Source organism: Nicotiana tomentosiformis, chromosome 11 (genome assembly GCF_000390325.3).
Source record: "Nicotiana tomentosiformis chromosome 11, ASM39032v3, whole genome shotgun sequence".
NCBI lineage: Eukaryota > Viridiplantae > Streptophyta > Magnoliopsida > Solanales > Solanaceae > Nicotiana > Nicotiana tomentosiformis.
The window spans coordinates 55,041,001-55,185,179 of NC_090822.1; the positions used below are offsets into that span (position 1 = coordinate 55,041,001).

At 38.9% G+C, this 144,179-nt stretch overlaps 5 protein-coding genes and 2 long non-coding RNA genes across 9 annotated transcripts; 3 read left to right on the plus strand and 4 right to left on the minus strand.

Moving 5' to 3' along the window:
• Positions 1-34,497: 34,497 nt before the first annotated feature.
• LOC138901466 (uncharacterized) lies at positions 34,498-36,440 on the minus strand. Its single transcript, XM_070189233.1, has 3 exons — positions 36,296-36,440; positions 35,648-35,772; positions 34,498-34,965 (listed from the first exon to the last, which is right to left on the minus strand). Exons 1-3 carry the CDS (start codon positions 36,438-36,440, stop codon positions 34,498-34,500), a joined length of 738 nt encoding a protein of 245 aa, XP_070045334.1.
• An 11,205-nt stretch (positions 36,441-47,645) lies between these two features.
• On the minus strand, positions 47,646-49,655 carry LOC138900867 (uncharacterized). Its single transcript, XR_011412176.1, has 2 exons — positions 49,442-49,655; positions 47,646-48,054 (listed from the first exon to the last, which is right to left on the minus strand). It is a non-coding gene; the product is annotated as an uncharacterized lncRNA (long non-coding RNA).
• Positions 49,656-71,306: 21,651 nt separating this feature from the next.
• Positions 71,307-82,553, minus strand: LOC104085023 (uncharacterized). Of its 3 annotated transcripts, none has more exons than XM_070188021.1 (2): positions 82,179-82,553; positions 71,307-80,581 (listed from the first exon to the last, which is right to left on the minus strand). In XM_070188021.1, the coding sequence occupies exon 2, from the start codon at positions 73,058-73,060 to the stop codon at positions 71,438-71,440; it is 1,623 nt and encodes a 540-aa protein (XP_070044122.1). In that variant the 5' UTR covers positions 73,061-80,581; positions 82,179-82,553; the 3' UTR covers positions 71,307-71,437. The 3 variants fall into 3 exon arrangements, with proteins under 3 accessions (XP_070044122.1, XP_070044120.1, XP_070044121.1); XM_070188019.1 differs by having other exon boundaries at positions 71,307-80,609; XM_070188020.1 differs by having other exon boundaries at positions 71,307-80,634.
• A 4,957-nt stretch (positions 82,554-87,510) lies between these two features.
• On the plus strand, positions 87,511-88,649 carry LOC104085022 (uncharacterized). The gene has a single exon (XM_009588983.4). It carries the CDS (start codon positions 87,731-87,733, stop codon positions 88,460-88,462), a length of 732 nt encoding a protein of 243 aa, XP_009587278.1. The 5' UTR covers positions 87,511-87,730; the 3' UTR covers positions 88,463-88,649.
• A 3,716-nt stretch (positions 88,650-92,365) lies between these two features.
• LOC138901467 (uncharacterized) lies at positions 92,366-93,396 on the plus strand. The gene is made up of 2 exons (XM_070189234.1): positions 92,366-92,662; positions 92,782-93,396. The coding sequence occupies exons 1-2, from the start codon at positions 92,366-92,368 to the stop codon at positions 93,394-93,396; spliced, it is 912 nt and encodes a 303-aa protein (XP_070045335.1).
• Positions 93,397-95,636: 2,240 nt separating this feature from the next.
• LOC138901468 (uncharacterized) lies at positions 95,637-96,308 on the plus strand. Its single transcript, XM_070189235.1, has one exon. The coding sequence runs from the start codon at positions 95,637-95,639 to the stop codon at positions 96,306-96,308; it is 672 nt and encodes a 223-aa protein (XP_070045336.1).
• Positions 96,309-119,075: 22,767 nt separating this feature from the next.
• LOC104085021 (uncharacterized) lies at positions 119,076-121,893 on the minus strand. Its single transcript, XR_683741.4, has 3 exons — positions 121,772-121,893; positions 121,619-121,682; positions 119,076-120,282 (listed from the first exon to the last, which is right to left on the minus strand). It is a non-coding gene; the product is annotated as an uncharacterized lncRNA (long non-coding RNA).
• Between the last annotated feature and the right edge of the window lie 22,286 nt (positions 121,894-144,179).

Sequence of the window (144,179 nt, forward strand, 5' to 3'; positions counted from 1 at the left end):
CCATCAAAATACTATAAATGAGAAACAAAAGATACAAGACCCCAAAATAAAGTGGGGCTCACCAAATCAGCTGAAAAGAGTGTACTGCTATCACTAATCAATGCCGCTGCTGAAGAACCACCTGCATCTATTAAAGATGCAGCGCCTCCGGCAAAAGGGACATTAGTACTGTCGAATAGCACTAGTATGTATAGCTAAAAATCCTCTTTCAAAATAGAATGCCCATATAAGAAAAGGCAACACATAGGAATAACAAGTCACAATCAACAATATCCAAACGTCCAGTTAAAACATAATAATTTCCAAAATACAAACTTCATATATAATTTTGGTTGGGAGATCAATAGCACCGATATACCACCATCTTTGTTAGCACGGAGTCCGATCACGCCCGATCGGCTAGGCCATCTCCCCACGAACAATGTGGTTTGACATGTGATGCGAAAGAAAGTTGTTACCATGAGTAGTACCACAATATGCGCAATATGGCATCTAATCTCCACCCGATCAGCTAGGCCGCCTTCCCACATATGCCGTGCGGGTTGACTTTTCTAGTCCACAAAGGTTCCAGTTTCATCCTAATTAAGGGGAATAATATCACAATTCACCCCTACACCGGTATGTGTAGTTTCAGGTGTGGGCCTTATGAACCACCCTTCCTCGGTATTGCTAATGATGCTCCCAAAAATAGTTTTGATTTGATTTGCAAATAGAAATATCATAAATACAATTGTACTCATCTCAACATCTTTCACATTGTATGAATTCTTATTAGTATTTCCAGTCATTCACAACGACAATATTTTCTTGGCTCATTTGGCCATTCACAAGATTCTTTATTCCTGGCACAATGGTCGTATTTCATATTCCACACTTTCACCTCTTTCAATTTCAAAGATCACCATCAAGTATCAACATATAGGATATTTTAAAAATCATATACTTCAAATACTTTTGAAATGGAAACTTCAAACACAAATGGTTTCTTCCCAAAGAATGAAGCATACCAACCAACAATAGCAACACACATGAAAAATCATAAACAGTCAATACACCATTTACTCTTGCAATACTCTCCCCCAGAAATGACAATGTATAATTTCAACACATGAGCATACAGAACTCGAATCACACTGGATATATTTATAAATCAAAGCATTAGTTAAAGCAGCCACTAATGGGCATGAATTTAGTACAAAAGCTTTTAGACAATTCTATCTTTCATTGCAACACGACTCAAAGCCATAACCTTTTAATACGTAACCCACACTTTGAAATTTACTGAAACATTATGGAATTCAATTCCAAGAGAGAAAGTTTAGCCAACATACCTCAATTGCGCTTCTTTAGACTTTACAATTTTTCGCAATCTATTTTAGCAATATACAAATTGAACCCCAAATTAGGAAAACGTTCTTGGTTCTAGTTCACTTCTTATTTCCCCCATACTCTTTATCACATGCATGCAAGATAAACAACCCTCACACCCATGGACCATCTTACTAATACCCCATTATAGCTATGTTTGAAATTAAGAGCTGGGGTGATGAAGTCTTACCTTTTTGGATGAAGAATTTGGTACTCTACTTGAATATTTCCAAGCTTTGAGTGATGGTTGAAGATTAATTTAATGAAAACTTAGACCCTCTCTCTTGAACCCTCTCTCTCACACTCTAGAAACATCTGAAAATGAGCTCAAAATAGACCTAAGGGGTATTTTAACGGAATGGGGGTCGGATTTTAAATTAAGAAAAATGGTGCTCAGACACAGGTCTTCGGTCGCATATGCGACCGCTTAATGGTTATGTGGTCCGCAAAGTGAGCGGAGAAATGGCCCTCAGGGGCCTGAACTTACGGCCCAGGTATGCGACCAGTATGCAGTCAGCATACTCGTTCTGCTGTCGCATAATACACCGCAGAACTCCCTTCGCAAAAACTCAAGAGGGATTATGCGATCGATATACGGTCCGCATATCGATTATGCGATCGCATAATCGACTGCAAAACTGACCTCAAGTTGGCCAAACTTACTGCTTCACTCTGCGGCCATTATGCGGTCCGCAGAGTGATTATGCGGCCGCATAATGGGCTGCAGAAATGCGTTCTTCTGCGAAACATTTTCCTCTCAGTCCGTAGGGTACTGTTCAATCCAAAAAGTCTGAACTCTACTAATATAACACAGGGATCTATCTTGGCACCACGAAACCTTGAGTTTTTGGTTTAAATTTTTACGGGTCCTTACACTTTTGACATCTTTACTAACTCTTAATCGCCTTGCACTAACACTTCTGTACCAAGGATAACGAAATTTCTTACCCACGAGTGTGACACCTAGTGTAACTGACACACTTAGTTTCTTAAGCTTAACTCTGCTCGTACTACTTGCATTAGGGAAGCGTCTTCCTGAATGAACTTTAAAGGTTATTCTTTTGTTTTCCATTCTATTATTGCAAGAACTCTATCTCTAAAATTCTCACGATACTGAATATTATAAAATCCTTCGGTCCCTAATTCATTTTCAATTTATCTTGTTCACTAGCCCATACTGATTTCTATTAATCCGGGGGTCTACGTTTTCCTTCTGGTAATCACGTTGGAGTCACCAACTCATTACTAGAAATAAGGATATGACTTTATGGCTTATATTTTTTTTATTGTCTCAATGCATGTCACCTCTTGTCTTCTCCTTCACTTGACTATAGACTCTGTAATCCTATCATATTATCATCCATTTATCACATCTTACTCGTAATGCTTCATTTACTCTTTTTTTCTGTCTATCACTTTATTTTGAAAACTTCAACAAAACATTCTTTCACTTTTAGCTCCCTTTGCTTCATCTCACTGGCTCTTCGGGTCACCTAACATTATCTTTTTTCCTAGGGGCGAAAGTCATACTAAGGTAAATATTTATCGATTATAAGATTCAAGTGCCTATCTTCTAAAATTTCTGTACATTCTAGTATTTATATCTGACTGTACTGTTCTATAGTGCACCACATGGGTGTCTCACAAGGAGAACTATTACCACATTTGCAATTTCCTTTGGAAATGTCAGCTAACACTAACAATTCATCCACCATTTTGGGGTACCCTAACCCAGCTGGATCTTGATGACCCATCCTTCTCTTAAACTATATTTGTTAGCTCCGATAGGTCTTAACTGAGTTGAGTGTGGTTAATTGTATATATCTGTATTACTATTGAAAGTAACTCAGAATGCTTATATTTCTTTGCCTGAATTGTAAATACTGATAATCTTTACTAATTGGGTACCTCGTACCCTTCTTCACCTTGCTTCTTTTACTTGTTGAAACTTGTATCTACCTTCTCTCTTCTCTCGTTACTTTTTACCATATGTGTGGATAGATATTCATGCCTTAGGACTCCTTATCAAGAAGCTTACACATCTTAGTACACACATGATCTGCTGAAGACCTTACACTTACTCATCATAAGCATGATGCAAAATTGAGTTTCTCTCACTCAACTCTTCCACAACCACATTCTATCTCTTACCAACTATCTTTTTGGATGTAAGTACTGTTGTATTATGAATAAAATAGAATTTAGGAGTTTGAATTCTTACAACTGAGCTCTACACGATCTAGAGTAAGAAGAAAGAGTGACAATCAATTCTCTGTAGCCTCCTGCTTATAAGTGTGGTGCACAACACACCTAGAAACAAGACTCTACTAGACATGACTTGTAGACTCCCTAGGACATAACTACTCTGATACCACTTTTGGTCACGACCCAAACCGATGTGCCGCGATGGGCACCCGGTGCCATACCCAACCGAGTACCAACGTAACGTATTTTTCTTGTCATACCATCATGGGTAAATGGGTCAGAAGGGCTGTCATGATATAACCAGAATAAAACATAAGGGAATAGTCGACATAGGACGACCCGACATGGAATACAAACTTATACATGTGATATACATGATTATTTGTACACTCAAAACATAGGCCGACAAGGCCATACAAGTATCCATATACATGACATCTATCTACAAGCCTCTAAGATTTCATAAACATCATAAAGGTCGATGTAGGGGCTCGCTATACCAATCAATACATGTCTGAATTATACTGACCAAAGAGGCAACTCCGAACCAAGTGGAGTGCACCAAAACCTTTCGTTGAGCCGATAGCCTACCAGGAGGACTGTCAACCTATCTATCGAGACCTGCGAGCATAAAATGTAGTATCCCAATGCAAAAGGGATGCCAGTACAAATAAAGTACCGAGTACATAAGGCATGAAAAGCAGTATATAAAAGAGATGAAAGAAACATAGAGTAAAGGACTCAACCTGTAAGTCTGAATAGCTCTGTGAATGATGAAACATTTATAATGTCATCCATGTGCATAATAATATCATATCATGCTTAGGTATATGTGTACATAACATCATCAAGCCTCTGAGGGCATCCCATCATATCATCTCGGCCCTTTGTGGGCGAAATTATCAATGTATACCAACTGATCATGTAGTGGTGCATACAAAATGCCGAAACCTTTCCACATACCCCATATACATAAAATTATCAATAACAAGACACCACTACGTCACGACGAGCGACAAGCTCTAATTGGAATCTGTATTTCCCATATCACCCCTTATAGACTTATTACTTTAACTTAAAAATATCATTAACGTCATAATAAAGTCATTCATCACTGATGCCAGTCTTATACCATATATTTACAACAAATCCACAACTCCAACTATCCTCAATTAGCAACTTTATTCGCTAGTTCATGTCTAGTCCATCCATTTAACTTAATCAACATCAAGATAACCTTAATCACATGAAGTAACACAATATACATACCTACTACAGTAGCTTCAAGTAAGAATTCAAGTTATATTTAGCTTACAACATCCCTCAATGGCAATACAACACCATAGAAGTGACTTAAGCTAATCTTCACTTCCAATCTCAAGTTTCATATGTTTCCTTCATCAATTCACTTGATCAACATATATACACGCATAACAACAAAAAACATATTATAATAAAGTTATTTTTCCAAATTATCAGCCATAACAACTTATACATAGCCTTAAAATAACCCAACAAAAGATAACATTATATCTTCCTCTTTCAATTGTTATCTTGTAATCTTTCACTCCAACACCACAACCATCATGTAATCAACATCAAGATAACCTTAATCATATGAAGTAACACAATATACATACCTACTACAGTAGCTTCAAGTCAGAATTCAAGTTATATTTAGCTTACAACATCCCTCACTGGCAATACAATACCATAGAAGTGACTTAAGCTAATCTTCACTTCCAATCTCAAGTTTCATATGTTTCCTTCATCAATTCACTTGATAAACATATATACATGCATAACAACAAAAAACATATCATAATAAAGTTATTTTCCAAATTATCAGCCATAACAACATATACATAGCCTTAAAATAACCCAACAAAAGATAACATTATATCTTCCTCTTTCAATTGTTATCTTGTAATATTTCACTCCAACACCACAACCATCATGTAATTAACCTTAAAAACCATCAAAAGGATGTTAAACATACCTTCGGAGCGGATAAGTTTCTAACCCCAAGCTTAACTTAGCTCACCATCATCCCTATAGTATTCACTTTTGGCTAACTTTGATATTGGATTATGGTGTTTTTTTTTTTTTGGAATTTGTTTGGAGCCTTAGGGAAACTATTTGGGAGGGTTTGGAGAGTGTGATGATGTAAGTAAGTCGAATAATGAGCAAAGCTCATCCCAAAAACGAGATAAGAATAAGTGAAGGTCGGCCACCGACCAAGTGGGTCCCATTAGGGGTGCCTGCACAGTCTCGCAAAAACGCGAATATCTCTCTACTTGGATGTATTATTGATGAACGGTTTACTGCATTAGTAACTAGACTCATAGATATTCAATTTAGTAGGTGGATCATCTCGTAATTCCAAGCATATTGAGAATAAAGCACAACTACATTTGACCTAATTTTCAGCACATTTATGAATGTAACTTGTGATAACCTTTGCCAACTTTTGTTCCACAACTCGCTTGACTTCAAAACATAATACACGACTATCATACGACTAAAATAACTCATAACATAACCTCCTTATCATATTAGTCACCCTATTCTCACCCCAAAAGTACATGTTATAACATTCCCAACTTGTCGACATTCGGCGAAACTTATTTTCTTCAATTTGTTTAGTTTCTAAGCCTTTCAACCCTTTTGGTACTTGTTATCCATGATATTAAAGATTTGTAGACTCCAAGGCAACATTATTAACTTATTTTATGTACTTTCATAGATGATCTCATTTCTGAGCTTACATCAATTGACTTACAAAAACATGGGGGGTAACACTTGTAACACTACACTTCAGTGCAGCTGGCTCAAATTTATCTTACAAAGATTGTTCGCCTGCATGGTGTGCTTTTGTCTATTATCTCAGTAAGAGGCCCTCAGTTTACATCGCATTTTTAGAGAGCCGTGCTGCGTGAGTTGGGCAAACAGGTCGAGCTGAGTACGACATTTCATCCCAAGATGGATGGACAATCCGAGCATACTATTCAAATCATGGAGCACATGTTGAGAGCCTATGTCATTGAGTTCGGGGGCCAAGGGGATCAGTTTCTACCGTTAGTAGAATTTTCCTACAACAACAGTTACAAGTCGAGTATCCAGATGGATCATTATGAAGCCTTATATGGGAGGCCCTGTCATTCTACAGTTGGTTGTTTTGAGCCTGGGGAGGCTAGGTTGTTGGGCACTGATCTAGTTCGTGATGCTTTAGTGAAGGTGAAATTAATTTAGGAGTGGCTTCGTACAGCGTAGTCTAGGAAAAAGAGTTAGCTGATTGGAAGGCTCTTGATATGAGATTCACTGTGGGTGAGAAGGTACTACTTATAGTTTTGTCTATGAAGGGTGTGATGAGGTTCGGGAAGAAGGGAAAGTTGAGCCCTCGGTATATTGGTCCTTTCAAGGTTTTGGAGAGAGCAGGTAAGGTGGCTTACAGACTTGCTTTGCCATCCAGCTTATCAGGGGTTCATCCTGTATTTCATGTTTTCATGCTTCGAAAGTATTATGAGGACACATCACATGTGTTGGATTTCAGCTCGGTACATTTGGAAAAGGGTTTGACATACGATGAGGAGCCGGTGGCCATTTTGGATAGGCAGGTTTGCAAGTTTAGATCAAAGAATATTGCATCAGTGAAGCTTCTGTGCAGAGGTCAACCGGTTTAGGAGGTGACTTAAGATACCAAGCATGATATGTCGAGCAGATATCCACATCTTTTTGGCATTTCAAGTATGTTTCTAAACTCGTTCGAGGACGAACATTTGTTTAAGAGAGGGAGAATGTAACAACATGTCCGGTCATTTTGTGTATTTGAGCACCATTACCCTATTTTAAGCTCTCGTATGTGTATTTGTTGTTTTGTGACTTGCGAGGATGATTGAGTTGTCTTCGGGGAGGTTTTGGATTGAATTTGAATACTTAGTTCCTAGTTTGGAAGCTTATGTTGGAAGTGTTGACCAAGTTTGAATTATGTGTATCAGACCTCGGATCGGAGTTTTGATGGTTCCGTTAGGACCAGATGGTGATTTTTGACTTAGGAATATGTCCGGATTTAGATTTGGAGGTTCCTAGGTTGATTTGGCTCTAATTTGAAAGTTGACAATTTGAAGGTTTAAAAGTTCATAAGTTTGATCCATAGTTGACTTTTTGGTTATCGATGTCCGTTTGGGGTTACGAGCCTTGGAATAAGTTCGTATGGTGATTTATGACTTGTTTGTTAATTTGGGGTCATTCCGAGTAGTTTAGGCATGTTCGCCGTAAGTATAGAATTCGAAAATTTGGAATAATTCATTAAGCTTGGGTTGGTGTGTGATTCATGGATTTAATGTTATTTTGTGTGATTTGAGGCCTCGAGTAGGTGCGTGTAATATTTTGGGATTTGTTAGTGTGATTGGACGGGGTCTATAGAGGTCTCGGGTGTGTTTCAAACCATTTTTCTCATGTTTGGAGTTGCTGGTTTTCCGGTGATGATGCCTTCATCGCGATCGCGGAGGGAGTCACGCGATAGCATAGGGTGTTTTGGTGGATAGTATTTTTTTACTCTTCGCATTTGCGATTGTGGTGTCGCGTTCATGAATCATGGTGGACAGTGGCCTTCGCATTCCCGACCTTGGCGTCGTGTTCACGTTGAGTAAGGTCGACTGAGGGTGGCATACATTTGGCCATCGCGTTCGCATGTATACTACCGTGTTCGTGTAGGCTCAGCATGTGTAGGCATCACATTCGCGTGGGGGCCTCACATTTGCGAAGAAGATGCAGCAGCTGGGCAAGAGTTTGGCCTTTGTGATCACGAAATGGGTCCCGCAATCATGAAGTGTATAACTAGGCAGTGTTATAAGATATCATTTGCCAGAGTTTGAGTTATTTTATCATAATTTGAGATTGGGAGCTCGGATTTGGGCAATGTTTAGAGGATTTTCACTACCTGGATTGGGGTAAGTATTTTTTATGCGGATTTGATTATTATTCATGATGTCATTCTATATTTTAGCATTTGATTGATGAATCTATGTGAGGAATTAGGGGTTTTGGCAAAACTTTTCTAAAAGGAAAAATAGGGACTTGTATGGTTGGAGTCGTATTCAAATGGATGTTCAGGATTTGTGATTTTTCTCGGGTTCCGGGAAGCGGGCCCGAGTTGACTTTTTGGTTTACTTTTTATAAAGATCGGAGCTTTATTACTTATAAGTCTGGATATCTTGGCATTGCTTTGTTTTTCTCTCCTTTCCTATCAGCGAGTTCCGATCCTTTTGTTCAAAATTGTATTGTTTGTACTGAACCGCTTGTAGAATCAAATCATGTTCCACAAGATCATATATCATCTATACATCCTCCTTAAATTTATGCTGGAGACGTCGCCAGTGCTATGGTCTTTGGCTTATGTAGATCAAAAATGATGAATGGGATTGTCGCACTCCACTTGCTGCCAATGCGGAAGGATGCAGTCCAAAAGAATGGAACATTGTTACGCTATGTTGGATGCATCGGATCCCGTATAACAAGCGAGCTCTTTACCCTTAAATTCAAATATGTAGGCACAAAATGCTATCCTACTTTATTGTTACGTAGTAATAGAAGCCTACTTATGCTGCTTCGGCGGTGTTTTTTTTCCTTCTCTTCGCTCTAGACAGGAGCGTTAATGGACACAGGGAGGGAGTAGGCGAAGCGTATCATTCATAATGAAAAGAAAGATACCACTACTTCGCCTCTTTGTTGGACCGTCGGTGCGAGCGCAGTGGTTTCTAACCAGGCTCGGGAACCAATTCGAATTTGGATCTTGATATGTCGGTGTTTTTTAACCGTAGGCATTTTTCCAGGAAGTTTGTGAGCTTATCATGAATTAGGTCGGGGTGGCCAGTGATACCCTTCACTAATGCAGCCACTGCCTTGCCTTCGCGAAATACAAATATACCTTGCCAAAATTAACACTTCGCGAACGTGGTTCCCATCACGCCGAAACGATGCACAAAGTTCTATTAGCCTAAATGAACGTGGTCGCCTTCCCGCGAATGCAAAGGCCAAACACCTCACCAATCCCAACCTGCCTTACTCTATGCGAACACGATCCCAGGTTGTGAACGCGAAGGCCAAACTACCTCACCCATCGGGAATGCACCCCTCGTGTCATAAACACAAAGAAGAAAATGCAACTATCCCAGAAATGTCTCCGCGATCGCGAGACCTGCTCTATGATTGCGAAGCACACAAGACAACAGTAGTATTCAGTAGTTCAACCAAGCTCCGGGTGGTCCGAAACTATCCAAAGCCCAAAACACATGCACGATCACCACATCTATGAATCTATTATCAACCCATCAATTGAACTTCTATTAAGTTCATAACCTTCTAAGCTTCCAACTAAACGTCTGACTCCTATTAAACCAACTTGGAATGCAATCAAATTTTGTACACAAGTCTCAAAAGACATAATGAACCTATTCCAACTCTCAAAACCACAATCCGACGTTGATAGCCTTAAAGTCAACTCAGATCAAATCAATGAACTTTCCAAACCTATAAATTTCCAACTTTCAACAGTTAGAGCAAAAACAACGTACGAACCTCCAAGTCCAAATCTAGACATACGCCTAAGTTCAAAATTACCAAATGAACCTATTGGAACCATCAAATTCGAACCCGAGGTTGTTTACACAATAGTCTAACTTTGGTTATCTCTTATAATTTAAGCTTCCAACTGTGGAACAAAGTGTTCCAATTCACTCTAGAACCTTCCCGAACCCAAACTAGCTATCCACGCAAGTCACAAAACAACAAACAAGCATATGGGAATCATCAAATTGGGGAACGAGGCTCAAATAAACAAATGACCTGCCAAATCATTACAAAGCTACAATAATGTCGGGAAGAATGGACAATAAGAACATATGATAAAAGAGGAGACATTAAGTATGGCGAACGGAACATCAGTGGCACCTCGAAATCTCCAAGCTAATCTAGATCTGACTTACGTGCAACTGCCGTTATCAGCAACAATGGATATGCACACGAATTATAGAGTATAGTATGAGTACAATCGACCAAATATACTCAATAAGTAGCAAGCCTAACCTCAGGCTGAAAGCTATAACAAGCTTGGCAAGGTCCGATGGTCACTTTCCACAACGAATGATAGCATATAAAGAAAAACAGCTGAAATAATAATAATAATAATAATAATAATAATAATAATAATAATAATAATAATAATAATAATAATAATAATAGGCTCAACTTAACAATATAGGAGGAGTAACAGGTATGCTTTTCATATATAACAGTCAAGGCATCAACTTTCACAGAATTCACTTAAACATTTATTTGACAATACAAAACTATAATATCAAGCTCAAATATCAAGTGCAGACATCAAATACCAATTAACATGAGGAATAATACAACTCTATGCCTGCATATCAGTTATACATGCCAAATCAACAAAGAATCGTAGTTTATATATCAGGTATACATAATCTCAACACATTCATAGTGCATGGCACAAAGTACTCCTCGATCATACTCTCAGCACTACCACAATGCCTGGAAAATGCCCATGGACCATCTCACACACACACACACCCACACTCTTAGCACTATATGGGTGTCACGACCCAAACTAACCCCTGTCGTGATGGTGCCTATCGTGGAACTAGGCAAGCCAACTCATTTCCAAAAACAAACCGATATTTTCATTTCAAAGATAATTTCAATGTTATTTAACACAAAAACCTCCATAAAGGAGTTCCAATCAAAATAAAAGTGCGGAAGGAAAAGCCCGACATAGGGGTGTCACTAGTCATGAGCATCTACTATAATCTTTCTAACAATATCAAGACTAACTCAGTCTGGAAAATAGCTAAATACAACTAAAGGAAGATAAGAGGGAGAAGAGCAGGGTTGTGATCGCCAGGCAGCTACCTTGCTATCCCCAGGAAAATCTGCAATCAGAACAATCAACAACCGCTACCGTGTCCAGCTACACCTGGATCTGCACACAAGGTGCAGGGAGTAACGTGAGTACGCCAACTCAGTAAGTAACAACAATAAATAAAGACTGAGCAGTAGTGATGAGCAATAAAGCATATAACGTTCATATCATGAAATCTCAGTAAAATACCACATGCTTTTAAAATCAGGATTTGAATCAAAACATCTCGTTTAAACCCAGTTCCAGTAAAAATCAATTAAAGATATTTTTCAATAGTTTTCAAACAGAGGAAAAATGCAAAGGTGAGTAAAAATGATGAAATTATAAATAGCCCCTCCAGCAAAACATCACTCATATAGAGCTCCTCGGACAAACCTCACAGTCACTCGTGCCACTCGGGCATACCTCACAATCACTCTTGCCATTCGGGCATACCTCACAATCACTCTTGCCACTCGAGCATACCTCACAATCACTCTTGCCTCCCAGTCACTCAGCACTCGGCACTCGCACTCAGTAAGTACCTGTGCTCACTGGGGGTGTGTACAGACTCCGGAGGGGCTCCTTCAGCCCAAGCGTTATATCAAACCAAATCATGGCATAAATCACTCAGGCCCTCGGCCGAAATCAAACATGTTGCGGCGTGCAGCCCGATCCCATAAATATGCAACATGTTGCTGCGTGCAGCCCGATCCCATAAATATCCTCACAAATCAGGCACTCGGCCTCACTCAGTCATAAATCTCTCAAGCCACTCGGGCATTTCAGTAAAAACAGGGCATTCATCCCAAAACAACATTTATATGCATCAAAATAGAGTCATAAAACTGAGTTATGCAGTAAACAAGTATAACCATGACTGAGTATAGATTTTCAACCGAAAACAATAAGAGGATAGTAAGAAAAGGCCCCTAAGGGTCCAAACAGCACTGGCACAAGGCCCAAACCTGGCATTCAGCCCAATTTACAGAAACTCTTTCTAAAACATATAAGTATCATATAGTTTCAACAAAGTATGCAACTTTACAGTTGCTACGGGACAGACCAAGTCACAATCCCCAACAGTGCACGCCCACACGCCCGTCACCTAGCATGTGCATCACTAACAATAGTAGAATGATACAAAATCCGGGGTTTCGTACCCTCAGGACTAGATTTACAATCGTTACTTACCTCAAACTAGTCAAATCTCTATCCCGCAATGCTCTTGCCTCTGGACTCGGCCTCCAAATGCTCCGAATCTATTCACAATCAGTACAATACCATCAATATGCGCTAATGGAATGAATTCCACAAGAAAAGCTACAAAATTAGACCAAAACTCGAAATTGGCTCAAACCCGTCCCCCGGGCCCACGTCTCAAAGTACGACAAAATTTACAAAACTAGAAAGCTTATTCACTCATGAGTCTAACCATACCAAATTCATCAAAATCCGACATCGTTTGGTCCTTCAAATCCTTAAATTACTTCTCCAAAAATTCCGAGCCCTAACCCCTCATTTTCACTAGTTACAATGATTAAACAACGGAAAATCACCATGTATACAAGTATTAGGGCACAAGTAACTTACCTCAATGAAACCCCCTTGATTCCCTCTTCAAATCTCTCCCAAAAGATCCAAACCCAAATAGAAAAATGGTGGAAATGAACCAAAATTTGCGAAGTGCTACCTATACATTCTGCCCAGATTTTCGCACCTGCGGGCTCTTTTTCCGCACCTGCGGTCAAGGTGCCGCATCCGCGAACTCCACTTAATTCCCCAGCTTCCGTACCTGCGCTCCAGGCCTCACACATGTGGGCTCGCAGGTGCGGCCAAATCCTTCGCGCCTGTGCTCTAGCCTTGGCCTCACATTTTTCCGCATCTTCGCAGAACATTCTCGCGCCTGCGAAAGCGCACCTGCGCGCTCATACTCCGCTTCTGAAGAAACGGACCAACCTCCTTTTTTTCACATCTGTGCACCTTCTCTACATGCCTGCAACCTCGCACATGCGACTCCCCCTTCCGCAGGTGCGGAAATAGCAGAAGCAGCAGCTTCAGTTGCATTCCAACTTTGACACATCCGCTAACCACTCGGAATCATCCCGGGGCCCTCGGGACCTCAACCAAAAATACCAACAAGTCATATAACAACCTAAAAATTAGTCGAACCTTCGACTCACTCAAAACAACATCAAATCATCAAATTACCCTCGGATTCAAGCCTAAGAACTTCTAAAATTTTTAAATTCGGCAACCGATGCCGAAACCAACCAAACCACATCCGAATGACCTCAAATTATGCACAAACATCACAAATGACACTACGAACCTACTCCAACTTTCGGAATTCCATTCCGACCCCGATATCAAATTTTCCACTACCGACCGACATTGCCAAATTTTCAATTTCGCCAATTCAAGCCTAATTCTACCACGGACCTCCAAATCACATTCCGGATGCACTCCTAAGTCCAAAATCACCTAACGAGCTAACAGAACCATCAAATTCAAATCTGAGATCGTTTACACGTAGGTCAACATCCGGTTGACTTTTCCAACTTATGTTTCTACTTAAGAGACTAAGTGTCTCAATTCACTCTGAAACCACTCCGGTCCCGAAACAACTAACTCGATATAATATATTATAGCTGAATAACACAAAAAGAAATAGAAATGGGGAAAACGGGGCTATAACTCTCGAAACGACCGATCGGGTCATTACAACGGGTGACTAACACAAGTCCTTCTACAAGCATATATATGACACGTGTTCCTGCACCCACAGGTTAATACTTCACTCTATAGGAGTGGGTCCTAGACAAAGCGTTGATCTGCTCTAAATCAATGATCAATATCAATCATGCCAATATGAGGTCTGGTGCATGTGTTACCTCAATATCAATATCACCTAGCCCGACATGGGGCCTGGTGCATGCGCCACCTCACTACCAATACCAACGCGGATCTATGGCCCAAGATCATTCATCAATCCGCTCAAGTCACTATATGCCAACATCACATAGAAACATAATTCAATATACCACCCGGAATATACCAACGTACTACAATACAGCTCAAACTCGTGTCACGTACAAGGACACCAACAACATGTGAGAGAACATATTAAAAGTGCATAGAGGCAGAGATATAAGATGCGGATATGATATCATGGTTGAAAAGTAAGACTACGACTAAGGCAAATAGCTCAACATAGAAAAAATAGCCCTATCATGCCTAAACAAGTAAGAAAATAGCCTAGACATGATTTCTAGAGTGAATGATAGCTCATGTAGTCATACAAATGGAGAAAACACGATATCAAAGAAGCATGATAGCATAATAAGGTATATAATGGCATAAGAACTACTCGGATCATGAATTACCACGGTGCACACATATACGCTCGTCACCTCGAATATACGTTACCCCCAACACATAACAAATATCGTATCTAACAGGGAAATTACCCTCAAATAAATCTTAGACAAGATAGTTACCTCAATCGGGCTAGTCTTCAACCTCGAATCACGTCAAAACCTCGATCTAGCCCTATAATTGCACAAATCCAAGCCAAAAATCATCCAAGGAAGTCAACAATGCCATAGGAAACAATCCCAATCCATAAAGCTTCGATCATTGATGAAATTCCCAAAATTCTATTAAAGTCAACCCAAACCCACGTGCCCGAAATCAAAAACCAATACAAAAATCTGAAGACACATAAACTGCCGAATCCAAATATGTAATTAGCTTCCAAAATCGAGTCCAAAGTAGTACTCAAATCTACAAAATATACTCTCTTAAATGTAGGGAAAAACCCAATTTTCCTTTCAAAATTCAATGCTTTAGGTTTAGAAATCCTTGGGTGGTAATCAATATATATAACCAAATTCAAGTGGAAATCACTTACCTCTGAGGTATTAGTGAAATTGCTCTTAACCATCTCATCGTCTCAATGTCTAGGGCTCAAAATATAAAATAATGGGTAAAATCTCGAAAATGGCAACTTAAATGTACTGTCTAGTAGTACTCTTTGCGATCGCGGTAGTACTCTCGTGATCACGATGGTCAAACTGCCTTTAGATCCAGCTAAGCTTCGCGAACGTGAAAACTCCTATGCGGATGTGATGATGGACACTGCCTAATCCTACGCGAACACGACGCTGCCCACGCGAATGCAAAGGCCAAAGCCCCAAACTCAGCAAACGCGATGAACAAATCATCAGTTAGCCAAAACACTCTACGCGAACATGACACATAATTCACAAGTGCGAAGAACATCAGAACACCAGATCTCAGTTATGCCAAACTCAACTTAAATGGTTCAAAACCACCCCGAAATTCACTGAGCCCCATGGGACCTCGTCCAATCATACCAACAAGTTCTAATACACTATCCAAAGGCTCGAAATGCCACAAGTAACACAAAATCAAGAACCATCGATCAAGATCAATTACTTAAGTCCATAAACTTCCAACGTCAAACCAAGCATCTGATTCAAGCCTAACCAATCCGGAATGAACCCGAACATTGCACACAAGTCCAAAATGACAAAACATATGTATTATACTTCCTGAAATAACAATCGACCCTCGATAGCCTTAAAGTCAACTCTCGCTCCAACTTATAAACTTTTCAAACCTTCAAATTTCTAACTTTTGACAAGCAGAGCTAAATCAACCTAGATAGCTCCAAAGCCAAATCCGAACATATGGCTAAGTTTAAAATCACCCTATGAACCTATTGAAATCATCAAAATATGAATCTGAGATCGTTTACTCCAAAATGAAACCTTGATTAACTCTTCCAACTTAAAGCTTCCAAATTGAGAATTACTCTCCCAAATTAACTCTGAAACCCTGGAAAAGCAAAACAAACCATATACGCTAGTCATATAGCATAATGTGAAGCTATTAAAGGTCTCAAACTGTCGAACAAAGAAAAGCCGTTTACTAATCGCTTGCTTCCTAGTCGAAGGCATCGCTGAAAGAAAACAAGGTGAATATTAGATATGAACACTTGCTACTCAACTCTACGCACGATCTAGATTCAGGAAGAAGGTAACAACCCTAGATGTCACGTAGCCTCCTGATTATAAATGTGGCGCGCTACACATCCATAATCAAAACTCTACTAGACACGGCTCATAGACAACCCCTAGGACAGACTTGCTCTGATACCAAGTTTGTCACGACCCAACTGGAGGGTCATGACTAGCACCCGGGCCATACTTGCCGAGCACCAACGTACATTTTATCTAACCTTCCTTATTATCTTTAAGGGCTGACAAGATCAATATAAATAGTAGACATGGATCATGAACATCCAACAATGAAAGATAATGTCATGAACATACATAACATGGGACGACAAGACTGTCAAGAAACTATATATAAGGTACGAGCTATCATGATGCCATGAAAGACTATACAACAAAAATCAGCCGAAAAGGCATTCTAAACCATACATAAGTCGACACCTGTCTATGAGCCTCTAAAGGAACATAAGTGCTACAACATTGCCGGAACAGGGCCCCGACATACCCATAATGTCTATAACAAAAATGCATACCAAGACCACGGCAAGTCCGGAGAAGGGATCTCGCCAATAACCGCTGAACTGGACAGCCTACTGTGGTGGGGGAGCTACGTCTACCTGTCTATCAGGACCTGTAGCACGACATGCAGCGTCCACAAATAAAAAGGACGTCAGTACGAATAAAGTACTGAGTATGTGAGGCAAGAAAGCATAAGTAAGAACAGTAATATAAACAGGGATAGAGAATATACAACCTGTGACATCTGGGTACCTCTGAGGGCTACTGACATGAAATACATGATACATACATATATATACATAAAATTTTAAAACATACGCCTTTGTGGGCATCACCATCATCATATCGTACCCGGCCATAATAGGCTCGGTAAAACGTACCCGGCCATCATAGGGCTCGGTAGAATCGTACCCGGCCACGTGGAGCTCGGTAAAACCCAACTGATCAGTGGTTGCACAATAGGTGCCATACCCGGCCGACTATAGCGCGGCTCGGTAGAGTAAAATAGATACATATATATGATGCATGCTGGACTCATTGGAATCACATTTTGAACCTTTCGGAGTGACGTAAGGTCGGTATCCTTCGTACATGTTATTAGGATTAACTCTTCATCAAGAATCTTATAAGAATAAGGAACTACCAACAACATTGATAATATAAGAATAAGAGAAGTAACATCAATATCAATCGTTTCATAAGAAGGGCAGCAATGTAAGTACTGCTAGCTTCTAAGAGTAGAGTATCTTTGGGAGCTCGTTCATTACATTATGTACAATCGGAGTCGTGCAAAAGAATGAAGGGGATAGCCTCACATACCTTGTATATACTTCCCAACCTCAAGCTATGCAAATGTCACGACTCCTTAGTCTACAATAAGACAAATGACACTATCATTATCGTTTAAGCGTCGTAACTATTATGTATCGACCACAACCTATTTTACGATGAAACGGACAGAACCTCCCCTATTTATATGACTTCCCACAAGTAAATACAATCACCAAACAGCCCAAACAACATCATTAATAATCATATTGAGCCTCCAAAACAGTCCACCAACCAACAACATTACTACCAAGCCTTTCGATATATATTTCACAAGTTCTAGCTTCAACGACTTAGCTGTAACTTGGATAATCTTAAATATATATAGAGTAAGAGGTTCCTTACCTTTAAACAGAAAGAACAACTCCAATTTGACCTTAATTTTCCACGAAATATCCCTTCAATTCTGCCACAAGAACAAGGAAGCGAAACTAGCAATTAATTTGGGTTTTTCGGCACTAGAATTACTTTAGAAGACTTGAAATCACCTAGGGTTGATATTAAAAACTTGAAGGTGTATTTACAGAACATAAAACACTTAAAACAACCTCCCACACGAGCTGGAACAACACAAAAATCAGCAACAACAAGAAGAACAAGAAAATTACTAGCGCCACGGGATTCCTGACATTTGATTTGTGTTGTTTGCCCTTCGTTTGGGTCTTGGATCATGAGAGAACCTTGAGAGACTGTTTTTAGGGTTATAAGGTCTGAATATACTGAAAAATAATGACTTAAAACGGGGTTGAGGTATCTTATATATGTCCATAAGTCTTAAACCGCCTTTGTGGGTCCCATAGAGAGCAGCTTGGTGCACTCTCGCGAAAACGCGAATATCTCTCTATTTCGAGATCGTATCGACGAACAGTTTAATGCGTTGGAAACTAGACTCATAGATCTTCAATTTGATAGGTAGATAACCCCATAATTCCAGCACATTGGGAGAAAAATGCAGTAACATTTGACCTAAAGTTTAAGTAAAATTATAAACCTAAGTTGCGACAACTTTTATCGACTTTTGTTTCATAACTCGCTTGACTTCAAGACTTATGATACGGATATTATATGATTCAAATACATTAAAACAAGACCTCTTGGGACAGTTAATCACCTCTAGTGTTACCCGAAAATACGGGTTACAACATCCTTGATTCGTTTAACTTCTAATATTTGTTAACCACTCTTATACACCCTTGTATCGTTTAAGACCAATAGGATTAACTTCTTATCATCTCAAAGATAATCTCTTCTTGGATTTATGTCGACTAACTTACGGCGTGATCTATGGTATGCAAATTTGGGCTGTTACATTATCTCTCTCTCTCTCTATCTCTCTCTCTCTTAGTATAAACTAAAGGAGCTGCATAGAGGATAACTTTAAACACCTCATAGCATACTGGGTCATAGTCATACCTCCTGGCGCATATGCTCAAAATAACTGAACAACTCGTCCCTATGGGTCTGTGGAATAAATTCCCCCTAGAAGAGATCTGAGAACTAGGACCATATAAGTTGTGTGTGCCAGCTGGCCTATTCGCCTCATAAGTCTGCCACAACCTATATGCTGGCCCCGACAACTGAATGGTGGTAAAAGCGACCTTCTTCGACTCCACCCAACAAAAGTATGTAAATTTCGATGACACTGATCCAAGAAACCCTATGTATCCTTAGAAGCCCCTCAACTGAACTGGAAGGATGGAGTCTTTGAAGCCCCTCCAGCCTTTTCTGCTCCTCAACAAACACGACTGGCCCTACCTCGGGTTGAACTACAACTACTAGCGGACCGATAGAACACCTGGTTTCTAGTAATCATGAGGCAACTGCTCCGGTGTACATGCGGCAGGAGTTTGGGCTCCTCCCCTGCATGTGAAGTAGCTGGTGCAACTGAAATCAACCCTATCTGGGACAAGCTCTTAAACATACTCATGAATTGATCCAAAGTATCCTGAAGTCCCTGTGTAGCGATAGGCCCCTTAGATGCATGTTCAATATGCCTGGGCTCCGGCTCCTCAACTGGAGCTACTAGTGGCTCCATAGTTGTTTCTCTAACTGCGGTGCGTGCCCCACCTCGGTCTCTACCTTAGCCCCGGCATCTTGCGGCCCTAACAGGGGGCAATGATGCCTACTCAGCTGACCCAGAAGAACGTGTCCTCACCGTCTGTAAAAGAATAGAAGAGTAATAATTAAAACTTTGGAATAAATAAATTTGCACGATAAAGAATGAATGAGAGTGAAGTTTCCTAACAACATGGTAGCCTCTCAAAGATAAATACAGATGTCTTTGTATTGATTCGCAAGACTCTACTTGACTTACTCATGACTCGTAGAACCTATGAACCTAGGGCTCTGATACCAACATGTCATGACCTAATTCCCGCCAAAGGGGTCATGGTTGCCACTAACCTTCAAGACTAGGTAAGCCAATAATATTAACAATATTAACTCGTCAAAACATGATATAATAAGTTTGAATTAACATAAACAAATCAAATAGTGATAATATATGCCAAATCAGCAATACACAGTATAACTCCCCCAAAATAAGGTAGTGCAAAGTCATGAGCTCTAAACAAATACATAATGAAGTCTAAAATGCAATACCTTTTGAATTTAAAAATAACAGTATCAATATAAAGTATGGGACACCAAGGGACTGCGATGGTCACGAAGAACTGCCTTAAATCCTCGCAAACAACGTATGCCCTCACTCTTGAAGTTTGCTGCTGGATCTGCATAAAAATATTATAAGTATAGTATGAGTACAGGATAAAGTGTACTCAGTAAGTATCAACACTAACCTCGGTGAAGTAGTGACGGGGTTCAAATCATGTGATACCCACTAATCAAAGAACTTGTGCTGATATATAACAACTTGCAACAAGAATATATAACAAAATACAATATCATAAATCTCGTTAAAACGTGTGATATCAACTCAACGTATGAAAACCCATTTTTGACAATCAACTCTTCAAATAATAATAGAGGCATAGGAGAGAATTTTAAGGACAACGTGAAAACAAATAGAAATGCATGACTAAGAATAAAGGATGCATGTGTATAATCAAGAATGCCACCCTCATACCACCACATAAATATCAACAGTGAAATGCAATCCTTATTCTGTCACATGTGCATAATAAAGAATGAAACCTTTATTTCGTCACATGTGCATATTCACGAATGCCACCCTTATTGAACCACATGTGCATACCCAAGAATGCCACCCTTATTGAGCCACATGTGTGTAACATTAATCACAATCGCAGGCAAAGATCTCGTGCCACAATATCAATCACAATCACACGACAAAGATGTCATGCCTCAACTTCGGGAAGCGCAACGGGTGCTCAACCGAGATATCCCAGTCAAGCAAGCCTACTTGATGCCTTCTACCAAACTTTACCCATGAATAATGCAAGGATGAATATCAAGGGTTAGACAACGAGAGAATAACATGTATAACACCTATCTCATAGAAACTTATAAAAACTTCCAAAATATTACATATTCATAGTTATAAAAGTGGAATCATGTTTGACAATTACAACATTTCTAGTTTGCTGTTCCCAATTCAAAATGCAACCCACAACATCTCTATGGAGCTTCTAAGAGAACATGAGTAACAAATGGGAGTGCCGGTGACAAGGACCCGGCTATACCTCAAAAGTAAATGTACATGGAGACAATACAATATATGGGCCACGATATAGAATACGGCTCACCAAAAACTACTGAGAAGAGGGTATGATGCTATCAAGGGTCATTGCTACCTACTGAGGAACCACATGCATCTATTAAAGATGCAGCACCCCGAAAAAAGGGATGCTAGTACATATGGAACAGTACTAGTATGTAAAACTAAATACCGTTTCATGGAATAAAATACAAATATAAAAGAGAGAAAACAAGGAATCAATAAGAAACTCAAGTAACATAAAAATGCCAAGTTAAGAGCAAGGTAAATCCTCAAATAAATATTAATGTTTTAAGTTTGGGAGATCTTCGGTACCGACACACCACCATGCTTATGCCATGGGAACCGATCGCCGCTTGATCGACTAAGCCGTCTCACCCCAGTGTGTGCCGGTGGACATATAAAAACACAACACCACTATCATGTGTGCGGCATGGTATCCGATCACTGCCCGATCGGCTAAGCCATCTCACCACAATGTCGTGTGGGTCGACATGGTCCTTTGCTATCTATCATCTCATCCCAATTAAGGGGAACAATCTCAACACATCAACACGGGAACTTATCCCTTAATCACTTCTACACCGGCGTGTGTAGTTTCGGATTTAGGCCATTTCAACCAACCCTTCCTCGATGACCTAATGATACTCCCAAAACATTTATATAAAAGAGTTACAATTCATCTCATAGCCTTTTTTTAATCTCTTTAACTTCGTCGGCACCCTTGGACATACACGTAATTCATTGTTCTTGGCACTATGGCCGCATTTCAATTATTTCATATTCTTATTATTTTATTTTCAAGGATCATTATAGATCATCAACATAGAGAGCATTTAAAAATTACGACTTTAAATACATGAGTGATAAGTGCCTTAAACACATTGAATCTTCTTCCCAAAGGATAGCATAATAATTTTCAATTGAAATATGAATTAATTGGATACATTAACCATGCTTGAAACATTCTTTCAAATGAGGGTGATATAATAGGGCAAATTGGAATATAACTTACGTACATAAGTAATTACGTAAATAGATCATTAGAAGCAATTCAGAACAATAGAAATTGCAACTTGAACAGAACCATGCTTGGCGTTTGCACGAAATTTGTGGAATTTGATTCTACAAGAGGAGTTTAGCCAACATACCTTATTTGAGATTTTTCTTATAATTACTACAACATTTCAAGACTCCTAGAGATTTCAATCTATAGAGGCATAATCAAAATCGAGCCATGGTTAGAAAGGTGCTCATAGGTTCGGTTCACTTAGGCATTTCATTAAATACTAGGTATGCAAATTCGACTACAAGGTCCTATGATAGTGATTCTTAATCCCATGACCAATCCCCACATAAATATCTCACCATTATTAGCTCCACAATCTCCCCACTACCTTTATTGATACATGCATGCACAATGACCAACTCCTATTCTCAAGATTCATACTTCCCACTACTTACATTCAGCCTAATTTTGAAATTGAGAGCTAGGGGATAGAACCTTACCTCTTTAGCATTAGGTTTTGGGAGATTTCTTGTTGAATTTCCAAGGATTTGAGCAAGGAATTGGAGTGGAAGATGTTGGAGCTCCTACTTCTCTCTCTCTCTCTCTTAAAACATCATATTTTTGCCTTCAAAACAACCCCAAAGGCTATTTATTAAAACAGGGTTGGGTTAGAAAAATTATCAAAATGGATCCTCCGAACTAGGTCTGTGATCGCAAATGCGACCGTGAAACATGCATGCGGTCCGCAGAATGGGCCGTGAAATGGCCTTCAAAAACCTAGGTTGGCCTGGTCAGGTCTGCGACAAATTTGCGGCCGCGAAATGGACCGTGAAACCTCTCTTCAAAATTCGTCATGCCGATTCTGTTATGGAAGTACGGCCCAGGGAATGGTTATGCTGCCGCATAATAGACCACAAAATAACCTTCAAAATTGAGCTTCACCTATTCTACTCCGCGACGGTTTTGCGGCCCGCGGAACAGATCTGCGATCGCATAAAGAACTACAAAAATCCCATATTCTGCAAATTTCTTCCACCAACTCCACAGCGCATAAAGGACCGTAGAAATGCCATATTCTGTAATTTTTGGGGCCTAACAAAAGACCTCGTGTCATAATATCAATCATGATCACATGACAAAGACTTCATGCCAATACCTAATCAATCAATCCAACATATCCAAATGTGCCATAATCATAATAATGCAATATGCCAAATTACCATCAAAAGATATATTCTCATAATTGTCAACAAGGTGCACAAATACAAGATAATATTAAAAATACGGATGAGTATTCAATATATAAAGCAGGACCACGGCTAACTCAATTGTAGCAATCAAGTTCATGTAATCACAAAGTGTTTAAGCGTGTTTCATATAAAGAATATCACAAGGCATATTAGAAGCCTAAGGTCTAATCCGGTCATAAACCACACATAGCACTCGTGTACATGTTCATCATCTCGCGTACACGTCACTATATACATAACACAATTAAGGCTGAATCCTAAGAGGTGAATCCCACAAAAGGTTATGCAATATAATTACCTCAATAAGCCCAAATCAATCCTCTAAAATAGTCCTTCCTCTAGAAATTACCTTCGTCCGACTCAAATCTAGCCAAAAATAACTCAATAAAATCAAATAACGCTATAGGAATGAATTTCAAATAATAAAGTTCCAATCTTAACATAATTTAAAAGTCAACAAAGGTCAACCTCGAGCCCACACGATCAAGACCCGATCAAGGGGGAGATCCTAATTATCCATAACCTCGCGAGTCCAAATATGTGATTAGATTTCAAAATCGAGTCCAAATTAACACTCAAATTCCCAATTTTTATTTTTCAAAATATAGTTAAAAAACCCAAAATGTCTCTTCCAAGTTCCATAATCTAGGTGTAATAATCCACTGGAAAACATAATATAGTATCAAAATCAAGTAGAAATAACTTACTCTATTGTCTTCTGTAAAAATCCTCTTTGAAAACCACCCATCTCCAAGTCTAGGGCTCAAAATATGAGACAAATAATATAAGTCCCAAAATCCCTTCTTAATAATCAGCTGCAGAAGTCTCAAACGCGACAAAAGGTTCACAATGGTGAGGCTTGCAAATGCGAACTGGATCCCTCAACTTTAGTCCTAGCAATTGCGACTAGGAAGCATGCAAATGCGACCAAGAATTGCATATGCGGACTCCCATTCGCAATTTAGACACCAGCTTCGCATTCTCAGGCATCTTTCGCAAAAGCGATCAGGACTCTGCACATGCGGACCTTCGTAATTGCGAGCAGACCATCGCAATTGCGAGGTCTGCAGCACTAGGAAAAATGGAACCTTCCCAAAACCAATCCGAAACTCACCCGAGTTCCCCGGCCCCCAGAACAAATATATACACAAGTATATAAACACCATATAAACTTGCTCGCAAATTCAAAATATCAAAATAACATCCATACACACGAATCAAATACCAAAACACATCATGCAAGCCTTCAAGTTCAAGAACTTTAATATTCACAACTAAGCGTCTGATTGCTACCAAACTAACTCGGAATGAGACCAAACTTTACGCACAGATTTTAAATAAAAAAAGGACATATTCCATGTACTGGAATAATAATACAAACCCAATGGCCTCAAAGTCAATTCAAGGTCAAATATATGAACTTTTCAAACCTTCAAATTGTCAACTTTCGGCAAAAAGAGCCAAATCATCCTAGGAACCTCCAAATCTAAATTCGGATATATGTTATATGACCCAAGATATCCAACATGCTCCTTGGATGTTAATTGATGGCTACTTTCGCAATTGGAGGCTATGTGTGTAATTTGCCATCAATTGAAGACTACATGTAATTGGAGGCTATACTTGTAATACGTGACTACACGTAGTTTCAAGTACCCAATCTTGTATAAATAGCCCTTAAGACTTTCATTTTAGGGAGACTAATTTTGGATGAATGATGACTACTCTTTTTAGAGATGTAATGGTGGTTTACCATTGTTGATGATAACTTTATTCAAGGTGTGTTCTTCAAGTGGAATCACACTTCCACTTGAAGGTATTCCTATATTTTAGGTTCACTTTATTGTGTAATTGTTGGGTGATTGGTCTTTATCAATTATTTTTCAATTACTACTTTGTTGGGTCAATTCTCAAAGTTTATCCTTTATCTTTAATTTTCTATATTCTGCATTTAGATTCGTATCATTTGGTATCAAAGCTTGGATTAGTATTTTTTTATACGTACACCTACTAAGTATTTGATTTTTATTTGAAAATCCTAAAAAATCGAAAATTTAAAAAAAATATTGTTCTTCATGTTCTTAAGTTGAATCTTTATTTTCTTCGATCTTGATGCATATTGATGTTTGAAATTGATTGTGGTTTATTTTCTTTGTGAAAATACATCAAATGAAGTTGGTTTGAAGTCATTTGAGTAACTTCAAGTGAAATTGGAATGTTTCTTGTTCTTCAAGTTCATAATGTTCATAAGTAGGTTCATGGAAAAAAGTACAATTTGATCCATTTTAATTTATGTGATACATGAATTTGATGTTAAAAACCATTGGGGTTTGAAAGGTGATTTCCAAGTGAAATCTTAAGTTTGGATTGATTTGAAGCTATTTGGAGGTGATTTGGATCTAATTTGCAGCAAGAAAAATGAAGAAGAAAGTTGCAGAAATTTCAGTTTCGTGGACCACTTTGTGAAGCCGAACTTGTTTGTGGAATCAGGAAGAAACTGAACAAAGTTGTTGAAAGTGCAGAATCGTGGACCAATTCATGGAGCCGATTCTATTCGTGGAGTCGGGCAGAAGCTGAAAGATTGTTGAAGCTAAAGATCACTCAGAAACGTGGAGCCGAAATCAAATCGTCTCCACGAACTTTCCCTGCTCAGGACCAATCGTGGCCCCATTTGCAGATTGTGGAGCTGATGGCTCCAGGCCGGCACCAATCGTGACCACGAAAGCAAATCGTGGAGACAAAATTTCCACTTGCACAGTTTGAGTTTCTTTGTGTTCTTCTTATTTCTAGTTATTTTCTTTGATTATTCTTAGCTAGTTAATATTAGTAATTGTTCTACTTGTGTTAATCTAGTTATTTGTATCCGTATTTTTTATTTCGTGCCAACTATTTCGTGCTTTTCTCTTTGATTATGTTGTTAATTGTTTGATTCTTGTCCATTTGCTTTTATTGTGCCCTTATTTCGTGTCAACATAAAATCCACTCCGACCTCAAAGTGAAAGGGCTAATTATTAGATATATTTGTAGAGTTCGAAAGCAACTTTGGCAAACACCATAGAGCAGTAAAAAGCTTGAGTGGTGAGAACATTTGAGTGAAGGTCTTGAATGCCTACGACCTTGAGTGTATACACGAGTGAACTTGAGTGACATTCGACATTGAGTGATACACGTGAGGGAGTTACTAGTGAGGTCCTTAATTTATACTAACTTTTTTTGTCTTAAATATGTGTTCCATAGGTACAATAAGTTACAAGGGAAGTTTGGATGGTTTGTTTGGTGGTTCAAATTGAAGGAGTACATCTAGTAAACTCACTACTTGTAGGGCTTCTCATAGACATTACTACGATGATTATGGGCTAGAGAAGTGTGGAATAAATTCATAGTAAGTGTTAACGGACATAAGAGCTACACTCTACTAGTAAATGAAAGTTATACTAATTTTATTAGTCCTATTTTGGTAGAAAGATTGAGAATTCTTTGTAAAAACAAGGTGACGCCTGACGATAAGGAGGGCATATGGATTGTTAAAGTGGCTCGAGTTCTTATTTACCATGGATATGATGAAGGATATATTTGGTGTGACGTCTACCCTTTACGTGGATGTCATATAATATTTAGAGATCCTTGATTTCATAATAAGGAACTTGAATATGATAAAAGGATGGGAAGATACTATCTTGGAATGAATGGAAGATGGTATGACTTCATTCTTTTGAGTCAATAAAGGGAAGTACTGGCTAGAAGGCAAGTCAAGAATGAAGGTTTGAAGCTTGATGAAAAGCAACATGCTTCTAGCATTGCCAAATTAAAACTTGAAGTCAGGATTCTTTCCAATAACTCGGTGAGAACTAGTGAAGGGTCTTCCTATAAAATGGAAGCCATGATGGAATAATTGTTGAAAAAATTGGGAGTTTTGACCAATGATCTCAAGGAAGTTAGGTCTTCATTGAAACTCGAAGAATAATTGATAGATGTGTTAGCGGGTATCAATCATTTGCCCATGGAAGATCCAAAGAATGAGCATGAGTTGCAAAATGAGAATGGATTGTCACTAGGAGAAAAATATATAGTGAGAATAAAAGAGAGAAGGGTGAGACAAAACAAGAAGAGACTAGAGAAAAGCAAGAGAGTGCGAGTGAGAGTGTATCTTATTCTAACTCTAACCTTTCTAACTCTTTTTTCTTTAGTTATTTGGACTCATTTGTAGGTTCTTTTGAAGGTGAGCACGAAAATGACTCAACATGGGAAAGACTTGAAGAATTGAAGGAACCAAAGGAAATAAAAATTCCTACTTCAAGTAAGCAAGTGAGATTAAATTTAAAAGACCAAGGTAAAGAAGTTTCTATAGTTGCTTCTCAATATAAAATGGCTAGTCCTAAGTCTCTAGTTACTTCAAATGTCATTGTTAGTAACTTGATTGTGAGTGATAGTCTTATAACTTGTGATATTAATGATTCTTTACTTTGTGTTGACATGCAAAAGAAAATTTATGATAATACACTAGTTGAATATGATTGGGGAGCTAAATTCGTTAATGATTGTGAACTTGAAAAGCTTCAAACTAGTTTTATGCGTTTCGTTAGGAATCATGCTTTTGTGGGTGTTTTCTTGAATGTTTGCGATGAAAATAAATTTATTTCTTTTTTAGCTACAAGAAACACTTTTGAGAGTGAAAATTTGAGAGAGGATGAATGTCTCTTGGTTAGTAAAAGTGAATTGATGAGATTTATTGATCCGTCTTTGGATAATTGTGCTAGTTTTCAAGTAAGTCAAGAACTTTATATGTTTGAAAGTGAGCTTGAATCTTTCAAGCTTGATGTGAATGATTCTTTCTTATATCTACTTGATGCAATTGAGTAGGATGAATCTACTTGTTTAAACAACCTAAATCCTTCTTTCTTTATTGTTAATGATATCAATGCAGAGTTTTATTGTTCCTTTGAAGAGGAAAATCTTAATGAGGATTTAACTTGTTTCTTTGAGAAGGAAAGTCTTAATACTATTCTCAAGGATGAAGAGGTTTTTGATAAAAAGGTAAGTGAGTTAATTGATGATAGCTTTAGTGTCAATTTCTCTACTTTTTCTACTTTACGCTTTGACAATACATTTTGGTGAGACTTTATAAAAGCTTCTAGGATGAAATACAAGAATGATCAATTTGAAGCATGGAATAACTTCTTTGATTTTAAATGTTATAAATCTTCTTGTGGTGACTTCACTAATATCTTAAACTTCTTTGTGAAGGATTATCAAACGGGGAACCATAAGAAAGACAGATGATTGAAACTACCATTTGGGCCAACAAAAGGTTTTGAAACTTTAATGTTTATACAAGGCAATAATGGTATGTTTGATTGGTTAGTGCTTATTTTTGGGCTTTCTAAAGCCATGGAGGTAATTGGCTATTCCCTTCATTTTAGTAGTAGCAATTTTGTACTTATTGACCATGAGTTGTTGATGTTGCTATTATATTCATGTTGTGAGTTTCCAAGTGGCCAACTTAAAGATAATTTGGGGATAATATTTGTGTTTGATCCCGGTGATTTACTTTATGATTGTAGGTTGCAATTGAGCAAGATGCCCATTATTTTGTTGGGAAAAGTATTTTTTGTTGATCTTAAAGATGCTTGGTTATATATATACTGCAAGAGTGTTCACTTTGATGTATGCAGTAGATATATTTGGATTAAAATGGTGCATGAGTCTTATTTTGAAGTGTCTTTACCATGCTCAATTCTTTGTAAGCATGAAGTGCTTGATGTTTTGTTTCTTTGTGCTAAGAAGTTCTTATGGAAATTTGAGCTTGATTATTTTGACTCTTGGCATGAAGCGACTTTGAATAATAAAAGAGTTGGTAGATCTAAATATGATTTATACATGTGATATGGTTCTATGTTTGGACTACCTAATTTATTTTCCTTGTCTGCTAAGTTCATTAGAGTCATACTTTGTGCTTACTTGGGAGACTTTATGACTCCATGTGATGATGGTTTATACATGATATTTAGAGGAGTCTTTGTGCCTATTAGGAAGAATTGGGTCAAAAGAATGCATGGGCACTTTCTTGTTTTATCATTACCATGCATATATTTGTCTCTTGATAAGTATATACTAGTCCTCATTCCTTTTCATATTTTGCAAGGTTCGAATTCGAGGATGAATTCTTTTCAAGAAGAGGAGGATGATACGACCCAAGATAGCCAACATGCGCTTTGGATGTCAATTGATGGCTACTTTCGCATTTGAGGCTATGTGTGTAATTTGCTATCAATTGAAAACTACATGTAATTTGGAGGCTATACTTGTAATAAGTGACTACTCTTAGTTCCTTAGAACTAGCTTAGGAGTATTTGGGCCATTTGTATCAAGTACCCAACTAGTATAAATAGCCCTTAAGGCTTTTATTTTAGGGAGACTAATTTTGGATGAATGATGACTACTCTTTTGAGATGTGTAATTGTGGTTTGCCATTGTTGATGATAACTTTATTCAAGGTGTATTTTTCAAGTGGAATCACACCTCCACTTGAAGGTATTCATATAGTTTAAGTTCACTTTGTTATGTAATTATTGGATGATTGGTCTTTATCAATTTTTTTCAGTTACTACTTTGTTGGGTTTATTGTCAAATTCTATCCTTTATCTTTAATTTCTTGTCTTCCGCATTCAGATTCGTATCAATATGACTAAGTCAAAAATCACCATAAAACCTATTGGAACAATCAAAGAACGATTTCGGGGTCATTTACACAAAAGTCAAACATTGGTCAACTCTTACAAATTAAGCTTCCAAAAATGGAACTAAGTATTCCAATACACTCCGAAACCTTCCCGGGACCAAACTAACTATTCTCGCAAGTAATAAAATAACAACCAAATATACGAGAAGCATCAAACGGGTAAATTGGGCTCAAATACATAAAATAATCGACAAGGTCATTACATCTTTAAGGAAGAAGAAGGAATTCGACTGATAGTATACAGTAACTATAGAAAATGAATGATCCCAAAAGTGAATAGGTAGTGAAGCATGAGCCAACAGAGTTAAACCCATTTCAACTATATGACAGTATTTTCTTTCGGCACTGCCGTTTTATTCATGAGTATGGGGGTAAAAAACTCCATATACAATAACTATGTGGTTAAATTGGAATATTTTTTATATTCAACTCCCAGTCAGATTGGACCAACTTAATGTTATATTCAAAATAAATGTTACCATAAAAGAATTTCCCCTTTCTTTATTTTACAGATATGGATTTTATCGATCAGTAATAATAATGCATACGGCTCTACAAGAAAATTGACCTCCCCTCCTTTCTATTGAAGAAAGAGAAAAATAGAATCTATCAGCCCGTCACACTATGGGAGCTGGCCATGCCCGAAGTCGTTGATAATTTTGTCAGCAGCCAATTGTTCTCGAATGGGGCCATTCAAGGATGTAAAATATCACAGTGTGATAAAAGAATCAATTAAAAAAGATCCCCTAATTCCAATTAGGAATTCATTGGGCCCTTTAGGAACATCCCTTCCAATTGAGAATTTTTATTTGTCAAATAACTACAAATTAATTTATGAAATATAATCACATGAAATTTCTAACGAAATTTATTGCTATTCATAACAGGAGCATAGCCACATACATCATCGTGAACCAAATCCAATGGATGAGCAGAACCTGAACTGGAAATAAGAACTAGAAGTTTATGGATACACAAATTTGTGATTGTTTATTGCTAGACAACGATAGATTAAGTGTCATAATAACACGATTAACAACACTTATTGATGAATGACCTAAACGACTATGCCAAGATCAAAGGATGCACTACTAAAAACTGTCAAATTTCGTTCACCAAAACCGACCGAAATCGGTCGGAATTAAAGGAAAAGGGACCGATTTTCGACCGCTTTTAATTAGTCGAAAAAAAATAATCGCTAAGGTGTTGCGACCGAAGGCGATCGCAATTTTTCGACCGAAGTCGGTCGGTTAATTCAACGCTTTGACTGACAATAAAAATAAATATACCGACCGAAGTCGATCGGTATTATTTAAATTATTTTTTATTTATTTTTCAAAATAGCGACCGAAATCGGTCGGTATACTAAAAAATTAATAAATAAAAAAGTAATTTCCGACCTACTTCGGTCGGAAATATTGAATTTCTGGGAAATAATATGAGTTTTCCGACCGAAATCGGTCAGTTTTCTAGGTAAAAACCTGGCAGAATATGCCTTCTTTTAAGCTACACCACCTGCGAATTACAACCAATATTCATCCTATAATGGAAGCATTACATTGTTGTCATTCAACCACAATTAACCAACAACAACAACAATTAACCAACAATAATCACAACAATAATTAACCAACAACAACGCTAATAACAACCACAACCACAATAACAATGCTAATAACAACCACAACAACAACAACAACGCCAACCACAACAACAACTATACAAATGTTCAATAACAAAATAATACCAATAATACAATCATTATTCAAAACTATTCTCAACTAAATATTCACAAGTTCAAGACTTTGTTTAGCAATACACACCATTCAATGAGTGTTTTGTATTGCATCATCTCCATCTTCACTACTAGAAGCTTTGTCGTCGGCATGGTTCGAAGGATCACGACGAGAAGGATTAGCATCTGGGGAAGGCTCACGAGACCGGGGAATGGGGAAAGCACCACTAGCAATATGATTGGCAAGCTGACCTTGAAGGAGATTAAATTGTTGGTCCCTCTTTTCTAGCTGAACTTGAAGGATATCAAATTGTTCATCTCTCTTTTGTTCTCTAGCCTTTATCTCTTTAAGCTCTGATGTCAGCTTTGCGATCTTCTTCTCCATAGACGAGAGAGTCGACCTATCAATTTCCTCGCCTTGGGCGGAAGTCCCTATACCTTGCAATCTAGCCCTGTAGCACCGAAATGATATCTCTGGAAGGCCATATGCTATCCCCTTTTTAGGACCACCGACAACATCCAACCATATCCTCTGCGCTTCTTCGTCTGAAAGGGGTGGTCGCTCGCCTTGCTCATTCGGTGGCAAGCTCTGAGTGTACTCCTTCACATTAATATTGTAGCGACCCTTTATTTAGAAGATAGAAAATTATTAATTATATAATATTATAAATATTAATTTCAAGTTATAGTAGTTATGAAACTTACATATGCAATCTCCGACCGGTCCTCGACCCATCTAGTAAGATCTGTCGGTGCCTTCTTCTTCCAGATGTGATTCTCCATGAAGAACTCATCGTGAGTCATCTTACTCCCATATGTTTTTTCCTATAAATATAATAAAACATGTTAACTAAATTAAAATATATAAATATAGTTCGATAAAAATAGAATTAAATATTTTAAGGAATTACCAGTAGTCTCCTCGCAGTCTCCATGCTCCTTGCGCCCACACAATGCAAAGAGCCACCCTTCTCAGATGCTCGGGCCTTCTTTCCCTGTTTACTCTTCTTCTCGAACTTCTCAGTGGTCCACTGCCTCAGCAGATCCTCCCATATGTGCGGTAGAACCCTTGAAGACTTCTTTCTCTTCTTCCGAGCAGAATAGAAGGAATCGGATAGTCTCTTACGGCATTTGAACTCAAAATTTGAGAGAATGGCATTGTTATGTTGGTCCTCCGAGGCACATTTAGTCTGCAAATAAAGTGTGTAATGTTAGATGAAAATATTGTTAATATAATACTTAAATAGATAAGAATTATATTAAAATCTTAAATTGGTCGAAAATTTGTTGCACAAGCTCCGTTGGAAAGTTACTCCAAGTCGCATAGGGCGCATCATACAACCAGCCAAGAGCTTCAGTGATTATCTTTATAGTCTGATTATTAGGTATGAACCTGCAACATAGCAATTACATTAAATAAACAAGACTAGTTATTATAATTCAGCAAAAATAAAGAAGTAATAAATAAATCTTACCCATTGCCCTCAGGCCTGATGATCATCCTATGATAACGATCATACCGCACTTCCTCTGGATCATCTTCCTACAATGAATTTGAAGCGTGCACAGAAGGGGAGGCATCTGGCTCAGTGCTACTATCCTGAAGGCGAAGTCTAGAAATGCTAGGAGGCGAACTCCGTGGAGAGGTAGACGATGTCACTGATGAAGATGGTTGCGATCCACACCCCTGCAGCAATCTAGACCCCTGCTATGATCCAGACCCCTACTTCGATCCGGCTAGCTGAAATCTAGATGGATGCGATCCAGCTGGTGATGAAGCAAATGGAGCAGATGGCGGGCGTATCACCATATGACTCTGTGACTGATGACTCGATAGACCCATGTAACTATATGCAGGATCATGTGGAGGAAGCGGGGTATAGCCATGTGGCGGAGAATGGTAAGAATACTGCTGGGAGGGCGAATGGTAGGTAGTCTAATGAGTATATGGATGTGGTGGAATAGATGTGTGCCTAGAATATTACTGCCGACCATCAGCGGCGGAGGGATACAAGTGTGGAGTGGAAGGAAGCGAGGGTGTAGCACCATCATCATGATCAATAGGCCTCTTATCCTTCCTAGACCTACCTCGACTTCTACCGGTCATCTGCATAAATTAAAGAAAATGTTAGAATTGAGAATGTAAATCTATATAAGTTGAGAGCGCTTGAAAAAACTAACATGCTAGTCGTCTTCGAAGTCTTCCTCGTCCGAATATTCTTCATCTTCACTTATTTCATTTTCATTAGGTGATTCTTCATCCTCATTTTCTATGATTGTTATTCCCTCTATAACAACTTCTTCTAATATGCGTTGAGGATGCTCCAAGTCATTTTCTAACTGATCATCCACCATTTGGTTAACACTTGAGTTATCGTTTTGGTAAGAAACATCTAGCACATTCTCAACCTCCACCCTACCAACAGGCTTAGTTTTGATTACAACCAACCAATCAGCCTTATCCCTCCGTAATGGATATGGAGTATAATACACTTGCCTAACTTTTTCTGCAATTATAAAAGGATCATAGCGATCATACTCCCTCTTTTTATTAACCTCAATTATGTTGTACTGCGAGTGTACATTTGTACCTCCTCTAGGTGTTGAGTCAAACCACTTGCATCGAAAAAGTATGATCTTCTTATGGCCAACCTGAATATGACAATTCTACAATCTCTTTGATCACACCATAATAATCATTTTTTCCATCTTGGTTGCCTTCACCACCTTTGACACACACCCCGCTGTTATTATTTTTTTTTATACTTGGAGCATTCCTCGGTGTGAAATTTATAACCACACAAAATACTTAGACATAGTTGTAACCGTAGGTACAGGTCCCCAAGATATATCTTTCAAAAATTGATTAACACCGTTATTTGTATTATTGACCTACATGTAGTGTTAAATAAATCACAAGTGAGCAAGCATATTCACAAGTGACCAAGTATATATATTCACATGTGAGAAATATGTAAGATGCACTTACACACTCTTTAAACCATGCCTCAAATGTAGAATATACAACACCATGGCCAAATTGACTCACGAAGTCACTAAGGCGACACATTGAAAATTATTTGTTAGTTGCATCAACCAAATTAAATAGTAGTCCATGTAAATTAATATTACGTGAACACTTACTTAAGAAAGGGTTGAACTTCCGGACAATTTAGCAATACATGATTTGAAGATGATTTGTACTCCATACTACTTAGGCCCCTTTTTGTTCGATCTTTAGAACCTCGGCCTGGTTGATTGAATATGGATATTGGTTGATATAATGGATCAATCTCAATCACGACATTGTGCTGATTGGGCCTATTTCTAGCACATGGCACATGACTGTCGAAGTAGTAAGAACAAAAATGGGCAGTTCCCTTTGTAAGATAGACTTCGCATATGGATCCTTCAATCCTATTCCTCTGTTTAACAAATCATTTACACTTGCGGATAGTCCTGCACATTATCATATTAGACGATAAAATTAAAGAAAATTACAAGAATAAATCAAGGTTTGATCATTACCTCTCGAATAGATACATCCACCTGCATTGAACTGGCCCTCCAAGTCGCGCCACGTGTACAAGGTGAATTGGAAGGTATTCCATCACCTCAAAGAAACCACATGAAATAATCCTTTCCAGCTTATTACTGATTACAGGAATGTTCCGATTCATTTGAAATAGGTTTTCTTCTCTTAATGTGGTAGAACATAAGTCTTTGAAGAATAAACTTATCTCTGTGATGGGTTTCCACATATTTTCAGGCAAACTACAAAATACAATAGGAATTAAGGTTTCCATGAAGACATGGCAGCCATGACTTTTCATATGAGTCAGCTTTCCTTCAACTATATCAACACGTTTTCCCAAGTTCGAAGCATAACCCTCGTTCATTTTTAGGTTTGCAACCCACTCACAAATCTGTCATCTTTGTTCCAAAGTGAATGTGTAGCTCGCCTTGGGCTTGAACACCTTACCATTGTTTGCAGACTGCAAATGTAATTCAGGTCGCCTGCAATATTCTTGTAAGTCCAATCTAGCCCTCGGGTTATCTTTTGTCCTATTCCTATCATCCATCACTGTGTTAAACAAATTGTCAAAATAGTTCTTCTCAATATGCATGACATCAAGATTGTGTAGGAGAAGATTATTCTTTCAATATGGCAACTCCCAAAATATGCTCTGTTTTGTCCAGTTATGAGTAACGCCATATCCAGGAAATCTAGAAGGTGGGGTCTCGATAACTTTAGTGAAGTTCTGAACCCTCTCCCAAATTTTCTCACCGGACAAAATTGAAGGTGGCAAATCATGTTCAACTGTATTCTTTTTTAATGTGTTCTTTATCCTTCTGAACTCATGATCAACTGGCAAGAACTGACGATGACAATTAAACCATGACTGCTTTCGGCCATGTCTTAAAGTGAACGCTTTACCATTTTTCATGCAGTAAGGACATGCTAACTTTCCAGCAGTCATCCATGCAGAAAATATTCCATACGCAGAAAAATTATTAATGGTCCATATTAAGTTAGCACACAAGTTGAAATTTTCTTAGTTAATATGTCATATGTCTCAACTCCATCATACCACAACTATTTTAGCTCATCAATCAGAGGTTGTAAATATACATCAATCAAACTCTTTGGATTGCGGGGACCGGGAATAACACAATTTTAAAAACATATATGGACTAGTCATACACATTTCAGGCGGAAGAGTATACGGCGTAATAAAGACCGGCCAACATGAATATGGTATTGCAGAAACAGAAAATGGCGTAAAACTATAAGCACACAAACCCAACCTAACATTCCTCGGTTCACTAGCATAATCCAGATACATCCTATCAAAATGCTTCCAAGCTTCCCCATTTGAAGGATGACACATAACACCAGGAGGCCTTCTATTTTCATAATACCATCTCATATGAGGAGCGGAACTCATCGATGTGTACAATCTCTTTAATCTATGAATAAGAGGTAAATAATGTATCGACTTCACAGCAATATTTTTTTCGCTGGAAGCCCTCTTAAAACGATGTTTTTCAAAAAATTTACAACTTTCTAAATCTGCATCACCCTTATAATACAACATGCAACCATCTTCACAACAATCGATTCTCATAGACGAGAGTTCTAACTTAGAAACCAATCTTTTAACCTTATAAAAATCTTCTGGTATGTTGAAAGTTGAGTCAATTAGTTCACTCATAAGGCCAATGAAAGAATCCATTCCCGCTTGAGAAATATAGGTATCTGATTTGATACTTAGTAATCTAGCCGCAAAAGACTACTGAGAGTGCATACTCCCTTCCCTTAGTGGACGACTAGCGACCTCTAACTGTTCATAAAAATATTTTGCGACTTCGTTAGGAGGTTGTTCAACACTTTCATGGGTTTCAAAATAGAAGTGCATCCAAAAAGCATCTGCAACCATTGCATGGTATCTAGGATGGTGAACGCTATTCTCCACCGACCTACTACTTTCACCAACAACTACATTATGAAATACACCATCAGTACTATCAACCTTCATGACTAGTCCACACAAAATAATTATCCATAAACCCCTTTCTATAAAGATGAGTCGTAATATCCTCTAAACACAAAAAATACAAACACTTGCACTTCGTACTAGGACACCTAATCATCCCTCCAATCCGGAACAGTTCAAGTGACATTGCATGCCTAATAAATTCCTTAACCCCTTCTATAAATTCCTCCCTCAAAAATTGACAATTTAGATAATTTCTATTATACATTTAACTACGATATTTCATCTACACAAAGAACAAATAAATTACATGTTATATTAATCATAATTCAAATTAATTTATAGAATTAAGTTAAATAATAAACTTTAGTTACAAAGTACCATATTTACTTACTAGAATATTAAATAAGTTAAGCCATTCAATTAGACTAACTCATTCAATTATAGTTTGCTAGCACACTCAGTTAATCTAGCATAATTAGTTAAGCTTAATTTTCGAAAAGCAATAAACACTAATAGAACAATATTATCCCCTAAATTAATAAAATCTAAATTTTTAAAAGCAATAAATACTAATATAATAATAAATTAAACCCTAAAATAACAAATTATTTCTAAAAGCAATAAACAAAATTAAGAGCATCCAACTTCATAAATTAAGAGCACTAAACCCTAGTTTATATAATTTATACACCACAAATTAACTAGTTTAAGTAATTTATACACCTCTATTAGCGCATAATCAATTTTAGTTACAATGTAGTTCACTGTAATTACAATATAGTTCAAAAACTGCCAAACTTCGTCACATAAATCCAAAATAGACAAAAACCCTAAAACAATTGTATAAAATTATATTAGGCATGCAATAAATTAAAAATTAAAAGGCTAATAAGGTAGAACACTAACCTTGAAAGAGAGTAGTAGTGGTGGCGGCGGGAGGGGAGTGACAGTGATGGAGGTGGCAGGCAGCGTGCGGCAGTGGCAGGCGAAGGAGGTGGGGTTGGGGGATTGGGGCTGGGGGAGGTGGGATTTCGATTTTCGGGGTGGGGGACTTGATTTTGGGTGGGATTTGGGTAAAAGGGTGTGAGAAAGACAGATGGAAGAGAGAAAGAAGAGAGAGAGGAAAAAGATAAAAATGGAGAAGAAAACTCGTCTATTAGATCTAATTAGGATATTACCACCGACTTCGGTCGGTAATAATAAAAAAATTTTTGGCCGTTTGACCTCAAAATTTCCGACCGAATTCGATCGGAAACTTTAATTAAAAATTTTTTATTTTTAAATTATTATAAATATACCGACCGATTTCGGTCGGTTTTAGTGGTCAAAAATTAAATTATTGTTATTTACAATCTCTCTATATATTAAATTATTATTATTTACAATCTATATATATATTTAACAATATAAATTATATATATAATACTCTCTCTCTCTCTCTCTCTCTCTCTCTCTCTCTTCTCTCTCTCTCTCTTTCACACACACAGCATGATGGATACAATGACTATATAAATTAAACTCGATAATTTATACCTACATACATATGACTAGCGTTGATGATTTATTCTCAAATGTTCATACTCGAATGCATGATCGGTGACTAAATAAGAAAACAAATCTTGGAGTTTAAGTGACTAGATGCTCTGGTATAATGAGTGACTATATGCTCCAAGATGTGTACAATCGACATAGTCTTGAATGTTTTGTTCTTGATCACCTTATTAGTACTTTGCTCGGATACTTCATAGGTGGATCAATTGAAAACTCAATTATATTCGATTAAAACTTACTATAATTGAATTAAATTGTATTAATACAACTTAATATAATTAGATACAACTTAATATAGTTGGATACAACTTAATATTGGATCTATATCCAATATTAAGTTGTATCCAATTTAATATAAATTATATCCAATTGAGAATAAATCATCAAGCATTCGAGTATGAACAACTGAGAATAAATTATCAACGCTAGTCATATGTATGTAAGTGTGAATTATCATAAATGAAATAAAATCATACACTCAATTAGAATTTATTATACGTATACGGAAATGAAGTGTAATTTATACAAAAGCACACGGATGATAAACATTATATATATAATTGATCAAGTTTAATTGATATAGTCGTTGTATCCAACATGCTAAGTATATATATATATATATATATATATATATATATATATATATATATATATATATATATATATATATATATATATATATATATATAATTGATCAAGTTTAATTGATATAGTCGTTGTATCCAACATGCTAAGATATATATATATATATATATATATATATATATATATATATATAGTGTAAATAATAATAATTTATAAGTGGTTGACTATTTTTGACCATTTGTACTAACCGAAATCGGTCGGTATATTCATAATAATGTAAAAAAAATATTTTTGTTATGGGAAAAAAATAATTGAGCCTGGGCGGGAATAATTAAATTAAAATTTCCGACTGACTTCGGTCGGTATACTTGAATTCTTTTTATTAAATATTTTTTTGGTAGATAATATATAAAGTCTGACCAGGTTTTGGTCAAATATTGATCAATTTCCGACCGACATCAGTCGAAATTGTTATATTTGTCACACAAAGCACTGTTTCTTTATTGTGGGATCAATATTTTTTAGTCAAAATTTTTATTTGACTTTCGCGACCGATTTCGGTCGGTATGGTTTGGACGGATTTTGGTAGATTTCTAGTAGTGATGGTTTTGTCATAAGAAGTGCTTGTGATTTATTCTTAAGAGCTTTCAAGATGGAGGATTAAATCGAGTGGAGTTGGTAAAGGTCATGTTTAAGGTTCCATCCAATAGCACCTTCCCCATTTTCCGTTCCCTCACAATAAAAAAAAAAAGAGAGGGTGAAACTTAAATAATAGCATCATTATCACTAATATATTGAGCAACACTTAAGTTTTTGGTAACATTAGGCACAAGCAATACAATCTTTAACTATAACGGCTTAGAATAACCAGACAAAGTTTAATTTCCAACATGACTTATAGCCAAACCTGCACCATTATCAACATGAAATGCTCTCCTCAAAAAATGATGGTGGTGAGATCACTTGTAATATGATTTATTGCACCAGAGTCTGGGTACCAAGCTGGATCATTCATGGTTGATGGCTGGCAAGAAAAATATCCATTTGCTGCTTAGACGGCGTCTGATAAACATGATCGAACTGATGATAACAATTCATTGTTGTATGCCATGCATGTTGCAGACTTGACATTGAACTGAAGCATAATTACAGTTATTCTTCTACCACCATCATGACCCAAACTGCAGGGCTGCGACGAACACCTGATGTCTTACTCAACTGTGTACCAATGTAACATATCTTTCTTATCATACTGTCTTGGGTAAATGAGTCGGAAAGACCGTCACGAGATAACCAGAATAAAACATAAGGAACTACTAGACATAGGACGACCCAACATAATATACAAACTTTCACATGTGACATACGGGCCTATAAGACCCAAAATGATCACTTGTACATTCAAAACATAGGCCGACAAGGCCATACAATCTTTCATATGTATGACATCTATTTACAAGCCTCTAAGAGTACAGAAACGTCATAAAGGTCGGGACAAGGACCCACAATACCAATCATTAGATGTCCAAATCATACCGACCAAATAGGCAACTCCGGAGCAAGTGGAGTATGCCAACACCTTTTGCTGAGCTGATAGCCTACTTGGAGGACTGTTGACCTGTCTATCGGGACCTACGGCATGAAACCAGCATCCCCAGGAAAAAGGAACGTCAGTACGAATAAAGTACCGAGTATGTAAGGCATGAAAATCAGTATATGAAAGAAGTGAAAGAAACATAGAGTAAAGGACTCAACTTATAAGTTTTAACAGCTCTGTGAATCATGAAGCATTTAGAATGTCATACATATGCATATATGTCATATCATGCATAGGTATATGCATAAATAACATCATCAAGCCTCTGAGGGCATCCCATCATATCATCTCGGCCTTAGTGGGCGAAATCATCAAAGTATACCAGCTGATTAGTTGCTGATGTATATATAACGCTGTAACTTTTCCCCATATCCTATACATATAATATACGTGTATATATGTAAATGATTGCAATGCATACGGAAGTAAGTCGATAAGATAACTCGGAATGTCATAAGATTAATATGCCTTCAGTTTATATCATGAAATAAACCTTATCAACTTATGTATTTTCTGAGACCCATGAAAAGACGATATAATAACAGGACACATGGGGAATCAAGAACATAGACACCCCTAGTACTTCTAAGAATAGAGTCATTTGTGAAAGTTGTGTGTTTGCTCGTTTCGTTTGTATCATATAGATCATGCCAAAAGAAAAGAAGGGATAGCCTTAACATACCTTTGTCGTATACTTAACCTCATGGCGTTAGTTCAACCCGTTAGTACTTCAAACTACAACAGCGATATGAAAGCATTGTTAAGCTTACGGAAGCTGGAATTCAACACAAATGGGCAACTAGCTCGTCTACGAGTAATTGGACAGCACCTCCCCTTAATCTTTTCCTTTCCTAAAATCAAACAACAAGACCAACATGCCCGGAATGTCAAAAAACATATTACATCAATATCACACCTTAAAATCCATCGCAATACATCGCCAAAATAATCCACACAATCTCACACAACAACCCAGAGCTACATTGCACTTTTCCATAGATAAAATTTAACTAGAACTTGAATACACTTCAGTACTGACAACCACAATAAACAAAGGTTATACATACTGATTTTCAAGCCACAACACAATATAAAAACGAACTCATAGCAGTCCACAAATTATAGCAACTCAAAATTTATTTTCAAATTATTACTTCATCAGTTCTTACTCTCACAACTTAGTTAAGGCAATAATTAGCTTAAAACAACACGCCCAACCCGTATAATAACATGAAACTACTCCAAACAGTCTATAACACCTCAACAACTTCAACTCGATTTCCAGCCCCTACTTCACAAGTCATTCACCAAATAACTTAGCTACAACTAAGATAAACTCAAATAAATGAAGAAGAGATAATTTTCTTACCTAGATCAGATGGATGAAACAATGGTAGTATCTTTCGCTTGATGACTATTAACTTGCTTCACTTCAGATCCTTCGAGGTTGGAGATTACCCTTTCACTTGAATTGAAAGAAGAAGAAGATTATCAGCAACTTCTTGAGGGTTTGGAGCAGATCAAAATAGGAGAGACTTTTGTGGATTTCTTTATATTTCTACTACTTGGATATTATGAGGAGAGGTTTCTTGATTCATCCCCTAAAAAGGCCCTCTTGGCTAACCTACACATGTCTATTTAGGTTGACTAATTTGGGCCTTCCCTTTTTGGAAGTAGGTGACATACCTACTTGTCACCTGCTTGGTTACTTAATAGGTGTCACATGCTGCCCTTATTCACTTATACACTTGTTTTTTTTATCATTTAATAATCATGATATGTGTTAAGTAGCTCAAGCTAGTAGGACAGGTAAGCAAGTAACTCAAGCTAGTAGGACGGGTAAGCAAGTAGCTCTAGCAAGTATCCCGGTAAGCAAGCATCTCAATTTTATGTATCCATTATCTCATTTGTTTTTCCCAAGTCTCATTCATCTTAACTTACTTAAGACTTCAATAAACCTTCCTTAGCCTTGTAGAAGGATTTCATCCTTGACCTTACATTGGATAATCTTATAATGACAGTGATGTCTGAAGTACGGGGTGTAACCTCACTTCCCCCTTAGAAATGTTTGTCCCCGAATGTTAACTCTTAAAGTCTTGCGAAAATGAGGCATAACACCATTAAATTACTTTATATACTTTCAATGAGGATCTCATTTCTGAGCTTACATCAATTGACTTACGACGTACTTTCACGTACGAAAACATAGGGTGTAGCATCATTCCCCCTTTGGAATATTTGTCCTCCAATATTGACTGATGCACTTATCATTCTCATAACCTATAGCTCTTACGAATACTTCAATATTGTCCTTGCCACCTAGGCAACTGTTTCGTGAATAAATCCAAAGGCCAGGGCTTTCCCCCCCTTTAGGCCTCTTTCTCACACCATGACTTGTGGTCGAAATTATTCCAATCTCGTAACTATTGCTACCTTCTATCATGCAGCTTGTACGACTTTGTCCTTGTATGTGCGCCTAGCGACTCTTCTATCCTTTTTCCTCCAGCTTTTAGCCAATCTCCAGGCTTCACATTGTGAACATAATACATAACTATGACAAGTTGTCCCTCTGGGCATCTATAGGTGTACTGAAGTTCTTCTCTCGATACTTTGTCGAACTTACGGCCATTGCTATATCTTGTTTCATACCCTTGGTTATATATGCTTATGTCTTTACTAAATGTAGGTAGGTCACACTGTACTATAACTCTTACTTTGGTTTATTATTATCGGGGTTTTCTACCCAACTCGAGGTTACTCTCTCACTACTTATCCTATATGTATAAATTTAAGTCCTTTAATGCTTTCTTATTATTGTTCATCTAAAGAATGACATCCTTATCTCTTCTCATATATTAGAACTTTTATCCATCTATTGTTGATTAACCTTAATGTGGATCTATAATCTACCACTGATAACTTGAAACCTCTTACGTAATACATTATCACTAGGGCTCACGTCGCATCGGGGTAAATCTGAAGTGATTTGCCTGATCCACCTTAGGGACGATACTATACTTCAAAAACCGTATTTCATAGCATCTGAACGTGATTCATCTTATGGCAGGTATTCTAATCCCTTGCAATTCATGATATCCTTTCTCGTTAAATCATTACTTCAATCGAAGACTATATTCCTAAACATCATCCTCTTATTGCTTATTAGACTCACACTCATATTCTACTACCAGGGCAGCATTCCATCTCTTCTAAATTCTCCTAGTCTTAAACTCCTCCGAGTTTATTCAAGCTATACTAAGCATTCTATAACTTACGAAAACCATCTTCGTTTTGATGGGCTTAATTTTGTAGCCTTACATATTCTTGTCACCTTCTCACTCACCATTTCTTACCCTTACTCTATCTACCTAAAGCCTTGTCACTCTACCATACTTTAGCTTGTGACCTACACATATCTATTTATACTACTCACAACCTTCCTTTAACTTGCTAGCACTATAGAGATCCTTTCGTGCCTTCTCAGTTGTCTTTAGATGCATGCAATTACTTTTCCTGGTCATTCTACCACTTGTTGCATGAATACTTGGCTTATCTTATTGTCTACGAATACTGAAATTTCCTGTAACTTATATGATCTCAAATATCACCTTTAATTTTCTTTCTTCCCATTCATTAGCCACAATATGTGCCACTTTTTTATGGAGTGCATACAATGTTGTAGAGAGACTGTTGTTACAAGACCAGTTCTTCTTCAAGTTACTATGCTTAGGTTGAAGCTTTCTTCCTTATTTCCTCAGCAAGTCTTTCGTTGTAGTACTTAGGGGAGACCCTCTGACTCTTGTAAAGTTGTGAGCTTATTACATCATATATGTGACAGAATTTTTGATGTTCTTTCTCGCCTATAATTATCCCTAGATACTTATCTCCGCGCCTTTGTGCTCGTAGGGTTTCTTCTGAACTGAAATTTTTTACTGTCTTCCCAATGGCACTCTCTTTTATTTCCATAACACTTATATGGTACCTCTAACTACCCCAACTCCTATCTGAATATTTCTCAAATACTACAATGTCATATCTGTGAGACTGAATTTACTATGTTGGGGTTCACTACGTTATCTTGCATGATCTGCTGATTTGACTGTATCCTCTTGTCTAGTCATAACTAGGCTCTTCCTGAATCAACTACTAACTACTCATTGGTCCGTTCTCATATCTATATTCTGCATAATCTCTCTTGGGATATGTCATTTGTCTTAACTTATTTCTCACACTGGCTCCTGATGTATCAAGTGTCCATTCGCACTTATTTATCAATAACATCCTGGTCGGGAACTCTTACTGCCTCTCCTCGGTGTCGTGCTTGCATAATATTCTAGAGTTGTGACATATTTGTAGGATATGAATAAATGCAACCTCATCCATTTTGCCTTTTTGCCACAATGTTCCTTTACCATTACCTGAACCGCTTAACTCCGACTTAATACCACACCACACCATCTTCCCCCATTTAGAGAAGTACTAAGATTTAGTGCTACGACAATCTACCTATAGATGTTTTACCTCTTCATCTTTGGCATCTTTTCACATTATCAATGACCCTTACTCGCCTTACAGTAATCCTTATGTACTAGGGATAACTGAATCCCTTACGCACAAGGGTGACACCTAGTGTAACTGACAAATTTAGTCCTTTAAGGTTAACTCTGCTCACAGTGCTTGCTTTAGGGAAACGTCTTCCTGGATGAACTTTAAAGGTTATTCTGTTGTTGTCTATTTTATTATTGCCAGAACGCTATCTCTGAAATTATCATGATGTCGACTATTATCAAATCTTCTGATCCCTAATTCATGTTCAGTTTATCTTGTTCACTAGCATGTACTAATTTCTATTACTCTGGGGATCTAACTTAGCCTTCTGGTAATCACGTTCGAGTCACCAACTCATTTATCGAAATGAGGGTATGACTTTATGGCTTATACAATTTTATTGTCTTAAGGCCTGTCACCTCTTGTCTTTTCCTTCACTTGACTATAGACTCTTTCATACTGTCATATTTTGATTTACCTTTATCACCAATTTATCACATCTTACTCATAATGCTTCATTTAGTCTCTTCTTATTCTCCAGCTAATATTTATGTCCATCACTTTATTCTGAAAACTTTAAAAAAATATTCTTTCACTTTTAGCTCCCATTGCTTCAACTCATTGGCACTTCAAGTGACCTAACATTCACTTTTTTTACTAGGGAAGAGAGTCATACTAAGGTAAATACTTATCCCCTATGGGATTCCACTACCTATCTTTTGAAATTTCTGAACATTCTAGTATTCATATCTGACTGTACTATTCTAGAGTGCACCATCTGGGTGTCTTGCAAGGAGATCTATTATCATGTTTGCACTAACCTTTGAAAATGTTAGAAAACGCTAACAATCCATCTACCATTTTGGGTTACTCTTACCACAGCTGGATCCTGATATCCCGTTCTTCTCTTAAACTATATCTGTTAGCTCCCATATGGAATAACTGAGATGGGTGTGACCAATTGTACATACCTATGTTACTATTGAAGGTAACTCAAAATGCTTATATTCCTTAGTCTCAACTGTAAATATTGATAGTATTTCACGTTGCTTCTTTTACATGCTAAAACTTGTATCTACCTTCTGATTTTTTTATTTCTTTTTACCATATGTGTGGATAGATATTCTTGCCTTAGGGCTCCTTATCAAGAAGCTTACATGTCTTAGTACACAAATGATCAGCTGAAGACCTCACATTTACTCATCATAAGCATGATACTTCCTCTTACTCAACTCTTTAACATCCACATTGAATCTCTTACCAACTGTATTTTTGGATGTTGCTATCATTGTATTATGAATAAAATAGAATTTAGGAGTATGAATTCTTACAACTAAGCTCTACCATACGGTCTAGAGTAAGAAGAAAGAGTGACAATCCTAAATGCCCTGTAGCCTCCTGCTTATAAGTGTGGTGCACAACACACCCATAAATAAGACTCTACTAGACATGGCTTGTAGACTCCCTAGGATAGAACAGCTCCGATACAACTTTTGTCACGACCAAAACCGTAGGGCCGCAACAGTCACCCGATGTCTTACTCAATCGAGTACCAACGTAACGTATTTTTCTTATCATACTATCATGGGTAAATGAGCCGAAAAGGCCGTCATGAGATAAACAGAATAAAATATAAGGGAATACTCGACATAGGACGACCCAACATGATATACAAACTTATACCTGTGACATACGGGCCTATAAGACCTAAAATGATCACTTGTACACTTAAAACATAGGCCGACAAGGCAATACAATCATTCGTATGCAAGACATCTGTCTACAAGCCTTTAAGAGTACATAAATGTCATAATGGTCGGGACAAGGCCCTGCCATACCAATCATTACATGTCCAAAGCATACCGACCAAATAGGCAACTCCGGAGCAAGTAGAGTGAGCCAACACCTTTCGCTGAGCTAATAGCCTACTAGGAGGTCTTTCAACCTGTCTATTGGGACCTGCAGCATGAAACACAGCGTCCCCAGGCAAAAGGACCGTCAGTACGAATAAAGTACCGAGTATGTAAGGCATGAAAAGCAGTATATAAAATACATGAAAGAAACATGGAGTAAGGGACTCAACCTGTAAGTCTGAACAACTCTGTGAATCATGAAACATTTATAATATCATGCATATGCATATAAATGACATATCATGCATATATATATGCGTACATAACATCATCAAGCTTCTGAGGGCATCCCATCATATCATCTCGGCCTCAGTGGGCGAAATCATCAAAGTATACGAGCTGATCAGGTGGTGGTGAGTATATAACGATGTAACCTTTCACCATACCCCATATACATATAATATACGTGTATATAATACCATCTGGTCATGGGTCAATACATGTATAAATGAATGCAATGCATAAGGAAGTAAGTCGATAAGATCTTTCGGAATGTCATAAGATTAATATGCATTTGGTTAATATCATGAAATAAACTTTATCAACTTATGTATTTTCTGAGACTCATGAACATACGATATAATAACAAGACACATGGAGAATCAAGAACATATGCACCCCTAATACTTCTAAGAATAGAGTGATTTGTGAAAGTTGCATATTTGCTCGTTTCATTTGTATCATATGGATCATGCCAAAAGGAAAGAAGGGATAGCCTTAACATTCATTTGTCATATACTTAACATCATGGCGTTGGTTCAACCAGTTAGTACATCAATCTACAACAACGATATGGAAGCATTGTTAGGCTTACGAAAGCTAGAATTCAATACAAATGAGCGACTAGCTCGTCAACGCGTAATTGGACAGCACCTCCCCTAATTCTTTTCCTTTCCTCAAATCAAACAATAAGACCAACATGACCAGAATGTCAACAAACATATTACATCAATATCCCACCTTAAAATCCATCGCAATACATCATCAAAATAGTCCACACAATCTCACACAAGAACCCAGCGCTACTTTGCACTTTTCCATCTCTAAAATTTAGCTAGAACTTGAATACACTTCAATACTGACAACCACAATATACTCAAGTTATACATACTAATTTTTAAGCCACAACAAAACATAAAATTAACTCATAACAGGCCATAAATTACAGCAACTCAAAATTCATTTTTAGAATATTACTTTATCAATTCTTACTCTCACAACTTAGTTAAGACACCAATAAGCTTAAAAACAACATGTCCAAGCCAATACTCACATGTGACAAACATATAATAATATAAAACTACTCCAAACAGTCTATAACACCTCAACAACTTCAATTCAATTTTCAGTCCCTACTTCACAAGTCCTTCACCAAACAACCTAGCTAGAACTTAGATAAACTCAAATAAATGAAGAAGAGATTATTTTCTTACCTAGATCAGATCTTGTAGGGATGAAATAATGGTAGTATCTTTCCCTTGATGACTATTAACTTGCTTCACTTCCGATCCTTCAAGATTGGAGATTACCCTTTAACTTGAATTGAAAGAAGAAGAAGATTATCGACAACTTCTTGAGGGTTTGGAGTAGATCAATTTGGGAGAGAATTTCGTGGTTCTCTTTATATTTCTACTACTTGTATATTATGAGGAGAGGTATCTTGATTCAGCCCCTAAAAGGCCCTCTCGGCTAACCTACACATGTCCATTTAGGTTGATAAATTTAGGCCTCCTCTTTTTGCAAGTAGGTGACACACTTACTTGTCACCTGCTTGGTCACTTAATAAGTGTCACATGCTGCCCTTATTCACTTATACACATGTCTTGTCCTCATTTAATAACCATGGCATGTGTTAAGTAGCTCAAGCTAGTAGGACAGGTAAGCAAGTAGCTCAAGCAAGTCTCCCGGTAAGCAAGCAGCTCAATTTTATCTATCCATTATCTTATTTATTTTTTTCCAAGTCTCATTCATTTTAACTTACTTAATACTTCAATAAACCTTCCTTATCCTTGTAGAAGGATTTCATCCTTTTTGAGCTTACATTAGATAATCTTATAATGACAGTTACGTCTGAAGTACGGGGTGTAACATCACTTTTCCCGTAGAAATATTCGTCCCCGAATGTTAACTCTTAAAGGCTTGCGGAAACAAGGCATAAAATCATTAAATTACTTTATATACTTTTAAAGAGGATCTTATTTCCGAGCTTACATTATTTGACTTACGACATACTTCACCTACTAAAACATGAGGCGTAATAACCACGTCCCTAACCTCTGCCACCACCCCTTTCCCCCAGCGCATTGGTCGGGATTACGGTAGGAGTTTCCTTTAAAGTTATTTTTTCCTCTATCACTTGGATTCAGATTCGTAGCATATAGGTTTTACTGAGCCAATCCTTGCTCTAAGGTATTCATTTTCTTCCAGCTTGCACTCATGGCTGAGTAGTAGTGCACGGAGGTCAACAAGTATTATCGAATCTACCATATAAGTGACAAAACTACCAGAACATCATAATATGGGCGAAGTCTACCTAGTATATATAAAACTAGGTCTTCGCCAATAACAGGATGAGCAACAACAGCCAAGTTATCCATAAGAGTTTTCATCTTTTGAAGGTATTCCACCATTGAAGTATTACCCTTTTTTGTAGTTCGAAGGTGAAGCTGCAGCCGCATGATTCTTTCCTTGGATTGTGAGGTAAACATATTCTCAAATGTTTTCCAAACTTGTCGATAACAAAAACACGGCCAACCACCTGGATTAAAACACCTTCTGTGAGGGTGGATAGAATCAAAGAAAGTAGCAGTTGATCCTGCTTTTCCCCCGTAGTGTTCGCTGGATTTATGGAGGCTCCAGACAAGCTTTCATTAGTTGAACTGCTAGAAATCATTCGAGAGAAACATGTGTGTGTTCCATCAATGTACCCTTCTTTGACCGCCGAAAATATTTGTGAATTCTATATGATATAGTTGTTTCTCTCAAGTGTTATTAAATTTAAGTGAGTTACAATGGCTGAGAGTAGGCTAGAGTTTGATGATGTCATTTGGGTAGTGAGGGAAGGTAAAGCCATGGATGCCACTGGACGTGAGTGATGTACTTTCAAGATTTTGCATCTCACGTACAAAGAAGAGAAAAAAATAAAAGCATCCAGCTAAAGTTTTTCACAACACTAGCGAAAGCGTTCTTCAAACTCACGTTTTAGAAGAATATAAGATTTAAAGAAACCTCACCCACACGTTCTTCAATCCGCAAGATTGCAAGAAGCGTTGAATAAAGAAAGAACACTGAAATAAAAAGTAAATCACGTTTTTGAAGCAAGAGCTTAGAAAAACTAATAACCCCTTTAAATAGGTCTTACAATGAGTAAAATTGATAAAGTTAAGCAAAACTAATTCTAATATAAGAATAAGTCTAAGAAAATTTATCCTAACTAAAATATGAAAAAGTATTCTAGTAAGAATAGACTACTAACTAACAATCCTAGTTTGACTAGAATGATAAATATAAATCTACTATGAAATCCTATTCTTTATGAAAAAGAAATTCTAATCTTGAATGGATTTGTGGACTTCTTAAATTTCATGGATTCCTAACCTTTTTGATCTTGCATCATTCTTCCCTGGTTGAAAAAGACTCGTCCTCGAGTCTAACACGTTAGATGGTGCAAGATTTTCTATAGTAAAGAATAGGGACCTAATGCTCACCAGATTTCAAATTACATTTTGCTAGCTTATCATAGAGCTTTATCGAGTTGTAAGAAAATTTAGCATTTGGTCGAACCAAATTCCACTTTCTAAGTTTTAACTTTCTACTAAGCCTTCTCTATGTGATCTTTCTATGTTGACTCTCAAACTTCAACTTGCGATATGAAGTTATTGAAGTAAGAAGTTTATGGAACTTAACCAATTACATGTCTAGCTTTAAATTAAGCATGGAGTTTAACGCTCTTCTTCAGAATGCTTCAATTGCAACGCTTATACACTAACAATCACTTTGACGATAGCCATATATATTTATGACGTGATGACATCTTGTTTCTCCAATATATCTCAAACTCTCTATTATCCACTCTTTTTTAGGAAATATTTCCTCTTGCTCATGCATATTTTTATGGATTTTAGGATTAACGCAATGTATTGACTAGTCTGGAATAATAGAGTCGACCATCAAGTCAATATCGTGTTGAGCATCTCGAAAATGCAGAAAGTAATGACACCAATGGCTGGATACTCCAATGGATCATCATAAAATTTTGGTGGTAAATCCTCAACTTATGGATCTAATACATGTTCCTCGTCTCATCGATATTGGTCTTTATCAGTTTTGTCCTCTTCACTACCATGATTATGTGAATATTTATCATATTAGGTATGGTGCCTTGGTACTCTTATGCCTTGGTCAGATTGAACCTCTTCAACTTGCTCAATATATCTTGCTCTATGCAATTGAATTGATTGATATCGAATTGATAGACATAGCGGTAGTACTGATGTATTATGTAAGCACCAAACCTTCAACCAATTCAGTCAGATACCTTATTGAATCGGTCAAACTATTTAGCTGTACTTTAATTTCTTCATTGTCTCGTTCAAGGACTGAAGTTCTTAATTTTTGAATTTTTAATTGAAGATCCATTGAAGAGGATCACAAACTTTCTATTTTCTTATTTGGTGGCACGATGAATAAGATAGCAAGTTAAGAATTCAAACCTGGAACATATGCTCTGATACCAAATTGATGTACTTTCAAAGTTTTGCACCTCTCAAGTACAAAGAAAAGAGAGAAACAAAAGCACCCCGCTAAAGTTTTTTACAAAACTAGCAAAAGTATTTTTCAAACTCACGTTAGAAGAATGTAAGATTAAATGAAACCTCACCCAAATGTTGTTCAATCCCGCAAGATTGCAAGAAGCGTTGAATAAAGAAAGAATAGTGAAATAAAAAGTAAATCACGTTTTTGAAGCAAGAACTTAGAAAAACTAATAACCCATATTTACTTTCAGCATATTGAGCCCTTTAAATAGGTCTTACAATGAGTAAAATTGATAATGTTAAGGAAAACTAATACTAATTAAACTAATAAGACTAAGAAAACCTACCCTAACTAAAATAGGAAAAAGAATTCTAGTAGGAATAGACTACCAACTAACAATCCTAGTTTGACTAGAACTATAAGTATAATCCTACTAAAACAAGAATCAATTTAGTAGGAAATAAGAAATATGAAGTCCTAATCCTTATGAGAAAGAAATTCCAATCTTAAATGAATTCTTGGAATTCTTGAATTTCTTGGATTCTTCACCTTCTTGATCTTGCATCAGTGAGTCACCGCTTTGCTATGATGCCATGAAATGGTTTATTGAATCTAACACTTATATTTACAACGGAAGAGGAGACCTATACTTATACATGGGCCTTGTACAAGTTGTATGCTATGCAAACTCTATCGATGATAAGGTAGTTGAAGTGATAAGGGAAATACCTATCTAACTTTCGTAACCTAAGTTGTCTCACGTGACTGGAAAATTGAAACTCTAGCTGATCCATATCCTAACAGAGGGAATAAGATTCAGTTACGAAGAGAATATAAAGGGAAAAAAAGTTTGTGTGCATGCGTGCGAGGAGATGTGAATAATTAGGAGAGGTGAAGTGAATAAAGGGTAAAATAACTCTTTTACTTTAAGTTATAACCTTTATCTCAGTCTTCCAATTAGGTATATTAGTTTGCTATATCTATTACTCCCCTTGTTCAATTTATGTGAACCTATTTCGTTTTTAGTTAGTTTTAAAAAATGAACCAATTTCTTATAAGGAAACTCTTAATTTTTGGATTCATATATTGCCTTAATTAGAAACTTTCACAACCACACAAATAATATGACATGCTTTACACTACAAGTTTCAGATATTTTTCTTTTTTCTTAAATTCCGTATCCATTCAAATAAGTTCATATAAATTGAAGTCGAGGGAATAATTAAAAGCAAATATAGAGTTACTATGTTTCAGTCTTGTCTAATTCTTTTCTTAAACTCTTAGTGTTTCTCTGATTTTTTTATTTTTCATTTTTCTCCCTCCCTTATTGCTGTTTCTTATATTACAAATACTCATTATTGTAGACATTTTAGATTCAGGTATGAAACAACTATATAATATATTCTTGTTAGATTTCTTCACTATAAACAATGGAAAATGATGAAGTAAACCAAATAGAATATGAGCAATTATGAAAACATGTTTTTGTATGCAAAAAATAGATGTTTATTGGATTATATAGTTTTTGTGTCTATGCAAAAGAGATGTTTATTAGAGTATATAGTTTTTGCATGTCTAAGCTTCAATCATTTGGAAATGTTTTCGAAAGAAGAGAAAAAGGACGAAAGAAACGAATATGGTTGACCGAGGATTTCATTCCAAGTGACACTTATTTATGTTCATCAAAGGCATCTCAATGTATACAAAAGGAAATTTCCAATAAATATAACTATATATTCTTATTCGCCCGATAATCATGGACTAAACGAGCATTAATGGGGATGTGGCGACAAAATGCGTTTATAGATTTTCCCATCTTGTCAATACAAATTTGACAATATGTCAATTGTTAACTTAATTCGAGACCAAAAAACATGCTTATTTTATGGAAATAAGAAAAGAAAAAGGAAGAATAAGTAGAAAACGGAAAAAATAATTATACCTAAAAGCACGAAGCCCCTTAACGGAATATTATTATCTTTTTTTACTCTTTAAAAACTATACTTCACATTGGATAGATTTGAAATTTAAATTTATTTTCTAATATTTAGCATTTTAAAATTAATTAACTATGTGACCATGTAAAAAATTGTAATATTTAGGAATCCTAAGCACATACAAATACATGTAACATAGATAGCTACTTTGAAATACTCCGGATACGTTTGGGTGGAAGATACTTACCTTAATATACAGACATAGGACCCGTTTGTCCATAAAAAAGTTTTTCTTTTTCTGAAATTTCTTTTAAAAAATGTATCTGTACATGAAATTTTGTATGTTTTTTGGAAATTTTTAAAATTGTTAAATTTTTGTTTTCCTACTTGCAATATTTTTTTTAAGTGAAATGCATGTCCAAACATAATTTTAAAGTTCAAATACTAATTTTCAATTTAACCCTAAACTACTTTTTTCTCAAAATTTACAATTTTTATGTCCAAACACCTACTTAGAATACCTCACCTCCTTTTTTTTCGTAATTACCTTTAAAACTCAAAATTTCTCTGAAGAATAATATTACCAACTGCATCATCTTCAAGCAAGTTTAAGTACATAAGTAATTCAATTTCAATGCTTTCTCTTGGAATAGATTCTAACCCTTCAATTTCAATGCTTTCTCTTGGAATAAATAAATTAATTAGTCTTTACATAATAGTACATAAGTAATTCAATTTACAGCTACAATTTTGATCACATAAGCATGTGATGTAGGCTGATTGAGATATAACAGGGTTTTAGTTAATGAAGGTAGTAGCTCTCGAAATTTGGTGTTGGTTTGAAGAAAAATTCTACAAAAATTATAATAACGAAATAATTGCGACTAACAAAATCTTTTAATTTCTTATTTTTTTATGCTCAACATAACTATTTACACGAAAAACGGATAGAGTTGAATTTATACGTAGTTCTAAGGGTACATGATATAAATTGATACAAATTGCGAAAGATATGTAAATGAATATCGAAATTAGTTATAAAAGAAATGAATGCCAACCCGATGAACTAGTTGGCCTAAGCCTTCAAGTTTTATCACCTCCAAATTGAGTGAAGAACGATTGGTAGAAGAAACAATATGACTAAATATCAAAAGCCAAAAAGGGTAGTATTTGCTCTCTTTTCTGTATATCTCAGAATGAATGCCCCCCTCTTACAAATGATAACAACTCTTAATATAGTGGGGGAATCCTATTTTGGATAAATTAAAAATACATAGTGGGGATTCCATGATAGATTAATTAATTAGCTTTTCCTTGATTCAAGCCGTGATTTCCGCCGAGATTCTCTCCCCAATTGCGGCTGTAACAGTTTTTTTATTTTTTGGCTCGATCTGGGTCTTGGCCAGTCTCGGTATTAATCAGTCTCTAGGTCTCGAGCTCGATCTTGACTCAATCTCGATCATGATCGGTCTCTGGGGTTCGAGCTCGATAACCTAACTTCGCGTCATGGCTCGATATTACAATGATAAACCTTGGACTATCATGTTCCAATCTCGATTAATCATAAGAAGGGCAGACTCGGTTTTGACCGTATATCAGATAGTCCCCTCGTTTCTCGGAAAGAAGATGACGAGAAACGATATGAATTTTCAAACTTCGACTTAGTGGATGATGATGTCAGCAACGAGCCCGATTATGACGTATGTTACAAACGTCCAGTCGGTCTGGTTACCAAGGCATTAAATGTTTGTCACTCGTTGGTCGGCCACTACCGGTTCTGAACCGTCATCACCAGGCTATAAATATTCAAACTCTCATCCTCATCCAAACTTTTCACTCAAAAGCTTCTTCTCTATTCTTGAAAAAACTTCTTCGGTATCGGGCTGATGTGATCCGATCTCGAGGTACCAGTGTTCAATTATCGAGAAAATTCTTGACAACGTAAAATAGGAATGCAACTGGGGTGACAAGCACGTGGTAGTCCCATCGCTTGAGGAATCAATTACTACCCACGTGAAAGGGTTCTTAAGCGTTTATACTTATCCATTCACGTTGGGCCCGTTAGATCCTGTCATTGTTGCCTTTTGCAAAAGGTATGACGTGACCCTTGGCCAGATCCACCCTTCTTTTTGGAGAATAGTGATTCTCCTCCAATAATTCTCAAGCAAAATCGAGGGGTGTTTTTTCACCCTCGATCACCTTGTGCGCCTTTATAGTCCCCGACTCTATCGAGGAGGGTTAATCAAGCTTGTTCTCTGAGCCACCAAAGCATTGTTCTCAAGTATAGACGAGACTCGTGATCGAGGTTGGATGGGCCGATTTGTTCGAGTCAAAACCTCGGACCTGATCCCTGCCGATGACATGCCATTTTCTGAGAAATGGAATATGAACCGTGAGTACTTATTTCCCTTTGAGCGTTTTAATTTGTTATTGTCTTTCATTTTCTTGATCCACTCATTCTTTCCTATTACCACTGTGGCTCGGATGCCAGAACCGATTCTGAATCTTAAACAATGGGTTGAATATCTAGTGCTGCAGAGACCGTACTCCGAGCATGCTTGGGTGGAACTATCAAAGGTTCGATGAGAGGCCCGTAGTCATGGTAAGTCCCTTTCTTAGCTTGTTTGTCGTTCGATCTTCTTCACTTGCTTACCACCCTTTTTTTCCTTTGTAGGACTTTGGAAGGATGTTGCCATGAGGCCCCCATCTGGTTATGAAGAGGTCACTGCCCCGAAGCAGGTTAAAGAGAAGAAGATAAAAGATGTACCGAGTTCTCCGATCTCGGAAAAGAAAAAAACGCCGAAGAGAACCCGCAAGCCCAAGGGGGGCTCCGGTATCATGCCTTTGGACCAGCCGATTAAGGGACGAGTCCGAAGAAGGAGAAGAGGAATTAGCCTATGTACAGGCTAATGTTGTGATACAATAATCCTCCTAATCAGCGGAGGTAGATAAGGGAGCTTTGGCCATAATTTCTGAACAAGGAAAAGCCAAGACTATTCCATCTCAAGATGAGATAGTTGAAGGAGATGCCGGGGGCAGGACTTCTCAGGCAGCAGAAGATATTTTGAGAGATGAGCTCGGGATAGTTGATATTACTAGATCCCCACAGTTTTCGGATGCTATGATCCGCGAGGCCAGCATGTTGGAAGGTCGATCTTACAAGGGCATTCAGGAGTCGACTGATATCCATGACTTTTTGGATGGGCTCGAGTCCGCTGCTTCAGAGGATATTACCGGGTTTCGTGGATTACCGGTACCGAAGAAAACATCATGGTTGGGTGCTGTCGAATCTTCATCGGGCCCAAAATTGGTGGACCAATTCTCGGCCCCAAGTGTTGATCCCGACCGTAGGCGAAAAATAGTACTCTCCGTCCCGGAAGATGACCGAGTTTTCTCTTCCCCCGTGGGGATTGCTAGTTACCTTCGATTCTTGGTGACCGAAGAGGATCAAACCGTGATGAATGCGGTAGGACCCGCCAGCCTTTTCAACGAGGCCCAATATGCTGTGAATCGGGTAACTTCGATGGCATCTCTGCTGTTTCTTTTACACTAAGAGTTGTAGATAATTCTAACATTTTTTCCCATGTTTGTAGGCTCCGGTGTTGCATCACTAGGCCTTCCTCCGAATCCGAGAGGAGCATGAGGCTGAGGTTCGGAACCTTACTGAGAAGAGTGACTCCTACAAACTTTTTAGTGAGAAACTTCGAGCAGATTTGGCAGCGGCTCGGGAAGAGAACGAGAAGATGGCTGAGCAGGTATTCTGAATTCTCCACAATAGTGAAGATGAATTGGAGATAACCACTAACGATCCGATTCTAGTTCGGCAGAGGCTTGAATAGATCGGACGACTCAATTCGCATGTACATGAGATAATGACCGAGGAGGAAAAATTCAAAAAGAATATGGATATCCTCGTCTCGAAAAAAGAAGTCGTTCAAGCGCAATTGGAGTTGGCTGAGGCCTAACTTCGGGCTGCAAAAGAAAACTCCTCAGTGCAGATCGAGAGGATTAAGGAGCTTCGGCATCGGTTAGATTTGGCCAATTTTGATAAAGCAAGCTAGGCTAATGAACTCGAAGTAGCCAGATCCGAGGTGGCCGTAGCTAGATCTGAGGTGACCGAGGCTAATAAAAGAGTTGATGCTAAAGTGACCCAGTTTATGATCGATGTTGAGGTCAACCAAGCCAAGGCCAAGAGCATTGTCGAACATGCTAAATGGCAGGCTCAGAGGGAAGCTCTCGTGGAGATCAGTGCTCAATGCTTCGATGTTGAGGCCGAAATTGAAAATGCCAAGGCGGAGGAAGCCTGGGCTCGAAGGCTGGCCTTCCTTGAAGAAGACTCTGATAGCTCGAGCGAATCTGAAGACGGGGAAAATCCTGAGGACGCGGCCTCCAATGAAGACCAAGCCACTTAGGACATTAAGTTCTTTGTTTTTCTTTTGTATTTATTCTGGGGCCGATTTGGCCTCTTGTAAAAACCTTTGAATATAAACATAAGGCTTTTCTTGCCTTTTTGGGTTTTGCATTTTTCCTTTGCTTTTCTGTACTTTACAAAGGTCGAAAATGCCTTAGCATGAAATTGTGTTCGAGGGTTCGGGCAAACCTTGCCTTTATTTCCCTTCCGCCTTATAAATTTATGAAGTTGTATACTAAGGTTTGAGGTTCAGACAATTTGATTAAAACCGAACTAGTGTAGCCCTTAGGTCTTACGATCGAGTGAGTGCTTGCTTCGAACTATACGTAAGGTAACCCTAGGTTTTTAGTTGAGGGAGGATGATCTCTCGAACTCAAAGTAGAAAACAACCCTTAGGCTTCTGGAAAAAGATTTTTTATGGCTTTGTCCCCTTTTCGGCTTGAAAAAGTTTCTTATCATTTGTATTTGCGAATCTTGTAATGCCTTGGCATGAAATAAGGGATTGTTCGAGAGTTCGAACAATTTTGTACTCATTAGAGTTTTTGAGGCTTGATATTATCGAAGCCTTTTATGATTTTGCCGGGGGTAGCCCTTTTAACCGGTTTATGAAAGATTTTGTTACGGAATTCGGACGTCTCTGATCCGTATTAATTCAGTCGTAGCCTCTTTAGTTCGGGATTTGCCTCTTAGGCTTATTTTTCCGTTTTTGCTTCGAGCTCGCCTGAGTGCCAGTCCCCAAGTAGGGTGGCCGTGGCCTATAAAATCGAGGGTTGCCTCAAAGGTCTTATGATCTTCGGAGTTTATATAATTCGATCTCGTTTATTTTTCGGACGGTAGTCCCCGATTATGGGGGTAATCATCGAACTCCGGTCATGATCGGCCCTTAAGCTTGTTTGCATAATAGATCGAGAATATGAAATTGTGAAGTAGAAAAACTTTTCTAAGGTACGAGGTATTGGTAAAGAAGAATACTTCTCTTTATAAATCATTATACATGCGTGCATGTTCTGTACCAAGGCTCGAGCAAACTACGCAGGCATGGTTCGTTTGGCCCTTACAAATTTTTCCTATCGAGACCCAGCTTCCATGAAATAACTTTCTCGCATCAAACTTGATATTCGAGGGAAATGCCCTCCAATATTCGAGGTTGATTGTAAAGAGGCCTCAAATACTATTGAATTGTTCTAAGTTAGCACGATCAATGGCTGCCTCATTAAAAACCTCGCCGGAAAACCCATTTGGGACAAAACCGGTCCAAGGGAAAAAGAGTATAACGTGTGCTTTCAGACCTAAAGGCTTCGTGTTGAAACATAAATAAAATTGAGAGGGGTTGTACCTTAGCAGTAGTATCGTTTTAGGTGTGATACGTTCCAATTGCTCGGTAGTTGTTTGCCATTTATCATGCCGAGCTTGTAAGATCCTTTTCCGATGATTTCAAGAACCTGATACTGTCCTTCCCAGTTTGGACCGAGTTTCCCTTCATTCGGATTTTGGGTGTAGAAGGTAACTTTTCTTAGCACCAAGAGCCCGATGTTAAAATGTCGAAGATTGGTTCTTCGATTGTAGTACCTTTCGATCCGCTATTTTTGGGGCGGCCAATTGGACGAGAGCGGCTTCTCGTCTTTCGTCTAACAATTCTAGGCTCATATTCATGGTCTCGTTATTCGACTCCTTTGTTGCATATCGAAACCTGATGCTACGTTCTCCGACCTTGACCGGGATCAGAGCTTCGGCGCCATAAACCAACAAGAACAGTGTTGCTCTGGTACTAGATTTCAATGTTGTGCGGTATGCCCATAGGACCTCGGGTAGTATTTCTCTCCATTTTCCTTTGGCGTTGGTCAATCTCTTCTTAAGATTTTGGATGATGGTTTTATTGGTCGATTCGGCCTGTCCGTTCCCACTAGGATGATAAAGTGTTTATAGGATTCTTTTTATTTTGTGATCTTCGAGGAATTTAGTTACTTTGCTGCCGATAAATTATTTTCCATTGTCACATACAATCTCTGATGGCATCATGAATCGACATATGATGTGGTCCTAAATGAAGTCTATGACTTCCTTTTCTCTCACTTTCTCAAAAGCCTGTGCTTAAACGCATTTAGAGAAATAATCAATCATAAACAAAATAAACTGAACCTTACCTGGGGCTGATGAGAGGAGGCCAACGATGTCCATTCCCCATTTTATGAAGGGCCATGGGGATAGGATCGAGTGGAGTAGTTCCCCGGGTTGATGGATCATGGGCGCATGCCTTTGGCATTTGTCACATTTCCGAACGAACTCCCTTGCATCTTTGCTCATATCGGTCTAACAATACTCTGCTTTGATTACTTTGTGGACCGGCGAATCAGCACCGGAATGATTTCCACAAGTGCCCTCATGAATTTCCCGTAGGATGTAGTCGGTATCTCCCGGCCCCAAATATATTTCCAATGGTCCATCGAACGTCCTTCTAAACAGTGTTCCGTCTTCGAAAAAGGTGAATCGTGCTGCCTTTGTGCACAGAGATCTCGACTCCTTTGGATCTGATGGAAGCTTCTCGTTCTTTAAGTACTCTATGTATTTGTTTCTCCAATCCCACGTTAAACTTGTGGAGTTTATCTCGGCGTGACCTTCTTCGATTACCGATCTCATGAGTTGTACGACAGTCCACGAGTTGAGTTCGTCATCTTCGACCGATGAACCTAAGTTTGCAAGAGCGTCGACCTCGCTGTTGTATTCTCGAGGTACATGTTGCAAGGTCCATTCCTTAAATCGATGTAGAGTCACCTGTAGTTTATCCAAGTACCTCTGCATTCGATCTTCTCGGACTTCAAAAGTCTCGTTAACTTGGTTTACCATGAGGAGGGAATCACACTTAGCATATACGACCTTCGCTCCCAAGCTTCTAGCTAGTTCGAGACCTACGATCATGGCCTCATACTCGACCTTATTGTTAGTCAATTTTGTAGTTCTGATAGACTGTCTAACTTCATTACCTGTGGGTGAGTTTAGTACGATTCCTAGTCTGGACCCCTTCGCGTTCGAAGCACCATCCGTAAAGAGGGTCCAGACTCCCGAAGATGTACATGATTTTATCCGTAGTTCTTTTTCAATCTCGGGTACAAAGGCCGGCGTAAAGTCAGCCACAAAGTCCGCCAAGATTTGAGATTTGATGGTAGTTCGGGGTCGATACTCAATATCGTACCCACTGATTTCTATGACCCATTTGGCCAATCGACCCAAAAGCTCGGGTTTGTATAAAATATTTCGAAGAGGATAAGTTGTTACAACACATATCGGATGACATTGGAAATATGGTTTTAGTTACCTAGAGGCGCTTATTAAAATAAGCGCTAATTTTTCTAAGTGTGGATATCAAGTTTCGGCCTCGCCTAAGGTCCAACTAACATAATAAATAGGGAATTACGTACCTTGTTCTTCTCGAACCGGGACTCCACTTACCGTTATCTCTGAGACAGCTAAGTACAGGTAAAGTTGTTCATCCACTTTTGGGGTATGAAGCAGCGACGGGCTCGCTAAATACCGCTTTAGTTCCTCCAAGGCCTGCTGGCATTCCAGAGTCCACGCAAAGTTGCTCTTCTTCTTAAGTAGTGAGAAAAATCAGTGGCTCTATCTGAGGATCTCGAAATGAATCATCCTAGGGTGGCTATCCATCCCGTTAGCCTCTGCACGGCCTTTACATTATCCACTACCGTGATATCCTTGGTAGCTTTGATTTTATTGGGGTTGATCTCGATTCCCCGATTGGACACCATGAAACCAAGAAACTTGCCCGAGCCAACCCCGAATGCACACTTTTCAGGGTTGAGCTTCATATAATACTCCCTCAGTATATCGAAAGTTTCCTGCAAATGCTTTAAATGGTCCTCTGTTCGCAGGAACTTAACTAACATGTCATCAATATAAACTTCCATTGATTTTCCTATTTGTTCTTCGAACATTCGGTTTACTAGGCGTTGATAAGTTGCACCAGCATTTTTTAGATCGAATGGCATTACGTTATAATAGTAGGTACCACACTTAGTGATAAACGAGGTCTTTTCCTGATCCGGTTTATCTGTATCCGGTTGTACCCGGAGTAGGCATCGTGAAAACTAAGAGTCTCGTGGCCGGCCATGGCATCGATCATACGATCGATATTAGGCAAAGGAAAAGAATCCCTGGGGCATGCTTTATTCAGGTCTTTATAATATATACACATTCTAAGTTTGTTTCCCTTCTTAGGGACTGCCACCACGTTTGCTAACCATTCGGGGTACTTTATTTCTCGAATGGATCCTATTTTGAGAAGTTTGGTTACCTCGTCCTTGATGAAGGAATGTTTGACTTCGGACTTGGGTCTTCTTTTTTGCATCACCGGATTGAATTTCGGATCCAAGCTTAGTCTATGAGTGGTGATTTCCGGTGGGATCCCTGTCATGTGAAGATGGGACGAAGCGAAACAGTCCATGTTAGCTATAAAAGAATTGAATAAGCTTTTTCCTGAGCTCGGGACTTAACCCCATGACAAGGTATACCTTTTGTTCGTGCAGATGTTCGATTAATATGATTTGCTCTAGTTCTTCCACCGTTGATTTGGTAGCGTCGGAATCATCGGGGACCACGAAGGATCGAAGGATCCCATAATCATCATCTTCGTCAGTCTTCTGCTTCTCTAGTTGGATCGAGGCCGACGTTTGTGATTGCTATTTGGTATCCTATTTTTCCTTCGAATTTGATCCCTTTGTCGATGAGAGTGATGATATCAGAATCACTTCATCGACGGCAAATATTTCCTTTGCGGCTGGTTGCTCTCCATAGATTGTTTTGATTCCCTCTGTTGTTGGGAATTTTAGAACCTGGTGAAGGGTCGAGGGTACTGCTCTCATGTTGTGGATCCACGGCCTCCCGAATAGGGCGTTATACCTCATGTCGCCCTCGATCATGTAGAACTTCATTTCTTGAATGGTCCCGGCCACGTTTACTGGAAGAATTATCTCACCCTTAGTAGTTTCACATGCCATATTGAATCCGTTTAGTACTAGGGTTGCGGGCACGACCTGGTCCTATAGACCGAGTTGCTCTACGGCCATCGATCGAATGATGTTGGCCAAACTACCTGGATCAATTAACACACGCTTAACTTGAGTTTTATTCATAAGTACAGATATTACCATTGCATCGTTATGAGGTTGCATGATTCCTTCTGCGTCTTCGTCATTAAAGGACAAGGTTCCTTTAGGTATGTAATCCTAAGCTCGAGATCTCTTCTCTCTTACAATCGACATCTTAGTGTGTTTAAGTACTGACCCCTGGGGGACATCGATCCCTCCGATAATCATGTGGATAATGTGTTGTGGCTTTTCTTGTTCGTTTTGTCTATTAAACTCTCTGTTTTTGATATGATTCTTGGCCAGGTCACTTAAAAACTCTCAAAGGTGCCCTTCATTGAATAATCGGGCTACCTCTTCTCTCAACTGCCTGCAATCTTCCATTCTGTGGCCATGAGTGCCATGATACTTGCACATTTGATTGGGATTTCTCTGGGCTGGATAGGTTTGCAGAGGTCGAGTCCATTTAGTATCTTTGATGCGTCCGATAGCTGACACGATGGCGGATGCATCAATGTTGAAGTTATACTCTGATAACCGCGGTGCTTCCTTAGGTCCGGTATGCCTGTCGAAACTGTTCTTGTTCATCAGTCCTCGAGACCCTTGGCCTCGATCACTTCTCCTTTCTCCTCGTACGGAGTTGCGTCCTGGTTCGCTAACCCTATGATCTCCATTATATGGCTGGTATCGGTCCCTATTCGACCTCGGTTCTCGGTCGATGTCCCTTTTAATAACTGACCCAGAACCCAACTGGTCATCTTCGACTGATATCGATTATGTACATCGGCCCAAGTAATACTCAATCAAGTTCTGCTTCAACTACTGTGAAGCCATTAAGCTTCGTTCGTTTAGTCACTGGGTGAAAGCTTGAATGGCTCAATCATCCGTGACCGGTGGTAGATCCATTCGTTCCATTTGGAAACGAGATACGAACTCTCTTAGCATATCGTTATCTTTTTGCCTTACCTTGAAAAGGTCCGACTTCCTGGTCTCGGCCTTTATGGCTTCGGCGTGTGCTTTTACAAAAGAATCTACAAGCATGGCAAAAGAATCGATAGAGTTAGGCGGTAAATTATGATACCATATCATTGCTCTCTTTGACAGGATTTCCTAGAATTTCTTTAATAATACGGATTCGATTTCGTCGTTCTCTGGATCATTCCCTTTAATGGCACATGTGTAAGAGGTGACATGTTCATTGGGCAATATCCACAACATGTTCGAGAGGAAACTCCTGATAATGCTGAAGACGAGCACGCCGCTGAAACAGTAAGGATCATGAGGGAGCAACAAAAGGCTATTATGGGCCACCTCTCGCGACAGGATTAGGTCATGATAGAGTTGAGGCAGGCGTTGTCGGGTGCTTCCAACAACGCGAATGGACGAGGTCCAGTTCCTCCTGGTACTCCCACAAACCAAACAACGTAGAGAGTTGAAAACAACACCCCGAGAGGCAAAGTCGGCATCTACAAGTCCGGGGGAAACGGTAGCAAACCCGGTAACAACAATGAGAGTTATCCCTTTAAAATCGAACTCATGCGGTTTATGAGGGAAATAAATGCCCGAATGGATCAAATTCCGGGTGCTCCACCAGTATTTAATGGACCAGACTCAAAGAAATACACTCAGTTGCCGTCCAAAACAAATGCGACACCAAAATTGATCCCGAAGCAGGTAAAAATGCCAGACATGTCGAAGTATGATGGGACTTTGGATCTTCAGGAGCACACCACCACCTATACAATGGCAGTGAATGGGAATGATTTAGCTCCGCATGATATTGAGTTAGTCTTACTGAAGAAATTTGGGGAGACCCTCACGAAGGGGGCCTTGACCTGGTATTCACTTTTAACCGATCACTCAATAAATTCTTCAAAATGCTCGTGGATTCTTTTATAAAGGCCCAAGCCGGGGCCAGAAAGGTACAGGCCGACATATTTAGGATTGCACAAGGAGAGTCTGAATTGCTACGGGAGTTCGTGACCAGGTTCTAGAAAGAAATGATGTTGCACCGGCCATACCAGACGAATGGGCAGCCGAAGTATTTACTAAAGGTCTGAATTTGAGAAGTTCCGACGCTTCTTAGAAATTGAAAGAAAGTTTGCTCGAGTTCCAGTATACAACATGGGTGAATGTTCACAACCGGTACGAGTCGAAGATAAGAATTGAGGATGACTAGCTCAGTTTACCGGCATCAATCAAGGGTCCAGACCGGGCGAAAAATAAGGAGAAATCGAAGGATGATTTCGACACAGATTGATGATCTTCTAGAGGAAGGGTTTAAGGATGCGGCAAAGGTTTCCGGTCGGCGGATAGATTTGCTAAAATAGGAGAGCTGATAGCGACCGAAGTAAGAAATCATTGCAGGACAAGGAGATATCGGGTTCCCAAGATTCCTCGTACCCCAGGCTATCTGAATACAAATTCAACGTCAGCGTAGTGGAGCTATTGTTGGCTATGAGGAACATTAAGGAAGCACTGTTCCCGAAGCCAATGAGATCTGATCCTAGTCAGAGGGATCCTAATTTGTGGTGCGAATACCATGGGACCAACGGCCACCGAACTGGGGACTGACGACATCTGCGCGAGGAGGTGGTGACATTGCTAAAAAATGTCCACCTCAGATAATTTTTAAGCGACCAGGCCAAAAATAACTACGGCTGCAACTGGGATAACGCGTAAAATTCAAAAGCGGGAGAAGTTCCTCCTTGTCTGACGATCAACATGATTTTCGGGGGGAGGGGGGGAAACGAGATTAATGGTATGACATTTTCAGCGGCAAAAAAGACGAAGGTGTTAGAAACCCACAGTAAGAGACTCCGGGAAGTCGCTAAGGATGACATTATTTTCACGGAGGAAGATGCATATGGACTATTGCTACCGCATAACAATGCCCTGGTAATCCCTCTTAATATCTTAGATTTTAAAATTAAACGTGTTTTGGTGGACCAAGAAAGTTCGGCCAATATTATCCAATGGGGAGTGCTGGAGCAAGCCAAGCTGATCGGAAGTATCATTCCTGCCACAAAACTCCTCGTCGGGTTCAACTTGGGAAGCGTGACAACCTGAGGAGAGATACTACTGCCCACGAATGCTTAGAGGGTAATGAAGACGATCCTTTTTGAAGTAGTAGACAATAATATGGGCTACAATATTATTCTTGGGAGACCATGGTTGCACGGGATGCAGGTTGTACCATCAACATATCATCAACTTCTAAAATTCCCAACTACAGAGGGAATTAAACAAATAAGAGGAGACCAACCAGCGGCAAAAGAGATGAACGCAATCTCAGTTTTCAGTAGCAAAGGGAAGGAGCATGCAACATAGCAATTACAGGTACCGACATGATAGATAACAACATGATAGGGGTCCAAGAATTACTAAAACAAATCAAGAAACGTGCGGAAGCTAAAAGAAAATAAAGAAACAAAAAAACAACAGAAAATTAAAGATAGATTGAATTCAAGAAAGAGTTTCTTGAATTCAAGAAATCTATTCTTGAAGTTGAATCCTAACAATAACAATTAGCTAACAAAGAACTAATCGCCTTTGGTAGAGAATAAAAAATAAGAGATAGATTGTGAAACCCGACCCTTTAGAATAGCAAGAACAACAATAAGCCCAAACTTATCACATTTCTTGAATACCTAGAAGTGATCTAAGATTTCGAAAGAGTTTAATCTTACCACCTTAAGTTGAGTCTTGAAGGTTGAAGAATAAATCCAAGAGTAGCCACACACAAGAATGCAAGAAAAATCTCACAATTTTTATTGATAATAATCTAAGTCTAAAAGCAAAGAAGACACCCCTTTATATAGGGAGGGGGTCACGAAATTCTACCTAAAAATTAAGGAAATAAAGTCCTAAACTACTTTGGTCAACAAGTCCAACTATCATAGGAAAAGGTAAAACTCTAGGAAATAAAAACTAAGTCAATCTTAGAAAGTAATTCCAATAATCTTAGGAAAATAAAAACAAAGCCGTAACTACCTAGGAAAGCATCAAATATGTCCTAAAAACTAGAAAACAAAATAAGGAACTTTGACTCCTTCTCCTATGTCTTGGCCGCCCCTCCTTGAGCTGACATGGGCGCCAAGTTAGCTCCTTTGTAGGTTGATTTAGGTGCCTAATTTAGACCCTCCTTGGCTGGTGCTTAGACCCCAATCTACCTCCTCTTGGACTTGGACTTGGACCATGAAATGAGTGTAGCACTTAGCTAAGTCCTCTCCATAATTCTTGAGCTCTTCTTCCACCATTAGCGCCTTCTTGATCTCCCATTGAAGACCAACAACCTTGTCTTGCTTCTCCTTAGCTTGAGACCTTGTGAATGGCTTTTTTGGTGCTTCTAAAGCTTTATCCTTGTCCGTGGAGCTATCATTCCCCTCCTCTTGAAAAGAATTCGTCCTCAAATTTGAACCTACATCAAAGAAGGATAAGTCAGCAACATTGAAAGTAGCACTTATTTGAAACTCACCTGGAAGGTCCAATTTGTAAGTATTATCTCCAATCCTTTCAAGTACTTTAAATGGCCCATCTCCTCTACGGTGCAATTTTGTCTTCCTTTTTGAAGGAAATCTCTCCTTCCTCATATGAACCCAAACCAAATCACCAGGCTCAAAGATAACTGGTTTTCGACCTTTATTTCTTCGTAAAGCTGTTTGCTCATTATTCCTCTCAATTGCTAGTCTCGTATGCTCATGAATAGTCTTCATCAAATCAGCTTTCTTTTTTCCATCAAGACTAACCATCTCATTAGTAGGCAAAGGCAATAAGTCAAGGGGTGTAAGGGGGTTAAAGCTATAAATAACTTCAAAAGGAGAATAACCAGTAGATGAATGAACAGTTCGATTGTAAGCAAATTCTACCATAGGCAAGTGATCCTCCCAAGAAGTTAATTTTCCTTTTAGAACAACCCTTAACATATTTCCTAAGGTTCTATTTACTACCTCAGTTTGTCCATTAGTTTGTGGATGACAAGAAGTAGAAAACAATAATTTTGTTCCTAATTTTCCCCAAAGTAAACGCCAAAAGTGGCTTAGAAACTTAGCATCCCTATCACTAACAATAGTTCGAGGTATACCATGCAATTTAACAACTTCTCTAAAAACTAAATCAGCAACATGAGAAGCATCATTAGTCTTTAAACAAGGAATAAAGCGAGCCATTTTTGAGAACCTATCTACCACAACAAAGATGTTATCCTTACCATACCTTGTTCTAGGCAATCCTAACACAGTCTATAGAAATATCAATCCAAGGTGAAATAGGCACAGGTAATGGCGTGTATAAACCATGTGACAACACTTTAGATTTAGCTTATTTGTATTCAAGACATTGAGCACAAAAGTTTTCTACATCTTTTCTCATATTAGGCCAAAAGAAATTTTCAGCAAGGATGTCAAGTGTTTTAGGCACACCAAAATGTCCCATAAGCCCCCCACATGTGCTTCCCTCACAAAAACTTCTCGCAAAGAACAATTAGGGACACAAAGCTTATTCTCTTTAAAAAGAAACCTATCTTTCAGATTATACTTCTCAAAAGGCATATTTAAACATGCCGAAAATGCTACATCAAAATCAGAATCATCAACATATAAATCCTAATATGATCAAATCCCATCAATTTAGAAATAAGAGTAGAAACAAGAGCGTACCTTCTTAAAGCGCATCAGCAACTATATTGTCTTTACCTTGATTGTAGCTAATCACATAAGGAAATGTCTCAATGAATTCAATCCATTTGGCATGTCTTCTACTCAATTTACCTTGGCTTTTCAAGTATCTTAAAGACTCATGGTCAGTTTTTATCACAAACTCCTTTGGCCACAAATAATGCTGCCATGTAGCAAGAGCCCTTACCAAGGCATATAATTCTTTATCATAAGTATAATAATTCAATGCAGCCCCATTCAACTTCTCACTAAAATAAGCGATTGGTTTAGAATCTTGCATTAAAACAACCACAATACCTCTACCAGATGCATCACATTCAATTTCAAAGGACTTATTAAAATCAGAAAATTGTAACAAAGGAGCAGAACATAATTTATCCTTCAAAATATTAAATGCATGCTCTTGTTCTTTTCCCCAATTAAAGACCTTATCCTTCTTAATAACTTCAGTTAAAGGTACAGCAATTGAACTAAAATCTCTAACAAATCTCCTATAAAAGCTAGCAAGTCCATGAAAACTTCTAACTTCAGTGATACTCTTAGGTGTAGGCCAATATTTAATCGCCTTGATTTTAGCTTCATCTACCTCTACACTTCTAGAACTCACAATAAAACCCAAGAAAACTACCTTATCTACACAAAAAGTGCACTTGGATAAATTTGCATATAATTGTTGATCCCTAAGTACATTACAAACTTGCTTCAAATGTTCGGCATGCTCTTCTAAAGATTTAAAAAAGATCAGAATATCATCAAAATAAACGACTACAAATTTTCCATGAAAATCCTTAAAGATATGGTTCATTAACATCATGAATGTACTAGGTGCATTAGTTAACCCAAACGGCATCACTAACCATTCATACAATCCATATTTAGTTTTAAAGGCAGTTTTCCACTCATCTCCAGGATTCATTCTAATTTGGTGATATTCACTCTTCAAATCAATTTTAGAGAATATTTGAGAACCATGCAATTGGTCAAGCATATCATCTAAACGGGGAATAGGATGGCGATACTTTACCGTTATTTTATTAATGGCACGGCAGTCCACGCACATCCTCTAAGTGCCATCCTTCTTTGGCACCAAAAGCACGGGCACAGAACAGGGACTCATGCTTTCTCTTACAAATCCCTTATCAAGCAGCTCCTCTACTTGTCTTTGCAATTCTTTTGTTTCTTCGGGATTTCTCCTATAAGCAGGCCTATTAGGAATTTGTGATCCCGGCATAAAATCAATTTGATGCTCTATTCCTCTAAAAGGTGGTAAACCTTTAGGAAGGTCCTCAGGAAATACATCTTCAAAATCCTGCAAAATATTAGAAATAACACTAGGCAAAGAGGATGTTAGTGAATCATTATTAAGCAGAACTTCCTTATAAGTGAGCAAGATAATAGGCAGTCCTTCTTTTTTTGCAATTAAACACTCTTTGGCTTTTGCAAGGCTCACTTTTTTTTTCAATCTTAGCCTCTTTCCTCTTACCAATGCTTTCTTTTTTTTCACTCTTCCCCACCTTTTCCTTTCTCTCTTTGCTGCCCTCTCTCTCCTCACACCTCACTTCATATTTTCTCTCTTTGTCTTTCCTTTCAGTCTTTCGTTTTGATCCCTCCCCATGTTTCCCATTGATTCTTTCATCTTTTTTTGATCTTCGTACACTTGGGAAGGAGTTAAAGATGCAAGAATGTACTTCTTGCCATTATGCTCAAGAGAGTATTCATTTTTCCTCCCATCGTGAAAAGCACTCCTATCATACTGCCACGGGCTCCCCAACAAGATATGACAAGCTTGCATGGGTACTATATCACATAGAACTTCATCAGCGTACCTTCCAATCTTTAAGTAGACCATGCATTGCTTATTCACCTTGACCTCTCCACTATCATTGAACCATTGCAATCTATAAGGTCTAGGGTGCTTCGTCCATTCCAACCATAACTTTTCCACCAAATATGCACTCACAACATTAGCACAACTCCCATTATCAATTATCATAGAACAAATTTTATCTTTAATCTCACACCGAGTATGGAATATGTTTTCCCTTTGTTCTTCATTAGAGTGACCCAAATTAATGTGCATAAGCCTCCTAACCACAAAATTTACCCCACTATCAATATACTCCATCTCTTCTCCTTCTTCACTCTCTATAATGTTTTCTTCTTGTTCTTCACTTGGTTCACCTTTTTCACTCTCATATCCCTCATCCTCTTTGATTAGAATGTTTCTTCTACTTGGGTATTCATAAGCCTTATGCCCTCTCCCTTGACAATAAAGACATTGAATAGAAGAAGTAGAAGTAGAAGTTTTAGGCGTAAAAGGCTTACCCCCATCCTTGGATTCCAATTTGCTCCTGCCCTTGTCTTCATGGAATTTAAGAGTAGGTGTCTCCTCAGATTTCGGCCATTGCTTCTTTGGAATAGTAGTTGGCCGGCTTCTCCATGAGCTAGATTGTTGTCTCCTTTTGTTTTGTCCTTCTACCTTTACAGCTAATTCAACTATCTCATCTAAAGTTACATATCGTTGTAATTCGACTACATCAGCTATTTCCCTATTTAAACCATTCAAAAACCTAGCCATTGTAGCCTCCTCTTCCTCCATACAATTAACGTGGATCATAGCCATATCCATAACCTTAAAGTACTCATCTACAGACATGGACCCTTGCCTCAAAGTTTGAAGACGTTGTTGTAGATCTCTTTGAAAGTGTGATGGCACAAATCTCTTCCTCATTACCCTCTTCATCTCAGCCCACGTAGCAACGAGTGCTTGTCCTTCTTGCAATCTGTCCCTAGAAAGCTTTTTCCACCAGATTGCTGCATAGTCAGAAAACTCAACAGCAGCAAGTTTAACTTTCTTACCCTCAGAATAGTTGTGGCAGTCAAAGATGGCTTCAACTTTTCTCTCCCAATCAAGGTACAAGTCTGGATCCCTTGTTCCCTTGAAAGTTGGCATCTTCATCTTTATACTACTTATATTATCATCTTCTAGTCTTCCTCTTTGTCCCCTCCTATCTCTTCCTAACCTATCAAAATCAATATCATCATTAATATCATCGATAGGATTTTCTTGATTTACAATGGGAGCAGGGGGTACATTTCTCCTAGCTTGGGGTCCAGCGTTATTTCCTCTCCTAAGTTCAGCTATTGTAATATTCTGCTTAGCAATGGTGTCCCTCATCTCTTGGAATTGCAAATTCCAAATTTTTGGTGCATAGCTTGCAAGGTGAAATCATTCCTTCCTTTGATTTCGGCTTCTTGAAGAACCCTTTGTTCATCATCACTACCTGTATGAGACATCCTGAACAAATCAATATATATATCTCTCAATTTGGCTTTTTTTCTCTGATGTTCTCACCTCTCTTGCCTTTTTCCACTAAATGTAACTCTTGATCGTTAATCTTTAGATTTATTAATAAACCTTACTAGTCACAACCCTTAGTGATAAAATTATGGAGTTAGAAAAAGAAAGAAAAGTGAATGACCAAACCTAGGAAGAATAGGAATTGGTTAGTAGAAATGAAAAAGGAAAGAATTTTAGGAAACCCAAAACCCACAAGAATAAGGGAAGGAGTTTCCTTAATATTTAAGAACAAGGATCCCCTCTTCTTATTTCCTTTCTTGACTTGGAAACCAACTAATAATAGAATTCTAAAATAATAATGAGTAATAACACTTTTTTTATTTTTTTGAGCTGATTTTCGTTTTTTTTTGTTGGTTTTATTTATTTTATTTATTTTTTTGCTCAAGAACCTCCCAAGATTATCAAGATTGAAATCTTGATTAGCCTATGCTCTGATACCACTTGATAAAAATACGATAGGGGTCCAAGAATTACTAAAGAAAATCAAAAAACGTGCGGAAGCTAAAAGAAAATAAAGAAACAAAAAAAAACAATGGAAAATTAAAGATAGATTCAAGAAAGAGTTTCTTGAATTCAAAAAGTCTATTCTTGAAGTTGAATCCTAACAACAACAATTAGCTAACAAAGAACTAATTGTCTTTGGTAGAGAATTAAAAACAAGAGATAGATTGTGAAACCCGACCCTTTAGAATAACAAGAACAACAATAAGCCTAAACTTATCACCTTTCTTGAATACCTAGAAGTGATCTAAGATTTTGAAAGAGTTTAATCTTACCACCTTAAGTTGAGTCTTGAAGGTTAAAGAATAAATCCAAGAGTGGCCACACACAAGAGTGCAAGAAAAATCTCACAATTTTTATTGATAATAGTCTAAGTCTAAAAGCAAAGAAGACACCCCTTTATATAGGGAGGGGGTCACGAAATTCTACCTAAAAATTAAGGAAATAAAGTCCTAAACTACTTTGGACAACAAGTCCAACTATCATAGGAAAAGGTAAAACTCTAGGAAACAAAAACTAAGTCAATCTTAGAAAGTAATTCCAATAATCTTAGAAAAATAAAAACAAAGCCTTAACTACCTAGGAAAGCATCAAAGATGTCCTAACAAACTAGAAAACAAAATAAAAAACTTTGACTCCTTCTCCTATGTCTTGGTCGCCCCTCCTTGAGCGGACTTGGGCGCCAAGTTAACTCCTTTGTAGGTTGATTTAGGTGCCTAATTTAGACCCTCCTTGGCTGGTGCTTGGACCCAATCTACCTCCTCTTGGACTTGGACTTGGACCATGAAATGAGTGTAGCACTTAGCTAATTCCTCTCCATAAATCTTGAGCTCTTCTTCCACCATTAGCGCCTTCTTGATCTCCCATTGAAGACCAACAACCTTGTCTTGCTTCTCCTTAGCTTGAGACCTTGTGAATGGCTTTTTTGGTGCTTCTAAAGCTTTATCCTTGTCCGTGGAGCTATCACGACATCTGCTCCCGAGCCGAACGAAGTCAACCAGGGGGAGGAGTCATCAGAATCTTATCAAGTACCAAGATTTTTCCAGGTACCAGAAGAAATGGACGCAACAAAGTCCACAGTGGAAGAACTTGAGCAAGTCACGTTGTTCGAAAAGTTCTTGGAGAGGAAGTTCCACTTGGTGACAGGATTAAACCTCGAGCTCGAGTCAGGATTAATAGAATTTCTTAAATTTAACGTTGATTATTTTGCGTGGTCACATGCGGATATGACATGTATCCCGCCAGAAGTGGCCGTGCATAAACTAAGCCTAGATCCTAACATCCCTCCGGTGAGGCAGAAAAATGCCCTATTGCAAAATTTATTGCATGTGCAAAAGAGGTAACACGTTTGCTTGATATCGGTTCAATCCGAGAGATAAATAATCCTGACTGGCTAGCTAACGTAGTAGTAGTTCCAAAGAAAAATAATAAATTTTGCATGTGCGTAGACTATAAGGATCTAAATAAGGCGTGCCCAAAAGACTTATTCCCATTGCCGAAGATTGATTAAATGATTGATGCGACGGCTGGGCACGAGTTAATGAGTTTCTTCGAATCTTACTCTGGGTACAACCAAATCAAGATGAACTCGGAGGATCAGGAAACAACTTCGTTCATAACGATATTTGGCACATATTGCTATAATGTGATGCCTTTCGGGCTAAAGAACGTCGGAGTCACTTATCAGTGGATCGTAAAAAAATATTTGAAAAGGAAATAGGGAAAACCATGGAAGTTTACATATATGATATGCTGGTTATGTCTTTAAACGCAGGTGATCATCTTAAACACCTGCAAGGAACCTTTGACATCCTAAGGAAGTACAACATGAAGCTTAACCCCGAGAAGTGTGCATTCGGAGTTAGTTTCGGTAAGTTCTTGGGGTTCCTGTTGTCACAAAAGGGGATCGAAATCAATCCCAATAAAATTAAAGCCAACGAAAACATCCCTGACCAGCTATCAAACATAAAAGAGGTTCAAAGGTTGATAGGAAGATTGTCCGCTTTTATCAGATTCATTTCCCGATCTTCAGAAATATGTCATCACTTCTTTTCACTTCTCAAAAAGAAGAATAACTTCGAATGGACTCCGGAATGCCAGCTGGCTCTGAAGGATTTGAAAAGGTATTTATCGAGCCCTCCGTTACTATTAAAACCGGAGGAAGGTGAACATCTACTGATTTACTTAGCGATCTCGGAGGTAGCAGTAAGTGCAGTTTTAGTCTGTGAGGACGAAGGTACGCAAGCTCCTATCTATTATGTTAGTAAAATTTTAACGGGAGTAGAAACTAGCTACCCGTATTTGGAAAAATTGGCCTTAGCTCTCGTGGTCGCCGCTCGGAAACTTAGGCCTTATTTCCAATGTCATCTGATAGCCGTGGTGACAACTTTTACCTTGCGAAATATCCTTCATAAACTTGAACTTTTAGGTCGGCTGGCCAAGTGGGCAGTCAAAATGAGTGAATTTGACATAGAGTATTAACCTAGAACTGCGATTAAGTCACAGGTTTTGCCCGACTTTGTGGCCAATTTCAGTCCAGGATTGTTACCTTTGGCTACCAAAGAAGCAGTAATGGTGTCATAATCGACATCAAGAGTTTGGACCTTCTTCACGGACGGAGCTTCCAATGTGAAAGGGTCTGGGCCCGGTGTAGTGGTAATCACGCCTTCGGGAGAAGCCCTAAGGCAGGCTATAAGAACTGTTCCTCTGACTGACAATGAAGCAAAGTATGAAACTTTGATTGCAGAACTCGAGCTGGCCAGGGGACTGGAGTCCGAGGTCATAGAAGTCCAATGCGATTCCCAATTGGTAGTAAATCAGGTCTATGTGATCTTCAAAGCCAAGGAGGAACATATGCAAAATTATGTAGTGAAATTCCAGGCTTTGCTCGCATGGTTGAGGGAATGGTCATTACCCACATCCGAGGGAAGAAACCATGGAGGCAAACACACTAGCTAATCAAGGATCTCCACCGAAAAAGAAGGGATCAAACTCCGGTACGGTCGTGCAGCTTATACATTCGGTATTGGACGCAAACTGTTATTATGAAGTAAACGCGACCAATTTGTTCTGGGACTGGAGAAATGAAATTATTGAAAATCTCAAGCACGGAAAGCTACCTGAAGATCTCAAGGCATCTCGGGCACTGTGCACGAAAGCAACTCGATACTACTTTAGGGAGGTCAATTGTTTAGAAAATCTTTTCAAGGCTCGTTGGCCCGATGCTTAGGAGCCTCCGAGGCTAACTACGTCATTAGAGAAGTTCACGAAGGGATATGTGAAAATCACTCGGGTGCAGACTCATTGGTATTAAAGCTGATTAGGGCAGGATATTACTGGCCTCTGATGGAACAAGACGCCAAGGATTATGTTCAGAAATGTGATAAGTGTCAATGCCATGCACTATTGGTACACCAAACGGGAAAGTTATTGCACTGGGTTTTATCACCTTGGCCATTCGTGAAGTGGGGTATGGATATAGTTGATCCGCTACCACCGGCCCTCGGTAAGGTAAGATTTCTTTTGATTTTAACTGACTATTATTCTAAGTGGGTTGAAACATGTCCTTACCAGAAAATTGACGAGCACAAAGTGGTAGATTTCCTCTGAGAGAATATAATTTGCAAATTCGGGATACCAAAATAGATATCCTGCGGCAACGGGCCACAAATTATAGGCGCTAAGGTCACAAAATTCCTTCAAGACTTGAAAAATAAATGAATCTCATCATCACCTTATCACCCGAGCGCTAGCGGTCAAGCAGAATCAACAAACAATGTGATTATCCAAAATCTCAAAAAGAGATTGGAACCAGCCAAAGGCAAATGGCCCGAAGAGCTACCAGGAGTACTATGGGTGTATCGAACAATGGCCAAATCAAGCAGGGGGAGAGTCCTTTCTCCCTTGTATACAAAGCAGAAGCCTTGATCCCAGTGTAAGGAGGAGAACCTACCCTGAGATACTTCCGGGGGGACAATGAAACAAACAACGAAGCATTATTGTTCAAATTGGAGCTGCTCGGCGAACATATGGACTTGGCGCATATAAGGATGGTAGCCCAAAAACAGAAAAAATGGAAAGATATTACAATCGAAGAGCCAACCTCTGTTATTTCAAAGTAGGAGATTTGGTTTTAAGGAAAGTAACTCAGAACACCCGGGAGCTCAACGCAGGAAGGCTAGGTTCAACGTGGGAAGGCTCCTACTAGGTTTCATCTGTCACCGGAAAAGGGTCATACTAATTGGAACATCAAGACAGAGTAAAGTTGCGGAGCAACTGGAATGTGGTACACCTCAAAAAATACTATTGTTGATGAGCACCACCTATACTAAAAGTATGTGCTGCACTATTTTTCCTTCGCCCAGTTTTTGTCCCAATTGAATTTTTCTATCAAGATTTTTAACGAGGCAGTAATAGAAAGCATACTATGAATGAAACATCGTCAGTAGAAGTATGACCTTTAAGCAACAAGGCATGGAAGCGGGGAACTGGTATGGGAAGGTTAGATAACCTTTTGCTTTGTAGCAAAGTTCCTAATGAGAAGTAAAGTTTGCTATCGGGCCAAAGGTTATCCAACCATTCACGAGTGCAAGCCATATAGGGGTGGTTAGATTGTCTTTGGCTCTATATCAAAGTTCCTAATGATAAGTGAAGCTTGCTATCGAACTAAAGATTATCCAACTATTCACTAGTGGAATCTTCAAAGGAGCAAGACTTCTAGTGTTCAAATTCACATTCTTCGCACTCGAACACGGGGGGAGGGGGGGAGGGGATGATATGACAATACGGAAACATGATTGCCACATCGACCAGGACTATGAAATCCGAGAACAAAGTTTTGCCATCGGGACCAGGGACTGCGCGGCCAGCACCGTAGAAACAAGTTGTATAAGTTAGTCACAAGTAATGACAATTTCGTTTTAGCACAACGAATGCTTATGTACTTTTAAAAATGGAAGGAATAAAGTAAGGTCATTTTGTTTTTATCTTCCTCTTTCTTGTTTGAACGATGAATTGATTTTATCATTTGAAAGTTAAATAAGTACTTCAAATGCTAATGCCAGAATAAACAAGAGATGTCCTCTTCAAGAGCACCGTAAACATAAGAGGGCCCTCTCTTATGAAACCCTCATTGTAAAGGGTTGATTTCGGAAGAACTTATGCCCGGAATCCAAAAGCTATCAGGGAAAAATGCACCCGAAGCCTTGCATAATTCGACGCAAAGAGAAAAACCTGCATAATACTTAAACGAAAAAAATACTTTTATATATTGTCGCGCCCTATTTTCACACGAAAGCGGGCTTCGACATGTGACAACTCTTTTAAATTGGTATTAAAAGAGAAGAGTCGTCACCTAACGATTTTAAGGTACGTTAGGGCACCTATTTGTAAATAACTCTGTTTTAACTAGTCTGTGTCACCAAAGATTGGGTAAGGATTCAAATTACCTCAAAGAGAAGGTGTTAGACACTCTTCAAGATCCACAAATGTGATTCCCGGCCGAATTTTAAATTATGTGGGATTATTGGGTTAAACTAGGTTGTAGGTTGTTGAATTGTTAGTTAATGTTAGGTGGTCAAATATGCATATCAATAAAAAGCACATAAATGAATTAAAACTAATCATGAAAAGAATAAAAACATGTAAGAGTTGTAATAAATATTTTCATGAAAGACTAATTAATTATGCTAAAGGGGGGCTAATTTTTTAAGCTTAATGGATCAACTCTCGTGCAAAGTCTGCTAAGACTTTTATAGCCAAAAGTGCAATGGCTATTCGGACAATTTGTGTATCATGTCCGCTATCCTCATTACTATATTTAAGTTGTTACCTAAAGCGCACTAGTCATTTCTATATCGTGCCTTAATAAGCATACCCGTCCCATTCCTATAATCCAGGAGGCATTGGACACTATCTAAAAGGAAGTTCTAGACTCAAATAAAGCTACAGTTACTACTTTTGATTTAGCTAAGCGTCACATAAGACAAATAGGTAAAGACTCGACCATATAACATATAAGACAAGAAATGGCTCATGTTGGCCTCCGAATTAATAAGTTGAGAGATGATAATTAAAGTAGTGAAATGAGCTCTTATAATAACTTTCTTGAATTGATACTACGCAACTCAAGTATAAGCATACAAGAATGAACATAATTATAAAATTACTAAAAATGTCGAATAGAAGAAAAAGTAGTTTGGATTAAAGTATAAAGTTACGTACTCTTTTATGTAAAGGTAGATAAAAAGAGGAATTGAAATAAGATACATGATTTGAAAATCGTATGCCAGAAAACTTACTTGTATACAAAGGTTGTTACTAGCCCCCCAAGCCTTTAATAAATAAATAAAAATATTATAGGAAGACTATACTTACTTAACAGTTCTTGTTTTCATGAAATGAATCAAGAGTATTTTTTGTAAAACTAGTTTGACAGGTTTAAAACAATTAGCAATCTCCACTGTTAGAAGGAAATTGAATGCATTAAAAATCATTATTATCAGCACAATAACACAAACAGAAAATAACTTCTCCCTGTTAATTAAATTGTATAAGCATGGTAATAATATTGAAAATGAAAGCATGACTTCAATGATTAGTAAAAATAGAAACAAACCACGATAGCAAATAGCACATAGCAGCAACAAGTGACAAACAAGTTCCAGCCCCTATCAACCCTTTTTTTGTAGCATTATAAGACCAACATTACAACACAGGCTAAACTTCAGGCGCCAAGTAAATTCCAACACAATAATTCTTAAACCTTCCCCTTCCCAGGAGACTCCAAATTCTCTCCCAATGCTCGAATTAGGCCATCCTTCAAGTAATTGGTTCAAACTGTTTGCAGTTTAGTCATGTAAACAACCTGTTGAGAAATACGACTCGATAGTCTGTAACACAAATAAAGTTGTTGACTTCTCTTACTATTAGTTCCTAAATTAAATAGAGTATCTCTATTGTTCAAATCAGATAAACAGTTATTCAAACTAAATAAAGGGCAAGCATTATGGGATAGCAAGTTATCTGGATGTTTATCCATAGACTGGATTGGATGTTTTATCCATAGACTGGATATCTAGATGAATTAAAATCCTAAGGACATGGTATCTATGTGCTTGCGAACATCCTAGCAGTAATGTTATAGCCAACAAAGCAAACAAATATAACTCTTAGCTTTCCGACATACTATCCACAACTGGACATGTAGTATATTAGGTCATTTAATCCTAAACATGGTGTCTAAGTGACAAAACAAGTGCATTGATTTCGGCAAGGTAGCTTTAAACATATAAGACCGGCAAACAACCTTAAGGTTTAACGGATGAAGTTTTGACAATCCAATGTCGCCTTTTATTAACTAAGAAATACTTACTGAAATGATATCCATGCAACATGAATTCAGCTATATTCAAAGAGTGACGATCATGGAACTTACAAATATCATTCGAAGTCTTTTAGGCAGAATTCCTAAACTAAATCGAAGATAAGTTGATGCTACTCTTATTTATCCAATCTTTAATCCTAATTAAAAGAAATGATTTCCTAGTTACCAGAATGCCAGAACAAATCCTAAAGACCTTTATAGTTTAGGTTGTCTCATATTCAAAACATCACACGTAAAATCAAAAGATCAAAAACACACCTGGATTTGAGAGGCGTACCTGGTTATTATATGGGCATAATTTCAATAGAGTGCCGCATGGCACTCGGCATGGCCAAGAGTATACAGAACACACAAATAGAGTAAAGAAAACAAAAGCTGAAGAGGAGGACTAGTCTATTCTAACAATAACTAACACGTAAAGGAATCAGTAATGCGTCGTTCAGAAAACTAACCAGTTCGAAAGCGGAACAACAATATAATAAGAAGATTAGAAATCCAGTAACTTCAATAACAACAAATAAGCCCAAATACTCTTCGGAGTGTGCATAATGAAGAACCAATACTCGAACTCGAAACGTGAACGAATATCAAGACTAGAACTTTGTATTTGGATGAATATAAAAATTAAAGCTCTGCCTCGATTTGTACTCGGAAGAACAGAGGAGCAGTAAAAGTAAAAGAATAGCTATAGTAGTAGTGAAAACCATCCTCCTCTTAGTGCATAGAACTAGTCAGTATTTATAGTAGCGAATTAGCCTTAGGGCGTGTCATTATAGTGGAAAAGAATCATAAAACTACATATCCAATAACGAAAGATTCAGAATTTTTTAAAAATATCAAAATTCCCGTTAAGCAAGGATTCGGGGACTGAAGCGAAATTGGAGTACTAAAAAATGAACCGTTGGTGATTAATTTTGGCAGAAAAAGATTATGATTATGGGAAAACTTCGCTTTACATAATCGAAAAAATCAGAAGAGAATATTGATAATTCAATTTTCAAAACTCAATCCAATCGATAAGAGAAAATGAAGAATAGGTGAAGTGCTTACCTCAAAACCTGTCCATGTTCATTTAACTAATTTGAACCTACGGATGTCGAAATGGAAAGAAGAGCATGCAAATCTTCAATCATGACAGTAATTTAGACTAAAATTGGGGCTAAAATCTTGGCTCCCAATCGCAATTTCTTTAAAGATTTTGAAGAGGAAAAGAATTGAGGAAAGAGAGTTAAAAAGAATATTTTTAAAAAAGGAAACAAATCAAAGAATTGGGGAAAGGTGTTGGCGAGGTGCTGGCGAAATCGTAGGGGGAAGATGATGGTTGCATTTTGGGATTTTTAGGAAAAGGAAAAGTTAACTGTTTGAAGGCTAAAGGTTATTAGGGGAATTGGCCTTTGCCGCTTTGGATGTTTGCTGGCAAGGTGAGTTTGATTGGGTCTGGGGTTCTAATTGGGTTGGGATTTGATGGTAGAATGGGTTTTGGGCTTAATTGATTTTTGGATTAGGTGTGAGCTTGATAATTGAGCTACTATTAAATTAAAATGTCATAGTAATGATAATTAATAAATAAAAAATGAGATACAAGAGGTTGAAAAATAAATATTATATTATATAAATAGTTGAACAAGCTAAAAATAAATTGTAAATATTTATATTTTTGAAAGTTGCTAATACTTAGTAAAAAATATTTATAATAATAAAGCTGTAGCACTTGTAATAATACATAAAAATGCTATAAATATTATTATGACTCTTAAATAGAATAGTAGCTTATTATAATAATATGGAGTAAGGATGGACAAAATTGGGTGTCAACATATACAACAAACGGGCCAACCAGCACAAGTACAAAAGTATGGAAAAGAAAAGCAAAGTGAAAAGAAATCAAAAATCTAAGCTACTGTATCCCCGGAATCCGGGGGAAGAAGAGCATCTACACCCCCAGGAGAAGTAGGCGGATCCGCCGTTGGCTCAAGATCCTGGCCTTCACCATCTTGGCCTTCACCATCATCCCTTTCATGTTCTTCTTCAATTCCCGAGAACTCGGAACCGGAACCGGAACTAGAAAAGTCAGTAGCATCAGGTTGGACCGGGAGACCCCTTTGGGCAGTTGATACTAGCTCACGGGCCTTGGCGATTTCGGCATCAAAGTCAATGACACCCACTATGATCTCTTCCAAGATTTTTCTCCTTATGCTATACATATAATATGTTTTTTAACAATGAGGGAAGCTGCTCGGCCCTGAAGTTCTTCCTTAAGCTGGTCAACCTCGATCGAAAGGTTATTTCGCTCAGATCTAGCAGCTTAAAGGCTTACATCAAGGTCACGGATAGTGGAGTTATAAAATTTGTTATGCTCTATGACTCTCTTATGCCTCTCTTCGACCCTAGCATACGTCTCCTCAGTAGCAGCAGCCTCTTCAGCTTTGGAGTTCAAGGCTGCCTCCAAATTATTCAGCCTTTCAGTAGAGGCAGCCTCGCGATCGGTAGTAGCAAGAACGACATTCTTGACCTAAAACCACTTGTGCCTCCAACTCAACAACCTCAACAACTTGTGCTTCCAGTTCCAGGAGGCAAGCATCAATTTGATCCCGCTCAGCCAACAATTGATCCCGCTCGGAGGTGAGTTTCTTTTTATCAAGGATCAACCTCTGAAGGCTCTCGAAAGCAAGGAAGTTAGCCTGCAAAACAGAAGTACAAATTAAAAACCATGCCATAACAAAGATAGAAGTAACAACAGAGGGAACAAAGATCGTACCACCGCTGCATTGTGCATGACATTGTTCACCATACACTCTCCCGAGAAAGACTGTACTTTATTTTTATCCTTCTCTGAAGCCAGAGGCTTCAGATAATTAGCAAGTTCCACCGATCGGGACAGCATATGGCACCTGGTAGAAACCGAGAAGGAAACACTCCTCCTCCTCTGAGGGATCTTCAGAAGGGGCAGAGTAGCTACGTCCTAAATTCCTATGAGCTGGGGACTGGGGAAGAGGGACATCCTCCTCTCGGACGACTGCGGTCGGTGAAGATGATGTAGTAGTTGCTGGTGGCAAAGGCAAAGTTAGCGAAGAGGGAGATGAAACTGATGGCTTTGTAGGTTGAGAAGCAGCTGTAGTAAAAGGAGTGCTGGTTGTTGGTTTCTCATCAACCGAAGATGGAAGAGACACGGTACCGAGCCTCACGGTATCGAAAACAGCGACTGGGACTCGAAAGTAAGAGTTGGCATCTTTCACTATATCACATTCCCCCTAGAGCGCTGGGACGTCATCCTCAGTTGGTGTAACTAGCTCAACAGATTGAGCATTCTGGTAAGCTGATGAAGGTCATCATCTTCTATGCAGAGAATCCCCCTCATCACTGGATCCTCTATCATCATCGATCATCACAGTGTTTGCGGCTGGCTCGGGCACAACGTTCTTCGCCTTTTTATTTTATCCCTCGACTGTTGAGTAACATCGCATTTTTGTTATTTTTTCTCCGACGGGGGACTCCGAGAGGAAGAACTTGCATCGGAAGCAGGCCCGATGACACCCATTTAGGTGAAAGCCTCCTGCAGCAACCTCGCGGCATCAACATGATCAACTATAATGTCCTTCCCGGGGACGATAACTGAGCCTTACAGAAGACCTGAATTCAATAGGAAAGAAAAGTTAACTAGTTTTCCTACACGTTAGGTAAAAACAAGATAAGTTCAACCCGCCATGATTTTTGTCCTTACACCAGTATTTAAGGGCCAATTTTTTCTACCGGTGGGTCTTAGGCGTAGTGAAGTTCAAAATCTTCTGGACCCACTGGTCCAAGCCTTCAACCCTTGGTGGTGTCCACCGAGTTGTTGAAATAATAAAAGGAGAAGGATCAGTAATAGCATGGGATAATCTTTAACTAGAAGAAAAGACAGACACTGAACTTATGACTATGATTCCATGATTCAGGAAAGGATGGAGTTGTGGCCGGGATGATGTCCCTGGTGGCAACTGCAACGAACCGCTCCATCTATCCACGATCATTGTCATCGTCCATGCTGGTGAGCAAAGCATAGTGACCACGTTTGTTGAAGTTTATTATTCCCCCACATAAAATATTGGGGGAATAAAGGTTCATCAATCGAGCCAGGGATAGCTTTTCCCCTATCTCCTAGCATAGACGCCGAAGACAAGCGACTATCCACCACACAGAAGGGCTCACCCGTGCCAAGCAGATTAGATAACGTAAGCAAAACTCTAAGGTAACGGAATCAAGCCCCCCGCTCAATGAAAGGGCCCAAAGTGAAGGGCTACGTGTAAACGTGCGTGAAAACCTTCTTGGAGAAAGTTACCCGCTTCGATAAGTCAGGAGAAATGATGTTCAAATCCTGACAACCACAGTCTTCCTTCGCAGCAGGAATGCTAGAAGGACGGATGGAAGAAGGATACACACCAACAACCCATGTGCGGGGTTTAGTAGAAGGGTACTTCTCTTCGAAGTCCTTAGTTGTAGTAAAACTTCCGGGGATATTGGTTCTCACTGTTGGAGGAGCAGCATCATCAGTGTTTTCTTTATTCTTTAAAAAACTAGAATTTTTGGCAGAGGAGGCCATAGTTATCAGAAAGAAGTAAGGGTTTTTCTCTGAAGAAAAAGATTAAAGGAAGTTGAAAACGAGTGTGAGTTGAGTAAAGAGAGTTTGAGAGAGTTTAGAAAATTATGAAGTTTAAAAGAAGAAGGTTGAAGCGTATAAGTAAAGGAATATGCGGCTAAAATCGTGGCCATGATTACACCGAGAACCGGCGAAAGTGTTGCTGAATCATGGGATGACGCGTGTTCGGGACATTAAATGCGTCGAGAGTGCGTCTAATCAAGCGTCAGAAACTTTTCAGAGGGGGTAAGGGAATTTCCTGCCAGGAAAGGTATTGTTATCTTCACCAACTTCCCGGTGACACAAGGATGTGGCACCAGAAAGCAAGGGGGACTATCTGTATAGGGTAAAATATGTTCATATTAAATGCTCGCAAAATAAAGAGACACGTGCAGCCGGAGGCAGATATAAAGCGAGACAAATGGGAATCAAGTCCGAGGGCAGCAATCTCGTTTGTTCCCGAAGGAAATGTTGCTCATAAAGCCAAAATAATTGCCTGCCACCCGGTAATATTTAATGGAGAATATTCTATAAAATTAATTATAGCCCGTTACAGAGAATATGGCATTCATAGCATACCGTTACACATTCTTCAATGGCCCCCATAATTGTCATTTAAGAGGGGCTTGATCCTAGGACCTTGTTCCCTAGAAGCAACTATAAATAGTGAGTTCAATAACCATTGTTGGGAACACGATTTTTCTTACAAGCTTATGCTATATACTATTCAAAACTCAATAATATTTTATCTTCTTGCTTATTAATATCGTTACTACTGCCTCTGAAAGCTCTGTTCCTGGAACTGGGATTTCTGCTGTCTTATCTCGATTTCAACGCAAAGTCTTACATTTTTGTTTAATTTAGTTACTATTTTGGAATAAAATTGATTCACTTGTCTATAAATCACGTTTAAATTCAACTGTACTATTTTACGGTTAAACAAATTTCCTTCTTGATTAGGCTAGCTAAAAGGATCGATATTCATCACTTTCAAGAACTTATATTTATGTAATGTTTATTTTATAATTCAAATACACTATGTTATAATATTTGCATAATTATTTTAAAAAAAATATACTCAATAATATAGAGTTCACGTGCAAAGAGTATACCTTGAAACTAGTAAATAAAAAAGAATATGGTAAAATATATTTCGAAGTTCACGTCACATTGATATAAACAAGTGAGCAAACTAAGTAGTTGCTGCGCTCATTAAGGATATGAATTGACAAGGAGAGAAGACACATTTCAAGTTTTCAACCACCACCGCTCCCTCCTAAAGAGGGTAACACACCTACCTCCACTTTCAAAAGTAAAAGTAACGATACTATTTTATACTCCACATATGAATTACTTTCATCAAACGGTCATTACTTTTTTTTTTTTTTTAGCTGTACTATAATAAATATAAATTTGGTTGAAACTTGAAAAACATATTTTAAAAGTTGTGTTGAAAAATAACTTTTGAAAGTTGAATTTATGTTTGGACACACATTTTATTTGAAAAAAATCAAAATTTTGTGAGTGAAAGAAAAAATTTCACGGGCAGTTTTTGGGAACTTGAATTTTTTTCAAAAACTGATTATATTTAATGAACAAACGGTATTTTCAAAAAAATGAAAAATAAAAAAGCTAAAATCTATAACCGGACGGACGGGAGATAAATATAACGAGCGAGAACTAGGGTGTGTCAACCTTTCAATAACAAAGACATAAGTTTACATTAAAAGAATAAATAAATAAAGAAACAAATAAAAGAACATATTGGGAGCCTGTGGAGACAGAAAGTGAATCATTAAAAGAGAAAGCTTCAACTTTCTGTCTTTCCATTCCTATCTTTTCATCCCCTTTCTATTTTACTTAAACAATTCCCATTGTGTTTTTCTACAACATTACTTACATTTTTATGAGGACATATTCAGGAGAACAAGCTCTACAAGAAAGATATAACAACTTTTCTTTTTTCTTACCCTAGAATCAGTTACCAATGTTTCTAAAAACTTCCATTTCCTCTACCAAAAAGCTATTCCAAAAAGCCCTAGATAGTGTCAAATCCTTTTTCGCCGGTGGATACCAAAAGCTTCCAAAAAGCCCTCCATGCAGTCCCCTATTTCTTTGTGCTGGCGGAGCCGATACCAATGTCAGCCGAAGCTACACAGAGCTGGAAAAATATTATACCGACTTCAGTGCCCATTGGGATTGCGAAAAGGACAAACCCAAGAGGAAAAGCAAGAATAAAATAATATCTCCATCAGCAAATATCTCAAGGCAAGAAGACGACGTTCACCAAAAGATCGTTAGGTTCACCAAAGTGAGCCCAAGAAAGAGTAATTATCAGGTTTTGGAAATCGAACGTCAAGATCATGATAGTTGTCAAGTTCTTGGCTCAAATGATGATTTAAAGAGGAAGAAGATTATGTATGCAGGAAAGAAGAAATGCCAAGAATTTTCGAGTCCGGGAGATGACTTAAGAGAGGAAAGGAGTTATTTGGTGGCTCAAAAGCTAAGGGAATTAAAAATGTTAGAGAAGAATAACGAAGAACACGCTTGGGATATTGAAGAAGTTCTTTATTACTACTCGCGTCTCACTTGCCCGACTTACGTTGAAATTGTTGACAAGTTTTTCATGGAAATGTACTCTGAACTTTTCAACCAGCAAGCGTCTTCTTTTGGGTATATTAATCATAATATGAGCCTCCAAAGAGTTAACTTGTATTAACTAGCTGCGCGCTATCTTCTTCAGTTTCTTCTTTTGTCGATTTTCTAGTGATCATCTGGAAAATAACACGAATACTTAGCTTGTCCATTATTCACTTGTCTTGCTTCCTCATTGTTCTAGCTTTTTCTCACAAAATAAATAGGGGTAATATAAAAGGAAAGAAAAAAGAAGAAGATTGTCACTTCGATATCGAGCAGTCTTAGTTTCTTTTTCCTCAATAAGTATATTTTTCTACTCCTATATGATTATTAATTCATTAAAAGAAAACATTTAATGCAATTGCCGCTTTATTTCTCTCGGTTGAAGCTTGTTCACTTCCTTCCGCTGATGAAAGAGTTTTATTAATCTACTACTCTATGGATTGATTACGACATGATAACGAAAAGAAGAATGATAAAGAACAATTTCAAGATATGATTCCTCTTTATTAGTCTTCAACATTATATGCATATTTCGAAGAGAGAATGTTTCACCCTTATTGAAGCAATTATTTCTTGTGGTAAGTGAACAGATAATAAGTGCAGAATGAAATGTGCAGAAAATTAAATAACACAAAATGTTTTTATAGTGGTTCGGATTCAATGTGAATGTTAGTCTAGTCCCTCTTGGGTTGCAAGGGGATTCTCTCTTTAAATCCCCTTGATGTTCTGAATACACTTTTGTTGATGAGTTTCCTACGCACACATCAACTTCTCTCTTATGCTACATAAACTTTCAACTCTTTTTTATACAATGTCTCACTAATATTTTACTCTTACTCTTCTCTCCGATTATTACACAGTAAATCAAACTGAATTACAATGTTTGCTAAGAGTAGAACAAAGAGCTTAAATTTGGTCAGACAAAGTATATCCTCATTCTTCTTGGTCTTCGACTATATATAGCTCGAGTGAATATCTGTTTTTGAATCTTGAGAGATTGGCAACCCAAAGGAATAGATCCTTGGAATGAACTTTCATTAACGATTCTTTTCACGAATAAGTGTGGAGCTTTACAACGGCAATTCTTTGAATCATGATGCGTAGTAATAACTTTCCTTTTGACGACATGATATGATAGTTGTGCGGATCTTAAGGCTTGATATTGTCTTACTTCGAGGGATTGTGATAGTATGCTATATTTATGCAATTTAGACACTATTTATACTCTAAATTAGCTGTACTTTATTGATATTTGAATGTTAAAAGATAACAAAATGCTCTAATTAAGAATTTTATGCGTTGCAGGAGCCACTCCGAGCTAGGAGGAAGCTAAAGAATATTTTAGAGTCAATATGGAGTGTGGAAGGCCAATCGAAGGTTAGCTCGGTCGAAAAGGAGCGAGAAAAGCAAGCGGGGAGGTCCCCTCCAGGTGCGCGGCCGCGAAGTTGACCACGAATTGGACCGCGCACTGGAGGCAGAACACTGGCTGAAATCCGCGTCCGGATCCGTGGTCGAATTCGCGGCCGCGGACGGGCGGACGGAGGCCAACAACTTAGGGGCAATTATGTAATTTTAAAGCGACTAACCTAAACCTATATGAAGCCTAATTCGCCCAGAAGAGAAGGGAGCTATTTTTAGGAGATTTTGGAGGCAAGAACAAAGGGGAGAAGACGGAGAATTTCCTAAGAGTTTTCATCATCTTCTTCTTCTTACTTCCATTGTTGATTCTGAATTGTTATAGTGATTTTTTATCTATTAGTATGAGTAGCTAAACCCATCATCTAGGGTTGATGGAACCAATTGTTGGATGAAGTTTTGACTATGTTTAGATATAATTGAGCCGTTCTTATTCTATGATTGTTCAACTATGTGTTGTGTTGTGATTAATTGAAACGGCCCTTGATTAATCGTGTCTAGTTACCTTGTGTTGCTTGAGAAAGGACACTTGATTATATTGTTGTTGAACAACACCACTTTCGGATAAGTTAAGAGATTAATTACTTGAATTTTAAAGCGGGGTTAGAGATAATGAAGCTTTGGTGGGATAATTTTGAGTTGCATAAATTGTTAACTAGAGTAGTTCGAGAGAATGCTTCTAGTAAATTATCGTAATTGATCGAGAGATAATTATGGTAGCCCGGAACTCATAATCCTCATAGAGTATTACGGTGACATTATAGCTAACGTGTCGAGAATTAGTCCGGCAATTGGTGAAATCAATAGCCCTAGATCCTTTTACCTTTGAATTCAACCTTATTCTTGATTATTGCTAATTTTGTTGTCATTTTTCATTAGATAAATAAATTCCACTTATGCCCTATTAAAAATCTTGCATCTGAAAATTGTCTGAGCTTATCATTAGCATTGTTAAAAGTTGTAGTAAATAGGTTAGTTCCCTGTGGGATTCGACTCTGGACTTGAACCGGATTATATTTGCATCGACCGCTTAGTACTTTTTACAAGGCATAGTTGGGCGTGATCAAATTTTGGCGCCGTTGCCGGGGAACTAACAGTGTTATTTATTACAACTTAGAAGAATTGCTAGGATTATTAGTTTAGATCAATTTCCTACGGTGTTAAAACTTTTCCATTGTAATTCTCACGGTTGAACTCTTCTGTGGCCTAGAAGCTCTTTGAGGACTGGTGAACCTTTTGAAGGACTTTCAGATCCTGAGAAAGCATTCAGGGCATTGAATTGGGCCAACAAGAAGAACAAACAGTTAAAACAAAAAGACCAACTTGAAAGTGAAATGGACAACGTGGACGACGTCAACGTCAACAATCAGAATGATCGTGTTGACCCAAACAATAGAGTGGTGGCACCTATTGTGCCGGAAGCTTCTCTTTATGATTGGGTACAACCAACTGCTGATAACCTGGCCACTGCCATTGCTGTTCCTCAGATACAAGCGGAGACATTCTAGATTACCAACAACATGCTGCACTTGTTGTAGAATAAGGGACTGTTCTCCGGGTCTACATCGAAGACCCACAGCAATATTTGAAGAACTTCCTATCAATTTGTGTGACTCAAAGATAGCCGAATGGTGACTCTCGAAGCAATTAAGCTATTACTGTTCCCATTCTCTGTGACTGGAGAGGCTCAAACTTGGCTGAATTCGCTCCCAATAAACTCCATTGCTACTTGGAAAGAATTAGTCAAGCAGTTCTTAAACAAGTTTTATCCTCCCAACAAGACTGCAAGGCAAATTGATGAGATATTGCAGTTCAGGCAGAAACCGACTGAGACCTTGCAAGAAACCTGGGAGAGGTTTAAGGGTATGCTAGTGAAGTTCCACACCATGGCATTCCAGATCAGATGCTGGGACAGAGATACTACATAGGTTTGGCAGACAGTTTGAAGGCTAATGTAGATGCTTCAGCTAAGGGTGCATTTTTGAGCAAAACGTTCACAGAGTGCAAGATTCTTCTCGACAAGATGGCTCAAAATTCAGGCTGGATGACTAGAGGTACGACACTTACACCAATAGTGCATTCTGTTGCTCTTGATCCAAACAATTCCAATGCAAAGAACATAGCCACTCTCATGACCTAGGTGAGCTTACTGACAAAGAAAATTGATGAGATGGGTACAAAGCAAGTGTACATTGTTAATACAACAAATGGAGGCTTGTGCACTCCTTGCATAAACCAGTCATATATGTGCTCGTGGAGTGGAGAGAATGACAACCAGAGCTTCAGAGAAAACATGAATTATGTCAATAATTTCGGAGGCCCGAGGCAAGGTGGGCAGCAATGGGGACAAGCACCAAACCAGCAGTACAGACCAAACCAGCCACAACACAACCCCAATCTAGGAAGCGCACGACCACAAGGCCAAGTTGTGCCTTATCAAAGGCAACAAGGCTATAATCAGCAGCACCAGAAATAGTTGGCCTACCAACCACCTCATCAACAGCAGGACAACAACATGATAGAAATCAGGGGCATGCTGCAATAACTCATTGGGACAAATGGTAAGATGCAAGAAAAGTTAGTAGCACATGATTCGGCAATCAAAGGCATTGAAACTCAATTGGGACAGCTGTCTATGGCCTTGAATAATCGCCCACAAGGAACATTGCCTGCAGATACAAATATTAAACCAAAGGAACAAAACCCAAATCAGCTAATGGGAGTGAGTCTCAAGAATGGAAGAGATTTAGACAGAGAGCAAGAAGTTGCTCAATCTAGGGGAGAGACTACGCCAACTACTCCAGTTACATTAGAGGCAGATGAGTCAGCAAAGCTCACCGAGGTTGTAATTGAACAAGCACAGGTTGACAAGGGTAGGGAGAAGGAAGGTGAACAACTCTCATAACAAGTGGTAGAAAAAGCTTCCAACAAAGAAAAGACACCAAGCAGTGGCAGAGGTTGACTCCTGCACCATTCCCTCAGAGATTGGCAAAGCAAAAGAAAGATGATCAATACAGGAAATTCATGAAAATGATTCGACAAATTCAATTGGATATTCCACTGATGGATGCTTTGAGGGAAATGCCAGGGTATGCAAAAATGATGAAGGATCTGATGTCGCAAAAAATTGACTTCCAGGACCCGTCCACTGTAACTCTGACGCAGACCTGCAGCGCGGTAGTGACAAGACCTATGGCTCAAAAAGTGTCTGATCCAGGTAGTTTCACTATCCCATGCAACATTGGGAGTTATGCTTTTGCTAAAGCATTGTGTGACTTTAGGGCCAGTATAAACTTGATACCCTTGGCAATCTATACAAAACTGGGCATTGGCAGAGCTAGACCGATCTCAATGTTGTTGCAACTAGCTGATCGCACAGTCAAAAGACCGACAGGAATTCTTGCTGATGTGCCTGTTCATGTGGGAAAGTTTGTATTCCCTACAGACTTCGTTATTCTTGACTGTCAAGTAGATGAAGAGATACCCATCATTCTGGGAAGGCCGTTCTTAGCCACTGGGAGAGCATTGATTGATTGTGAGACTGGAGAGTTGAAAATGACATTGAACAATGAAGAAATAATATTCAACGTTCAATAATCCATGAGGAGACCCAGCGAATTTGCAAATTGCTCGCTAGTGGAGGCCGTGGATGTGATACTGCAAGAGGAGGATGAGACCCTTAATGTTAGGGATCCGCTAGAAGCCTGTTTGATGAATTTGGAAGAGATGGATGGTGAAGGGCTGGCGGAGTGGGTCATGGCTCTCGAGGGTCAAGGGTTCTAGAAAAGGGAACCTTAGTTCGAGCCCCTACGCTCAGAAGAAAGAGCAACACCACCTGCAAAACCATCAATAGAGGAGCCACCACAGTTGGACCTGAAACCGCTTTCAGCTCACCTTAGGTATGTTTTCTTAGGGCTTAATTCTACTTTGCATGTTATTATATCATCTGGTTTGCTAGCTGTGCAGGCAGAGCAACTCTTGCAGGTGTTACAAGAATGTAAGACTGCCATTGGTTGGACCATGGCAGGCATAAAGGGTATCAGCCCAGCCTTTTGTATACACAAGATTCTCTTGGAAGAGGGGCACAAACCTTCCAGAGAGCATCAACGACGGCTAAACCTGAATATGAAAGAGATGGTGAAGAAGGAAGTGATCAAGTGGCTGGATGCGGGTATCATCTTCCCCATCTCTGACAGTAACTGGGTCAGCCCTGTTCAGTGTGTACCGAAAAAGGGAGGAATGACGGTCATACAAAATGAGACTAACGAGTTGATCACGACTCGTACAGTCACGGGGTGGCGGATTTGCATGGACTATCGGAAATTGAATATAGCCTCCTGGAAGGACCATTTCCACTTGCCTTTCATTGACCAAATGTTGGACAAGTTAGCTGGGCGGTCTCACTTCTGTTTCTTGGATGGATATTCAGGGTACAACAAGATCTCAATAGCCCCTGAAGACAGAGAGAAAACATCCTTCACTTCTCCGTATAACATCTTTGCCTTTCGGAGAATGCCTTTTGGACTTTGCAATGCGCCGACTACATTCCAGCGGTGCATGTTAGCCATTTTCACTAATATAGTTGAAGGCATTATGGAGGTGTTTATGGATGATTTCTCCGTGGTGGGGGATTCATTAGAAGGTTGTCTTCACAATTTAAGAAGAGTGCTCAAAAGATGTGTGGAGACAAATTTGGTGCTGAATTGGGAAAAGTGCCATTTTATGGTACAAGAAGGAATAGTTTTGGGGCATCGAGTGTCCAGTAATGGAATTGAGGTCGACCATGCTAAGGTTGATGTGATTGAGAAATTACCACCGCCCACTTCGGTCAAGGCAGTAAGAAGTTTCCTTGGGCACGCCGGGTTCTACAGGCGATTCATAAAAGATTTTTCCAAGATTGCTAACCCTTTATGTAAACGTCTTGAAAAGGATCAACCCTTTGTGTTTTTTAATGGTTGCATGTTGGCATTTGAGGAGCTGAAGAAGAGACTGGTAACTGTACCCATCATTGTTGCACCCAACTGGGAGCAATCGTTCGAGCTGATGTGCGACGCCATTTATTATGCTATAGGAGCAGTCTTGGGGCAGCAAAAAGACAAGATAATGCACCCAATTTACTATGAGAGCAGGACGCTCAGCGGTGCACAACTCAATTACACCGTAACGGAAAAGGAAATGTTGGTTGTAGTGTTTGCCTTCGACAAATTGAGGTCGTACTTAATTGGTTCAAAAATTATTATTTATACTGACCATGCAGCAATTAGGTACTTGATAGAAAAAAAGGAGTCAAAGCCACGCTTAATCCGCTGGGTTCTTTTGCTACAAGAATTCGATCTGGAAATCCATGACAGAAAAGGGACGAACAATCAAGTGGCAGACCACCTCTCAAGGTTGGAAGGAGTAGAAAAGAAGATGGAGGTTGAAGATATAATAGAGACATTCCCGGATGAACAGTTACTAGCTGTGACAATGGAGGAGACGCTATGGTATGCTGATATTGCTAACTATTTAGCAAGCGGTATTGTACCTTATGAACTCTCTTCAATTTAAAAGAAAAATTTCTTTCGCGATTGTCGATCTTATTATTGGGATCAACCTCTACTTTTTAGAATATGTATAGATAACATGATTCGGAGGTGTATCCCCGAGAAAGATCAACCTTCTGTTTTGCAGCTTGCCATGCTTCACCATATGGTGGACACTTTGGAGGAATCTAGACAGCAGCAAAAGTGTTGGAATCGGGGTTATATTGGCCAACTCTGTTCAAGGATGCCCATGCTTGGGTAAAGAGTTGCGATGAGTGCCAAAGGACAGGCAACATATCTCGATGTCACGAGATGCCGATGACTACAATTCAAGGGGTGGAGGTTTTTGACATGTGGGGGATTGACTTTATGGGGCCTTTCGTCAGCTCGTATGGTAACAAATACATATTGGTAGTAGTTTACTATGTCTCCAAATGGGTCGAAGTGATGGCTCTCCCAACCAATTATGCAAAAGGGGTGACAGGCTTCCTAAAGAAAAACATCTTCACACATTTTGGCACCCCGAGAGCTATAATCAGTGATGGTGGAACCCATTTTTGCAATAGAGCGTTTGCACGACTGTTGGAAAAGTATGGAGTTTGCCATAAGGTAGCCACACCTTACCACCCACAGACGAGCGGGCAAGTTGAAGTGTCTAACATGGAAATCAAAAGTGTCCTGACCAAGACAGTGAATGCGACAAGGACTGATTCGGCAAAGAAGGTGGATGATGCATTATGGGCGTACCACACAAAATTTAAAACTCCAATAGGTATGTCACCATACAAGTTGGTATTTGGAAACGCATGCCATCTTTCGATGGAGCTCGAACATAAAGCCCTTGGGGCACTGCGGCAGTTGAATTTGGATATGGAGACCGCAAGCACCAGCAAAGTCACTGAGTTACATGACCTCGAGGAATTCAGGTTCCATGCATTTGAGAATGCAAGATTGTACAAAGAAAAGGATGAAAATGATGCATGATAAGCACATTCTAGAGCGGAACTTCAAACCCGGAGAACTAGTGTTGTTATACAACCCGAGATTGAGATTGTTTTCGGGTAAGTTAAAGTCCCGATGGTCAGGACCCTTCAGAGTGGTGCAAGTGTTCTCAAGTGGAGCTGTAGAAATTGAATCCGAAGATGGGACAAATAAGTTCACAGTGAATGGGCAAAGGTTGAAACATTACCTTGGAATGGTCAAAGAAAAGGGGGATAGAGTGGTGATATCTTTGGAAGAGCCCCAATACGCGAGCGAAGAGTAATAATGAAAGCCTGCGTCATGCCGCGACGTTAAATCAGGCGCTTCCTGGGAGGCAACCCATGTTTTGTTGTAAATCGTCATGCTGCAACGTTAACTCAGGCACTTTTTGGGAGGCAACCCATTATATTTCTTTACTCTTGTTTATGTAATTGATTTTGAACGGCATTGACCGATCTACTAATGTGCGGAGATAAAATTATGCGCATCGGAAGGATTCAGGGGATGAAATTAACCCGGAGATTGGCGATTGGTTGAGTGGAGAAGAGGAGGAAAGTGCTGGTTGTATATCATCACTCACTCACTTTTGAAGGAAAGTGCCTCACTCACTTTTGAAGGAAAGTGCCGGTTGTATATCATTATAGTCACTTGCTACCGTCCCACAACACCACGGAGGTAAATGGTCCGAGAGCTGCCTTGATCTGTTGCTTTGGCCACGATTTTGATGTGGCCCAAGTTATTCAATATGAGATGTTCGTCCATTCACCACAGAAGAGGTATGGGTTCTTTTTTCCCCTATGTGGTCACTAGATTGTGCCGGGCAGCAAGGGTTCCTGAGAACCCAAATGCTGATGGCATGGTGAAGAAAGAAGCAAAGTTCCGGGCAGACAAAGTGACCATCGGGAAAGACCCGGTGGCACCTGGGGCAACTCATAGTGACGATGCTAATGCGCCGGAGGAGGGTGATGAAGGGCAGGAGGAGGTTGGACCTTCCTCACCCCCACAGGAACAAGCTGCAGCGGCTGAAGGACCATCCCAGGTCAGACGGAGTACACGGATGACAGCCTTAGAACAAGATATGGCAGGGCTAAGCACTTCCGTCACGGAATTGGGGGCTAGAGTTAATGCCTTGGCCACCCAAAATGCGAAGTCAGAAAAGAAAATCATGGGCTGGCTGCGTGCGCTGGGGAGGGCGTGTCATCTTGACCCTGGCACTGTCTCCGATCAAGACTGATCCACCAGGGAAGTTCCTTTACCTCGCATTACTTTAATTTGTATGACATGGGGACATGTCATCTTTTTAAGTGTGGGGTGAGGGATACTTTGTTGTATGTTGTATGTAGAATAGTTTCGTAGTTTATTTACATAAATCATTTTCGACTTGTCCTGACGATGGATATCATTGGACGGGTTTCTTGAGGGACTAAAGTCGAAAGAAAAAAAAATAAAAAAATTGTTAAAAGTAAAAAAATGGTGCGGTGGGTGTGGATTTTCTTTTGTAGTAGTTTATCTATTCCCCCTTGGTTTTTCTTTAAACCACGGTTTGTTTTCAAGAGTTTCATTTGAACCGGGTGTAGTTAGTTTTTATTTTTTAGTTAGGAACTTATGGGCTATGGGCAGGATTAGAATAGGATCTCTTAACTTCTTAATGCCTTAAATAGAGCGGGTACTTAGTGTGACGCTATGTTGACTCTTGTAAGAATGCCTTAAAATGTATGTTCTTAATTTGGCTTAAGTACTCTGATCTAAATGTTTGATGATCCGATCTGGAGTGAGGCATGTGCCATGTGTGTGAGGCTTGTTGTGTTTTGTGCACGACATTTGATGCCTAGAACTTGCCCTGTGTGTCTACAAAGCAAAATAGTAGTCTTGTTAGTCTGGGAAGTGATATAGGCATTTCTTTGTTGAACCATATATATACATATTTCACCTACCTATTTGCTATGTATTGTAGTTAACCCCGTTGAGCCTGTAATCCTGTTTTCTTAGCAACCACATTACAAGCCTTATCCCTTGTTTGAATTGACCATCTTTTTGAACCCTTTACCTCTCGTAAGCACTTGAATTACTATGAATCTATAAAGGATAAAGTGTAGGGTAGTTGGTGGGGGCTTTTGAGTGGAACTAGGGAAATTAGGAGAAAGGTGCACCTTATTAAAAAAAAAGTACCATGTGTTAATAGTGTATTATGTTGATAAGTAATATTCTGTGGTGGTTTTTAAGGTGACTGTGCTCAATGAAGTATGGGGTAATTTACGTGGTGTTGAAGGTGGAAATACTGGTTTAACTTAAGTATGGGCTTGATTATAAAATATATGTATTAAAGTATTTGGGGAGGTGTAGTCACTATTATGTCCAAATATATCCTACCCGACCTGTAGCCTACACTATAGCCAAATAAAGTCCTACTTGATCCTAGACTGAACAAGCTCAATTAGTAGAGTAGTACACTACGGGTTAGCCTGTGGAGCATTTTCTGTGGCACAAGAATATCATTTCTGAGGGTGAGTGAATTCTGTTTATTTTGAAGTTCCTCAGTATGCGTGAATTTTATTGATTGTGGAATGAGTCTCTTTTGTAGTGAGCATGCACTTGATTCACGAAGGAGAGGTAAGTCTGGACCTCTGAATAGAGTAAGTAAGTCAGTTAGGAATATTGCGTGGCTCGCGGGAGTCTACTCTTGAGGTATAGATGTTTCACTAATGTATACTCAAACTATGTAAAATATTCTTGGTGTGACGAGTTAGGGAAGTCGCTCAGTAAAGTTAGGCCTCTATAGAGTGTGGTTTGATTGCTCGGGTACGAGAAATGATTTAAGTGTGGGGTGTTGATAGTAGGCTATATTTATGCAATTTAGACACTATCTATACTCTAAATTAGCCGCAATTTATCGATATTTGAATGCTAAAAGATAACAAAATGCTCTAATTAAGAATTTTATGCATTGCAGGAGCCACTCCGAGCTAGGAGGAAGCTAAAGAGTTTTTTGGAGTTAATATGGAGTGTGGAAGGCCAATCGAAGGTTAGCTCGGTCGAAAAGGAGCGAGAAAAGCAAGCGGGGAGGTCCTTGTCACGCCCCAAACTAAGGGAGCGCGACCGGCGCTCAACCGAGAGAACCTGGCCGAGCAAGCCTATTAGACTTCCTTCTACCCAAACTCATCCATGAATAAAGAGGAGATGTACTCCATTAATCAATCACTGAAAAGATTTTATTAACAACTTCCTTTTCATTCCCATTAGTAGCTTCATTCATAATTTTCAAAACATTACGAGTTTATAGAATTAATGAAAAACATAATTTCCAAGTACCAACAATTCTAGTTCAATTCCCAACATCAACCATAACCCACAACCTGTCTATGGAGCTTCTAAGTACAATAGAAGAATAATATGGAAATGCCGGCAACAAGGCCCCGGCTATACCTCAAAACACAGTACATGAGAAACAAAAGATACATGACCCCGAAATGAAGTGGGGCTTACCAAATCAGCTGAAAAGAGTGTACTTCTATCACTGATCAATGTCGCCTGCTGAAGAACCACCTGCATCCATTAAAGATGCAGTGCCCCTGGCAAAAGGGATGTTAGTACTGTCGAATAGCACTAGTATGTATAGCTAAAAATCCTCTTTCAAAATAGAATGCCCATATAAGAAAAGGCAACACATAGAAACAGCAAGTCACAATCAACAATATCCAACGTCCAGTTAAAACATAATAATTTTCAAAATACGAACTTCATATATAATTTTGGTTGGGAGATCATTAGCACCGATATACCACCGTCTTTGTTAGCACGGAGTCCGATCACGCCCGATCGGCTAGGCCATCTCCCCACAAACAATGTGGTTTGACATGTGATGTGAAAGAAAGTTGTTACCAAGAGTAGTACCACCATATGCGCAATATGGCGTCTGATCTGCACCCGATCAGTTAGGCCACCTTCCCACATATGCCGTATGTGTTGACTTTTTCAATCCACAAAGGTTCCAGTTTCATCCCAATTAAGGAGAATAATATCACAATTTCCAAAGATTCCAATTTCATCCCAAATAAGGGGAATAATCCCAATCCACCCCTACACAGGCACGTGTAGTTTCAGGTATGGGCCTTATGACCCACCCTTCCTCGGTATTGTTAATGATGCTCCCAAAAATAGTTTTGATTTGATTTGCAAACAGAAATATCATAAACACAATTATACTCACCTCAACATCTTTCACATTGTATGAATTCTCATTAGTAATTTCCAGTCATTCACAACGACAATATTTCCTTGGCTCATTAGGCCATTCACAAGATTCTTTATTCTTGGCACGATGGCCGTATTTCATATTCCACACTTTCACCTCTTTCAAGTTCAAAGATCACCATCAAGTATCAACATATAGTATATTTCAGAAATCATATACTTCAAATCCATTTGAAATGGAAACTTCAAACACAAATGGTTTCTTCCCAAAGAATGAGGCATACCAACCAACAATGGAAACACACATGAAAAATCATAAACAGTCAATACACCATTTACTCTTGCAATACTCTTCCCCAAAAATGACAATGTACAATTTCAACACATGAGTATATAGAACTCGTATCACACTGGATATATTTATAAATCAAAGCATTAGTTAAAGCAGCCACTAATGGGCATGAATTTAGTACAAAAGCTTTTAGACAATTCTATCTTCGAAGTCATTTTTAAACAATTGAGTCTAGGCTCATTTCGCATTCTTTATCGCATCTTCTCAAATCATTTGCACTACTAGACATAATCATAACTTAAATTCTTGGCACGTTGGCCACACTCTATATCCCCAATTAACTTATTTCACTTCCAACCATCTTTATAGATTATCAACAATAAGACATTTCCAAATCAAGACTTTAGGTACACATATGAGCAATTAAGAGTCTTAAGAATATTGAGATTTTCTCACACAATTTGGCATACTATCTTTCATTGAAACACGACTCAAAGCTATAACCTTTTAATACGTAACCCATACTTTGAAACTTAAGGAAACATTATGGAATTCAATTCCAAGAGACAAAGTTTAGCCAACATACCTCAATCGAGCTTCCTTAACTCTAGAATGATCCAGAATTCTTAGCAATCCCGATCTATTTTGATACATAACAAAATTTAACCATAATTAGGAATATATTCATGGTCTCAGCTTATTTGATCATTTTATCACACACTAGGTGTGCAAATTTAACCACAAGGTTCTCCTACAAAATTTCCTTCACTCCACAACCCAATCCTTACTTATTTCAGCTCAACAATCTTTCCACAATTCTTATTGGTAAATACATGTATAAATAATAATCTCATACCCATGAATCATACTCCTAATTAACCATCTTCTACCCAAATTCGAAATTGAAAACTAGGGTATGGAACCTTACCTCTTAGATGAAGAACTTGTGGGTTTTCCTTGTTAATCTTCCAAGATTTGAGCAAGACTTGATGAATAATTAGCCTAGGGTTTTCCTCTCTCTAAAACACTCTCCCTTCTCTCTAAAACATCCAATTTTTGCTCAAAAATGACCCAAAGCGTGTATTTAACGAAGTAGGATCGGGTTTTAAAAACCCAAAATGGAGCTCCAGAACAGGTTCTGTTGTCGCATATGTGACATCATAATGGATATGCGGACCGCATATCGGTCGCATAATTACAGACCAAAATGATCAAAAATCTGCCCGTGTATGTGGTCACTATGCGGTCCGCATAACTGTTATGCGATCGCATAATACACCGCATAACAGTTATGCGGTCGCATAGCCGACCGCATAATTGCCCCCAGACTGGCCTTCTCCTGCTCACTTCTGCGGCCATTATGCGGCCCGCAGAGTGATTATGCGGTCGTATAATGGACCGCATAAACACGCTTTTCTGCCAAAAAATTTTCTTTACTTTCCGGTGCATTGTTCAACCCAAAAAGTCCGAACCGCGGCGAGCTTGCGAGATACCATCCTCAAACACGTAAGCCTACTCCGGCACCACGAAACCTTGAATTCACTTGCGAAATTTACGGGACTTTACACTGAAATACCTCAAAATTTTTTGGGGTATTACAGTCCCCTCCAGGTGTGCAGCCATGGAGTTGACCGCGAATTGGACCGCGCACTAGAAACAGAACACTGGCTAAAATCCGCGGTAGGATACGCGGTTGAATTCGCGGCCGCGGACGGGCGGACGGAGGCCAACTACTCAGGGGCAATTATGTAATTTTCAAGGCGACTAACCTAAACCTATATGAAGCCTAATTTGCCCATAAGAGAAGGGAGCTATTTTTAGGAGATTTTGGAGGTAAGAACAAAGGAGAGAAGGCGGAGAATTTTCTAAGAGTTTTCATCTTCTTCTTCTTACTTCCATTGTTGATTATGAATTGTTATAGTGATTTTTTATCTATTAGTATGAGTAGCTAAACCCATCATCTAGGGCTGATGGGACCAATTGCTGGATGAAGTTTTGACTATGTTTAGATATAATTGAGCTGTTCTTATTCTATGATTGTTCAACTATGTGTTGTGTTGTGATTAATTAAAAGGGCCCTTGATTAATCATGTTTAGTTACCTTGTGTTGCTTGAGAAAGAACACTTGATTATATTGTTGTTGAACAACACCACTTTCGGGTAAGTTAAGAGATTAATTACTTGAATTTAAAAGCGGGGTTAGAGGTAACGAAGCTTTGGTGGGATAATTCTGAGTTGCATAAATTGTTAACTAGAGTAGTTCGAGAGAATGCTTCTAGTAAATTATCGTAATTGATCAAGAGATAATTACGGTAGCCCGGAACTCATAATCCTCATAGAGTATTACGGCGAGATTATAGATAACGTGTCAGGAATTAGTCCGGCAATTGGGGAAATCAATAGCCCTAGATCCTTTTACCTTTGAATTCAACCTTATTCTTGATTATTGCTAATTTTGTTGTTATTTTTCAGTAGATAAATAAATTCCACTTATGCTCTATTAAAAATCTTGCATCCGAAAATTGTCTGAGCTTATCATTGGTATTGCTAAAACTTGTAGTAAATAGGTTAGTTCCCTGTGGGATTCGACTCCGGACTTGAACCTGATTATATTTGCAGCGACCGCTTAGTCCTTTTTACAAGGCATAGTTGGGCGTGATCAGCTTGATTGATAATTCGAGCGGATCTTCAGGCTTGACACTTTGTTCCTCTTGAAGACTTGATTGATGATTCGTGTGATCCTTTAGGCATGATCTTCAACTCAAATTTGCAGATTTGATTTTCCTTCCTTAAACATCTTGGATTGCTTCCTTTTGTAGATATTTTATACTTAGCGACGATCTTCTTTTTCCTTTTTTTTTTGCTTTGATTCTTGTCTTGAATGTTACTTCAACTTGGGTACCTATAATGAATACAAGGTTATTTTTTTATTATTGAAACTAAGATCTAAAAATCTCCCTCTTTTTGATGATGACATAATAACTTATTGTACTTCCCTGTTAATGCTAGTAGTCGACTCCCCCTAAGCTAGTTAACCCCCCCTATTTGGACAAATTAGTCACCTAGTTAACTCCATCTCAGAGTAATCAGCGCATTGCGTAGTTGTCAGCTCCCCTACATATGATTCTTTACTTTTCCCCCTCTGGCATCAATCAAAAAGCACAAAAGATAATCAAGGACATAAAAAATATCATGTAGAAAGGATATATAATTATCTAGGCATGTAGTAGCAAAAGTAATTGTCCTAGGGATTACAACCAGATGACTTGATTGCCAGTCCAAAAAATTATCTTAAATATCCAATAAACACATTAGGACACAGAAAATATATAAGAGTGTTGTAGATTGCGTCCTTGAGGCGGAAGAAGATGGCATTAATGGTGAGGAAAATTCCGTCAATTCTGTCGTGAACTTCACTCAAGGATCTCACTGCATTTGCTACTATCTTCTGTAGTTTGACACGTATCTTGGACACATCCGAGCCTATCTCTTTTGAGATATCTTTAATATCCCCAACTGTAGTCTAATTGGAGACGAGCATATACTTGATGACAGTCAAATGTTTCATCAATAGTATCATCAGAGGGCATCAAAGTAGATGGTCAGAAGATAGAGGCAGTGAAGAATTGGCCCAGACCTACGACGCAAACTGAGGTACGTAGTTTTTGGGTTTGGTAGGATATTACAGGAGGTTCGTAGAAGGGTTTTCTTTCCTTGCAGTGCCACTGACTAGATTAACACACGAAGCAGACAAATTTCAGTGGTCTGATGAATGTGAGATGAGTTTCCAGGAGTTGAAGAGAGGTTGATCACAACTATAGTTCTTACACTTCCAGAGGGATCCGATGATTATGTTATTTACTGTGACACTTCTTGGATTAGCCTAGGTTGTGTGCTGATGCAGCACAGAAAGGTAATTTCTTATGCTTCCAGACAGTTGAAGAAGCACGAGTAAAATTATCCTACACATGACTTGGAGCTAGCAGCGGTTATTCATGCACTGAAGATTTGGAGGTACCATCTCTATGGCGTTTATGTTGATATCTATATATATAATAATAGCCTCCAGTTCATATTTAAGTAGAAGGAGTTGAACTTGCGACAGAGACGGTAGTTAGAGCTTTTAAAAGACTATAACGTTGAAATTCTTTATCATCCAAGTAAAGCTAATATTCTAGCTGATACTCTCAGTCGTAAGTCCATGGGGGAGGTTAGCTTACTTGTAGCCTCAGAAAAGGGAGTTAGCTCATGAACTTTATCAGTTAGCCGGTTCGGGAGTTAGATTGATGGATTTAGAGGATGCAAGAGTTGCAGTTCAAAATACAGCTACAATTTTTTTAGTGACTGAAGTGAAACAGAACTAGAGGGCTGACAAAGATATAAGCTCAAGCAAAGAGAAATAAGCCAACAGCTAGTACTCTTTCACAATTTTAGGGGTCGAGATCTGATCGACACCCACAATCTAGAGCTAGTCAGGTATCACGGGATTCAGGATCCCAACATCGAGGTATTTTTAGTCAGGGTGGTTCACTTTACCCTAAGTGTTCTGATTATGGTAGACGCCATTTGGGCTAATGCCAGTTGGATGTAAATGCATGTTATGTTTGTGGCGAGTCATGCCATTTTATGTGAGATTGCCCGTCTAGGGGTGGTAGTGGTGTAGCTCAGCCAGCGAGATTAGTTGCAGCTTCTTCAGCACCAACATGCCCGAAAATGCAAGTTCCACAAACACTAGTGGGCAGTGGTAGAGGTCGAGGCGGAGCTCCTATTACAGGCGGTCCCCAGAACCACACCTACGCTCTGGTCGGTTGTTAGGACTGGGAGGCTTCACCAGACGTGGTTACAGGTACTTTATCAGTGAACTCTCATAATGTGTATGTGTGGATAGATCCTGGCTCTACACTATTATATGTTACTCCTTTTGTTGCTAGTAAGTTTGGGATAGAACCAGAAGCAATCAAACCTTTTGAGGTAGCCACACCAGTTGGTGATTTAGTAATAGCTAGGCGTGTTTTTAGAGGTTGCACTGTTGTCATTGGCGATCATAGTACTACAGCTGACTTTATTGAGTTAGAAGTGGTTGACTTTGATGTTAAACTTTTTAAGGATTGGTTATCTTTTTGCTATGCTAATGTTGACTGTAGAGCGAAGACGGTCCAGCTAAATTTCCTAGAAGGGTCAGCTATAGAATGGAAAGGTATTTTTGTATCGCCAAAAGGTAGATTGATTTCGTACCATAAGTCGAGGAAGATGATCGTCAGGGGATGCTTATATCATATAGTTCATGTTCGAGACATAGAGAAGGGAACACTGATTCTTGAATTAGTTCCAGGTTGGCGATTGGGTGTTCTTGAGGGTGTCACCTATGAAAGACATTATGAGGTTTGGAAAGAAGGGAAAGCTTAGCCCTAGGTATATAGGTCTATACCAGATCATCAGACGAGTTGGTCATGTAGCATACGAGTTGGACCTTCCAGCAGACTTTCATGAGGTATATCTAGTGTTTTATGTCTCCATGCTTCGGCAGTGTTTTGGAGATTCTTCCAGAGTTTTACCAGTTGATTATGTACAGATCACCGAGCAGTTGACTTATGAGGAGGTACTTGTTGCCATTTTAGATCGGCACGTTCGTCGGTTGAGGACGAAAGATATTCCTTCAATGAAAGTGTCATGGTGGATCAATAATATGGAAGAGATGACTTGGGAAGCTGAGAAGGATATGAGAGCCAGATATTCGCATATCTTCACTACTCTAGCTATGTAATGGATCTTTGCTTAACGCTTATGTATACTGTATGGGCAAAGTATTATCGGTAATATGATTAAGTCATGTTAGCATTAATGAGGTATTAACAAGCTGCAGTGTGTCACCAATACAACTCCAATAAAGGCCTGCTCAAGGTTGAAGTAGCATTGGGAACAATAATGGTTGCGGTCGAAAAGTCCGCAAGGATCAAGGTTGAGGAGTCGTCAAAGGTCAGGGTCGAGGTCGAGCATCCTTGACAAAGTTATAACGGCAAGTTCCATGATAGGACACCAAAGAGAATATTCTAGTGGATATTCTCTGCACCTGTACTATTAGGGTTTCTAGGAACATATTCCCTATAAATAGAAAGAGACACAATGATAGGAGACATGAGATATTCATTTGTAAAAAATATATTGACTTTATAAAGAGAATCTGGTCCTATTGCAAGCATACCAAAACAACCTTTTTACTAATATTCTTGTCTAAGCATTTCCGCCCGATCCAAGAACAACCTAAGTGTTCAAAGGCTTATCAATCATTCATCATTGTCAGAAAGAATATCCACTGATCTCATCCATTTTCGGATGACTCACACGTTTTATTTACTTAAACACCATTTATTGCTATTTATTACTATTTAATGCCATATTCTATTTTCTTAGATCATTGAATACTGTTATTATTGCTTATATTCATTGCCATCCGACCAAATATACTAGTTATTTGTCATAACACCGATAACATTATCTTTAGGATATTATTATTAGCTAAGATTAGCTCTTCTTTATTTAAATCTTATTGATTGAACCAAGATCTATATTTTTGGTCAAAAAGTTTGGTGCCGTCCTTGGGGATTTCTGAGTTAATTGTTTAGTTTCCTTTAGATCTACAGCTAACATGATTCACTAACCTCGCAAATCCAAAGATCTTTCTCTTTCTTTGCACGTACAAAAACCTACATGGCAGGTAACAAAGGAGAGAGGACTAAAGTAAGAGGTGAGTTCCCTAGCAATCTCATGAACGTTATCAATGAGAGCTGTGAAACATTAGGCGGGGACGTGACACCCACTGCCTCCCCTAGGTGCGAGAGGTCGCCTCCCCCCATTGTAGCATAACAAAACCATATGGAAAAGGGGCCTCCACGTCCACAGAAGAAGGGATGCCATCGGCCGTGAAAAAGCTCATCGAAGCATGGCTGACCGATACACTAGCAAGTGTGCTAAACAAGCCCACTCCATGCACGACTATAGAGACTACAAGAACCTAGACAGTGCAACGAGTAGATGAATAGGGTGACCAACAAGACCCTCCAACACCAGGTACAACTCACAATGTTACTAACAATGCAAGTGACAATGCCCTCACCGTTGTTCTAAAGAGGATGGAAGAACTAGAGAATGAAACTAAAGCACTCAGAGATCAAATGAAAGAACACCAAGAACGAGTAGACAAGATACCGGGAGACCCTAAGCTATTGCCAAAGAGGGACGCCGGTAGGTTCGTAGAGCAGCCTTACATCGAAGAAGAGACCCCATATGCCATACCAAAGACCTTCAAAATGCTGTTGTACCTCAGGATATACGACGGAACGACTGATCTCGAAGATTACGTGATTCATTATGTCACCGCCATGAAAAGCAACAACCTCACCAATGAACAAGTGTCTTTTATTTTGCTGAAGAAATTTGGCGGAACTCTTACGAGGGGAGCACTAACATGGTACTCACAGCTACCAGCCCACTTTATAGAAACACTTCGAGGAAATCGCCGATAAGTTCATAATGATGTATGCTGGAGCAATGAGAGCCAAACCAAGAGTAAACGACATATTTGCCATCAAGTAGTCCTTGGGAGAGGGACTGAGGGACTTTCTCGCCCGATTCAATAGGGTAAGGATGACCCTACCAAACTTGCCCGAGGGGATGGCAGTCGTGGCTTTTCAAAATGGGTTGAGTAGAGATAGTTCGAGAGCGAGTAGAAAACTGCTGAGCCGATTGATGAAATATCCTCCAACCAATTGGGATGAGATCCACAATGCTTACTACGCTGATATTCGAGCAGATGAGGACGACCTCAACGGATCAACTCATCAGCTCATCTCGGTACAAGCCGAGTCCAGGAAAGAACGCAGAGACAACATTAGGAGGGATCACCCGGTCTCATGACCCAACAAGGAATGACACCAGCCATACAATAGGGCCCCCGCTCCACCTTCTTTCCGCTATGAGGAGGGCCCATCCAGGCTTAGAATGGGGACTCACCGAAATGAGAGAGGTATGCCCCCTTATTATCTACTCACATTTTTTGTGTATAACCTACAGAAATAGTGTATGACCTAGAGAAACTCGGAACGAAGGTGAAGTGGCTGCCAAAGATGAGGTCTGATCCGAGCACCAGAATATCTGACACCTTATGCGGGTTCCATCATGAGCGCAGACACAAAATAGAAGATTACATCACCCTCAGGCAAGAACTTGTAAACATGTTGCGGCAGGGACACCTCAAAGAGCTGCTGAGTGACAAGGGAAGAAATAACTTCGCCAGAGGACATGAACACCACGGCTCTCCGAAGCTGCCGTCACCAGCTCGTACTATCAACATGATAATCGTGGCAATGAAGACGCCTCTATCAACGGAGTTAAATTCACCACCACTCACAAACGCAAATGATCTATCACAGTTTAACGTTTCCTCATAATGATGCTCTCGTCATTACTTTGCGTATTTTAGATACTGATGTCAAACGTATCATGGTAGACGATGTAAGTGGAGTGTGCATTATCCATCCTTGAGTCCTCATCCAGATGAGACTCGAGGATAAGATAGTGCCACACTGCATCACCCTAACCGGTTTTAATAATGCAGTTGAGCGAACATCGGGAGAAATTACACTCCTCGTCATGGCCGGAGGCGTAACGCTGGAGACGACATTCCACATCATAGACCAGGCCACCGCGTACAATGCCATAGTAGGATGACCATGGATATATCCCATAAGAGCCATCCCCTCCAGCCTATACCAAGTAATCAAATTCCCAACACCTTGGGGGATATTCAACATACGGGGAGAACAACACATATACCATGAATGCTACCACATCGCCTTAGACAGTACGACAACCCAATAGAGAAAGACAAAGAAAAAGAGGCACAGCAATAAACAATGCCGAGGTCGACATTAAAAGAGACTAGGGACGTCATCACGGATCCTGAAGTGGTCGAAGCAGTAGACTAGACTGTAGAGGACCTCGACCCCATTCAATAAGATCCCAGCGATTATAGAAAAAAGGCCTACATCGGCTGCAAACTCCGAGAACCAGGTAAATTTAGTCAAATCTTAATAACTAATGCATATTTCTTTGCCTTCAGCCATGCAGATATATCGGGCATCCCCAAGTAGATCGCCAGACACAAGCTAAAAATCGATCCGTTCTACCCCCGGTAAGGCAGGTCAAACGTAAGTTCAATCCCACCATCAACGAGGAAGTGGAGAAAATATTAGAAAATGGATCCATCAGGGAGTCGAAGTACCCCAATTATATCGCCAACGTAGTGATGGTCAAAAAGTAAAATGGGAAATGGCGGATGTGTGTAGACTTCATGGACTTGAAGAAAGCATGCCTGAAGGATTCGTTCCCATTACCACATATTGACTAACTCATCAATGCAACGGCCTAGCACGAGTTGTTACATTTGTCTGACGCATACTCAGGCTATAACCAGATACTTATGGAAGAAGAGGACCAGGAGAAAACCATGTTCATCACCCACCAAAGAACATATTCTTATAGGGTCATGCTGTTTGGGCTAAAGAACGCAGGGGCTACATATCAAAGATTGGTCACAAAAATGTTCAAAGATCATCTCGGCAAGACCATGAAGGTTTATATCAATGATATGTTGGTTAAATCCGTAAAGGCAGATGACTATATCGACCTCTTGAAATAAGCTTTCGACATACTAAGACAGTGCAAAATGAAACTAAACCCGGAGAAATGCGCATTTGGCATAGCCTCTGGAAAGTTCTTGGGCTTCCTAATGTCACAACGAGGGATCGAGGTCAACCCAGACCAAATCAAAGCTATTCAACGGATACCGGAGCTCCTGACAACCAAGAAGCAAGTCCATGGGTTGAATGGTCGAATCGCCGCCTTATCAAGATTTATCTCGCGATCATCTGATAGACGTCATAAATATTTCAGCATACTCAAAAAGAATAACGGCCTTGAGTGGACAGCCAAGTGAGTACAAGCTCTGCGAGAACTAAAAGTATATCTATCATTACCACCTCTACTCTCAAACCCCGAACCCAGGGAACATCTCCTTATCTACCTGGCCATCTTCGAGGTAGTAGTAAGTGCAAAGGTACGCAATCTCCCATTTATTATATTATCAAAAGACTTGTCGACGTCGAGACGAGGTACCCACACCTCGAGAAACTAGCCCTGGCACTAGTCATAGCTTCACGAAAGCTTAGACCCTATTTCCAGTGCCACCCTATCTCGGTCGTCACCACTTTTCCCCTAAGAAGATTTTTACATAAACCCGAGCTATCGGGAAGGCTGGCCAAGTGGGCCATCGATCTAAGTGAGCACGATATCACATATTAGCCATGAACAGTGATAGAGTCGCAAGTGCTCGCCGACATCGTTGCAGACTTTAGTGCAAAGATAACACCCGAAGTCAAGAAGGAGGCCTTCCAAGCATCTCTCCAAACACGAGACCTCTAGGACCTATACACCAACAATGCTTCCAACGCTTTCGGATCCGGAATGGGACTCGTACGCGAGGTCTCTACCAGTGAAATAATTCACTAGTCTATATGATGCCCATATATGACTAACAACGAGGCCGAATATGAGGCCGTAATTATAGGATTGAGGTTAGTACTCAAGTATGGGGCAAAGCGGTTGAAACTCCCTTTTGATTCCGAGCTTGTAATGAACCAAGTCACAAGTACTTTCCAATTTAAAGAACAAAGGTTGCAAAAATATCCAACCGAGATATGTAAGCTACTGCCCATGTTCGACGAATGCCAGCTCGATCAGATCCCCCATGCATAGAATTTTAAAGCAGATGACCTCTCCAAATTGCCCGTAGCTAACAAAAGCATCATGACCGGAGATAAAAGTGTAGTCCACCTCCTCAACTCATATCTAGACCAATTAGAGACAATGGAAGGAAAGCAATTACCGAACAATTGGAACATCGGCCACCTCAAATACTTCAACTTCTAAAAAGGTAGAAGTGTCCCTATGTCGTACTCTCTTTCCCTCACTTGCGTTTTGTCCCATTAGGGTTTTCTCAATGAGGTTTTTAGCGAGGTGAAAAAGGGGACACTTCGAATTAAAGAATGCAAGAGAGGGACTATTTTTTCTCTTTTATTGCCTGACTCCTCAATACTATCCAAGTCAAGCAATGAAGGGACTAGATAGACTAGGACTGGGACTGGAGCGTTAGCCAACGCCGTAAATTTGTAACTTTCTCCAATCATGTAATCAGAGCAACAACGTTAAGGTAATAAAAAACTTACGTTTAATAGAAACACATATTGGCCCTCGGCCGCGATTAACAAAAGGTTGTGTTCGACCCCGCTTGAAAAACACCTATCGGCCCTTGGCCACGATTAACAAAAGGTTATGTTTGATCCCTCTAGAACAACGCCTTTCGGCCCTTGGCCGCGATTAACAAAAGGTTAAGTTACACCCCGCTCGAACAATACCTATCGGCCCTCGGACGTGATTAACAAAAGGTTAAGTTAGACCTAGCTCGAACAACACTAATCGACCCTCAACCGTGACTAACAAAAGGTTACGTTCGATCCCGCTTAAACAACACCTATCGGCGCTCAGCTGTGTCTAATAAAAGGTTAAGTTCGACCAAGTTCAAACAACACCTACCGGCCCTCGACTGCGATTTAAAGAGATTATAATTCAACCAAATTCCAAAGACACCTATCGGCCCTCAATAGCACCCTAACGAAGTTTAGAATTTGACCAAGTTCGAACAACACCTAGCGGCCCTCGGCCGCGATTTAAAGAGGTTAAAATTTGACCAAGATTGAATAACACCTATCGGCCCTCGACCATGTTTGAATAAACTTTGATATATACAAGAACAACGGCAAAAGAATGAAGGAGCAAAACACGCAAAGTACAGAAACAAACCATGACAAATAATAAAGGAGCAAATGAAAGCAAAAACCAACTTTGATATTCATTCTAAGGTTTTTTACAAAGGCTCTTGAAGACGCTAGCAAAAATACACAAAATGGTATAGAAACAAACTACTGCTGACCATCGCCATCATGACCCATGATATCCTGCCAGCTCGATCTTCGACGCCCTCATCCTCTTCGCCCGAAGGGTACATAGAATCATACTAGGCCTCATCCTCAAGGCAATCTACAACATCCTCACCGTACACATCTTTCTCACCAGGACGAGGCGTAGTCGATTCGTAACCACAAGAAACCCGAACCTCACGAGCCTTGACCTGAGCCTCCTCAAAGTCTACGGTAGTAACGAAACCCGCCACATGCTACTCACAAAGCACATCCATAGGGCCTCGGCATGAATCTACTGTTCATATAGCTCACAAAGAAAATTGGGGAAGCCAGAAGTCATAGATGAAGAAGGTCATCCAAGTAATTTGGCCTTCTCAGCCTCCAGAGCAGCAACCCGATAATAAAGATTAGAGGTCTCTTTCTTCAACTCTCTAATCCTTTCATCGAGCCGTTCTTCTTTAAGCCTCACTATCGACAATTCATTTTCTCGCTCAGAACAAAGAGTTCAGTCTGACACTTCAAGGAACTCCACCCTCCTCTGAGCCTCCGACAGAGCAGACTCCGCCTTGTCTAGCTCCTCCTTTTTCTTGGCAACCTCGCCAAAAAGAGCCTCCGCCCTGAACTGGCACTCTTCGAGTTGGCTTTGCAGCAGGACCACTTGGGCTTGGACATGACTTCATTGGGCTTTTACTCCCCTGCTAATCTCAAGTTCCTCCTCTTTGCTCCTTAACGTCCCTTCTAGGACGCTGCATTTCTCCACAGCCCGCATCAGCTCCTCGTCCCTCTTTTTCAAGTCCTCCCTCACCTGGCACACATCGCTTCCTCCGCGAAGCTGACACTGGAGCTCCCGATACTTTGCAAGGCACGTTATATACTTGTCCTTCAACTTAACGTAAATATCTTTATGTTTATTTTCCCGACGTTCACTCTCAATCTCTAGAATAACCACCTGTAAAATGAAAAAAAGGAATTAGAGCTTACGAAAGAAATCAAAGCATAAGTAAAAGAACAAATAACAATCGTACTTACCCGGAGAGGAAGACCAACAATATTATTCAATAGGGTGCTATTGTTTATCGTCTCAGGGTCGTACCCTCAATTTCAGAACAAAGAGGACCGAGGGAGGGACTATTTCCTCGGTGTTTACAAGAAGATTATGATCCATTGGGATTGAAATAGTCCTGGATCCCCCTTCCAACCACACCTTAAGTTGAGTAAGTCCCTCGTCGATCATCCTCAACTCGTCCAGATCCATATCGGAGTTAGATCTGAGGTCCTGTTCAGCAACGACCTTCTCTCTATCATCAGCCGTAGATGGGACATCCACTGCGACCCTAGAAGACGAGGCCTCCTCTTGCCTAGAAAGTGTGAGGTCGTCATCATGCATCCCGCCTTCGACCGCCTCCCCTGCGGGACGTATCGATGCACTCGTATTCAACTCATCCAAATACGGGACCTCATAGCCCACCCCGGTGCTCTCTCCAACATGTACTGTGGCCTTCTCTCAAAGAACAAAGTCACCTTCTTCCAAGTCGACGGCTATCAGCCTTTCTCCTCCATCATCCACGGCCCTCTTCTTGCGAGGCATCAGACTACCGTCCTCAGGAGAGACATCATCATCCTCATCAATCATTGAAAGGAGTTAAGGAGTAGAAGCAGAGGACTAAACAAGGGCATGCTCTTGGACTACGGCGGCCGAGAAAGGGGTCGGCACAGAAGCGACAGTAATCACAAAAGGGGCCGAAACTGAAGGGGCATCAGCCTTCCTCTGAAAAAATGGCACTAGTGCCCGACTCCTTCTAGAAGATCCCCTACATGAGAAAGAAAAAAACATCAAAGTCAGCAAAATGAGTCGGCTGAAAAATGGAACGACCAAGGGCCAATAAGGAAAGTTACCCGTTGAAAGAAGAGCCTGTCTGAAATTCTTGAAAAAGCTCGGCCAGTGGCGGATCCCTACGACGTGAGGGAAGATCTTCTCGACCTAGTCAAAAATACGCGTGACTAGAAGGGGAGGCTGAGTGTTGGCTACAAATAAAGAAAAAGTCCTTTAATTAACTCCAGGTAAGTAAATGAACAATAATAAGTAAAAGAAACAAGCACTTACTTGTATAATTCTAAGCCTATGGAAAGCCATCAGCGTTAGTCACTACGTCCTCGGTCCTTACGTAGAAAAGGTTGAGCTAGTATTGGCGACTGGCCTTATCGTCCGTCTTCACCACCAAACACTTGCCTCCATGATGGCGAAGATTCAGCATCGTCCCCCTATAGAAGCTATGGGCGAAGAGATGAACCAAATGCTGCAACATTACCTCGACCCCGGCCACCTCGAGAAATTTTGTCAGTGTCCTAATAATTTTGTAAAAATACAATGCAAGCTGAGCAGGGCAGATGCCATAGTGATGACATAATTCCTCCACCAACATAAGGAGGGGGAAATAATAAACGATGAGGAAATGATAAGCGTACAAGGCAAAAGATCTGGGGAGATGAACCTGTACCACGTCTCCACCAGTCAGGATCAGTTCGACATGGTCTAGAAGGCCGGATTTGGCCTTGAGTTCTGCCAATTCCATAGGCATCATTATCGATTTAAAGACTCCAGGCGCGACGTCATGTAACTTGGTGAAGTAGTAACTAGATTCAGGATTGCGGGGGATTATTTCCTCCACTAACGGGAACGCTTCATCATCAACAATGGTAGAAACACCCTCCTCATGAGAGGGAAACACAACTGCTAAAGGGGGAACACGACTCCCTTCACCAGCATTTTATGGTAAGTCAGACATGGTGCAAAGTAGCAAAGAAGAATAACGAGAGAGAAAGAATGGAGATAGAGTGAGGCAGCAGTGTGAGGAGGGATGTTCAGAGTAGAAAATAGCAAGAAGGACAAAGCTCTGGAAATTCAGGAGAAGCATCTTCAAACTCAAGTCCAAAAATAGCAATTTATAGAGATCATGGCACTAAACCCGAAAACGGCTCATCATAATTGGCACCGAAATCGAAAATTCCAATCCAATAAAGGGTCACACGTGAATTGAGGCAACACATCGGAAATATGCATCATAATGATGTTTGATTCCATGACATCATTATGTTCCTTGGACAGGATAACTCCAACACATCGCCCAGGAAACTAGAGGTATTTGAATTTTGTAGCCCACGGAAGACCACATGTCATGCTCGACACGACGATTACGACTCTTGTAGCTTACTCGAAAATTTCGACTAAAAATGATATTATTCGCTCATTAAACTCACTTGCGAGATCGATCTCAATAAGCGGAGGGAATAACTATATGGGTAAAAAATTATCGCTAATATGATTAAGTCATGTTAGCATTAAGGAGGCATTCATAGGCTGCCGTGCCTCATCACTACGACTCCAATAATGGTTTTCTCAAGGTTGAAATAACTTTGGGAATAATAATATTTGCAGTCGAAGAGTCACCAAGGATCGAGGTCGAGGAGTTGTCAAAGGTCAGGGTCGAGGTTGAGCATCCTTGACAGAGTTATAACGGCTAGTTCCATGATTAGGACACTAAAGAGAATATTCTAGTGGATATTCTCTGCACCTGAACTATTAAGGTTTCTAGGAACATGTTCCTTATATATAGAAAGAGACACAATGATAGGGGACATGAGATATTGATTTGTAAAGACACATTGACTTTATAGAGAGAATCTGACCTTATTGCAAGCATACAAAAATAACCTTTTTACTAAGATTCTTGTCTAAGCATTTTCACTGGATCCAAAAACAATCTAAGTGTTCAAAGGCTTATCAATCATTCATCATTGTCAGAAAAAATATCCACTGATCTCATCCCTTTCGAGTGACTCACACGTTTTATTTACTTGAATTTCATTTATTTCTATTTATTACTATTTAATGCCATATTACATTTTATTATATCATTGAATACTGTTATTATTGCCTATAGTCATTGTCATCCGGACAAATATACTAGTTATTTGTCAAAACACTGATAGATTTATCTTTAGAATATTATTACTAGTTAGAATTAACTCTTCTTTATTTAAATCTAATTGGTTGAACTAAAATCTATAGTTTTGGTCAAACATATACCTCAGTCAACATTCGAGGATTAATGTTCTTGGGGGGAGATTGTTACACCTTGTACTTCTATGATGTCACACATTGTGTAAATGACTTGATAAGCATTATTTAAATGAGTTTAAATTCATCATATGACTATATATGATGGTTGGATATAGAATATAAAGTTTGGGAAAAATCGATTTTAGGTTGCGGAAAAATCGACTAAGAATTTTCCTTGTAACGAAGCTTTTTGAGAAATTAATTTCGTATATTATATTAGATCTTTAGGAAAATATTATATACCAAATGTAAGGTCTTGAATATTTGTTTCCAACGCTTTTCATCATTCATTTATACGACGTTCGGATAAAGAGATACGAGCGTCAGAAGAAGGGGCGGTGAAGCATATATGTGGTTGACTTTTCAATCTTACTTTAAATAGAAGACTTAGTCTTATTTTTCCTAACTTTCTAGCAAATTCATGAACAATAAGAGCTTCCATAGCTCTCAAAGAAGTTCCTTAGGGTTTTAAAGCATGTCCATCATCCGCAACTCAAAATCAAGAAGCGAACACATCAACGCGATCCTTTCGACATAGGTAAGACTTTCCCGTCCTCCTTTCTCCTTATAACTCGAGTTTTGGAAAGAGTTTTATGGCTAAGAAAGCTTGTCACCTCTGTATTTTAGCTTTACAAGTATAAGTAAGGGTTTGGACCAAAGGGAACAAGGTTTAAAAGCAAGAACACAAGAGGTGTGTAGGGTTAGCATTTTGTTTACGACATGATTTAGTTTAGCTATGTTCTAGCCTTTCTTCTTGATATTTTATGTATTTTTAAAGAGAAATTTAAGCACATATTGTATCCTTGTATTATTAAATTCCCTATATGAATCAAGGAAAAAACTAGTTTAGGTTAGAACTTTAAAACACAATAAAAACAAAAAGGGCGAATTGCCTATTTGGCCTATGCCATCCGGACTTCCGTTTGTTCCGTTCCTTTAATGTTTTATGTATACCTAAATCCCATATGATACTAATATCTTCATTTAAGACTATATAAGCTTAATTATCTTTCGTTTATGCTTAGATTATTTCTAAACCATATTTAGACTTTCAAGTGACAAGTTAGCCACTATGAGCCGATATTACGTTCATAATCCCATTTAGTCGATCGTTTGACACTATTTTGGATAACTGGATCTCATTTAGTTTGATGTTATGATCTTGGACGGGCATCCATTCTCGTGTATATTGTGGTGCTTGCTATTTTTTCTTGGGGATCATCCAATTTTAGGGGAAACTCTGCCAAAATTTTAAGATATTGGAAGAGTTGGACATATTTTGAGTTCCTTGGTTCTAAATTGATTCATGAGGGACCCTAATGAGTTAATTAGCCTTAGTATCTCATGTACATACTGAGTTCCTCCCTAAAATAGGGATAGGCTCCTCCGTCCAACTTATGGACGACGAACGTCAGATTACGTTTGTGATTCCATTTATGGTTTCCGTCATGATCTCTTGAGTCCATATGATAATTCCACATGTGTTATGACTCATACATGCTTACATTTATTATGTTGGGGGATATAACCCACGACACCAATGGGGCCTATTGAATATATGATGGGGAGATAACCCATAACACTAGCCGGACCTATTGATTATATATTTACCTGCTGAGGAGATATAACTCATAACGCCAGCCAGGCATGTTATATACACGTATATAGCTACAGTTTGTATATCATGACCATACATGACGCTAGTTCAGATGTACAATTACCTAATTGGGGGGATGTCACGACCAAACCTAGGGTCGCGACGGATAACCGACACTAATTGCCGATCATCATTAAATATGCTGGTAATCTACTGATCATGAATATAAATAGATAAACTGAACAAGCATAAACATAGCTGATAAGAACTATATAATCTGGATGGCAGAATAGCCAGTAGACCATTGTACTTATTCCGGTTTGTCATCCTAGTCCCTGCACTCCATAGAGTTTCATCTAGACACTTATAGTTTCTAAAACACACTATCTTACACCTCTCTGATGGTTGACCTAGCTTATGTGGCATAGGTAAGACTGAGGTGGATAAAATTCTTGTTACACACGCGCAAAAAGAGCGTGATTACAAGGATTCCACAGAAAATGACTAAAATAACAGAAAAAAAGAAAAAGAAAAACACAAAAAACGAAGAACCCATGGTTCTCTTCATGTTGCTGCCATAGCTTTTATTTTCATCATAATTAAATAGCAACAGAAGATGAATCAATAGACAAGATCAGCTAAGAACCCATGGTTCGCAACAGGAACTTCATCCAACAACATCAAGAAGTATAGGAATTTCATCGGAGCCTGTCGAAAAATCATCGCTGGCTAGTGTTGATACTTCCGGATCATCAATGGCAAAGAACACACTGGAAAGGTTCGCCATCACCAGCAACGGAGACCACCGATGACCACCACAATTATTTCTTCTACATCACCCTTCTAAGTATAAAATAAAAATATACAAAAAAGAACCTAGCAGTTCAAGTCGAATCAGGTGAAGAATACCAAAAGGGGCGTGGATACGAAGAGCATAAACAAGGAAGAAAGATATGGGGTGCCCAAATCTAATCTATAATGGCGCGTGGGTGCCCAAATCAATTGCTTGGTTTGTAAAAATTATTAGATTTTGAAGTGATTGAAACTTCAATTGCTTCCTCTCCCACTTTCAATCCCTCAAAAATATGTGGTGAATATTCACAGATCCTTCTTTTTATTCCTTGTTTACAATGAGGTAGAGGTAAGAAAAAAACAAGCTTTTGATGTTTGCTAGTATCTCTGTTGTGGTTCGGTGGTTCGGTTTTAACGGGGAAGGTGACTTAATATTATAATGGTGTTGGAGGGTGAAGAAGGTGAAAATGGTGTCCATTTTGCCTTTAAAAAAATTAAAAAAATAATGTGGCATATGTTATCTTATGTGGCATATTTTATCTGATGTGGATATTAATATCAGCGTGATTGAGCAACACGCAGGGTCAGAGGGGTGTAAGATAGTGTGTTTTAGCAACTATAAGTATCTAGATGAAACTCTATGGAGTGCAGGGACCAGGATGACAAACCGGAAAAAGTACAATGGTCTACGAGGCTATTCTGCCTAATCTGCATGGCCGACAAGGCTAACACAAGCTGACATATGAAAAAATACTAACTGCACATGCGCATATCTACAAGCCTCTAGGAGTGCTGAGCTGAACAAGTACTGGACGACACAGGAGCTCGCTATAACCAAACTAGTTGACTGTACACACACCAAAAGATAAATAACTTTGGGAGTAAGCGGAGTGACTCCAATAGCTAGTGGATGGCCTACTGATGTGGCTCAAGCGCTGATCTATCTGTACCTGCACGGCATGAAATGCAGCGCCCCATAAGGTATGTGAGTACGATATGTACAAAGTATGTAGCGTTGAAAGTATATGTAAAACATACTAAAGTTTGAGTATAAGTTGGAAATCTGAATATAAGCTGAAAGCTAAATAAGAGTCTGAACTAGCAACTTATCTGGAACCGAACTGATGTTTAAGCTAAAATTGTGCTGAAACTGAACTACTGTTTGAAGTGGTACATGTCTGGCATTTTGGGCTACATCCCCCCAATTAAGTAACTGTACATTTCAACTAGCCTCATGTATAGTGATGCAATCAAAACTATAGCTATATACGCGTATATAACATGTCTAACTAGTGTTATGCGCCATAACATGTCTAACTGGTGTTATGGGCCATATCCTCCTCAGCAGGTAAATATACAATAAATAGGCACGACTGGTGTTATGAGCTATCTCCCCCCCAGAATATAATCAATAGGTCTCACTATCATTATGGGCTATATCCACCCAACATAATCAATGTAAGCATGTATGAGGCATAACACATGTGGCAGCATCAGATGGACTCAAGAGATCATGAAAGAAATCATAAATTGAATCACAAACGTAATCCGGCGCTCGTCATCCATAAGTTTGATGGAGGAGCCTATCCCCATTTTAGGGAAGAATTGAGTATTTACATGAGACACTAAATATAATTAACTCATTAGGATCCCTCTAAAATCAATTTAGAACTAAGGAACTAAGAATTTGTCTAACTCTTCGAATTTTTAAATATTTCGGCATAGTTTTCCCTAAAAGTAGATGATACCCAAAGGTAAATAGCAATCCCACAATATACACGAGAATGGATACCCAGACAATATTAGAACATCAAACTAAAGGAGAACAAGTTATACACAATAGTGTCAAATAATCGACAAAACAGAATTATGAACGCAATGTCGGCTCATATTGGCTAACTTGTGACATGAAGGCCTAAATATGATTTAAGAATAATCTAAGAATCAAAACATGATAATTAAGCTTATATATATATATACATATTCTTAAATGAATTTATTAGGATCATATGTGGGTTAGGTCTACATAAAAACATCAAAGGAACGGAACAAATAGAAGTCCGTATGGCATAGGTCAAATGGGCGATTCGCCCATTTTGTTTTTGTTGTGTTTTGAAGTTCCAACCTAAAGTCGTTTCTTCCATACATCACATATGGAATTTAATACTATACAAGGATACCATAAATGCTGAAATTCCCCTTGAAAAATGATTAAAAGATCAAGAAGAAAGGCTAGAATATAGCTAAACATAATTATGCCGAAAACGAAATGAAAACCCTACATACCTCTTGTGTTCTTCCTTATAAACCTTGATTCCTTTGATACACACCCTTCAATATGCCTGTATAGCTAAAATACAGAGGTGAAAATCTTGCTTAGACACTAATCTCTTTCTAAAACTCGAGTTATAAGGAGAAAGGAGGACGGAAAAATCTTACCTATGTCGAAAAGATCACGTTGATGTGTTCGCTTCTTGATTTTAAGTTGCGGATGATAGAATTGATTCAAGACCCCAAGGAACTTCTTGGAGATCTATAGAAGCTCTTCTTGTGCATGAATTTTCTATAAAATAAGGATAATGAAGACTAAGTGTTCTATTTATTGTAAGGTTGAAAAGTCAACCACGTGTGTGCTTCATCAGCCCTTCTTCTGACACTCATACTCTTTATCCGTATGTTGTATGAACAAAAGATCAAGAGAATTGGAAAATAAATTAAAAGAACTTCAATTTTGTGTATAATATGTCTCCAAAAGACCTTATATAACAAACGAAATTAATTTCTCAAAAAGCTTTATTAAAAGGCAAATCATTAGTCGATTCTTTCGCAACATAAATATGATTTTTTTACAAACTTTATATTCTATATCCAAACATCATATATGGTCATATTATGACTTTAAAATCTTTTAAATCATGCTTAGCAAATGATTTACACAATATATGACATCACAGAAGTACAGGGTATAACAATCTCCCCCCTTAAGAACATTCGTCTTTGAATGTGGACTAAGGTATACGGAAGCATTAAACAAAGATCTGTTACATACCTGGAGTAGTGAAGAGATGCGGATATCTGACTCACATATCCTACTCAGCTTCCCAATTCATATCTTCCACATTATTACTCTGCCATAACACTTTCACTGAAGGAATATCTTTCGTCCTCAATTGATGAACCTGCCAATCTAAAATGTGAACAGGTACTCATCATAAGCCAATTGCTCGGTGATATGCACATTATCAACTGGTAAAACTCTGGAAGGATCTTCAACACACTTCTGAAGCATGGAGACATGAAATATTGGATGTGCCTCCTGAAGCTCTACTGGAAGGTCCAACTCATATGCTACACAACCAACTCATCTGATGATCTGGTCTATATACCTAGGGATAATCTTTCCCTTCTTTACGAACCTCATAGCACCTTTTATAGGTGACACCTTAAGGAACACCCAATCACCAACCTGAAACTCTAGATCTCAGTGTTGATTGTCTGCATATGACTTGTGTCGACTCTGGGCTACTAGCAATCTTCCCTAATCAGTTTAACCTTATCCACTGCCTGTTGGATCAAATATGGACTATCAACTGAGACTCACAAACTTTGAACCATCCTATAGGTGATCTACACTTGCGCCCGTACAAAGCTTCATAAGGCGCCATTTGTATGTTGGAACGATAACTATTATTTTATATGTAAACTCTATCAACGGTAAGTGTTCATCCCAGCTGCCTTTCAAATCTAGCACACACTCCCTTAACATGTCCTTGAGCATCTATATGATTCGCTCGGCTTGTCCATCTCTATGGGGATGAAAAGTTGAACTCAAATTCACTTGCGCCTCCAAACCTTTCTAGAACGATTGCTAGAAGTTAGCTATAAACTGTGCGCTTCTTTCTGAAATGATAAGTACTGAAATACCATGGAGGCATACAATCTCCCTAATATACAATTTGGCGTAATCTTTTGCTGTATAGGTAGTTCTAACAGGCAAGAAATGAGTTGATTTAGGAAGCCTGTCAACTATAACCCAAATATAATCATACATGCTCAGCGTACGAGTCAGGCATGTGAAAAGTCCATATTCACTGCTTCCCACTTCCATGTTGGGATATCTATCTCCTGTAACAAACTGCTAGGCTTCTGGTGCTCAAAATTTACCTGCTGGCAGTTAGGACACTGGGCCATGAACTCTGCTATTTCACGTTTCTGTCCGTCCTACTAGTAAATTTGCTTAAGATCATGGTACATCTTAGTAGAGCATAGATGAATGGTTTACGTGGAATGATGTGCCTCTGCCATAATTTATCTAGGTAACCGTGCAATGTCTGGAATACAAAGTCTATCTTTATATCTGAGGACTCTGTCACTAGTAACTTTGTAAGGTGACTTTTTGTTTTTCCTAGGTACCTGATTGTTCTCAATTAGAATTGGATCTTCATATTGCCTCTGTTTCACTTAAGTCACTAAACAAGTGGTAGCTGTGTTCTGAACTGCAACTCCTGCATCCTATGAATCTATCAATCTAACTCTCGAACTGGCTAGTTGATAGAGTTCATGAGCTAACTCCCTTTTATGAGGCTGCAAGTAAGCTAAACTCCCCATGGACTTACGACTGAGAGCATTAGCTACAACATTAGCTTTACCAGGATGATTGATGTTTGGCTATAATTACATATTTTTAGTGCATTACTTATCTTGTATTTTGGGGCTTTAATGCTAAACTATACTATATTTGTGCTTAATTGAGTCTATTTTATGTGTAGGTACGTTGAAGACGAAATTGGGAGCAAAGTAGAGATTTTATGTGTATTTTATACACTACAAGAATGGAGCTATGATTATTTGATTATTGGATATATAAGGATTAAAAGTTTAACATTATAAAGGAAAGCAAAACAAAGAAGAGAAACAATTTGAAAAAGAAAGGAAAAGAAATGGAGGAGCTAGGCAGCTAGCACTAACTCTATTAGAAATCAGAACATGAAAATTGAATTAAAGAAGTGAGCGACACAAGCTTTGCTGCTCGCTATGGAGGTCGCGTTGCACAGTGTAATGCGAGGTGGACCGTGCGTTTTGCCTCGAGGCGAGGCCTCTAGCAAGGGTGTTCCGGGGTTTTAAAGCCTATTTTGTCTCCTATTTGGTTTTGGACTTGGCTATTTCGTTTGGGTCTTTTCCCTACACATAATTAGTCAGTAAACACCATTATTAGAGAGTTTGGCGACTGGAGGAAGAACATCATGTGGGGGAACACACATCAGGCTTGGAGGAGGCTTCTAGCTAGTTTTTCTTCTCTTCTTTTCTTTTAATCTCATAGTTTATTAGTTCTAGAGTTTTGGGTGCTACATGAACGTTGTAGTTTGAAGCTTGAATTGTTCGTATTATTTTATTATATTGGTTTATTTATTCAATCTTGCGCTTAATTATTTGATTGCTTGATCACCAGTTGAATACTATCTACAAATCTAGGATTGAACTCAGGAGAGGGAATTCTAGATTACACATAAGATTGAGTAGAGCAAGATCTTAACTCTGGGGGGAGGGGGGGGAGGATTCGCGGTTAGGATAGGAATATACCTAATCGCCTTGCTTGGTTACTATACAGGAATTATTAATGCAACAACAACCCAGTAAAATCCCACAAGTGGGGTCAGGGGAGAGTAGAGTGTACGCAGACCTTATCCCTACCCCAGAGGGGTAGAGAGGCTGTTTCCGAAAGACCCTTGGCTCGAGAAGAAGAAAAATAAAAAATAGACAATAGATCAGTGACAACAATAGAAGATTAAAAAATATTAACAGCATCGTAAGAAATAGAAAAATAGATGTAAAAGGAATAACTATAAACAACAATACCACCATAAAAATAGTGAGGAAACTACATAAACCACTAACAACCCACAGCGAAACAACAGCAGGCCAGCCCCGCCCCCGGAACAACCCTAACCTACAACCCTAATGCTCGACCTTCACCCCTTCCTATCCAGAGCCATGTCATCGGAGATCTGAAGTCGCGCCATATCTTGCCTGATCAACTCACCTTAATGCTTCTTAGGTCATCATCTACCTCTCGTCGTACCTTCCAATGCTAACGTCTCACACCTCCTAACCGGTACATCTATGCTTCTCCTCCGCACGTGCCCGAACCATCTAAGCCTCGCTTCACGCATCTTGTCGTCCGTGGGAGCTACGCCCACCTTCTCCCAAATATCTACATTCCTAATCTTATCCAGCATAGTGTACCCGTATATCCATCTCAACATCCTCATTTCTGCCACTTTCATCTTCTAGGTATGGGAATTTTTGGCTGCCCAACACTCAGCCCCATACAACATGACCGGTCTAACCACCGCTCTATAGAACTTGCCTTTGAGTTTCGGTGGCACTTTCTTGTCACACAGGACTCCATATGCTAACCACCATTTCATCCACCCCAATCCTATACGGTGCATGACATCCTCGTCTATCCCCCCATCCCCCTGAATAATTGATCCAAAGTACTTGAAACTCCCTCTCTTAAGGATAACTTGAGAGTCAAGCCTCACATCCATGTCCGCTTTTCCCGACTCATCGCTGAACCTACACTCCAGATATTCTGTCTTAGTCCTACTCAACTTGAAACCTTTAACCTCAAGGGTCTGTCTGCAAATCTCCAGCCTCTTATTAATGCCGCTTCACGTCTCATCAATCAGTACTATATCATCAGCGAATAACATACACCATGACACATCCCCTTGAATATGGTGTGTTAGCGCATCCATCACCTGGGCAAATAAGAACGGGCTGAGCGCAGACCCTTGATGCAACCCTATAACAACCGAAAAGTGCTCTGACTCACCTCCCACAATCCTAACACGAGTCTTAGCTCCCTCATACATGTCCTTTAATACCCTAATGTAAGCTACCGGCACACCTTTCCCCTCGAGGCATCTCCAAACAAACTCCCTAGGAACCTTGTCATGCGCTTTCTCTAAGTCAATTAACACCATGTGCAAATCCTTTTTCCTATCCCTGTACTGTTCCACCAACCTCCTAATAAGGTGGACAACTTCTGTAGTGGACCGATCCGACATGAATCCGAATTGGTTATCGAATATAGACACTACCCTCCTCACCCTTCCTTCCACCACCCTCTCTCAAACTTTTATGGTATGACTTAGTAACTTGATGCCCCTATAGTTGTTACAATTCTGGATGTCACCTTTGTTCTTGAAAAGCGGTATCATTGTACGCCACCTCCATTCATATGGCATCCTCTTTGTCCTGAAGATAACATTAAATAGCGCAGTCAACCATTCCAAGCCTGGTCTACCCACACACCTCCACAATTCCACAAGAATTTTGTTCGGCCCGGTCGCTCGGCCCTTACTCATCTTGCGCATAGCACCCACGACCTCCTCAACCTTAATATTCCTACAATACCTAAAGTCTTGGTGACTCCCGGAGTGACCCAATTCCCATAACACAATGTCTCTGTCCCCTTCTTCATTCATAAGCCAATAGAAGTAATCCTGCCATCTCCGCTTAATCTGGGCATCTTTCGTTAATACTCTGCCTTCCTCGTCCTTGATCCAGGTCACGAGCCTTCCTCATCCTTGATGCACCTCACACCTCATAGGAATTATTAATGTGTTCTTGTTAATTCTAATTCCATAGGAATATAGGCGTTAGATTAGCTTGAATAGGCGAGTAGTACTTCGGGAGAAGGCTACGAGCAATATTAACCCTGTCAACCAATAAACCAGATAAATTAATTAGATGATTTAAGTGAAAAACTCAACGGGATTGTTAGCTAACCCATAGCTCTAGAATATTCACTCATATTGAATTCGTTTTTAAGCTTGTTGTTGTTTTCTTTAATCTCTTAATTTGTTACTCTAGATTAAATTTTAGTTAAATATTCATATTTTGCAATTTGCTTGAATAGATTAATTGTTTGGTTTAATTTAGTTGATAGTTAATCACATGTCCCTGTGGGTACGGTATCTGGACTTACAATCCTATATTACTTGTCGACCTCGTATACTTGCGTGTGCGTTTGGGAGAAACAATGATAAAGAATGTCAACATTGTAGTCCTTTAGAAGCTCTAACCATTGTCTCTACCACAAGTTCACCTCCTTCTGTTTAAATATGTACTGGAGGCTCTTATGATATGTATAGATATCAACATCAATGCCATAGAGATAGTGCCTCCAAATCTTTAGTGCATGAATAACCGCTCCTAGCTCCAAGTCATGTGTAAGACAATTCTGCTCGTGCTTCTTTAACTGTTTGGAAGCATAAGAAATTACCTTTCCGTGGTGTATCAACATACAACCTAGGCCAATCCAAGAAGCGTCACAGTAAAAAACATAACCCTCAGATCCCTCTAGAAGTGTAAGAATTGGAGTTGTGATCAACCTGTTCTTCAACTCCTGGAAAGTCTGCTCACATACATCTGACCACCGAAATTTGGTTGCTTTTTGTGTTAATCTAGTGATTTGAGCTGCAAGGGACAAAAACCCTTCTATGAACCTCCTGAAATTTCCTGCCAAACCTAGAAAATGACTTATCTCAGTTGGCGTCGTAGGTCAGGGCAAATTCTTCACTGCCTCTATCTTCTAACTATCTACTTTCATTCCCTCTGATGATACTATATGTCCAAGAAATTCTACCGAACTCAACCAGATTTCGCTCTTTGAGCATTTGGCATACAACTTCTGGTCTCGAACAATACTCAACACTATCTGTAGATGCTCTACATGTTCTAATTCAGACTTTGAATATAACAGAATATCATCAATAAACACTATCATAAACATGTCAAGATAAGGCCTAAACACATTGTTCATATGATCCATAAACATCGTTAGGGCATTAGTCAGCCCGAACGACATCACTAGAAACTCATAATGGCCATACTTGGTTCTGAATATTGTCTCAGGTATGTCACACTCTTTGATTCTAATCAGATGGTACCTTATCTCAAGTCTATCTTCGAGAAGTACTTGGCACCCTAAAGCTGGTCGAACAAGTCATCAATTCTGGGAAGAGGATATTTTTTGTTGATCGTGACCTTGTTTAGATGTCTATAGTCTATGCTCATACGTAGGGAGCCATCTTTCTTTTTCACAAAGAAGACTGGTGCTCCCCAAGGAGAAATGTTAGGTCTAATGAAATCTTTATCAAACAGATCTTTTAACTGCTCCATAAGTTACTTTAATTCTATTGGTTCCATCCTATAAGGAGGAATAGATATTGGTTGAGTACACAGAACTATATTGATGGGAAAGTCAATTTCCCAGTCTAGAGGAAGACCTGGAAGCTCATATGGAAATACGCCAGGGAACTCATTCACTACTAGAACTGATTAAAAAGTTGGTGTTCCCTTCTCTATGTCTCGAACATGAACTATATGATATAAGCATCCTTTTTCCTCGCCTTAAGGTACGAAATAAATTTACCATTTGGTGATGCAAAAACACCTTTCCATTCTATAGCTAACCCTTCTGGAAAATTGTACTGGACCATCTTCGCTCTACAATGAAAATTTGCATAGTAAGAAGACAACCAATCGATACTAAGTATAACATTAAAGTCAACCATTTCTAACTCAATCAAGTCAGTTGTAGTACTACGGCCGCCAATTATAACAATGCAACCTCTAAAAACATGCCTAGCTACTACTGAATCACTAACTGGGGTGGGTAACTCAAAAGGTTTAATGGCTTCTAGTTCTATCCCAAACTTAGTACCAACAAAAATAGTAAAATATGATAGTGTACAAGCATGATCTATTAACACATACACATTATGAGAATTCACTGATAAAGTATCTGCAACCACGTCTGGAGAAGCCTCCCGGTCCTGACGACTAACTAGAGCGTAGGTTCGGTTCTGGGGACCCTTTGTAGAAAGAGCTTCACCTCGGCCTCTACCACAGCCTCCTGGTGTCTAAGGAGCTTGCCCGTGTGGGCGTGCTAGTACTTAAGAAACTACAACTGATCTCGCTGGCTGAGCTGCACCACTACCATCCCTAGACGGGCAATCTCTCATAAAATGTCCTGACTCACCACAAACATAACTGGCATCGGATCAAATGGCATCTAACATAATCAAAACACCTAGGGTAAGGTGAACCACCCTGTCTAGAAACACCTCGATTCTAGGATCCTGAAGCCCAAGATGCATGACTAGCTTTAGACTGTGGAAGTCGATCAGATCTTGGACCTTGAAATCGTGAAGGATTACTAGCTGATGGCTATCTGACACTCTATTATCTACTAGCACCCGATGTCTGACCAAACGGACCTGAATATCAGCCTCTCTTGCTTGAGCTTCTATCTCTATCAACCCTCTGCTTTTGTTTCATTTCCTCAAATGTTAAGGAGAATGCCTAAATATGTGCAACGTCCATACCCGACTGCAAAGATACAATCATAAACTCATTTACTAAGTAACGGCCAAGTCCTGCTACATACCTGTGTACCCTGTCCTCCATGTATGATACAACTGCAGGAGCAAACCTCGCCAAACAATTAAAATGGAGGTTGTATTCTGCAACACTCATACCCTTTGTCTTAATGTCAAGAACCAATCTAATCGTGCTATATGTGTCTTTGCAGGTAAGTAATGGTGGAGGAATGCGTCTGAGAACTCCCGCCATGTAGCTGGAGTAGCATTTTCTCCTCTAGACATCTCCCAAGTCGTATACCAACCCGCTGTTAGATCCTGTAATCTATATGCTGCCAAATAACCGACTCTCTATTTGTAACATGCATAACTCTGAGGGCTCTATCTACTCTATCTATAAAATTATGGGGATCCTCCACTGTACTAGATCTTGTGAAAGATGGAGGCTCTAATTTGAGAAAATCACGAATCCTAGAACCCGTATCGTCACCCTAAGGACCTGTATGCTGCCGTCTGGACTGAGTAACGACAATGCTAGTCAACAATCTGACAGCCTCCCTCATGTCTTTGTGTTGAGGAGCCAGAGGTGCGGTAGCTGGAGCACCCCTAACCTCTCCTTGAACAGACAGAGTCTATGAAGCTCCGAATGGAACCTCCTATCTGGACACCTCTTGTTCATCTAACTCTAGGGGTACTCTGCTAGTACCCTAGCTAGTAACGTCTTTTCCTTTTTGGGTAGCTGTGAGTCTCTTCGATGGCATCACTACATATAAAACGTTTTGCTAGAATACTGACTTCTATAACATAGCTCTATCGCACGATCTAGAGAAGGAGGACAATCATCATATAATGCCATGTAGCCTCCTGTTCATAAGTATGGCTCGCAATATACTATTGAACAAGACTCTACTAGACATGTCCTGTAGGCAACCTAGGACTGAACTTCTCTGATACCATGTTTCTCCAAGATTAAGTTTGAATTTTTTGATCGAAACCCTAGCAAATCAGTGTTAATCAGTCTCAAATATTCATATTTCACCTCGTATCAGTGTTTTCAACTAAAATCTCAAACACCTGTTGATTTTGAACTCCCAATTTTAGATTTCAAACGAAACCTAGCTTCTTCATTGAACTTGGCAATAGAAATTCAAGCAGATTCAAATTTTGGCCCTAAACCAGAAGTTGAAACTCCGATAATTAAGAAATCATAAGTTTTAAGAATCAAAATCAATAATGAGAACAGGAAATTTGAATTTCTTTTGCACATAAAACACATGAGCAGTGAATAACTATATATGGATGAACAATAATACTCCTATTTTTTGAAATTTTTGTTTTTCTGATTTTTTTATTTTTAGATTTTGAATATAATCAAAACAAAACACAAGGATTGATAGACAAATCTTTGACTTCCGCTCTGATACCAAGATGATATGAACTATAAACGAAAATACGGATATAGCAAAATAGGGGAAATAAAAAATAAGAGTTAGACCTACAATTGAATGGAAGAACAAGAACCAATTAGGAAACAAAGCCTAATTACCTCTATGAACTCAATCAATTATAACCCTAAGCTATGAAAACCCTCAAGAGATTGGCAACTCTTGAATATTCAGATAAAGTAATAAAGCAATAAGTATTCGCTACTAATTGCTCACAAACTAAGACTAATTTAACACTAATGAAAGCATAAAAAAATAATAATAAAGGAATTAAAGGCATAAACTCATAAATGCATTAATTTAAAGATAAGGAAAGAGTGAGACTTGCATGTTTTTAAGTGTATCATTCATCAAGTCTACCTAAAATAAAAGCCTTAGGGGCTATTTATACTAGAGTGGGTATTTAGCTATAAATGACCCAAATACCCCTAAACTAATTCTAAGAAGCTAAGTGTCTTCAATTATTACAAGTATAGCCTCCAAGTGCATGTAGACTTCAATTGATGGTAAATTACACATATAGCCTCCCAATTGCGATAGTAGCATATAAAGCGTGTGTTGGCGATCTTGGGTCGTACCACAAAGTCATCATTCTAAGATCATATCTAATCCCCAAGCATCCATGAGTCCAGAATCTATCACAACACATGGTAGGCTCTCCCACTTAGCTTCAAGCCACAATCACATAATCCAAGAACCCATAATGACTGATCGTCCTTAACTGCCATGATTCAACACTGTTACAAAGATGAATATCATCATAAGCTCATGTTTCACGAACCACAATGCACCCCAAATCGTCAAACCAAATGCATGCTCAACCTTGTGACAATCGTGCCATCTTCCTCAAAGCGATCCGAAAATATTTTTTAGCACATGCATCGTACAAAGTAAAAGGTAAAAATCTTCATAAACACCTCATAAGAGATCAGGCAACCCCTAATCTTCTTAAAGTAGATAGCCCACATGTGTGACCTTATATCAACATCTTTCTATGACCTACCATGGTATAATGCTATGTAATCAATGACTCCTCCCGAGTCCACACTCATCGAAAAGCCACAAAAATCTATTTCATTCCATCAATGATAAACTAGAAGACCTTTCAACACATCCCAACTCAAGATGGTATGCACACCAAATGATAGTAAAGCATTCACAACCCCTAGTAGCCCAAGCAAATCCCTCCTCGTAAACTTCGAACACTCAAAATGTGAGAAGTTACTACTAATATAAAATGCACTCAATGGTCCATAATTACCCAAATAACACCAAACATCCTCGAAATCCATGGAAATCCTAGCACAACATCCACAATGATACGCTCTTGCTTCATTACCATCTTCCGAAGTAACCACTTGGTCTTTGATACTGATTCTCGACCTGCTGAAAATCAAACACACTGAAACTTGCCCAATAATATTGCCTCTAATCATGATACCTCTCCGTAACACCTAGACTAATAGAATACCAGAACTACGAGCCTCCTCAAGGATCATCTCCCTTAAACCATCAATACTGGAAATGCAAATCCGAGCCCTAAGTCGCAACACACAATCCCCCACTAAGAACCACCTTCTTAGCACTATCTCACAACAGCGTGTTCCTAAGGACAATAAAAAAGAAACCATCATACTGACAATCCTTAATGCGCTTAAACAAGGATGGTTGTGCAACAATATAAGCGAGAACTCTACTCATCCCAGAAATACCCAATCTTGTAAATCTATCGACCAAGGCCCGAGCATCTATAGCTCAAATACCTCGCCTTCGATAGAAAAAATTCCAAACTCCGAATCATGAGCCAAATAATCCTTCTCATGAGCTTCCATGACCGCAAGCTTAAGCAATCACCTTACCATTCTGCTCCCATACTGCGTCGAGTCCAATGTGAATCATTATAATATACTGTATAACAGAACCTATGGGAAACACCAACACTAGGACTGCAATAGATGGCAACTCATCCCCAAAGCGACAATAGTAGTCTGACCTCTTACATAGGGGAAAAACATCCTGTACCACATCAGTATCATCATCACAACCCGTCGATGCCCAACTGACATCAAGTGCTCAGAATCGCATACAAAATGAGTAGGAAAGAACAAAAAACATAGGCTTCAAGCCGAGATAAAATTGCACTACAAAGAATCAAGGAAGGGAAAGTTTCCTAAAGCCCTATAGCCTCTGAAGATAAGTATAGACGTCTACATTAAAATCCGCAAGACTCTACTAGGCATGCTCATGACTCGTGAAACGTATGCAACCTAGTGCTCTGATACCAACTTGTCATGATCCAAAATCCCACCGGAGCCCTGATGGCACCTAACACTGCTTGCTAGGCAAGCCAACAACACTTTACCAATAAGAAGAAATAGTCTCAAATGCGGAATAGTGTAAATAACTGAAGTTAAAATATCAATACAAATGAATCCACCACATGGTGTGACCGAGTACATGAGCTCTATAGAATACTAAATACAAAGTCTGAACAAAATACAATACTTTCCGGATGACAAAACAGTAAGAACATAAGATAAGATGGAGGACTTCAAGGCATGCGAACGAAATTGTAGTGCTACCTCGAAACACCCAAGCAAATTTGGATACAGCTCACTGGCAACCACTACTATCGGCAACACCTTGATCTGCACATTAAGTATAGAATATAGTATGAATACAACTGACCCCATACTTAGTAAATAGCAAGCCTAACCTCGAGTTAAAATCGTTGATGAAATTGACAAGGTCTGACGAGATTGATAATAAAATAAAAAGAAAAATAGCTCAAATAATAATAGGCACAGCTTAACACAATATGATGAGAAATAGGCATGCTTTTCAACTATAAAAGTCAAGGCATCAACTTCCATAGAATTCACTTAGACAGGTATTTAACAAGATAAAACTATACCATCAAGCTCTAACCATCAAGTTGAGACATCGAATACCCGTGAGCATGAGGAAAATTATAACTCTACGCTTGCATGTCAGTTATATGTGCCCAATCTACAAGTATCTTAGTTTAAATATCAAGTAGACAAATCTCAGCACATTAAAAGTGCCTGGCACATGGTGCCCCTCAATGATAGTCTCAACACTCTCACGCTGATGGCAGGATGATCATGGATCCTCACTCACACACATAAGCACACACTCAGCACTGTACGGGTTCCTGACATAAGTCCCTCACCCAGCACGTAACATGTTCTGCATTCACAATGCTCAAAGTAGCATAGGTTGTCATCTCACTCTAAAGGGGAAGCTCCTAGCCCAAGAACTGATCCGATCAAAAGTCAACGATCACCATAATACAACCCAAATGGCTTGGCGCACGTATCACCTCACGATCAATATCACTCAGCCCAATATGGGGCATAGGTACAGGTCATCTCGCTATCAATATCAATATGACTCTAAAGCCCTAGCTCAGTCATTAATCTGCTCAGATCTCAATATACCAATATCTCACAAAATCAATATTAATATACCACATGGATTATGCCAACCTGCCACAAAACTATGTCACACAAGTAAGGACGCTAACAACATGTGAGATAACATGTAAGAAGTATACAAAGATGGTAATATATCATGCATATATAATATAATGACCAAAATATATGACTACGGCTAAGACAAATAGCTAAACATAGGAAAAATAGCCCTGTTATACATCAACAAATAAGCAAATAGCCTAGACACAATTTCTAGCATGAATTATAGCCCAAGTAGTGATACAAGTGGAGAAAACACAATACCAAATAAGCATGATAAATAAAAAAGGCATATAATGGTCTAAGAACTACCCGGGTCACGAATAATCACGGTGCACGCATACACTCATCACCTCACATATATGTCACCACGATAACATAACAAATATCATAATCAACAGGGAAATTACCCTCAAACCAAGCTTAGACAACATACTTACCTCATCCAGCTACTCTTCAACCTCGAATCACATCAAAACCTCTATCCTGTAAGGCCTCACAAAAGTACGCCTATAAGTTTGGAGGATTGGAGATAACGTTTGCGGCAAGTTTCGAGCCGTGGTACGGATTTTTGGACTTGTAGTGCATCGAGGAGTTAGTGGGATTTTTTTGCGAAAAAGTCAATTCTGCGGTCAGTTGCACGACTGCAGATCTGTTTTGCTGGCTACAGATCTATCGCATAGTGGACCGGGAGAAGCTTAATTTTGAGGGCTATTTTGCGGTCCATTATGAGGCCGCATCTTCATTTTGCGGTCGTACATTAGACCGCATTTCAACAAAGGAAAATTTTGGAGGAGATTTCGCGATCCATTTCACTGCCGTGCAATCATTCTACGGACCACAGAATTGGCTGCAGTCTTGACCAGGACAACCTAGTTTTGGAGAGCCATTTTGCGGTCCATTTCGCGCACCGCATACCTGTTTTGTGGTTACATCTGCGATTGCAGACCTTGCTCGAGGGTTAAGTTTTGGGAAATTTTACCCGGCCCTATATTTATAAAAAAACCTTGAGGGTTATTTTAGAAGGCTTCAACGGATGTTTTAAAGAGAGGGGAATATTAGAGAGCGAGAGAGAGAGAGAGAGAGAGAGAGAGAGAGAGAGAGAGAGAGAGAGAGAGAGAGAGAGAGAGAGAGAGAGAGAGAGAGGAAGAAGCTCCAACCATTTTGCTCATCAATTCTTGCCCAATTTTGAAGATTCAAGTAAATCACGCACTAGGCCACCAACTATCCGGGTAAGTCTTTGTCACAAGCTTTCATGCAAGTTTGTTATGGGTCTAAGTAAGTTGTAGAGTAGGATATAGGCCATGCATGTGTCGATAAGGTTGTGGGATCGACGTAGATTGATTACCTAGTTGGGAAATTGGGCGTGGAGTGAAGGAATTCTATCATAAACTATGTAATCAAACTTGCATAATAGTGTTTATGAAATGCCAATGATGGCTATGTCTAAGAGTACCATCCTAATAACTATCCAATTTGATCACTTTTCAATAGATTGAAGTTGCTAAGAGTAGGGAAACGTGTAGTGACTCTAAGAGAACTCAATCGTGATATGTTGGCTAAACTCTCTTGTAGAATCGTATTCCATGAATTCCTTGTGAGGTTTGCCCAAGATCTTATTTCTAATGTTCCTAGATGTTCCCAATAAGTTGAGTTATCCCAAATGAGCAATGCATCGAAAGTCTACATACTCAAAAATGTGTTCTAATTGCTCCGATCATATTATGCCCCCTTGGGAAAATTGTTTCAGGCAGGATTAATGTATCAAATTGCTATGACTTAAATTCACCTTTCAATTGCAAATCATTATGCTCTATTTTGGGAAGAAATATTGGTGTTTAAGACTCTTATTACTCATATATTTAAAGTCGTGATTTTCTGATATTTCTTATGTTGATGACCTATGATGATCCTTGAATGGGAAAGAATGAGAGTATGAAATATAAAATATGAAATGCCAACGAAATGAAATATTTTTTGAAGGGATATGAGTTGAATATTTTTATATAAATATTTTTGGGAGTATCGCATGGTCACCGAGGAAGGGTGGGTTCAAATGATCTAAACTCGAAACTATACGTCCCGGTGTAGGAGTGATTGAGGGAAAAATATTTGTGATAATGTTTTGAGATTATTCCCCTTAATTGGAATAAGATGGTAGTTAGAAAGGACCATGTAAACCCACACGACATTTTGGTGAGACAGCTTAGTCGATCGGGCAGTGATCGGACATCATGCCGTGTACATGGTGGTGCTATTGTGTTTCTATGTCCACCCGCATACACTGGGGTGAAACGGCTTAGTCGATGAGGCGGAGATCTGACTCCATGCCATATGCATGGTGGTGTGTCGGTACTAAAGATCTCCCAACTTGAAATATTAATATTTAATTGAAGGTTTACCTTGCTTTTGATTTGGCATTTTAATATTATTTGAGTTTCTCATTGGTTTCATGTTTCTCTCCTTTTATGTTGGTACTCTATTCCATGAGAGGATATTTAGCTTTACATACTAGTACTATTCTATATGTACTAACGTCCCTTTTACTGGGGACGCTGCATATATAATAGATGGAGGTGGTTCTACAGCAGGCATCATCGATCATTGATAGCAGTACACCCTCTTCTCAGTTGACTTGATGAACCTAGCTTTCCATCGAGGTCTTGTGTCTTTTGATCCTTGTACATTGTATTTTGAGGTATAGCCGGGGCCTTGTCACCGGTACTTTCATACTACTCTTCTGTTCTATTTAAAAGCTCCGTAGATATAGTGTGGGTTGTGTTTTGATTTGGGAAATAGACTATAAATGTTGTAGTTATGGGATGTTCAACATTCAAATGCGAACTTGTAATCTTTTGAAAATTGTAAATGAAACTCCTTTAAGTAATGAAAAAAGGATGTTGTACACTTTATTCTTCACATGTCTATCTCTTGTTACTGATTCTTAAATCGTTCATGGATAAGGTTGGGTAGAAGGCATCAGGTAGGCTTGCTTTACTGGGATGTCTCAGTCGAGCACCGGTCGCACTTCCCAAGGTCGAGCCGTGACATATCTAGACCTCTGATTGAGCAAATCCAAATCATCTAAGGAAGACAACAATACCATATAAAGCGATCCAAATTCATAAAGCTTCAATATTTGAAGAAATTCCCAAAAGTCAACCTGGGCCATGTGCCCGAAATCCAAAATCAATTCAAAAATACGATGACCTATAACCTGCCCAGTCTAAATATATATTTATTTCCAAAACCGAGTCCAAATAGGTACTCAAATCTCAAAAATGCACTCTCTTAAAGTGCAGGCAAAAAACCCAAATTTTCTTTCAAAATTCCAAGTTTTATGTGTAAAAATCATTGGTAATGAAGATATAAAGCACAATCAAAGTGAAAATTAATTACCTCTAAGGTAGTAGTGAAATTACTTTTCAAAATCACCTATTCTCAAAGTCTAGGTCTCAAAACATAAAATATTGGTTTAAAACTAGAAAACTACATCTTAAATACTGTGCCCCAGCTGTATACTACATGAACGTGACCTTAGGCCCGCATTCGCCTAGAACAAAAGAACCCAGTGCCAGAAAACCTTTATCACAAAGGTGATGCACCATGCGAACGCGAGCGCGAACGTGAAGGAAACCTAGCCTCTCAAGTACTCGTACGCAAAATGTTGCTGACCAGCCTTCTCCAACACTTTGCGGATGCGAAGTTACCTATGCAAATGCGATAGCCATCATCCACAATACTCCGTGAATGCGAGAACTTCATCTCGAATGTGATGAACACATTACTAGCAACCTAGAACACTCTACGCGAATGCGACACACTAATCGCAACGCGAAGCACATCAGAACAACACCAGAAATCAACAATGCAACACAACCAAAATGGTACAAATCTCATCCGAGCCCTACGAGACCCAATCAAAACATGCCATAAAGTCCAAATACATTATCCTTACTTATCCAAAAGCTCGAAATGCTACAAATAACATAAAACTAATGATCGATGATCAAAATTATTCTCATAACTTCAAGAACTTCAAACTTGCAACCAAGCGTGCGAACCCGATACCATCAAAGTCAACTCCCGGTTAAACTTGTGAACTCTCTAATTTTTCAAATTGCCAACTTTTTACAATTAGAGCCAAAACCTTCTAGGAACATCCAAATCTAAATTCAAGCATATGCCTAAGTTTAAAGTCACCATAGGAACCTATTGAAATTATCAAAACATCATTCCGAGGTCATTCACTCAAAAGTCAAACCTCAGTGAACTCTTACAACTTAAAACTTTCGAATTGAGAATTACTCTTCCAAATCAACTCTGAACCTCTTGAAAACCATATACACGAGTCATAATACAAAATTTGTAGCTATTCAAAGTTTTAAACCACTTAACGAAGTGCTAGAGCTCAAAATAACCGATCGGATAATTACAACTCTTATTCTTGTCTTGAATGTTACTTCAACTTGGGTACCTACAATAAAGATAATATTATTTTTCATCATTAAAACTAGGAGTGTTAAATTGTGTAACCATAATTTTACTGTTCCTATGAGTGTTCTTTCTATATATCCTGGTGTTTCTGTCATTCCTATTTTATTATCTACCAATTGTTTAGATACATATCCTATCCATAGTTGGATTATTTTATTTATATCTGCTACGCAATCTAAATCTAAGAAATTATATTGTTCTGACATTGGTTTTGGTGTCCATTTCCTATTTAGTCTACTATCCCATAGTGTATTATTTCTATCATGTTGTTCATAGTTAGCTGTATAATAATTTGGGTATAATCCTTTTGGATTTTTTACTCCTGATGTACTAGGTTTTTCATCCATATCTACATCTCCTGTATTTATTTCTACATTTTTTATTTTTTCTATATTTTCTAAGAGTTCTGTATACGTTTCACTTATTTCACTTGATTCTGACTTTTGGTCATTTATATTGTTATCTATTTCTTCAATTCTATCTATTTCATCAATTCTGGGAATTTCTTCTGGTTGTAATATTTGTTTAAATTTATTTATCTCATCTGTTAATTCTATTTCTTTATTTTTCTCTCTTTGCTTGTTTTCATATAGTGCTTTTAACATGTTTAATTCTTTTTCTAATGCTATAATTTTTGTGTTTTTAGTTTCTTCTAATTGTTGTATTTTCCTGTTTGCTTGATTTTTAATAATTTTTATTTCTTTTTTCTTATCAATTTCTTCATTTTCTTTACTTATTCTTGTCATAGCTGTTAAGCTATCTTCTAATCTTGCTGTTTCTTTTTCTATCATTAGGTATAATTGGTCTTCTATTTTTTTTATATCTTCTACCTAAATTTGAAAATATTAAGATCTAACAATAAAAAACAATTCTATCGCATTCACTTGATGTATTGTGATTTATAAATGTTTCCAAATACCCCTAATCCGAAGTTTCAGCCAGAATTTGGTGAAAGAAAATAAATTTGAAGTTGAAGTTCAAAAAAGATATTATTGAAAATTTTGTTTGGACGTACTTTAAAAAAATTTAAGATTTTGTATGAAAAAACATTATTTTCACTTATAATGTTCTTAAAAGAAATTAATATTACTCCCTCCATCCCACTTTATGTGACCTTGTTTGATTGGAAAGAGAGTTTAAGAAAGAAAAAAAAAATACATTTAAATCTTTGATCTAAAACAACTTTATACATATGTAAAGAATAAATTGGAAAATTTCAAGTTAAATTGTTACTTAATATAAAAATATATCTTTTTCTTTGACAAACTAAGAAAAAAGTCTGTTACCTAAATTGAGATAGATAAAGTGTATTTTTAATAATGTTTCAAATACCGAAATCAAACATCTACAAATAGTGTGATGGCTAAACCTTTAACCAAACTAAGTATATTAACTTTTAATATTATGTTATGGCCACATGGCTACGTTTCCAAATGCCACCAATCACTAAGGGTGGGTCATGATGGCGATGGTGCATCCCATGGTATGGAATACGTGTTGGTTGTACCTAATAATGCAAATTTTATATATATATATATATATATATATATATATATATATATATTATGCAAAATTTTTGTCAGTTGGTGTGCCGCAAAAATAATTGTTTGACGATCCTCGATCCAAGTCCTATGTCCTAGCAGGGAAGATGAGCAAAATATATTTTAAAAAGTGGTCGCCATAATTTGCTTAATGATTGCCAATTCATTTAGGAAATCATTAAGCAATCCTCGGTCATTCCTTGGTGTTCACCAGTCAGCTGGTTGGTGAATTATATGGCTGCTATTGGGAAGAAATCTCAAGAGGTGCCACCAGCATGCAAATGCTATAAAGAAAAGAAGTTGATAGTTATTAATGCTAAAATGAAGGGAAATCGAAGATGACGATGTGGGGAAGAAATTTTCACATTTCTCATTGTCAAACCATATATTTATACAAGTTGCTATCAAATCCTAAAAAAATCTAACTTTCTTTCTAAATAACTCGGAAATAGGTCTACACATATTTCAAGATATATTTATCATAATTGCTATAGGTACATTTAATATCCTCCCCCCTCAACTTGGTGCATGAGGATTTCGAATGCACAAGTTGCGAAAGAAGTGTTCATACTATAATGTCCCAACGTCTTTGTAACGATATCGGCCAACTGATCTAAGAGAAGGAACATAACTGGGATAAATATTGCCATTAACTATCTCATCTAGAACAAAATGACAGTCTATGTTTGGTCCATTCAGCGGCGTTTGACTATTACAATAAAGTTAGACAAGATAATCGTGTTCCATCTCATGCTATAGAAATTTCAGCTTGTAAATGGTCATTTTCACGGATCTATATTCCACTTCTACTGAAGAGCGAGACACAATATTTTGCTTCTTAATCTTTTAGGATATGAGAAAGTCGCCAAGGGATTTGTACGATCCCGTGAGCTATCTCCTTGTTAAAGGACATTTGTCTCAGTTCGAATCACACCACCCGTATAATCAGAGGTCATAGTCATTGCGTAGGAAAACACCCTGCCCCGGGTGCCCTTTCAAATAGCGCACGACCCTTAGAACAACTTCCCAATATATATTGTTCCTGTGGTTGTTACATGAACTAATACAGAACATGCACACTGTAAGATAACTTCAACCTAATAAAAGAAAGATATATGAGTTTTCGACCAATCGATGATATCATTTTGTCTCTTCAAGTACCCGTCCATCAACCAGTTCTAGCCAACAGTTTTGTTCCAAGGGAGTGCTAACAGGCTTGGCTCCTAATAGTCCGACGTTATAAACTTGTATACGGGTAAAACCGAGCTCGATATTCGATCGAGCTTCCGAACTCCTCGATTAGGCCAAAGCCGAAATATCTGTGATCGGGTAAAGTCGAGCTCAAAGATCGATCTGACAACTAATACCACCAACCAAGATCGGCAAGTGGTAATTATAACCAAACCCAAAGCACTATCAAAATTAGCCATCGAAACCATCAGATTTGCCCTCGAGTTTGCCGAAGGCATGACAGGTTCCGTTTCTAACGGTCTCAAAGAAAGATTTACCAAGTCATCCGCCAGGGGTCCGTAATTCTCGCCATTAACTAATCATTGTGGCAAAAATCACGGAACGGCTCAAAGCGGGAACCAACGATAAGCAAATCAAGGACTTTTACCTTTTATAGAATAATAAAATAATATTTCAAAGGGTAGATCTCCCCCAATATATAAGGGGGAATTGATATTTCATAGGACATTGGAGCATATACTGATAAGCAATACATTCTCTAAAGTTCTTATTCTTGGATATCTCCGTATCAATGGAAGTGCATTCAATTAAAGGATAGTTGGCATTCTTAAGCCGAAATCATCCAATCCCTGTGGTTTGCAATTATTTTATTGCTATTTATTTTAATTGTGATCTAATTTATCGCTTTGTATCAAAGTTAATCCACGTGTCCTTATAAGTACTAACAAATTTAATTATTATCCGATTTTTAGGATAAACAGTTTGGCCCCACCGTGGGGATAAGAATAATAGTGGTTATTTGATACAAATCTTCATAAAAACACATTACTTTATGCTTGCTCTTTGAAGCGTCTTTGATTTCAGGTTAAAAATGTCAAGCTCTCAGTTAGCATCTCTACATATCGACAACGAGTCCGGTCATCAGAGTGAGAATAACAACATGACGCCCGGTAACGTAGGGCCACCCGTTTATCCCGTAGATATTTCGATAGCATATCTGATTGATGTTAATTCACATGTGGCTATAGACCCAAACTTGCCTACCAACCCCGAAAATAGCATTCGTGGTGGGATCCGATCGGTAGCTCGAAACACTCAAAATAATGAAGAAGACGGGATCAGCCTACAGATGATCTTCGAAAAGCTGCAAGCTCAACCAGTGGCGATAGCTCAATTGCAGAGCCAAAGTCAGATGCCGAACAAGGTTGAACCCAACCTGCCCCGTGAAGTCACCCGCAGAATTGAACCGGTCATAGTAAGGTCAAATGAACAAGAATCGGGTACTAGCCCCGAGATTATGAAAATGCTCGAGGAGCTGACAAAGCGAATAGAATCAGGGGAAAAGAAAATCAAAGAAAACGATAAAAAGGTGGAAACCTACAATTCCAGGGTTGATAGAATCCCAGGGGCACCTCCGATATTAAAAGGACTGGATTCCAGGAAGTTCGTGCAAAAACCTTTTTCTCTGAGCGTGGCTCTAAAGCCAATCCCAAAGAAATTCCGTATGCCCGAAATACCTAAGTATAACGGAACAACCGATCCAAACGAGCATGTAACCTCTTACACATGCGCCATCAAAGGGAATGACTTGGAAGATGAAGAGATCAAGTCTATTTTACTGAAAAGATTTGGGGAAACCTTGTCAAAGGGAGCTATAATATGGTATCACAACTTCTCTCCTAATTCTATTGACTTATTTGCTATGCTTGCAGACTCTTTCATAAAAGCACATGCTGGTGCCATCAAGGTTAAAACCAGGAAATCGGACCTTTTCAAAGTCAAACAGAAGGATAACGAGATACTCAGAGAATTCGTATCCTGTTTTCAAATTGAACGAATGGATCTGCCGCCAGTTGCCGATGACTGGGCTGTTCAAGCTTTCACTCAGGGCTTAATATTCGAAGCTCTGTGGCTTCACAGCAACTGAAGCAGAATCTGATAGAATACCCTGCCGTTACATTGGCCAATGTACATAACCGGTATCAGTCGAAAATCAGAGTCAAAGATGATCAGCTCGGGGCCCCTTCAGAATCTATTTATCCCGTCAGAATCCTCGACATAGTCAAGAAGGACATTGATCGTGAACCAAGATTAAATAGGGATCGATATCTACCATATAATGGAGAACGAAGGAGCAGTGGGTTCGGGCGGAACCCATAAGAAACGAAAAGAGAAATGACCAATATCGAACCAACCAGGGGCTCATGACCAAAAACAGCTTTGACAGGTCCATCGAGCCTAATATCAGAATACAACTTTAATGTCGATGCTGCCACCATCGT

Excerpts from the sequence above, each read along its gene's own strand:
- LOC138901466 (XM_070189233.1), bottom strand. The coding sequence starts at position 36,440 with ATGCATATTGAGAAGAACTATTTTGACAATTTGTTTAACACAGTGATG. Across the intron at positions 35,773-36,295 it reads TTTGCAGTCTGCAAACAATG|GACTATCCGCAAGTGTAAAT; the intron begins GTAAGGTGTTCA and ends GATAATGTGCAG. Across the intron at positions 34,966-35,647 it reads CTTCGACAGTCATGTGCCAT|GTTGGCCATAAGAAGATCAT; the intron begins GTGCTAGAAATA and ends TGTCATATTCAG.
- LOC104085023 (XM_070188021.1), bottom strand. The coding sequence starts at position 73,060 with ATGAGGGACACCATTGCTAAGCAGAATATTACAATAGCTGAACTTAGG.
- LOC104085022 (XM_009588983.4), top strand. The coding sequence starts at position 87,731 with ATGTTTCTAAAAACTTCCATTTCCTCTACCAAAAAGCTATTCCAAAAA.
- LOC138901467 (XM_070189234.1), top strand. The coding sequence starts at position 92,366 with ATGCAAGAAAAGTTAGTAGCACATGATTCGGCAATCAAAGGCATTGAA. Across the intron at positions 92,663-92,781 it reads TTGTAATTGAACAAGCACAG|AGATTGGCAAAGCAAAAGAA; the intron begins GTTGACAAGGGT and ends CCATTCCCTCAG.
- LOC138901468 (XM_070189235.1), top strand. The coding sequence starts at position 95,637 with ATGCCGATGACTACAATTCAAGGGGTGGAGGTTTTTGACATGTGGGGG.